The sequence below is a fragment of the Hypomesus nipponensis genome, chromosome 4, assembly GCF_054491055.1.
Source record: "Hypomesus nipponensis isolate SF chromosome 4, ASM5449105v1, whole genome shotgun sequence".
Classification (NCBI taxonomy): Eukaryota; Metazoa; Chordata; class Actinopteri; order Osmeriformes; family Osmeridae; genus Hypomesus; species Hypomesus nipponensis.
The window spans coordinates 12,828,218-12,965,619 of NC_140364.1; the positions used below are offsets into that span (position 1 = coordinate 12,828,218).

The window sequence follows — 137,402 nt, forward strand, 5'->3', positions numbered from 1 at the left end:
ACGTACGACCAGTGGGCATAAAGTGTTTATTGAACTTTAAAAATTCATGGTGAAACGAAGAGGTTGGTCAGCTGGATTACAGTAGGAGGTTTGTGGCTGACCACTGCCGTGAGACTAGAGGGAGAGATGCCTACCCCTGGAGACCTCTCGAGGCCCATACACAACAGTCTTGCAATACCGTAGGGAATCAGTTTAACTCTTCATGTCTGTATGTATGTGTATCGTACAGCATTTTCTATGCATTATGGATATAGCAGCAAAGAGAAAGAGTATGTTTGAGATGATTGAGTTTGTCGTATGCGACGTGTGGACTGAAGATAAACATCTGCCGGAATTGGGTGTATTATTTTGGCAGTGCATGCAATCAGATGCAAAATACAGTGCGTGGACTGTAATGGTGATGACATTGTGGGACACGTCCTGACTGTTTCTGAATGGATGAGCTTGTCTGTGAGAATCCAACTGGAGCAGACCCTGCACGTTTATTCGTAAAGCTTGGTGAGAATCTCACGGAGCGTAAATCAGAAGACCATGATCAGACACGTCTGCCTGCAATTTTCCAGCCCTTGTGAGCACACCGAATAAAACCGACACGCAACTCAAACTGGCAACCCAAGCCCACACGGAGAGTACTTTCCAATTTACCTTCTCAACACCTCAACGCTTACCAGCGGTCGTCAGATGCAGAGTAAACAAAGAGGAGAAGGGGGGGAAATGATTTTCTCACAGCGTTGAATGTTTTATCGCCCTGCGTGGTGTTTAGCGCAGTGGACCTTGAAGACGCCGTGTCCGGTCGAATTTTGACGTTTTTGGTTTTCAGTTGAATGTTTCTAAAGGTGATTGTTAACACTGAGGGTGTTGAGTGCTCAGTCCACCTGTGTGTCACTGCCTGGAATGTAATTAGTGAGTCCAGCATATATAGCAACAAACAAAACAAGGTGTTCTGAAAGACAATTTCAGGAACTGATTGAAAAAGTCACAAAGAAAACAGTCAAAATGTTTAGTCTGAACGTATATAAAAGACCACCAGAGTATATTGAAATAATTTCAGCCCACTTAGGTAAAAGGTATGATATTTAACTCAAGAAGAGAAAACACTGTATGTGGGTTTAGAATCTGAATATGTGTTCCTTCTGTAGAATGCCAGTCAGGATTCTCTATTTGAAAAGAACGAGGAAAAGGCCCTATGAGAAATATGATGCCAGGCTACAGAATGGGCCATTGAAAAGACCCTCTATCAGTCAAAGACTGGCTATGACAGCAAATGAGTCATGGGGAGCCTTGAATGTAAGATGAGGAAGAAGAAGAAGCTAGGAGATGTTATTGTCACAATAACACTTTTGTGCCATCTGTCATACTATTGAAAACCAAATACTTAAAAGGTTTCGGAGTCTGCTCTTGACTTCACAGACACTTGAGGTTTGGAAAACTTTATCAGCAAATGTACCAAGGTTTGTTAGAAAAATGGTGTAGGTGGGGTGGAGTGCAGCCTGGTGTTGTTAGAGTAGCTATCAAATCCCTCTGGACTTGAAACGTGAGCTATCAGATCCGGGGAGGATAATTAAGCAGAAAACACACCTACAGGCTGCTTGTGGAAGATGAGATGACCTGGCCTCAAAGATTTAGCCTGAGGTTGTTATTAATCACAAACTGTGTTCCCCAACTCCTCCATCATGCAGAAAACATTTGGTTGCTCGAGGTTATCACCTTTTGAAATGCTAAATGTGTGTGTGGGTGCCTACTGCTTTAATAGTCGCTTGAATTTAAGACCATTTATACATCAGCAAACATTACCAGACAAATGGTTTCGAGCCTCCTAACCTTTGACCCTAGAGCTTGTATGGGGAAATTACCATTAGTTCCAATTTGTTCCAACAGGTGGAGCGCAGGGCCTGTGATTATTGTGAGTGTGGAGAGAGGGTCTGGTCTGCCTGCCATGAAATCACTGTGGAACAAGCCCTGAGGGACATACTTAATCAAATCATCCACCTGCTTGTCAGAGACATGTAATAGCATATGTTTATGCAAATCTATACCACATACCAAGAAATGGTCTGAGCTCACTAACCAGCCATGACATTTATGTAGTGGGAGCCACATTTGCTCACCATCACTTCCCAGGCCAGCGCGAGTACATCTAAATGAACCTGCGGTGATGGGACACATTTCCTCACATGGATCCCTATGTTTCCATCCAAATGGCATGCCAGGAGCCTTTGTATTGCTACATGCAAACTAAGCGGACCCAATTTGTTTTGAGTTGCACTGTCACTTGTCCAGAAACACCTGACCGAGCAAGTTAGAATCCCTGCCAGTAGATAGTCTATTGAGTGCGACAGGACAGAATCCTTCGAAAAGAGAATGGTTCCAAACAGCTCTAAATTTCCCCAGGATGACAGAGCCGGTTTTTCTTACTTGGTGGTCCAAGTTGTTAAGCCAGAGGAAACCAACTGCCATTAGGAATTGCAGTTCAAACGTTACATGTAGCTCCAGGCCAAAGTGGAGCTGACAGTAGGGGCAAGGAGACCCATTACGGTTTGTCAGAAGGATTTACGTGATGTTCGGGGGAAAGAGGCGAAGGGTGCTTATGGCAGCAGAATTACATCCATCACAGAAATGCCGTAAAAAAATGAGAGTGTAACGAGATGTGTTTCTGTGACGACAGAACGAGAGGTTTATGACTTGGGACAGTCCGGTTACTCACATGACTTCCGCGAGTCTCTCCTTGTTAAGAGAGAGCGTCTGCTGGAGTAACTACTGGGTAAATGTAGCCAAATCGGGATAATGTGACAACTCGAATGCCTTCTCTCTCTGTCTCTCTCTCTCTCTCTCTCTCTCTCTCTCTCTCTCTCTCTCTCTCTCTCTCTCTCCCTCTCCCTCTCTCTCTCTCTCTCTCTCTCTCATCTGTTTCTTCCCTTTTTACTTATTGGCAGCCTAAACACATAATCTCCGGCCTCACCCCTAGAAAAGATGAAGACATTAGGCTCCGACCTGTGGTGTCGTTTCTCGCTCAGTCTCACCGGTTGTCTCTCAGCTGCTCCACATGTAAAGGTTTAGCGCCAAGCTCCAGCGATTCTCCAATCCCCTAATCGCAGCTCCTTAGCCAGCCGGCTGAATGTCATTACCAGCTCCTCCGAGTCTCTGACAGACTTGGGCTGTGGATCGGGAATGACATGGGGGGGCAAAATCTCATTATCGCCAAGTCACACGTCCGAAATAAAGAGATGTCCAGTCTCACACCATATTCATTACCTGCGGTGGAGATGGACCACACTGCAGAAAGACAAATGGCCAGCCCCACTCTTCTTCAATCTGTCAATCCCATTATCAGAGTCTATGATGTCGGAACAATCACACTTGCTTTTTACAAAACGTCACATTTTTGGACCATGTTCATTCGAAAACTAACCCTGTTGGATGGTGTACTGCATGTAGTGTGTCATGAGGTGCGGCAAACCTTTAGCAAAAGTCACGCTGCTTCGTAGCCAGTACTGTCACTAACAGCAGCCGAGTTCACAAACCGTCTGTAATTGGATTATTGGTCTGTGTCGGATTTCAGACCAATCAGCAACAATTCATCTAATAACCAACGTCAACACGTGTTCTGGGGAACCAATCACAAAGTACCACGTAACAGCTGCCTACTCTTCAACAGCCAGACACTAACTGAGCTCATTTGAAACACAGTGGTGCAGGTACCAGACTGACCTGCCTTGTCTAAACTGGCTGTTTTACTTCCAGTGTACGAATATCCCATAATATCCATCATTAGCACCTGAGGAGAACACTGTGTCACCACTTCTACATCCCAACACCATTATCCTGGCCCCTAGCAACCATTCTTAAGGGGCCCATTACCCCACGCTGCTTCACGTTGTGTTCCTCTCTGTATGACAGGAGACATGGATGTCGGAGGGGATGGCTCAAATGGGATGGCGCCGTGAGAATGCTCATTTGGAATGGTGCTCCTAATGAGCGTTCCAGAATGGTGCTTATCCTGTTCCGGGAGAGGCAGAGATGGAGAGGGATGGAGAGAGGGGGAGGAGAGAGGAGATATCGTGCCGTGTGGAAAGGGAAAATAGATGGAGGGATGAGGGCTTGTAGATGAGAGGAGGGTGGAAAAGCTGTGTGCATGATGCATGGAAAAACAGGAAAAGAAGGGAGAAGCAAATATGTTTCCGCAAGCACGTACAGTGCGTCATGACTTCCAACCCGAGCACAGAACCAAGCTGGATGATCTCAAAACCTCACAAACTATACGCAGTGTACATGAAGACCACTGGACAGAATGACTTATGCAACCGTAATGTTCTGATCTGTATGTCTTACAAGAGTCAGACACATCCCTATTAGGACAAGTTTCATGTGACAAATATTGTAAAGCTAGCACAAAGGGCTGAGCGAAGGACAATATTTTAAGAGGGGAAAGGGGGCGCAATGCAAACAGAGTGAGATGAGAGCGCCGGCAACAGCGACATGACACTGATAGAGAATGATGGAGTGGAGGAGAACAGATATGAAGAAGGGAAACAAGGGGACAGTGAGCAGGAGAGCAAACATGTTGACAGAAGGATGGAGGGAGAAGGGTGGAGAACTAAGCAAACATATTGCATTTTAATAACCCTCTCAGAGATGGACGCAGTAAGGGTAGTACATAGAGGTTCTTTGGCAAACAAAGGCAAAGTCGCAGCACAAACATTGTCAAGTCGCATAAGAGGTTCGGTATAGGATACCTGGGGTTACAGCTGCAGTCAAGGTGTTTCCAACTGGCCTAGTCATATAAACATATGATATAAGGGAGCAGTCAAATAGAAGTTAGTGTCATTTGTATTCCTGCCTTGGCATGACCCTTTAATATTCTTCACAGAATGCAAAGGCAGAGTATATTAACTTCAGAATAAGGGCCTAAGGTTAAAGCTCAAGATGTTTATGTAGATTTAATAACTAAGAATTGCCACGTTTCTATTATTCTGCCTGCAGTTCGTTTGCCTGGACAACAAAACCACTTTCAAGTTATCACAGTTCTACTCTGGAGAGTTCAGATATTTTGCCTTCGAAGGGCCGAGCAGAACCAGAGTTAGTTTCTTCAGGAACAATTGGAGAAAAGAGAGAACTGAAAAAGTCTGCTTGTTCTCCGAGTGTGCTCTTGGTTTTCAAATATCCTGACTTGACTACAGTCTAATTACCATGTTCAGCACAAAATAATCACAAAATAATAGTGCTACAACTTCCCAAGGCCATCAAGGGGAAAAACACACTGAATCACAAAAGAACTCAATGGAAATGGGAGTGTTATACAGGAGATGGTAGTGGTCATAAAAGCAGGAAGATGCAGCACAATAATGACTGGTAGTCAACCAATAGACATTGAAAATATTGCCCACGTGGACATACAAAAATAAGGCCAGGCATTCACAAGGGGAGATAAAGAGCATTTAGCTACTGCAATAACAAAGTGCTATTTCATGTACTGCTAATAACCCAGATGCTGGATGTCAGGCACTGTAACGCAGACACAATCTAAAGAAAGAAATTGTCTGGGTGACAGTGTCTACTGTATGCGTCTAAGAAGTATGGGTGGACAAAGCTTTGTTCACATACTGCTCGTTAGTCACACTACATCCCTTCACCTCTGCTTTCTAATGACCATGAAATACAGTCTAACCTCAACAGTCAATTTAGTCATGTTATAATTGGGATCTTTCTGTTTATAGCCTAGAATTGAGAAGAGGACTCCAAACTGAATGCATTAAAATGTTAAACTCTTCGATAATCCACACCAGCCGGAAGCCGCTCCTAATTTCCGTAATTCAGAAAGTGTTCAAATTAAGCAATCAACTTGTGCTGTTAGGTTGCGGGGGTGATTTCAAACATTCCACCAATAGATTACAAGCCAAGTGCTTTAACGCCCACATCCCCACAGTATTTCATTTCTTAAGCGGAAATGATACAAACGCCTAGTATAGTACACTCAACCTGATTAAGGCTGGTGTCCTGCTGTTTCCTGTTGTGAAACACGTGTGAGCGCTGTACAGTATGTTCCACATACTTGAGGTAAAGTAAGCTGTATGAGAGCAAGCAGCATTTGAAAACAATGGCAAGTGATCATGAACTAAATATCTTAGATATAGGTTTTCACCTTCTTGAACCCAAAAGTCTGCTTTGGAAGTGAGGTAGTCTAAATGAAGGGAGAAAGAGAGACAGTGAGAGTAAGAGAGAGTAACAGAGTGAAAACGGACTGCAAAAAAACAAGCATCACGACATCCAACCCGAACACAGAACAAGCTAGATTATCTCAATTGGGCCAATTGTCCTTGTGCCATTCAACATTGCAGTAGGGGATCTGTTTGTTGATGGCACACTTATACTAGGAATCATTTTCATCTGGGAGACAATCTCTGTCTACCTGTGCCCCCCCCCCATGCACGCCCCCATATGTCTATCACTATTTGAAGTGCATGCTTCATCTGAGCAATGGGTGAGTAGTATCTTTACTTCTTAGAGCGCAGAGCGAGTGAACGTGTTGACCTCGCTGTGAATTGTGTGCATTTGCATTTAAAAGGTTTACAGAGTTCAATGTACTGATAAAGAGCAGGAAAGACTGGCCGGCTTTCTTGAGACAGTAAGATCCCATTGCTCTTCTCGTTGGGTCCAATCCTCTTTACTTGACCTTTTAACACACACACACACAGATACACCTACACACACTCACTCACACATATTGCTCTCGTCTCTATCACTCGTCATTCTGTGCCACAATAACATTGAAAGACGTTTGAAAAGTGTTATGGTCGCACAGCAGCCTGTGTATTAAGAAGGAGCCAGAGGAATACTGCTCCCTCCCCGGCAGAAGGGCGGGGGAATCAACCGCAGTCCAAAACAAACACGCCCAATCCTTAAGCTAGAGCACTGTCCAAATCCAAATGTGTGTTTCTCGAGAACAAGGTCTGGTTGTGTTGGTGTTTGCATAATTCTGAATGTTTATCTGTCTCTAGTGGTCATGTGTGTGCGCTCGCGTGTGCGGGAAGGAAGACTGGGGGTATTTGCCTGTACTTTCTCCACATCACTCGCCTGCCTGCATCAGAAGCAAAGGCCTGGCCTGTAGACTCTCTCCATGGTTCAGATGGTTCTGGTGGGTGTGCAGGGCAGAGACCTAGCCTCGGAGCAAGCTGCAAATCGAGCAAAGAGTTGACCTTGGGGCCTGGCAGTTTGAGCAGGAGGGACGAGGCGCTAACAACTGACCCTGTAACCCCTTTCACATAACTTGGCACATCCCGCATCTTGAAAAAAAAATCAAAATGGCTGCCAATGTCACCGGTGCAAATGATCACCAAGCCTTTTCTTTCTCCTCGGGCAACAATAAGATATTTTCCTGAATACTTTCGAGTTTGTATCAGAACAGCTGACATCATGCCATCGTCCGATCGTTTTTTCCCCGGGCCAGGCTTGTGAATTATCGGCAGACAAACTGCAGGGTTGCACTCTAAGACGCTGGCTGATATGTTTAAACTCCACTCGCATTACTTACGGGCCATCAGACCTGCCAGCATGTGCTTGCCACACTGTATCATTGTTATTCATAAAATCAGTGTAAATCCAGACAGGAGGTGTTGTGAGATTGACAGTTTAATTTTTCCCGTCTGCATTATTGGCCCCTCCTCAGACTCTAAATCACGTGTCACCTGTGAGAGGGCCGTCAGTATCGGTGACGTTTTAATTTTCTACAACGCTCAGAGAACGGTCGCACATCCCCGCCGACTTCTAAAGTGCCAGTTAAGACCTGTGTTGTAAAATTCACTTATGATTCTTTTTTACTTTTTCACTTAACTCTACTGTTGCCTGTGACTGGCTCATTCCACATATTGGATAATGCGTAAAACATCTTAAGATATAATGCTGGGGGACTTTCAGACAAGTAGAGCTATTCAAATTGAGTATTATGAAATGTTATCTAACTCATTACAGTTTTTCGAAGGGGCTAATAGTCCAACAGCTCCGATATCCTGTTTAATTTTACCCAACTGTAATTATCATCCTAGCACAACTTTTGTGAAAACTTCAGTGTTGGATCAGATTAATATCTGATACAAAGAACTGTCTTTTATTGTGTAGTGCTGCTGTTTAATCATTCATCTGAACTGCAGAAAGTAATTCCACTGGAATTGGCACAGATTTTTCACACAGTTTAGGGTTTACAAACACACACAGTAACCAATTCATCAAATTTAATTAATCAATATACATACTGTAAAACACATTGCAACATATATACTGTATTTGTCATTCTGCAGTGCTAGTCATGACTGTTCCCGGAACCCTAAGGCCATTACCTGGAGGTCAGATGGCTGAGTGGTTAGGGAGTCGGGCAATTAATCAGAAGGTTGTTGGTTCAATTCTGGCCGTGCCAAATGACGTTGTGTCCTTGGGGCAAGGCACTTCACCCTACTTGCCTCGGGGAGAATGTCCCTGTACTTACTGTAAGTCGCTCTGGATAAGAGCGTCTGCTAAATGACTCAATGTAAATTTAATTCAGTCAAAGGCACCCCTATTTGTTTTCATGGACTCAAGCGCAAAAGCTGGTGATGGAAGAAAAGATAAGAGTGGAAGAAATTGAATAAATCTACTCTGGGAATGATTGACAACTGGGGAATGTCTGGCAATTGGATGATTTGGATTCAACAAATTGACGATCATCATTATAATCATAACCATCATCTTCATTATCATCAATTCATCATCAAGTGTAGCAGTATAATAAATTGGAGGGAAAAAAAAACAACTAACACGCTCTCAACAGCTTGCATTTTCTTGACTCCAAACCAAACAGACCAACACAAATGTTCTCACTTCACAGCCCCTGTAGAGAGACTCTCCTCTGTTAAACATTTCCAGAGACAGAGAGGTCATTCAACATCAGGTTACAAAGACGTGACGCACCACGACGTGACAACATGAAAGATAACAAGTCACACCCATCATATTTAGGTAGAATACACTGACCTTCACAGAGATCAGTAAAAAACTAAACACCCAGCTATGCTCTGCTAACACTGCTGGCAGCGGCAACACAACAGGTGTTTCTTCCACACTCATTCTGCCGGCATGCAGTGGCCAAAACAATGACACTGATGTCTACAAAACAATGACTTTAACTCCTGTCTACTTTACATCAGCACAGTACGTGTGTACCTACTGATATAGCAAGGCCATAGTCATAATATATATTGGGGGGGGGGGACACTTTATCAGTTCCAACTGATTAAAATAATTGACTGTGATACTAAATCAGTCTGTTTACTCATCTTTCACCTAACCTTTCAACACACTTAATGACAACAAATAACATGCAACGTCTATTCCACCCAGAGAACCCAAATATTGAGTCTGCAGGATGACTTTGAAAACCGGAGCCTCGTTTGTCATTCATTCAGGGTTGTGGAATCGTGCTGAGTAAACAACGTTTCCCATTCACATTATGTTGCAACAGTGTGCATACACTAACTCAAATAAAGATTTTTTTGACATGTTTTCATTTGAAGGTTTTTCTTTCACACTCAAAGCTCTAAGACAAATAAATACTTGTTGTTGTTTTTTCGGGTTTCAGGTGTAGACCAATTCTTTAAAGGAATCAATGCGTTTTTTTTCCCCACTGGGATGGAGCTAATCAGTCATATTTGAGGTTGTTATGCATTAGGAGTCCAGCCTTTGAAACAATCTGTCAGAGCAACACAAAGCACTCACCAAGTCGGTGGAGTGAAAGGGGAGTGTGGTGTGTGTGTGTGTGTGTGTGTTATAATGTCATAAGACTCACACACCATCCCTCTCTTAATGCGTGTGTGAGTAATTACTTTTCAGTGGGTACAAATGTATTTATTACATCTGGTGCACTTTTATTGCATCTTAAATCCCATAGTATTGAGCACTCTCTATCACACCCACACACAGGATAAGTGCTTAGGACGTGTGTGTGCACACTCACTAAGTATTTATTACGTCTTGGTGTGCCTTGCGTCTTTAATGACCAACACACATAGCCCCTAAAAACTGTGATTAACTTAACTATTTTAATCAAGGTGATTAGTTTGCTGTGGAGAGTCACGTAAGGATGGTCAATTTGGTAGAATGGTTTGTGAAAGAGGGGTCAGGGGGGGCTTCGGATGTGTGTGTGTGTGTGTGTGTGTGTGTTAGTGGTGGTGGTGGGAGGGGGGTCGGGGTTGTAGCTAAGACTGGAGCCCTGTTCTCCAAGGCTATTGTTGCCATGGCGACAGCAAGAGAGCGACCGCGTGAGTGAGACTGAGGAGGCGGACTGGCCTTATAACAGAGGGATCTCCAAGTACCACCCAGGAAAATGTATTGAGGGTGTGTGTATAGCATGTGTGTGTGTGTGTGTGTGCGTGTGTGTGTGCGTGTGTGTGTGTGTGGCCTCCCCTCTCCACTGCTGGAGTAAGGCTTCAGGGCTGAGAAGTTTCATGAACAGCATACAGATCAGATGGTGTCACAGATGTCAAGGCCAGTGCCAATGACGGAATCCTGCTGTAATCAGGACGAGCGGTGGAGCAATCTGGTATGTTCTCTAGTAGACACGTCCTGATTGCTCTTTCCCCTTGTCCTCTTACAGTCTCTCAACGTGTCCTGGAAAATTCTTGCGGGTATTGAAATCCAACCTAGTCATCGGACTTATCAGTATCTGTCAACAGGGTCGCTTACCAGGTGGCAAACCGAAAATATGAATAAAACATGCATGCAGTGATTGAATATGAACACATGTTCTTGGTACCACAATAAAATAATGATACATCTCCATAAGTTGTAAATTCCTTACGGTATAAAGATCTACACTACGCCACTGAACAGACCGCTGGAAAGAACACGGTAGAATAACAACGTTAGTGTCTTTCGTCTGCTGTTACACCATAGAGAGATTCCATATTGGCTTCTGCTCTCTCGTTAGCTGGAAGACTGTGTGGGTTTGTCGCCGGAGTCTGGGGAGAGATAAATACACCTATCACAAGGGCGATATCATCCCAGCTATAGGCTCCCGCTCCATCCCACACCCTGACAACTACCTTTGGTGCTAACTAATAGCCCCAGCAACCACCTTTAATTGGAAATCTATGGCTGCATTTATTTCGGAGCACAGCTGACATGCGCGAGTCTCTTTCCTTTTAAGTATTATCAAACCGTGCGCGATCAATAACGGGCCGACAGGACCAGATATTTCACAGGCAATACCTTTATCAATATATAAACAGGTGTTCGGAGGAGAGAAGGAGGAGAGGAGGCCCTGCTGAAAGGTGTGGAGGGAACATGGAAGCGCTTGTAGTAGTCTGGTGCAGAACAAAGGGAAAATGCCTCCTTCACTACGAAGTAAGGGAAGGAGGAGAGCAGGGAGTGAGATAGAGAGAGGAAATTGGGGAGAAAGAAAGAGAGATAGTGTGTGTGTGTGTGTGTGTGTGTGTGAGAGAGAGAGAGAGAGAGAGAGAGAGAGAGAGAGAGAGAGAGAGAGAGAGAGAGAGAGAGAGAGAGAGAGAGAGAGAGAGAGAGAGAGAGAGAGAGAGAGAGAGAGAGAGAGAGAGAGAGAGAGAGAGAGAGAGAGAGAGAGAGAGAAAGAGAGAGAGAGAGAGAGGTAAAGTAAGTAAAGTAAGTAAAGTAAGTGGGCCTGGCAGTGTAGGTCTGTTCTGTCATCATAGCAGATACACTTTATAGTTGTACATACGTTTTATGTACATATACATACATACATATACGTTTTAGCAATTTTGCCAGACTTTTATCCAACGAGAGACCAATACTGCTAGTCCAAACCAAAACTACAGCAGGAGATCAGGGATCTGAACTGCATAGTTGTGATAACAGTATTTCAGCGGTCAGTATGATGGGCCGTTTAGGAAATAATTCAGACTGTCCTTACACAAACACTTAGTAAACACATTCACATATGAAACGTTCACATACATTCATACTACTGAAAACTCACATCCACTCATGTGAAATGCTCGTATGGACACATATGAAACGCATTCACATGTGAAATGTTCACGCATGCGTTTACATTATTTCCTAAACGGCCCCTAATAGGTCAGAGTTAAGGAACAATGTGTATTTTTACGCGGCACATTGCAAAACGACCACATCTCAGCTGCCAGGCTATGTAGACATGCAGTGCGTCCAGCAAGTTCAAAGGTGACAGAGAGAGAGAGGAGTAAAGAGAAGGAGAGATGTGAAAAGAGAGGCATTTTTTTCCCTACTGGGATGCAAGCAACATAGAATCAGAATTTCAAAGTAGTGCTTGGGGTGTTAATCTGTTGGGCGACAGTAAGATACAGCTTACATGTTTGTCAGCTCTCCTTAGAGCCATGAGACCCAGCCGTTGGGAAACTCGCCACTCAACCACAGAGGGTTGATTCAGATAAGACGTCTTGAAGAACCGTAGGAGAAAAAGACGAGTTTAGACGGTGCTTGCGGTCTCTTAAGTTTGCAGCTGTGGACGCATAGGCTTCTATAGGCCTGCTGCACAATGAAATGTATTTTAATGATGGCCCTCGGTTCGTCTTACTTATGGAGATCACATGTCAAATGAGGGTATGATAAGAAGGCACACTTGTGTGTGCCCGCCGGAGTGTGTGTGTGTGTGTGTGTGTGTGTGTGTGTGTGTATCGGACTATGTTTATACTCCACTGATGACACCAAAATGAGGTCAGTGTGGAACAATTTTTTGAGAGTATCTAGGGTCTAACAGTATGATTTAAACCTGTGTGGTTAGGGGTCCATATGTGTGTTCAAGTGTGTGTCCGCTTGGTCTGTGTGTGTGTGTGTGTCTGTGATTTAAAGCTGTGTGGTTAGGGCCCAATTAATCAGTGAGCGCTGTCACTAGGAGACAGGCTCATGTCTGTGTTAGCCTCTCACCAGAGGGGCACCGGGCAGAACAAAGACTTTACCTTTATTATGAATGAGTTCAAGCTCCCCCTCCATCCATCTCTCCCTCCTCGTCTATGTGTTTCTCACTGTACCATCTCTCTCTAAGATGGATGGTACAGTGGCCCTCCTAAGTCATCGGTTCATGGATAATCACACAAACACATCTGCTGATCCATGTGCGTATGTAAATACACACACAGAGAGACAACGTATTAAGTATTTATTAAGTCAAGGTAGTTATTAAGTCATTAAAGAATGATCAAGCCATGTTTGCTAAATAAGTAATAGTAAATGTAGTCATTATTGAGCAAAGGTGGTAAATGATTAAGTAAACATGAATTAAAGTCAATTAAAGTACATCAAAATGTATTGAAATTGAGTCCCCTCTTCTGTCTCTCCTTCAACACAAGAAAAATCCATGTCAAGAAGGCCTCACATATCAGCCCAGATTTTTTGCCGTAACAATCCGCGACCTCATCGGTTGACCCTTTAACGGCTTTGCTTTATTCTGACACACGATTCATCAAAGGACTGCGTGTGGAGGCTGCTTAGTGACTGCGATGGACAATTGACGGTGAGTGATGAATTAGCATAGTAATTGATAATTACTCAAAGATCACCAAGGCTATTGTTCCTTCTGATGGCTCAACGTGTTCTTGCTCAGATTTAGGTCAACGCTAAAAGGAGAAGTATAATTGAGTGCCTTGTGGCTTAATTAACGAGCTTATGCTAATTACCGGAAAGTGAATGAGGAGGGAGGCCACACATTAGGTTTTGATTCGATTGTCAAAGCAAATGTGTTTTAGGGGAGCTCACCTGGACGTTGAAAAGCGCTTCTGCTTTATCAGGGACTGGCCTACACACACACACACACACACAACCCCCCGTGAAGCCCGAGTCAGGGGGAGCGTCCCCGTTTGGAGGGAGATGTTCAGAGTCGGTTCTAAATTCACCCCAAGCCCTCCCCAGTCTCATTCTATTATTGCACAGGTAATTTAAACCCATCTCTATATCTACCTGCCTGTGGTGGTTTGAGTAATGATTTCTCATCATTCATACTCCTTTCTCTCTCCCTCCCTGTCCTCTATTCCCCTAACAACCCTCTCAGTACAGCACCTTTCCCATCTAGGCCCTTTCTCCAGTTCTCTATTCCACTTTCTCTCAATCTTTCATCATCCTTTGTCCATCTCATAATCTGACACCAGCGTTATCACGCAAACAACATCATTTCCTTTAAAACCGAGATAAAAGTCAGAGACGGCCACGGCCTCGCAGACGAAAAATCTGAATGAAAAACTAACACGTTTGTCCGCTCGCCATTCGAATCTCTTCTTTTCTCCCGCCGTCGGCTTCTTCGCTCCTCCGTCCAGTGCCTCCTCTCCTGCCAGCGCGGGCGAGGCTTCTGCGTCGTCCGAGGCGGTGGACGTTGGCGTCAGTGTCTCCTCGCTGATCCCGGATCCGGGCATTTCCACTTCAAAGTCCTCTCCCGTTACCGTCGGAATTCCACTTTGAAGCAATTATGAAATGCATTTCCAAGTGCTGACTAGGACAAAGATATAAAAAAAAAACTGGAGCCGGTTGCATTGCTAATGAAGATGGGGGTGGGTGGGTGGGTGGGTGGAGGTAGGGCGTGAGCGATCAAAGGTATGTTAATGTGTGACGGTTTAAAGGGATGACAACGTGAGCGGCCTTCGTAATGGGGGGGGGGGATTAGATGTACTGGGGGAGAGTGGGGTTTTGCAGTGGAGGTGGGTCTAGAGAGAGAGAGAGACGGAGAGACAGAGAGAGAGAGCGAGACAGAGAGAGAGAGAGAGAGAAAGAGTGAGACAGAGAGAGAGAGAGAGAGAGAGAGAGAGAGAGAGAGAGAGAGAGAGAGAGAGAGAGAGAGAGAGAGAGAGAGAGAGAGAGACAGGCAAGGAAGGTCTATTAATAGGACAGGCTGTGGAACAGAATCCACCTGCTGTGAGATCTGTGAGACCACCTTCCCGAAAGCTGAAAGCTGACACTGACATTACGTGTCTCTCTGGCCACTGTATACACATCCTCTGACCACACATCGCAGCCTTGACAAACTAAGCTGATAGCACTCCAAAGTTAAGACAAAGTTTGGCCACAAGTCGGGTAAAAATAAATACTTACCTAATTTCTCTTTGAGCTCACTTTCATTTTCGGTTGTTTTCCCTCTTCCAGTTGCTCCAGGTGTGTCTTCTCCTTTCTCCTTGGGTCTTTTTTTATTCTCCTTTTGTTTATAATTTATTGCGAGAAGACGGCTACTGCCAGACCCAAGTCTGTTCCATTGATCTTCCAGTGGAGAAACACAAATGAGATGGGCATGAAACATTGACAGCTGTGGACTGAAGCAGCAGGCTGAACTCTGGTTGCGTTTCAGAGGACCAACCCAAGGCTGAATCTGAAGAGGGTCCCTCTGCAGGTGTTGTTCAACAGCATGCGTCGGCGGATCCCACTCTGTCCTTCATGAAGCTCCATCAAGTAGAATGTTTGTTAAAACCGATAAAGTCAGAGAAAAGTGGAGTTTTTTGTGTTTTTTGCTTTGATTTGTGGAATTAGAAGTTGCTCTTGTAAGCACTTCATCGAGAGCTTGCTCTGTGAACGAACTGCTTTCTGCCAGCAATGTCACATCAGGTGGCATATTAGAGCTGCGTAGCTTGCATCGGTGTCCCGTCGTACTTCGGTTCTGTGTTGGCATTCAGACTGCTTTTCTCAGAGTCTCTCCTAACCCCTGAGGATGTGGTCCCTGAGCAATGCAGGTGTACACTCTAAACACTTACTCATCTCAGACTTATGATTCCAGCCATGATAGCCTGCTCTCCTGCGTCACAGTGCTCTCCAGAGCAGTGCACTCTGGGATATGACTAATGCTTTCTCTGAGCGTTGTGATTTCTCTAATCTGCAATGCCTTCTGGGATATGAGTAAGTCTCTCCTGCACACAAAGTCAGCTCACAGCTGGTTTCCACCATGTTGGCTGGCTGGCTGGCTGGCTGGATGACTGGTTGGTTGACTGGTTGGGTGGTTGATTGGCTGGCTGACTGACTGGCTGGTGAGCTGATTGGCTGGCTCATGTTTCACTTTCTCCATTTATTTGTTCAGTCTCCATTTTTCACGCGGAACAACACACTACAACACACTTGGAAACAAGATGCCTCCATCAGGTAACAAAGGCCAGGGTTGAATGAGATCAAAAACAAGCCTGTCACAAACGCCGATGATAAGAACACAAGGTTGAATCAAAGGTTTGTGGTGAAAAAGGTACATATGTTAGATCTATCCATTGAACATTTGTTTTTTTCAGGTACTGAACAAAAACAAATTCCTCAAATCCCAATCCCTCTTCTCACACAGACCAAATATAGCATTGCTTCAACAAATAAAACGTGTTCTCTCTTGTAATAGAGTTACTCCAAATAGCCTCTGTTCACTTTCATTTTTATTGTCAGGAGGATTTCTACTATTTCAGATCTAGTCTGACGCACACAGATTCATCAGTGTCCTCACAGTTCCTGTAAACACCTTCAAATACAGAAGCCCCCCTCTCTCTCTCTCTCTCTCTCTGTCTCTCTCTCTCTCTGTCTCTCTCTCTCTCACATACCTGACCTCTCTCCTCCTCCTTACTCTATCTCTCTCACCCCCCACCCCTCTCTCCCTCCTCCTCTCTTCTTCAACCATACTGGAACATTGTCAGCTCCCCACGGATGCCACACAGGAACTCAAGCTGCTGTGGTCGGCCTCTTTGTCTCAGTGGGTATATTTCCATCCTGTAGAAGGTTGAAGCCTTACAGGAGGCAAACGTGCATGGTAGCAATAAGACCTGCTGTGATCTACCAAGGACCAGGTCACCAGGTCACCGGGCTCCTAGATCAACCTGTGACCTAGCCTCCGAGGTATTCTCACTCATCACAGCCGGATGTAAGTTGAGCTTTTCTGCAACGACAGAACGACTGTTCTCCGGAACCACAGTGCAATCCGTTCATACACCTCAACCCCGACCTCCAATTCAACTTGAAAACATAGAGGACAATGTTGGTTATCCACATGGAAGCATGGAAACTCTATGTTGCTGTACCATGACCATAGCGTAGGCGTTAGTATGCTTAAAAACCTTGCTTGGCTGCTCAACCTTCACCTCTGACATGCTGTACACTTTAGAGTACAATACTGTGTGTTCAGCACCAAACTAAAAGAGAAACACTTGGAAATGTACAGAAATACCACAAAGGTTGACCATGCCATGACCCTACCATACCTTCTCCAGGATAGAATGATGCCATTTGGATCGATTCTTAAAGGTCAGGCACTGAACTACAAGGTCATACTAGAAAACACTTCCAGGAACAGGGGCATACCCAATTTCTGAAGGTTGTTGGAAAGCGTTGTTGAACACTCACGTTCCACAGCACAGTGCGCCCCGAGGTGTGTTCTTGCATCTTAAAGGCTCTGATTATATCGCGGTATACAGCTGGCTGGTTGGCCACTGTGGCTTGACCTCCTCCATTCCAAAATGGCCGCAGGTGACCCCTCCAAAGCATCTATCATCCCATCTAATAATCCCTTGTTATTGCTCTGGGAGTTAAAGTAACAGAGGCGTTGATTTGATTCAAGGCTTTTCTATATTTCTTCAGTTCTATTCAGATTTAATATAGATTGTGAAGTAGACAAAGACGAAGCCGGGTACAATTTATATATTGGAAACGACGCTGATAATTACTGTTGAAGATAAACAATCGTAAATACACTTAAAAGGGGTTGTCTGGAAAATATGAAGTTCACTCGTCTACCCTGAGGCATTCTTGGAGAGTTAATTTACTGCAAGTTTCTTTCATTGCTGTCTCTTGTATATGACTCTGAGGTCTTCGAAATGTGCTTGACTGGACTAGCCAATGGCGCTGGGCTGTGGAGAGGGTGACACAGGTCAAAGTCATTTAGACGTTTACACAAGCTCTTTTCTCCTGTCCAAACTGGTGCCCATCAGTATGTTAAACGTGTTGGCACTTGATTGTGCTTGTTGGGTTTGTCTACGGCTGAGTGGCAGCCAAACTGTGTATGTGTGTGTGTATGTGCATATGTGTGTATATTGTATGTGTGTGTGTGTGTGTTGATCTGGAAAGTTCTTTTCTTTTCATTCTTGACTTGGCTATTAGAGCCCATTAAGGGGAATTGAGTCGTGCTTCGAGCCCACACTGCAGTCATGTTGAAAACCTCACCTCTGCCCCCCCTCTGTGCGGGGTCCGGACACCCCTCACACTGAACCCCACCCCCGTCAAACACATGCACACACACGACTTGTCACCCCCATGACCTGATCTCGTCTCCCCGCTCATCTGCTCGTGCCCTTGCACACTCGCCCGCTCGCACACTTACACACTCAGCCGTCATCACGCTGCCAGGGGGCACGGGGATTCGCTGACCTCCTGCCAAGCGGCGCCATCGCTGCCCCGGGTCTCAACTGTAGGGAGAGCAAAAAGTCACTTGTTCCCCTTGGCGAAACACATGCACACACACACACACACACACAAAAACACACACCCACACAGACACACACACCCACACAAACATAGAGACACACACACACACACACACACAGACCAAAACCAAACAAATCCTTGGTCTGTTATTCTGCTTCCTAGCATTGGCAGTTCACAGCAGTGAAGTGCCAACAGTGATCTCCTGAGTGTCGTTCACGTGCTGGTGCACATCTACTGTAGAGTCCTCTGTACTGCAGCTACTCCGCTACACCACCGCTCTCTGAGCAAGGAAACGACTCCACCGGCTCCCATTTCAGCTTATCAGTTCACAAATCTTTTAAAAGAAAAACATAGCGCAATAGCCGTTTCAGTTGTCATTAACCCTGAACAGTGTGATTGTGGGTTTGGGTGTTGCTCAGCGGCAGAGCATTTGACTGCGGACCAAGAGATTTCAGGCCCCTCCGTCCAGCCACATACACAACCCCACACCCAGGTTGCTTTCAGTAAAAGCTAAAGAAAACATAATACGGTCGAGTGAGTTCATCCATAAAAAAAATAAAACAGGGGAATGAAGCGCGTGAAGGCCTGTGAGTTTTGTAGAAGTGGGGAGGAACAGGACTCAGAGAGGGGGTCAGTTAGTACTCCTGAGATGAGAGATGAGTTGTTCCAAAACCACAACTTCCCACGTCCACTGTGTTCAGCACCTGTCAACTCCTGGGGGCGGAGTCATCTTTCAGAGACGTTTGCTCCGCTGTTGGTGTAAATGCAGACACACATATTTATATATCTATACACACACACACAAACACAGCCCTCCAGCTCTTTATGATGTTCTCCAAAATAGAACAGTTTGCCTTGGTATATGTGTGCTGCTCAGGACTGGCTAACAAACACCCGTTCATAAATGGGTTCTGTGTTCTGTTCTAAGGAGAGGGTTCTGTTCTGTGGAAAGGGTTCTGTACTGATGAGAGGGTTCTGTTCTGTTCTGTGGAACGGGTTCTGTACTGATGAGAGGGTTCTGTTCTGTTCTGTGGAAAGGGTTCTGTACTGATGGGAGGGTTCTGTTCTGTTCTGTTCTGTTCTGTGGAAAGGGTTCTGTTCCAAGGAGAGGGTTCTGTTCTGGTCTGTGGAAAGGGTTCTGTTCGAGGAGAGGGTTCCATGAACAAAATTTAAAAAAAGAATAACGAAAAGCAATATGTGGCGGCCGGTGTTGATTCTGTGGCGCCACAAATTAGTCTCTGTGTGGGAAACACTGCATGTACAGTAAATGTTAAAGCAGAACACAGCAGACACCGGTTCAAATGAGTTAATATAACCTTTGGGGACCCATGACGGAATGCTGGAGCCCCAGCATGGTGGAGCGTGAGTGGGCATGCCGTGGTGACAGCCCTCTCCTGGCTGTCACTAGCCCTGTACCGCCGGGGCCCGGGGGACTGGGTGGTGCCATGCAAACGGCATGCATTATAGATGGTTATGGGCTGGAGCCGTCGTATCACACAAGGTTTTCGACGGTGTCAGTTCAGCTCTGCGAGTCTGTGGAGCTTCACACTGGCGTTAGTTTCTAGTCACACACACACACACACACACGTAGTTACACACACACTGAAGTGTGTCGCACATACGCACGCACAGAGATGGACAGATTCAACACTTACACACACACACACACGAGAACATAAAATCTACTCTGACAGTAATGACTTGGCTTTCGGTTTGGGCATACAGATTCCTAGAGACCCTCAATATTGTGACATTTTTACAAACAGCCTGCCAGAACCAGTTGTTTCAGAGAGAGGGACACGAGTGAGCAGAGACAGCCCGAAAAACCTTGAATAATACTGCCAAACATGTCACATGAAGTTTAGATTAAAAAACCATTTCGAGAAAACAAATTAGCACTACCGATGCTCAATGGAGACACACTAATACGAGATGATTGCATAGTTGCATCTACGAGTAGAAAAACACAAGCAAGGCTGGGACACAACCACTTGCTGCTAACTTTGAGAAATCTAACTTTTTGATATGTGAAGTGAAGAATTTTCAAGCATAAATATCCAGAGCCTGATTGAAATGTGTGTCCAGGACACTGGTTTAGTACTTGTGGGGGTTTCACTCCAACTACTTCATGAATTATGGAAGTGTGTGTGACTCCCGTCAGAAGCCGCTCTCTCGCTCATTGCCTCCTCATCAAGTGGTTTTGACTCGTTACCGGGGAGAGAAGGGACGTGACACAGCGGAACGGCCCGGAACAGCACACGTCAATCACGGGTGACCTCATTGGAGCAGAATGAACGTTCCGAACGTTATTCAGAGATATTTCCAATTCAGAATATCCTCGCCACATTTGAAGAATGATTCATGTCTTTAATCCCTCGTCGTCCAGGAGTCCAGAACGAGTGGAGTAATGAGCAGCTGTGATACTAATCAAATACTATGAGTCTGTAAACAGAGTTTTGATACTTGCCATCCTAGCAGGTTTCCTTAGTAACAGATAATTCACACAGAGAGCTCATATTTTGTCTTGTTTGTTATGACTGAAGTGTAGTCCTCACCAACACTCTACCACACTCTGCAGGATGAATTAATGATGAGGGAGGGAGGGAGGGAGGGAGGGAGGGAGGGAGGGAGGGAGGGAGGGAGGGAGGGAGGGAGGGAGGGAGGGAGGGAGGGAGGGAGGGAGGGAGGGAGGGAGGGAGGGAGGGAGGGAGGGAGGGAGGGAGGGAGGGAGGGAGGGAGGGAGGGAGGGAAAGTGGGGGTTGTGGGACAGATCAGCGGTCTGAAATAACCAAACATGCCTCAGCTACAGGACACAATCACAGAACTCATTTGATTAGAAGTGGCTCATTTAAAAACATGGAATTTCATGAGTGTTTGGTATTTTTCTACAGCAAATGCCACAGGGTATTGTCAAAGAGGCATCTTAATATGTCACAGCACCTTTGGGGTTAAAAGACAGTTTCCATGCAGGGGAAAAAACCATTAGTGTATAATGATTTTGAATACCAACTTAGTTTCTGAAAGCTTAAGGGAAACATCTCCTTCCTGAATACTAATATGCATATTTCCCCTTTGAAGGGTGATTATGGTATATCTCTGTCTTTCTAAACTTCGAATTTTTCACCAATCGATAACTTGTTTGTTTACCCTAGACAGCTTCTGCCTTTGCAGTCAACCTCACCGGGACAGAGTAGCCTGTATGCAGAGTGCAAATTATACAATGACAATCTTCTCCAGGGCATAAAGTAATATTTACAATTACAGGTAAGAACAATATATATATGTATTGACCCCTGACCTGCTGTTTTTTTCCTCTTTTGGGGGGGTCAAGTCTTAATAAGGGGGGTCAAACCCCCCCCAAGCCCCACCTTAATTCAAGCCCTGCCTGTATGTATGTGAGACTGGATGGTAGGTGCATGTGTGTGTGTCAGGAAAGAGGATTAGGAGGTGTTTGGTGTGTTTGCAACGTCATTACATTTACATTTAGTCATTTGGCAGACGCTCTTATCCAGAGCGACTTACAGTGAGTACAGGGACATTCCCCCCGAGGCAAGTAGGGTGAAGTGCCTTGCCCAAGGACACAACATTATTTGGCACGGTCGGGAATCAAACCAGTAACCTTCTGATTACTAGCCCGACTCCCTAACCACTCAGCCACCTGGCCCCTCATTAGGATCTACTTCCCTATGTTATTCTTGTACTCCTCTGTCAAACACCTGTGTCGACAGAGAGGGGAGGGGCAGGAGGCCTGGAGAGAGCATGCACACACACACTCAGGTTGTATATCTGCGCTGTTGTGTAACTGTCATTTGTCCTCTGGTAAACGCTCAATCACACACGCAGCACAGACACACAAAGCAGTACAAATATACAAGAGCCATGTGGTTACAAAAGGATTGTTATTCTGTCTAATGCTGTTCCATCCAATACGTCCATGGCCTTTCAGGAAAAGCTAATGTCTCAGACAGCCAGACAGACAACACACACACACACAGGCTCATTGCAAAGGGCACGGGTGGGATGAGGGGTGACAAGAATAACATCGTTTCACACCTTTTACAAGGGAGAAGGTGTTGAGATGAAGGGGGTTCTACCTTACTCTGTTTCAACGATACATGACTTACTTGGCTCACCATGGCGATGTGGAACCATTGTTTCCACAGCAACAGTGGGACGTGGCTGGACGCGATGAGGCGTGGCCTGCCTGTGAAAGGACTAGGGACGGGGGACTGCCTTGAGATGTTCCTGCTCGTACTCCTCGCTCCAGGAGGTGTGTGTTGCCTGCAGCCCAGTAGGGAGGAGACAATACAGGCACACACCCATCTGCCTATGCCTCTCTCTCTCTCTCTCTCTCTCTCTCTCTCTCTCTCTCTCTCTCTCTCTCTCTCTCTCTCTCTCTCTCACTCTCTCCTCTCTCTCTCTCTCTCTCTCTCTCTCTCACTCTCTCTCTCTCTCTCTCTCTCTCTCTCTCTCTCTCTCTCTCTCTCTCTCTCTCTCTCTCTCTCTCTCCCTCTCGCTCTCCTCTCTCTCTGTGCTTGCTCTCGCTTTTTCACTCTCTCTCTCTCTCTCTCACTCTCTCCTCTCTCTCTCTCCTCTTTTTTCACCCTGCCTCTCAGGACATCTCTCCCACTCAGAGTATCTCTCCTTCCTCTCTCCTTCCTCTCTCCTTCCTCTCTCCTTCCTCTCTCCTTCCTCTCTCCTTCCTCTCTCCTTCCTCTCTCCTTCCTCGCTCCTTCCTCTCTCCTTCCTCGCTCCTTCCTCTCTCCTTCCTCTCTCCTTCCTCTCTCCTTCCTCGCTCCTTCCTCTCTCCTTCCTCTCTCCTTCCTCTCTCCTTCCTCTCTCCTTCCTCGCTCCTTCCTCCCATCCTCTGGCCTAAGAGGCACACAGAGCTATGGAAGGCAGAAGGAATGAGTGGGATGGATGTGGATGCAAATTCTCTCACGAGGTGTGATTATCAAACACGCGTTTGAAGGGAGATGTGTTTAGTTACCACGGAAACGTGCAGCAGTCAACCAGCACCTTCGTTTTGAAACATCCATACAAGCTTCTGATTGTTGTTCAGAGTTTGTGTGTGTGTGTGTGTGTGTGTGTGTGTGTGTGTGTGTGTGTGTGTGTGTGTGAGTGTGTGTGTGTGTGTGTGGCTGTGTGTGCATGCACATGTGTTTGTTGATGATTCATGTTTGTGCACACGTGTGGGTGAGCACATATGTGCTTGTTTACAGCTGTGTATGTTTGTGTTTGACTGTCTCATGCTCCGTAAAGAGAGTACTCAGAAAGGAAGCAGCATTTCCTCATCACACGATGCAGTATTAAACAGTGTACACACACACACACACAAACATACACACACACACACACACACAGTCTCAGTGCTCTGACAACTCACGCGGAGCTTTGGAACATCTCTTTAGCTTTATAGTGTTTCTTCAAACCCTTTTCCTTCATAACTTCTGAAGTGAAATGGCAAACACAGAGAGAAAATAAAAGCACCAAATCCAAGCTTGGTCCCACACACACACACACACACACACACAAGCACACACACACACAAGCACACACACACACACACACAAGCACTCGAACACACAGCAGGCCTCGGCAAATGCGAAATAGTGACCTAAATAAAAAAATGGAGTAAGCTACAGAGAAAGGAGCTACATAGTTTGTAAAACACCCAGGGCCCCCAACTCTGGGGTGATGTGTTACTGAGGCTCCAATAGACTGATGTGAGTAAAGAGAGACCGTATCCAGTTGGGAGGAAGATCTTAGCGTACGCTCGACACTGTCGCTCTGTAGAATGAGAAGGGAATGTGACAAGGCCAAGACTCCCCCCGTCTCCCCGACCTAGTCTGGTCGCTTTTGTCCTCTCTACCGTTCGACTGTTTTACTTCCACTTCCTCCCTCAAGTCTTCTTTTCTTTCTCCTGCTCTCTCTCTCTCTCTCTTCCTCTCTCAAATGGGAGAGAGAGAGTCAAAGAAGCCACTGAGCCATTGTCACCATTTGCAAAGTAATGAAGGAAGAAAATAAAGGGAGAGGAAGAAAGAGGGAACCCAGTGTGATGTGGAAAATGCACCCGGCTTCAGGCGCTGTTAGGAGCGCTCACCGTAATCAAAGCTGACAGCTCAACACTGGGATTATGGAGATTTGATTATGGCCTGGGATATAAAGTACACACAGGAATGAGGGTCCACAAACATGTCCACACACACACATACACACGCGAAAAAGGCTCTCGATTGTAAAGCATGCACGTACAAGCACACACACACACACACACACACACTACATGAATCAGAAGTTGTTCTCCAGAACATCTTGGTAACTCTTTGAAAGTGTCATTGCACAGATGTTTTACTTTCTGACGTACAAAATCTCCCCCTCGTCTGAAAACGAGGCAGACACAACGTCGGGGAACAAATTGAAATGTCTTTACTGTACATTTTCAAGATAGTGTCAGCAATATTCAACTTTTCTCTAATCAAAATGTCAAACTTATTTTTTTCCTGTCCCTCCTGTTCTTTCGGGCTGAGCCTTACTTTGAGAATCAAAAGTTAGAACTGATAAAGAGCAAGAAAAAATCTTTGACGTATTCCCCTTCCTAACCCACCTACCCTGTCACCTGAAAACGACGGCATACTTTTACCATCAGTGGAATCCAAAATCCCTTCATCTTCACCTCATCGGGGCAGAAGTGCGGGGCTGAGGAGACACGAGTGAACACACAAAATCCAATATGGTCGCCCGCCTGTGCCGACAGGGTGGAGTAATACCGGTGATACATCATCATTACAGCATCCCCCACCAAGTTAGAATAATGTACATTCCTACACTTACACAGAAGCACCTTATTATAAATCACGTCGAGTTGTGACGAGGAGTAGACGTTTGGCACCTTCCTCTTTCACGTGGAGGAAAGAAACTGCGACATTACAGGAGGAGAAAGGAAGAAAAAAGACAAATATGAGAAATCCAATAGGTGACAAAAAGGTATTGTCTTGACAGTGAACCCCCCCGCACACCCATCACCACCAACCCCCATCCCCAACTCCATACCTTAGACAGACAGGGGTAATAAATCTGATGGGGGTGGGAATGCCTTCCACCTGATTGGATATGGAGCTCTCAGACTGTCTCTCTTAATCACAGAGAGGACGCTACATATTAATCTGCACTGTCACTGGCACTCCTTTATGGGCAAGGGTAAGAGACTGTGCGACGCACACACACACGCAGCATTGTTGGCAGACTACCCATGCCATCATTAAAATGGGGCCTGTCTATGTTTCCATGGTTAGGGAATGGCCATGCTTTACAGAGGCACCCAGAAACACATCCACATGACATGACACATCCACATGACATGACACATCCACATGACATGACACATCCACGACATGACACATCCACATGACATGTCACATCCACGACATGACACATCCACATGACATGTCACATCCACATGACATGACACATCCACATGACATGACACATCCACATGACATGACACATCCACATGACATGACACATCCACGACATGACACATCCACATGACATGACACATCCACGACATGACACATCCACATGACATGACACATCCACATGACATGACACATCCACGACATGACACATCCACATGACATGACACATCCACATGACATGACACATCCACAACATGACACATCCACATGACATGACACATCCACGACATGACACATCCACGACATGACATATCCACATGACATGACACATCCACATGACATGACACATCCACATGACATGACACATCCACGACATGACACATCCACATGACATGACACATCCACGACATGACACATCCACATGACATGACACATCCACATGACATGACACATCCACGACATGACACATCCACATGACATGACACATCCACATGACATGACACATCCACGACATGACACATCCACGACATGACACATCCACATGACATGACACCCATCTTAGCCGGTTTTCCCAAACACAAACAGGACGTGTTTGATTTGATTTTGATATGTTTCACTGGATTTAACATGAGCTTTTTACATTAGTTTTAAAGGGAAGAATTCCTTCCCTTACGCAATCCCCAACGCGATGCGTTTAACATTCAGACATACAATATATCTACAACTCTCAATGCCGACAAAATTGGGTCTTACTAAGTAAGTCGCCATCTGTGCAGAGCAAACCATATCTCTCTCACTTGAGGGGCAGGCTTGCATAACATGCAAGATGGCTGGCAGAGCTCCAATGTCAATCTCTTTTTCAAACCCCCTCGTTAATGTGGCCGGTCTATCTAAATATCTGTTTTTAAAATCATGTTAATAAATGTGCAGAATACACTGTTGCTGCTGTATGACAGTCACCGAATAACAGCTTAAAGGATGTGTGACAAGGGAGCAACACCAGAATACACTTGATAAAAGTTTAACTTCCTCAAACTTGAACGACACTTGCCACCTATGGGTTGCTAATTCAATGACTCTCTCTCTCTGTCTCTCTCTGTCTCTCTCTCTTCTCCATTTCTTCCCTACAGTTGAGGTTTGGGTATGCAGCTGGTGATACAAGGATCCTGCCAGGGCCCCCACTGACCCGGACCGAGCCGTGACATGAATCTTTCATTGAGACACCGCCCCCTCCCAATCCCCCACCCCCTCCCAATCCCCCACCCCCACCCTCCTCGCCGTCGCTCATTTCCCCTTTCTGACTTCCTCCTCCAGACCCCATCAGGCTCACCCCCCCCCTCCCCCTCCCTCACTCCTCGTCTGCACCAGGCTCCCCCCCCCTACAGAGCCCGGACCAGCTCTTCCAGCTATCTATTATTCAACAGAGGATGTAAAAACAGGCAAAGAGATGGAGAGAGAGAGAGACGGGAGAGGAAGATGGGAGGCAGAAAGAGGGGGGGTGCGAGAGAGAAAGTGGATCAGACAGGGGTGAAGAAGACGAAGAGAGGGGGGGGGTCAGCGAAAGAGAAATGAGGGATAGGAGGGATAGAAGAGAGATTTCATCCCTTGAAAGTTGTACTGTTTACCTGAGAAAGTAGGGGGGGTATTCTCTATTCTCCATGCACCTCTCAGTGCGCTTTAGAAGTTAGAGGATGAAAAAAAAGAAAAAAAGAAAGGTTTTCCACTTGTTTTTTCTCTAGCCTGGGATCGAGGGGCAGAGGGGCATAGACGAGGGGACGGGAGAGGAAACAGAGGCATTATTGAGAGATGGCTTGTGCCCCTTTCATCAAACGTATAAATACACCAGCAACATCGCAGTGCTCGGCCACACTGACATGCTCATGCCCTCCCCCTTTACCTGAGGCCCTGCTTAACCTCTATGCCTCTCCATCATTCACTTCACGTGAAGGAGGGAGGAGTGCTTTTCAATTATCCCTCGTCCACAGGTCATGTGCAGCGACCTTGTCCACCCTGGCTTGAATTTAATGAATTACAGACGTTTTTATATATTTATATATATTTATAGAAAATGAAACAGTAGGCTACTGCACATGACAGGCAATTACTCTTGGTGATGTTTGCCCGTCACAAGGGCTGTCTGGGCGCCATTGTTGTTTCGCTCGGCGCTGTACGTACGCCCTCCTCTGACGGACGTTCCTTTAGAGTCCGGGGCTGGTGTCGCGGGCAGTTTGCGGTCGCCACTGGACAGAAACTCAATACGAGCCAGTGTGGGTATGAAAGCACAGCGTCGGTGTAAAGACTGAAGGAGAGCCCTCCCCCAACACAAGACTGTCAGCACGAGGAGAGGAAGAGAAGGGTGAAGATGAAAAAAATGAAACAAAGTTCCCACTCTGTTACAGTGATAGTAGTCAGAGTTATCTGCAGTGAGTTACGCTCATGTTTTATTCATGAGAAACCTTTTTAAAATATCTTTTTCCGGGTGTTTCAATGAACATTCCGAGGTCATTACGGCTGCTCTCAAGAGCGTCAGCGAGACGCGATGATGAGTTGAGTGACAGCGCGCATTCCAGGGCTCGCGCACATTACTTCAGCGCAGCAATATTGAAGAGATACGACACTGGGGAAGAAAAAAAAAAAACAGAAGAAAAAAAACCATTGGCCTTTCGTAAATGAGGATAAGCCAACAGGCTTGTCGTGGAGACCAGGCGCTACCAACTCGTTTGAATTTCCTCGTCAACATAACCGCTCCTCGTATCCCCAGTGGGCCTTTGCTTGCTTCCTCTCCTCCACAAAGGCTGAGGGAAAATTTGCAAAAACGGGAAGAGCGCTTCTCCCCAGGGCACCAATTAAAACTTCCTTTGGCGAAAGCGCAGGGTTTTTATCTCTTCTTCTCTATGTTTTTTTGCCACATATCCTAACCAACTGAGGGGAAAAGATGCAGAATGTGAGCTATTAGGAACTAAGAGTCTTAGAGAGAGAGAGAGATAGAGAGAGCAGAAAAAGAGAGAGGGAGGAGTGGGGGAGGAGGAGGACGAGAGCCAGAAAGCCATTAGTCACGCATTAGTCAGAAAATTACGGAATAATTTCAAATGTTAAAACTCTATATCTGGTATTCAAAGTCATTATCATATGGTTTGCTTGAGCCAAACGTGTGAGGGGGACTTCATACAAAGCAAAGACAAAGCTGAGGGAGGGAGGAAGGAAGGGAGGGAGGGAGGGAGGGAGGGAGGGAGGGAGGGAGGGAGGGAGGGAGGGAGGGAGGGAGGGAGGGAGGGAGGGAGGGAGGGAGGGAGGGAGGGAGGGAGGGAGGGAGGGAGGGAGAGTGGGAGGGAGAGTGGGAGGGAGAGTGGGAGGGAGAGTGGGAGAGTGGGAGGGAGGGAGAGTGGGAGGGAGGGAGAGTGGGAGGGAGAGTGGGAGAAAGAGAGAATACACACTAACTTCATTATCTCATCTCCTCTCAGCCTTCCCCTCCGCCAGGCTGGACTCATCTCCTCTCAGCCTTCCCCTCCGCCAGGCTGGACTCATCTCCTCTCAGCCTTCCCCTCCGCCAGGCTGGACTCATCTCCTCTCAGCCTTCCCCTCCGCCAGGCTGGACTCATCTCCTTGAGAGCCGGCTAGACGTCCTCCACCGTCTGCCGGCCCATATGGCGATGATCCGAGCATGAGCTCCTCACGCCTTGTTGCTACATGTGCAAACCTCTCAATACCGCAAAGACGGCGAGACACAGTTACGGGACGGAAGCGCGTGATCGCTAATGATGAACGAGCATGAAACAATACTTGATGACGAAGAAAGATTAGAAAGTATGTGGAAAAGGGTGAGAGACGGCAGGAATGGAGGGAGGGAGGGAGGGAGGGAGGGAGGGAGGGAGGGAGGGAGGGAGGGAGGGAGGGAGGGAGGGAGGGAGGGAGGGAGGGAGGGAGGGAGGGAGGGAGGGAGGGAGGGAGGGAGGGAGGGAGGGAGGGTTTTCTCTTCTTCGAAGCTGTGCAAATTACACCCCTGAAAAAACCCATCCCACTCAGTTTTACGGCGACACGCCACCCAAGCGATGAACTCTCTCTAGCTGTGCTGCCAGACAGCAAGAGTCCCCATGGAAACAACAGTTCTTCGCAACATAAAAGAAAAAAATACTCCATTTGCACTCTCTTTGGGGCCCCCAAAAGAGGCGTCTGTAGTTGAACTTTAAAATTATCCCATCATAAATGCATCTATTCTGTAAGATAACTAACTCCGGAAACTGACTGAAAATAGGAAAGTAAATGAAGCCGTTAAAAAGCTCTGTATGTTTGACTCCATGGACTTCTGAAATACATAACCCCCAGAGACCTGTATTATGGAAGCAGGGATTGTGTATGGGTTGCCATGAGACGTCTCGACCACATTGGGACAAACAATTCCGATTTTTTTGTCCCCCCCAAAAAAATAATGGACATCACAGTTTGATGTCCCTGGCACGTCATGTCCAGAACATGTTGCGGACATAGAGGGTTACGAAAACATGAGGAAACCCACCAGCCATTATTTTCCTTAATGTCTCTCTCTCATGAGTCTAGGTCACGTGTGCCATCAGCCATTGGGTCTGTCAGTATCAAAACAGTGAACTAGTGCAAGTCACACAGATTGGCTTGTGTGACATTCTGGGCCGACCCAGCGTTGACTAACTTCTAACCTCTATACCGTGGGGTGGTTCAACACTGCTGTAAATGCACTCTTAGACATCTATTCATCCACGTCAGTGTGTGTGTGTTGTGACTTATTCATGGCAGAGAGATATTTCACTCCCAGTGAGATAAGGAACCCACTATTGCTCCGCACAAATGAAATCAGGCTCCATATCTCACACCGGAACACGACATGTTATGAAATATGGAAGCAAGTCCAGGGGAACTGTTCCTTTGTTAGAGTGTGTGTGTGTGTGTGTGTGTGTGTGTGTAGAGATGTGACAGCAGGACTCAGATAGTACGGAATGTTTCCCTGGATTTAAGGGCTGTCTGATAGAGAAGGAATGGAGAGATTGTCTCTGGTATTTATTGACTGCGGTGCTAGTAGCGGTAGCAGCTAGCTAGAGAGTTGCTGTCCTTCTTCATGTCTTCACTCCATCACTTTGGTGGGATGGGACTTTTCACCATGACACATCTCAGTGAGGCACTAGCGTCCGGGAGAGCTATCTTCGAAGATGACAAGAGAATCGTGAAAACGTCCTTCATTGCCACAACTTGCCGTTGTGTGCCTCCTGGCAAGAGCACTAATGAGACAGTGTTTGCGTGTGTAGGAAGAACAGCAGACTAGATTGTCCCGCTGAGATAGTGTGATTAGACACACGGGGGCACGGCCTTTCCGAAAAGCCATTCTGAGACCTGGGACATCCTCTGCTGGGCTGGACTGTGCGGAGCGGGAGTGGAGGGCAACAGGCTGGGGATACAGCACCCCGGCGTGAAGGGTGGTTTAGCAAACACAGCACACACCGTCACACAGGCTGGCACTCACAAACACAGCACACACGGTCACACAGGCTGGCACTCACAAACACAGCACCCACCGTCACACAGGCTGGCACTCACAAACACAGCACACACCGTCACACAGGCTGGCACTCACAAACACAGCACACACCGTCACACAGGCAAGCACACGCTCAGAAAAGCAAACATCACTACATACGGACACAGAGAGAGAGGCACACACACAAACACAAACAAAACACACCCTTGGGGCAATCTTTAGTCTAATCCGCACTTCTCGCCTGTTCACTTCTGCTTCCGTCCCCCTGCCCGTTGAGGAAATTGCCTCCAGCAGCACTGTGCCCTGTGCATACCGCCATAGAGGGAGGGGCACACACACACGGACACAAACACACACATGAGTAATACACTGATTCATTTGCATTGAGAAGGGTCTATCTCCAGTGCAACCTCTCCTAACTCCCTCATTTCCTCCCTGCCACTCCTATTACCATCACCAACCAGCCAGGCACCCGGGCATGTCTGTGTGTGTGTGTTTGTCTGTGTGTGTTTGTGTGTTACTGTGCCGTGCATTTAAGGAATGAACCACAAATACAGTCTGATTGGTATGTGTGTGTGTGTGTGTGTTTGTCGATTTGTGTGACATGCATTCAAGGAATGAAGCACAAATATGGTCATTTTGATCGGTGTGTGTGTGTCACCTTGTGTGTGCAACACTTGCCATAGCAAGCCCTCTGAGACGGAATGATGAGATACGGAATCTTGCAAACAACGGTGCCCCTCCCCCTCTTCTATCCCTCCCCCAATGTCCTCTTCACCTGTTGAATCTGGCTCTATTGTTCAGCCCTCCCTCCATCCCTCCATTCCCTCGCCTTCTTCTGATTGCAATCTTGCAGGCCTAGCCTTCAGCATTAACTATGCAAGTGTTGCTGCGTGTGGTGCATTTGTCATCAGCAATCACCCAATACCTCCGCCACATCCTCGCACAGTCTGATGCACAGAAACGTGTGCACACACACACAAACACACACTCATAAAACACACGCACGCATATGCACACACTCAGTGGAAATGAGATGCAGAGAGCTGGCTGGTCAAAGGGAGAGCGATAGAGAGCCCAGCTCGTTAGATGACTCACAACAGCACCTGGTGCCACAGGCTTATCACCGTGTTCACGAGTGGCGTGCCCATGAAGACAGGGTCATGGAAGGATGTCTGACTGGAGTCAAAGCGAGCTAACGGGACACATTCCCACCGTGGCCAGCTTTCCTTCCTCTTCAGGGATCTGTGGGCGTTTTTTGTGGAGTTGAAACCAACCCCATGGAGTGTGAGGGGAATCCAAACATTTGATTTCCATACCATGAAAGCTAAGAGGTGAAACGTGAGTGGGTTGTAAGGCAGTCTCATCAAACACATCGAAAAGCTCACAGAATGTTTTCTTTTGACTTATCTGAGATAAGTGTAGAAAAGGAATGTTTGTAGTTGTTTTGTTTTTTTTCAGGTTCGCCGAGGTCACTTTGATTACAGGAAATGTTTGTTTTTTTTCGGAAAAAGGTATGGATGAGAGACTCAAACTGGTTTGATGTTCAAAGACGTGCGCGAGACAGATGTGTCGCCTGTCACTTAACGAACGCATTCGTGCTTAGACTTTACCTATGAAAGATCCATGCTCTGTTGATGATCACAGAAGCAGGCTAGCATGAGTGCTGAATCTGGTACACTAGCTTCAAACACGCTCCCTCCACGCAACGCTCCAAGTTACATAGATACCCTGATTATACGAGGACTCAAAGTATTCCAAGTTGATCTGTTATTTCGTTTGGTTCACATTTGTTAGTTTGCTGAGAGCACAGATTCGCTGGAATGAAGTCGACATAATTTGCCTGCTGTAGACACAATGACAATCAAAAAGAAACCGCGAAATGAGCTCACATTTGTATGCGTGTTGATAAAGGCTTTCCTAGGAAAACTAATACGTGCCACTCAGTTGCAATCCGTGGATGTTTTTACAAAGGAATGCTGAGAGGCCAGTAATCCAAGTTATCAGTTAATTAGCTACCTTTGACCCCCGTCCCCCCGTCCCCACACACACACACACACACACACACACACACACACACACACACACACACACACACACACACACACACACACAGAGCTTTCATCCTTTAATGGACTGGCTGAAGACCCCAGGATGTGAACCTTCCAGATACTTCTGCAGTCCTGCCAGAAACACGGCTTTGATAAGCCAACAATGGAACGGATAATGGCTTGACTTCCTTTCCATCCTCCCCTCTCATCCACTCCACTCTCGCCCCACACTGCGGGGGTCAAGGGAGGGAGGGACGACGGGACTAGGGCTGAAAGCTGGAGGCTTCAAAACGTACTAGGAAGACGTAAAGACATAGAAAAAGTATTCCATTCTGCAATGATCTTATCCTATACGATTTGGGCCGTTGGAAATCCTGGGTGAAACTAAACAGGAAGTGACAACAGGGATGTTGCAGTTTTGATCCGGCGTTTGACTGCGTTGCTCCCGAGTCTGGTTGTGGTTTTGGACGTCCTGCTGAGGGCGTGTTGTTCTGGATGTGTGACTCAGCACAGCGTTTCTCTTCTCCAGGGCCACCCTGCCTGCCAGAACAGATCAGGGCACGGATCCTGACGTTGTCCCTGGGTGACATCTTGACATCTCCACAACAACAAATATTCAGGGTAGTCCTGCAACTGAAAACCTTGTTTTGAATAGTGTGGAGATGGGACAGAGTGCACAGGGCTCACGTGCAGTTGTTAACATTTACATTTAGTCATTTAGCAGACGCTCTTATCCAGAACGACTTACAGTCGTTTGACACGGCCGGCAATCGAACTGGCAACCTTCAGATTATTAGCCCGACTCCCTAACCGCTCAGCCATATGACATGATCAGGTTCAAGTTTACGGTTCAAGTTTATTTGCCATTTGGTAACTGGTGCTGGTATATTGGAGTTGAGTCCCACTCAGCTTGACAATCCACCTTTCTAAAATCTCATAAATAATCTAAACCTGTAATAATAATAATTCCTGACCTATATGGGATACTATACTTATCAAGAATATATGTAATATATAAGGGGAACATTTAATAATACTGAATAATTCACCTAGTAAAACACAGTTATGACCTTATTACAGGTGGGATTGAAATAGTAAATCTTCTTCATAAAAACGCTTATCAATCTAGTGGAAGTTGAGGCAAAAAAAAACATTTTTTTCTTTTACTGACCTCGTCGGTTGCTGACACACTGGGTGGTTGTGGTTTGTACTGAAAACTGCCAGTGGGTTACTAAACATGGACTACAATTTCATAGAGAAAATATCTGCAAATCTATTCTTCCAACGTACACAGTTACTGCATCAAACAGTAACTTAAGTAAACATTTGTCGACAGCAGAGAAAACACCGCTGTGGCGTGTACTAGAGACCCCTCCTGACTGCTCTGGACAGACATGCTTTCTAGTGGACCTCTGCCCGTGTGTGTGTGTGTGTGTGTGTGTTAGACACATCATTGTGTCCAAACCCGACTATCTTAACCCATGCAGACCTGAAATCGGCGTTCTCTTTGAGTGCGAGTCCGATGCAGTTCTCGTAAGCTGAAGCAATGAGTTTGCCTTAACCTTGTCACACCTCGTCACATGGTTGCATCCCATCTGTTTACGCCATATTTCACTCAAAAGAAGTTCAATCACCGTGTCAGGTAGGCTAGCCCAGCCGGAAAGAGCTAATCCGAACATCATTTCAAATGTTTTGTCCGAACCTGCCCAGCACCTCGTGTTCCCGACAGGTCCCTACCCTTGAGTGTGTGTGTGTGTGTGTGTGGAGGCTGACTGTAAACCTCTCTTTCAGAGGTCAAGCTGAAAAGGGGCCTATAACCTTTTGTTTATCACTTGAGTGAGTTCAGTACACAGAGCAGTGACTAATGAGACAGTGTGAGGCTTGTTTACGTGCACCCCCGTGTCATCTGTTAAAACATCCTGCAGGAGGTGTGCGGAGAGGAAAGGGCCCACGACATCCTGCTGTGCCTTGTAGAGATAAAGGGAAGAGAGAAAAGGAGAAAGAGAGAAAAAGAGGCTAAAAAAAGAAGATTGAGAGGGAAAAAAGGGAAGGGAAAGGAGAGAGAGAGAGCGACGGAGAGAAAGAAAGAGAGAGCAGAAGAGAGGGCACACCTGCTTGCTGAGCCTCTGACCCCAGCTGCTAGATGAATAGAGCCAAAACACAGCCAATTAGCAGACGTGCTCGTTAAGCCGACCACTTAACGCACTCTGTGTCAGAATGGATTGGCCTCTCGCTGCAGCCTTGAACCTATTGATACAGGGGCCTATTAGACTGCATTAACAGAGGGGGAATATTGTGTCGAAAGGAGGGCTGCTGTTTGAGCAGTAGGAGCCTGGACTGACTGCGTGGAGACTTCTCAATGGACAGTAACACTGGGTCAGCAGACAGCGACGAGCTGTTAACGGAAGGCTTTCATCTGCTGTTCACCTCAGCTTCTAGTCTCTCCTTTCTCTGGCTGTGGAGGACAACCAGGACAGAGGAGGAGGGGGGGGGGGGGGGGGGGGAGCTCAAAGAAGGAGAAAATAAAAAGGGATGGGATGGAGGATAAGTTGGTGAGATGAGACAAGAGGGGGAGTGGGAGACAGAGAGGAGAGGGAGAGGAGGAGGAGGAGAAGGAGAACTGCCAGCAACCCGCTTGGACTCTGTGAATGGTGAGTGCTGCGGGGGAGGATGACACGGATCATGGTAGACGGGAGAGCGCGAGGCTGCTGGCTGATTGACTGGCAGCGTCTGAGCCTGTCATTCACAATCAGTTCACACTTTTCACTGTGTGCTCAATGGACTTCATGTGGGGAAGGGGGGGGGGGAGACTCATTCATAGTTCCGTTTTGATCACACCTTCAAATCACTACGACTGCTTTGCTTGGAGATCTACACCCCTGCCTTCTCTGACATGTCGTTATATTGCAGAGACAAAAAGGAGGTAGGCTTACTATGTGATACCTCGACTAATTATAACTAATCAATGCTTTCATTAACTGAATATTGAGTCGTTTTTGGCAACCTATATGGAAAATGTATGATATAACAGTGCATTTAAGATATACACAAACAAGCTGTAGTAAAATAAATAAACAAATAATGATTTAATTCGGCACAGAGCACGAATAAGTTGTAAGCAATTCAATTAGGAAATACTACCTCACCAAGTAAATGTTTTCAGTATGTGGTAGGTATGAGTCGTTCACAGATAACTACCATGTCCAGTCCTTCGCTCTTCAAATAATCTCATTGTTTGATATAAACCTGTTGCAGCACATTCAATGTGTGATAATTAATTACCGAGCCTGGTTTCGCTCCTGAATGCGAACATCCTGCATACAGTGGTAAGTATGACTCACCAGATTGGCACTGTCCACGCTCCTGCCAAAGTGAATTTATCACAGTTTTCAACATGGCATCCCGACTGTGCTTCAGATAGGGCGTACTACTGCCATCTATCGGCATAGGAAAGAACAACAGCGTCATGCACGTGTGACAATACTACCATCTGGAGGGTAAAAAACAGATTAGCAGGCGTGACCAATATGCGCCAACGTGTTGATTTCGCATGAAACAACAACCATTATGAGCACGCAACATTTACATCCAAGTGTGTGTCTGATCCAAACCTAAAGGCCCATAGTTAAACTATACAGCCGCTCATCAGGAGACGTGTGTCCATGAATCAGCGCAACAACAATTTAGGACAACTAGAGCCTAACTGAATTACCAAGGTCAAGTTTCAAATTACAGTTTCACATAGCAATACGTGTTGACAGTTAAACAGAGTGGAGTGTTGACTTGTCAGTCATGCAAAGAGGGCATTACGAAGTTTCAAAACCTCGCCAAAATAAACCTAATACTGATTCGAGTGATTTGTCGCCTATTAATTTTCCATCCTTTCTAACAACACACACCAATACGAGAGAAAATATCCACTTTACACATAATTCATATAGCCTACACCAATGCTAAGTTGCAATTGATTACATTTTGGAGTGCGTAGTGTTTAAAGATGTTAAATCCCAATTTGTAAATTAAATGGTTTTGCTCCAAAGCGCCAGCGAATGATAAGCGCCACTGTAGCCTGTGGGGAGTTTGTGAGGAAATACTCAGAGCGCATTAGACAGAGACAATTGATCAAAACAGACTAATTAATGTATGTGTTTTACATATATTCATTTCCCGCATCAAATATTAATGCAAATAAACGTATTTGTTTTTCAAATGAGGAGGAAGCTATCAAATATTTCAGACACACCTCATTAAAGCAACAGAGCCGAGAGCGAGCATGCATTTTTAAAGGGCCGCGAATCACGATGGCACCACACACAGATCGCTGCCTATTAGTATGGCCTAGATCGGCATCTGCAAGCCCTCATGAATGCGGAATGCTGAAAGGGGACCCTCTGCTAGGATAAACGCCTTCTCCACATTCCCTGTGCTGTGACACAGTCAAACAACAGGTCCACAGTCAGTCCCATATTGTAAGGATGAACGGCAAGATCTATTCGAAGATCTGATCTTTGGGTAGGTCTATGTGAAGCCCTGTCACATTGCTAGTAAAAGGGGCTAAACAAAATAACATTTAATTTGGAAAGCTATAGCCTATTGCATACAACTTGGTTATCGGCTTACAGGTTCACACAGTATTTTGGCCAACTATATCGACTAGGCCTACTATAAAAACAATTCTGACTTGGGCTACAATACTTATTATTGTTACAATAGGCCTACTTATTATTATTGTTGTTATTATTATTATTTTCCCATATGACTGCGAGAAGGCAAGTCCTCCTTCACTCGTCATTCATAAGCTTTTCTCGCATTCCCTTGGCAGCAGGTGGTGTCGGCTATGTATGCTAAACTCCTCCTAATGGACTGTCTGACGAGAATGCCGCTTATGACTCACTCTCTCGCCTCCAGCATAGCGGTGCATGTCCCATGTTGTCCACGTGGTAATGAGTCATAGTCCTTCAGGACAAGGGCATGGACCTCCGTCACGCCAGCACAATGAGGTTCCTGGAAACACCGGAGGTGCCTATAATACCAATCAGCCGTGTCAGGCAGTGCAGTCGGGTTGACGTGTTGAACCTCTATGAAATGCAAAGCTCGCCAATGGCGAAAGTATATATCGATACAGTAGTTAGTGATAACTTTTATAGTTAGGCCTGAATTTAGAAGCCTAGCTATAATTGTTGGAAAGCTGCTTCAGCCACCATCAATGCAAAGATCAGCAGCCATCGCCTTCAGTCTTTTTTTTTTTTTTACATGGGTTTCCAATGGAGTTTTGTTTCAAATCCTCTAAAACTCTTCAACTTCTTCAACTTCCAAATCATTTTTCTTCCTCAATCTTTCAGTTAGAGCCACCATCTAAACTTTAAAATGTTGACAAAACTCCAACTATTTTTAAATAATTCAGCTTTTTGATATCTATTCAAGTTTTTTCAATATCACTGATTATGTTTCATGACTTTTTCAAGCCGTTTCTGAGATCTAACTACATGAGTGTGTACGTGAAAGCCGAGAGAGCAGACAGGGGAGTATTTCTACTCGTCTCATTAAAAGACTAAGAGCACTAACGTTACTACACAACTACTACCAATAGCCTACTAGTGCTAGCAACTACTAGGCTACTGCCCCTGGTGCTATATCTTATGCCACTACTACTAATTCTGCAGATGCTGCTAATATCAATTTTACTACTATTGCTAATGGAACTGTTTTGTTCTACGTCTACTCTATCTGCTACTGTTACCCCAACTATAATTTCAGCAATTAGAATTAATATTTATTATTATTATTATTATAATAATTATAATAAAATAATTATAATTATTATTATAATTAATATTATTGTTACGACTACTACTTCTACAGTTAAACAGTTTAGCTTTCAGCTTCTCCAGCATTGTATTTAAGCACTTAGCTTTGTTGGATGCAGTTCAGCTTCCACACTCCCTCTTTTGTGTGACTCACATTTTTGAAATTCATTTCAGCTTTCAGCTTGCGGGTATTTTTTCATTTTAGTATTTTCAGCCATATTTCATATTTTAGCATTCCAACGCATTTACAGCAGGAAAGGCATGTTCTAGTTGTCTCCGTTCTAACACCAACAGTTCTCTCGTGTAGGCTAGCCTACTGTGTGTTCCCACCACATATTTGGGACAGGATGAAATGTGAAAACGTCTGTAGTAGGCCTATTACATTTCAGCCTCAATCTAGCTGGCCGGCGTTGGTCTTCCTCGCTCGTCTGTCTCGACATATTCGGGCGACTTTGTTCAATGCTCACACTCTTTGCTGAGCAAACACTTAACCGTTCCCGGCCCCGCCCTCAGATCCAAAGATTTTGATTCGACAGATGTTTTTTTTTTTTACAAATCGCATCCAATTTTCATTAATCTCCAGCTCTGTGGTATTTCGGTCTGAATTAAAGGAGTCTATAAATTGATCTGCACACTTGTTTGAATTGCCTCCACCAGAGGGCAGCAGGGCGACCTGTCCTCTGCAGATTCAGACACTCGTCAAACGGAATGTGAAGCTGTTGTGAAATGTGGGTTATGATGAGACGAAGGTCCACATCCCATCCGCACCTCTGAACCACACCTCTTTAACGCACATGCCATTCATACCGAGGACAAAGACAGGCACTCCAGATGCCATTCATACATGCAATCCTTCACCTTCACCGTTTCTCAAACCCATGGTCCTTAGATAAACGCCTGCTTGTCCACAGAATACATTTCATTCTGAAGAAAAATACATATTGGAGTAGTACCATTACGCAACTACATACACACGGTGATTGTTATTTTTTATCCAACCGTATGGCTCTCCGAGAATAAAAACGAAAGCAGAGGCAGGTCAAAAATAACATATGTGATTGCTTCGACCGCTGAAACTCATAATACAGACAAGTTTAGTCTTATTTCAATTTTATTTTATTTATCTTTTAAAACCAATAGGAATAGGGGATGTCTTTAAAATGGGTACAATGATAAAAAACTGACCATTTTCTTTCTTTTCCACCTCTTTTCCTTCAGAGTGAGAGTAGGGATTAACAGTTGGATTGTATGCTGTGTGTGTGTGTGTGTTTGTCTGCCTGCATGTGTGTGTGTGTCGGACAGTGTGCGGCGTGTAAGGTAGTCCTATTGTAAACCCAGAAAGAGGAGTAAGCAGCCTTAGTGAATGGACACGTACCCGCAGTCAGACTAGCCAAGGGTCTTCCTGTCTAATAACTGCCTGCTTGCTTGTGTGTGCGCGCATGTGTGTTTGTGCGTGTGTGTGCGTGTCCATGTGTGTGTGTGTGTGTGTGTGTGTGTTTGTTTGTAGGACGGTCACAGGGTTTGGGGGGCATTTCTGAGGTGGATTGAATATTGCACTCCCGCGAGATTTCAAAAAACAGAAGGTGAAACAACATGGCGCTAGTAAATAGGATAACAGTGTCCTTGCCCCTGCCCAACTCTAAACTGCCACACTAATCAGAGCTAGAGAATAAATATAGCAGACATATTTAAAACCCAGCCAATCCCTAAATTAAAAAAGTGACTTCAAGCGAGTGAAGGAGGAGAGAAAAAAAACATGATTGCATTTTCAGTGGAACTTTTTGGAGATTTTACGCAGTGAAAAATGTCTTAATACCAGAACGGATTTTTAGTTTTTTTTTTTTTTTCTAAACATGGAATAAGTATTGTGATGTGCTGAAGGGTTTTAAAACATATCTTGTGAGATACCTTAGCCTGGGCCAAACATCATAATAATATCAATATTTAAAGGATAAAATACAAATCAACAATATTAATATCATTTGTTTTGTTGTTGTTGTCGTCATCATCATCATATTACAACTTACTTGTGTGTAAAAAATAAAAATAAAAAGTTATCCATAATTTAAAATGGAAAAATCTGAATGGACTGGAGTTGAACAAATTCTGGACCATGATTGGACACTAGTAACCGGGAAGGGAGGGGTGTCACCCATCAGTGTGCTTTGACCTTATTCATTGGTACGGCTGGTGGATCTCTACATCTGTATTCACTCATTCTGTGATCAATTAGCCATGACTGTGTTAAATCATCACAATAATTACTGATAGCTTTCTCTTCTTTTTATCTCCCCTTGTTGGAATAGTTTTCCCACCAGTTGCACACGGAGGGATGCAGACAGACAGACAGCCTACTGCACACAGCAGTTGTGGACGTTGGCATCCTTGAAGCGCAGACGCATCTTGGGTCTGTATTTCTCGAGGTAAAGAAGCTGTTTGGAGTTGAACGCTCCACGTCTTTTCCTGACGGGTGAGAGAGAGGGCAAGAGAATGAGAGGAAGAGAGAGAGAAAGAGAGAGAGAGCGAGAGATGGATCGTAGGTAAACGAAGGGATGAAACAATCTCATGAGCGATTCAGGACAAATCTAAACGGTACCATCAAACGCTCTTGTTAAGTTCACGCCAAGTCCTTTTACGGAAGCACAGTGAAAACTGGCAGAACTCGATTAGAAAAGAACTTGTCCAACTGAACGCAACAATGGACTGGGTTACACTTACATTTAGTCATTTAGCAGACGCTCTTATCCAGAGCGACTTACAGTAAGTACAGGGACAGTCCCCGTGAGGCAAGTAGGGTGAACTCCCTCACCGTTCAGCCACCTGACTCCCACCAGAGGGTTGATAGAGAAGAGGTACTCACTGTCTTATGAACTGCACTGCATCCTCATACTTCATCCCAGTCTCGATCAACGCTAAGGCCACCAGGACTGGAGCTCTGACACAGCAAGAGATGGAGAGACCAAGAGAGTGAAGGATGAGAGAGAGAGAGAGAGAGAGAGAGAGAGAGAGAGAGAGAGAGAGAGAGAGAGAGAGAGAGAGAGAGGAAGAGTGGACGGGGGGGGGAGGAAAAAGACATGGAGGGAGAGAAAGGAAAAGAGAGTGAAGGATGAGAAAGAGAGAGAAAAGAGAATAGTTGAATACCAGCGTTCCCATGGTTTCACGGTTCTGAGGGTGGGAGGTGTAAACCTGGGAAAGGGCCCTGGGAAACCTTCAGGGGTCCCTGGGTTCAACTGCTGCCCGCTGGGACGTCAAGTTCACACCCTGGCCCCTCTCTCCCTAACACACACACACACGTTGTGTGATAAGTAGGACACCGTAAGACAACCTTCTCACCAGGAAAACGGGGGGAGAAAAATAATAAAACAAAACGCAGCAAAACGATTTAATTGTCAGCCAGCCCAGCATGTCAACCCCCTTTGCTGACGGAGCATTCCTTCGTGTGGGTTCACACACTCTGTCTGTCTGTCTGTCTGTCTGTCTGTCTGTCTGTCTGTCTGTCTGTCTGTCTCTCTGTCTGTCTCTCTCTGTCTGTCTCTCTCTGTCTGTCTCTCTCTGTCTGTCTCCGTCTGTCTCTCTCCGTCTCTCTCTCTCTCCGTCTCTCTCTCTCTCCGTCTCTCTCTCTCTCCGTCTCTCTCTCTCTCCGTCTCTCTCTCTCTCCGTCTCTCTCTCTCTCCGTCTCTCTCTCTCCGTCTCTCTCTCTCCGTCTCTCTCTCTCTCCGTCTCTCTCTCTCTCCGTCTCTCTCTCTCCGTCTCTCTCTCTCCGTCTCTCTCTCTCCGTCTCTCTCTCTCTGTCTCTCTCTCTCTGTCTCTCTCTCTCTGTCTCTCTCCGTCTGTCTCTCTCCGTCTGTCTCTCTCCGTCTGTCTCTCTCCGTCTGTCTCTCTCTCCGTCTCTCTCTCTCTCCGTCTCTCTCTCTCTCCGTCTCTCTCTCTCTCCGTCTCTCTCCGTCTCCGTCTCTCTCCGTCTCCGTCTCTCTCCGTCTCCCTCTCTCTCCGTCTCCCTCTCTCTCCGTCTCCCTCTCTCTCCGTCTCTCTCTCTCTCCGTCTCTCTCTCTCTCCGTCTCTCTCTCTCTCCGTCTCTCTCTCTCTCCGACTCTCTCTCTCTCCGTCTCTCTCTCTCTCCGTCTCTCTCTCTCTCCGTCTCTCTTTCTCTCCGTCTCTCTCTCTCTCCGTCTCTCTCTCTCCGTCTCTCTCTCTCCGTCTCTCTCTCTCCGTCTCTCTCTCTCCGTCTCTCTCTCTCCGTCTCTCTCTCTCCGTCTCTCTCTCCGTCTCTCTCTCTCTGTCTCTCTCTCTCTGTCTCTCTCTCTCTGTCTCTCTCTCTCTGTCTCTCTCTCTCTGTCTGTCTCTCTCTCTCTGTCTCTCTCTCTCTGTCTCTCTCTCTCTGTCTCTCTCTCTCTGTCTCTCTCTCTCTGTCTCTCTCTCTCTCTGTCTCTCTCTCTCTCTGTCTCTCTCTCTCTCTGTCTCTCTCTCTCTCTGTTTCTCTCTCTCTGTCTCTCTCTCTCTGTCTCTCTCTCTCTGTCTCTCTCTCTCTGTCTCTCTCTCTGTCTCTCTCTCTCTGTCTCTCTCTCTGTCTCTCTCTCTGTCTCTCTCTCTGTCTCTCTCTCTGTCTCTCTCTCTGTCTCTCTCTGTCTCTCTCTCTGTCTCTCTCTCTGTCTCTCTCTCTGTCTCTCTCTCTGTCTCTCTCTCTGTCTCTCTCTCTGTCTCTCTCTCTGTCTCACACACAGAAAAGGGAGAAACCGTGAAAAACAGGGTAAAAAAAAAAATTAAGGTGCGAGAACCGAATGGAGGCACAAACTAAAAACACTTGCTGCTCCCACGCAGGGGCTGTGGTCTGTGAGGCCTCACCATCCAAGCTGAACCAAACCTGCTGCTTTGTGAAGCCAGTGAAGACAAGAGGATCTGAAAGCAGAAACTCCAGTCTAACTACCAAGTTATTTCAGTAGCTGGGAGGTTTCTTTGAGATGCAAAAAAAAAAAAAATGCTTTCTTGGAATGCGTTAGGTTGTGGGTGTGCGTGCGACTGTTTACCCCGGAATGCGACTGCATTGGCGCCCTGTGATTTCCGCGATCCAGAAAACTGAAGCGTTGGAGCATTTCTGTATGGGCACGAGCAATTATGCACTGGAGTGTGATGGGCAACCGACACAAGCTTGTCGTTTGATGAAATCGAGCGAGCGTGTCAAAATGACATGTCGGCCAATAGTTCAAAAGCCTTCAAAATAACTTTCAGTGCGCGTAGTCAAATACCTACTTTTGTGCAGTGTTTATTATTATAGATATCACATCATCTTTTTACTCTTGGCTTAAAATACTGTGAAGTTTGAAGAAGGTTCGAATTAGTAGCTCCCAGTCGCTCACCTGGTAAGAGCTCATCCCATTAACACAGGGACGTCATGTGAAACATAATAAACGGGACATGGTCCTCCCGCATGGTTCCATCAGGCCGGCTTCATCTCCCTGGTGACTGAACACCTCGTGCTTCCACCTGAGCCACAAGCTGACCAGAGACACTGGATGTCTTCACTGATGCATGGCTGAACCAGCTGATGGGCCCGTTTTGCAGAGCCACAGACGGAGCGGGCGCTCAAGCACAGTAGAGCGGGGATAAATCACTGGCTCTAATGGGGGGGGGGGGTTAAAATAAAAACATTGACCGGGGAGAGGCTCTGTAAGCAATCACCTCAATGAAGAGAGGACGAGACATGAGGCTGCCGATCGATGCTCCGAGAGAGAGAGAGAGACACTGGCTGTTTAAGTGACACAATGGCTGCGTTAGAGGACCTGGACAAGTCGTGGAGATCCTGCCTCCGAGTGGATGATGGACATGAAGACCACCTGGAGGGTTTCACGTCCTCCCAGCGGGGTCGGACTGAAGGCGGGGAAATTAAACCGGGCACTGCACACAAGAGCCAGGCTAACACTAACTAGCTGGTGCTAACAGGAAGAAAAGGGAAATAGTGGACCGTGTTTACAATAAATGCCACTGGGAACCACACGAGCCCCCGAAAAAAAAAAAAAAAAAAAAAAAGAGCCTCTGTCTTGAGCTCACCCTAGGGACCTGGCTAACACTACCCGGCGGCTAATTGGATAAGATGTGCGAGCCACCGCTAGCTGGAGCCACCGCTAGCTGGAGCCACCGCTAGCTGGAGCCACCGCTAGCTGGAGCCACCGCTAGCTGGAGCCACCGCTAGCTGGAGCCACCGCTAGCTGGAGCCACCGCTAGCTGGAGCCACCGCTAGCTGGAGCCACCGCTAGCTGGAGCCACCGCTAGCTGGAGCCACCGCTAGGAGATACTCACCGGCCCAAGCCTGCCACACAGTGTACAGCGATGCAGCAGCCTGGCTCTTCACGGAACTTGGTCTTTAGCAGGTTGAGCCAATCGTCCACAATCTGGGTAGGGGGCGGGGCGCCATCGTCAAAGGGCCAATCCTATGGAGACAAAGAGGATCAGCGGCGAGATACGTAGGAGCCCACTTCCTGGTGGAGTGGTGCTGACTGGGATCATGGTTTGTGTGTGTGTGTACGCACCAGGACCTGGATCCCTTCCTTCTCCACAGGGGCCTTATCATAGGTGGCGTCACACACCCGCACCAAAGTGTTCACTTCACACTTCTTCAGTTCCTGAGAGAGAGAGACAGAGAGAGAGAGAGTGAGAGAAAGCGAGAGAGAGGGTGAGAGGAAGAGAGAGTGAGGCAGAAAGAGAGAGAGAGAGTGAGGCAGAAAGAGAGAGAGTGAGAGGAAAGAAAAGCTGTCAATCCATGCATTCATAAACTTGCTCGAACTTGTTTAAGTGTTTACAGTAATCCATAGACACAGTCGTCAACAGGGGCTCACCTCTGTGAACTTGTTGAGCGTGGCATTTGTAGGGTTGTGGGTGATGAGGAACCTCATGCACTCGTAGGAAATCTCGACTGCAGCGGGGCGGTTCATGTTGGCGAGACGGCTTTAAGAAAATTACAATAAAAATACTTATTTCTAGTACAAAAAAAATGGCTTTTGGCTCAGATGTCAGCAAGGACTTCTAGTACGTTTCTGTACGATAAAAAAAATTGAATAAATTAAAAACAACAAAACAGGTGGGGAGAGAGGGATGACAACAGTTTCTACAGGATGGGTACAAAAAATGGAAACCAAAAAAAGAATGAACTAGTCCACAGTACTTCAGGGATGTCAAAAAAAGGGTAAAAATGAAACTTTAAAATTAAAACAAAAAAAGGGAGACTATCCAGGAGTCATCCAATCAGTTTACCCCATTCAGGAGAGCTGTTTGTGATTGGCTATTCGAAGAGAAAGACGAGAAGGGAAGAGAAGGGCGATTCCTTATTGGCTGGGACAGAGCTGGGCGATCTGGCCTAGGACTACGCGGTATCCCAGATGGCCGTGAGAAGAGACAGGGGTTCCCAGTGTGCTGGCAGTCAGGGGGGCTTCTGGGTAGCGTAGTCCCGAGGGGGGCGGCCGATTCACTTGTCCACGAAGGAGAGGTGCTGTGCCTGGCAGAAGTCTCCACTCACACTCACATTCGCCATATATGTACGGCCCAAATCGACACAGAAACACTGAGGGAGAGAGAGACAGAGGGGGAAAAGGGAGACAAAAGAAATATATGTTATTAACTCATGCAAATATAACCTTTTGGAACATTGGGTGTGAATTCAACAAATGTGTCAAGGCTAAACAAAAGCTGCATAAGATATGAACTTGTCTGTTGAGCATAATAAACACTGAATTAAAACACATATGAAGCCTTGGTTTGTGTAACAGTTGGATCACCATGTCTACTCTCTCTCATGGTGTGTGAGTGACAGGGAGGTGAAACTAAGTACCCACAATACTAGACAGGAAAAACATGGCAACGCCCGCAGGCTGAAGCAGGCATGTCATGTGACTGCCGGGGGTCTAGAAGGGCTTCAGAACAGGAGCACCTTGGTAGGATATCGTCCCGTCTATCCCCTACACAACTAAGGCGGCCCGGTCAGTCTTCCTGTGTCAAGACCTGGAGCGTCTGATCTCAGCTGGCACAAACCAGCTCCTGCAGTGAGCCTTCACACAGCTAGCGAGCGGAGGGAAGGGAGGGGGGGAGGGAAGGGAAGCGTTGCTGGGCTGACGCACGCATGTGGTGTCAAGAGAGAGGGGCCGAGAGAGAGAGAGAGAGAGAGAGAGAGAGGGAGAAAAGAGAGGGAGGGAGGAATAAGGAGCTTGGACTTCAGCACAGTGTCAGAGCCAGTCACAAGGTGAGGATTACTGGTGGGCAAGGCTTCAAACGGTCAGGCTGTTTCACAGTCCCACCTTCCACCTCCCTGAGACGGCTCCCTTCTCCTCTTCCTTATTCATCCCAATCTTTGGGCTGACACGTAAGTAAGACTTTGTCCACACACACACAAACACACACATGTGCAGGTAAATCACAAAAAGGGCTTCCCTATGAGAGCCCAGCTCCTGTCCCCCAGTCCCTCCCTCCTGTCCCCCAGTCCCTCCCTCCTGTCCCCCAGTCTGTCCCCCAGTCCCTCCCTCATGTCCCCCAGTCCCTCCCTCCTGTCCCCCAGTCCGTCCCTCAGTCCCTCCCTCCTGTCCCCCAGTCCCTCCCTCCTGTCCCCCAGTCCCTCCCTCCTGTCCCCCAGTCCGTCCCCCAGTCCCTCCCTCCTGTCCCCCAGTCCCTCCCTCCTGTCCCCAAGTCCCTCCCTCCTGTCCCCCAGTCCCTCCCTCATGTCCCCCAGTCCCTCCCTCCTGTCCCCCAGTCCCTCCCTCATGTCCCCCAGTCCCTCCCTCCTGTCCCCCAGTCCCTCCCTCCTGTCCCCCAGTCTGTCCCCCAGTCCCTCCCTCCTGTCCCCCAGTCTAAAGCAGGCCTCAGCTCATCACACTTCAGAGGGACAGTGCTCCCACAAACAGAGCGGCTTCAGGAAGGCTGTGTCCCTTCCTGAGCCCTCGTTCCCCCCCACCCCCTCCCCCTTTCAGCTTCGGCTCCTCGCGACTCAGCCTGGTCTCATCCCCTCAGCCCAGTCGCTCTCTTCCAGGCCCCCCCTTCCCTCCTGTTCTGTTCATCTGTGTCAGCACCGGCCTTCAAAAGAGACAGCAGCTCTACAGAGGCCAGAGATCTTCCCAGACGCCTTTAATTATTACCTCTGACCTGCCCCTCTGTCCCTCCACACAATACCTGGCATTATGATGGGCAAGACAGTGCGAGCAGCAGAAAGGGCGGGGGGGCAGGGAAAAAGACGACATCAGAAGATCCTTGTCATCAGCTTCAAATTCCCCAGAATAGGGAGATGGAGATGGGTTGTCAACGGCAGGTATTTACGGGTGATGTCACTGAGGTGAGATCACCAGGCCTCTCACGGGAGAGATGGAAGGATAAAGGGGGCCGTGGAGAGAGTCCCTGCCCGGGGACGCAGTAGGCAGACACTGCTGGACAACAGCAGGTCCCAGCGAGAGAGGCGCGACGGCCGCTTCCCGTAGACACGACTACGGCTGCAATGAAAGGCGAGCCGTTTCAAAGCGAGCCGCAAGATGTGATACAGTACAGTGTTGTGAAACTAGATGTGTCAGTTAGCGCTGACTACAAGCTGAGTGTGATTAACCCCCCCCACACACACACACACACACACACACACACACACACACACATCACTAGCACCCTGTTCTCCCACGCTGTTATCAGATTAGATGATTTCCATCAGCGGCATCCTACTTATTGGCCGCTGAGAAGCATTAGCATCCTATTCCATGCAGTCAGCGCACAGGCTCTGAGCAGCATGCGCACGCCTTGGTCGATTCCTTCTGAGGTTCTGAGGTTGTGTGTTCTGAGGTTGTGTGTTCTGAGGTTGTGTGTTCTGAGGTTGTGTGTTCTGAGGTTGTGTGTTCTGAGGTTGTGTGTTCTGAGGTTCTGTGTTCTGAGGTTCTGTGTTCTGAGGTTGTGTGTTCTGAGGTTCTGTGTTCTGAGGTTGTGTGTTCTGAGGTTGTGTGTTCTGAGGTTCTGTGTTCTGAGTGTCAAAAAGCTGCCTCCTTCACTCGTCTCCTTTCCTAAGAAAAGGATTGCTCGTGTGTAAACGAAAACGCAAAGCTCCGTTGACCAAGGCGTCTGTGGCCTACAGAGCTCGTTCAGTCAGCCAGCAAAGCTGTCAGAAGATCAGCCGGCTGATGCACTTGTTACACCAGGGCAGACAGCCAGCTTCCCGTGTCGGGAACTCATGCAAATCACCCAGAATTTGCACATTGGTTCTGCAAAGCAAGTCTTTGCAGATGGCGGCGGCTTGGGCAAACCACACACACACACACTCTCCAGATCAGTTTTGTCAGGCAAACAGTATGAATAACCACACAGGAAATGCAACTAACACTTGGGGTGTGAAAGTCACAATGCCATCGGTGTCTTTAAGTAGGCTGTCAAACTCCCAGTGTGGGTGATATCCACCCGTGACACTCACTAAAGCCAGAGCCTGTGTAAGTTCACTCGGTAAATGGTTGTGTAGTACCCCGGTAGCTCACTGGATAAGTGTGTGTACCACGTAGGCCTTACTAAATGGACCTGGAAGCAAATCCGCCCCTCATTGCATTTCTTCATCTTTCTCTCTTCCCCCCCCCCTGCTTTTCCTGTCACGCTTGACTTACAACTGTGCTTTTTTTTATCCTCTAATTTGCAGTCATGTTCCCAATGCCTTACGTGTAGCAAGCAAGCATCGACCAGAGGATTGGACGACACTAATCAGAACAAACCAAAAGCATGTTAGGATGCACACACGATCGAGCTGGTGCAGAGAAACAACCACTCCAGTTGCATGCTGGGCCCCTAATCGTCCAATAGGAGTGGGAGAAAGGTAAGGGGAGGGACCTGGGCAGGGTAAGGGGTGAGGGAGGAACTTTCCTCTGGTGCCCTGCTCCCTGTCACATGCTATCCTGGTGGGCTAACATGATAGGGAGAGCGTGAGAGCTGATAGGAGAGACCAGGCCCAATCATCTGGCCTCCCAGCGTAATCTTCTACACATTGACAGAGTGTGTGGGTGTGTGTGTGTGTGTGTGTGTGTGTGGGAGGGGGTAAGAAAAGAGAGAGAAGTCAAGAGCACTAGTGTCCAGAGTGATAATGAGCCCTGCTATCTTACAACAGAGAGAACAAACCCAAACAAGAGAGGGGGAACAGAAGAACAGAAAGGTTTTTGGGAACCCTGTGAAAACTGCATCGTCAGACGCACACATTCCTCCCGAAAGCACCGAGTACAACGAGCCTAGTTGTACAAACAAAAGGCGCCCTCCGTTTTCCTAATGATTGATCTAGAAACTGGCCGGAGGGAACCTGATTTGCATGTTCCACACGGGAGCCGTGTGGCATTTCTGCGTAACCAGACGGGCACTTTCCGTGAAACCGCACGCACGCCAACAATGGCAGACGCTAATTGAAGGACAACGTAGGGAAAGCTGTTCTAAAGGACGAGGCAGGGGGAGCGCGGCGGGGATTCAAACCTGGCGCACGCGTCAAACGACTTCCCTGAGGAGAAGAAGCCTGACGTCTGGGCCGCCCCAGAGAAGCTCCTATCACAGCCCCTCCACCCCCTCGCCCACCCGTTTCATGTTGACATCTTTGAACACTGTGTGAAACATGGAGGGGAGGGGGGGGGGGATTAGTGGGATTGTAAATAGCCGATAGAACCGGCACAGGGCTGTAATCCCCTGTTCTCAGATCCCGCAGATCTGGACTCCAGAATCCAGCGGCTAGCGTGGACACGGAGCAACCAGACCCCGGGCCCAGACCCTGGGACCAGACCCCGGGTCCAGACTCCCAGGACCAGACCCCGGGCCCAGACTGCCAGGCCCAGACCCCGGGTCCAGACTGCCAGGCCCAGACCCCGGGTCCAGACTCCCAGGACCAGACCCCGGGTCCAGACCCCGAGTCCAGACTGCCAGGACCAGACCCTGGGACCAGACCCTGGGACCAGACCCTGGGACCAGACCCCGGGTCCAGACCCCGGGTCCAGACCCTGGGTCCAGACTGCCAGGACCAGACCCTGGGACCAGACCCTGGGACCAGACCCTGGGACCAGACCCTGGGACCAGACCCTGGGACCAGACCCTGGGACCAGACCCTGGGACCAGACCCTGGGACCAGACCCTGGGTCCACACTACCCGGACAGGGTCTCTGTCATGGCGGTCTGGCTGAATCTCTGTGCGTGAAGCGGAAGACTCAGGACAAGATTCATTTTGTGCAGACTAGGAGCCTCAGGGCACGGCAGTAAAACACGAATGATCTGGCACTGGAGGCTGTATAGGGAAAACAAAGAGCTGAATGTTTAGCCAAGTGGGACAGAAGCTCAATCATGGGTAAAGCCCGGGGTGAGCTTCAGCCGGCGTCGTCCTCTACGACCCATGTTGGGCGTAGGTGTCAGGATGGGCGATGGGGGAGGCAGCATGGAGGGATGTAAGGAGTGCGACTACAGCGGGGTACCTGCTGCTTCACAGCTGTGCCAGGGGGGAGAGGCAGTGTCAGGTCTGGCCTGGCCTTCCCAGTGACTAGGACAGGCCAGGGGGGAGAGGCAGTGTCAGGCCTGGCCTGGCCTTCCCAGTGACTAGGACAGGGGGGGGGGGGGGGGGGGGGGCCTGTTCTGGTTTGAGTCATTTGGCTAAGGAGACAATGACAGTATCACAGCAGGAGACATTGTTGTGCTTTGTTAACTCACACCCTTACCCTGCCCTCCACTTGACACAGCCCCCCCCCCCCCCTCACACTCAGTATGACAGGGACAGCACTGACCCACTGCCCGGCAGGAAGAGGGCAAGGGCAGAACAGCAAGCCCGCGCTCAATCAGAACAGACGTGATGTGGACGTAAAGAGGAGACAGCCAGTGGCCAGGCCAGTGGCAGCCAGCATTCTCTCCTCTGCGCACAAACAACAAAGGGTTAGCCGCGAGGTGTTTCAACCAGACAGGGCGCGAAGGAGAGAAGACAAAGACACGGGGGGGGGGGCGGTACCTGGATAAGAGAGGTTGAGTCATAGACATGGCGGTCAACGTTTCGCTGACTTGATCCTTGTACGGGTGTCATATGGGAAGGCAGCTTCTGTGAACCAGGGCTGACACCTGCTTCTGAGAACCGGATGTGGAAAGATGGAAGAGGCACAGGTGGAACTCAGAGAGAGAGGGCTGGGCTTTTCTGGGAAGACGCTCTCACGGAGGCGCTCTGTTCTTCTGGGTACAAAACGGGCGTGTTGTGCTTGAGATTACTGCTGCTGTTGTGGATCTCATATTCAGCCTGACGTGCTTTGTGTGTCAGCATTGTTAAGAGAAGACTCAGCAACAGCCCTGGTGTGGCAGCAAGGTGTGGGCGACTCCCTGAAGCTGAGATGTCCTGGTGTAGCGGTGTGACAAGTGCTGTGCAGTGCTGCCATTTTCGGAACGCAGAAGTAGGAGTGGTCAAAACAGAGGCTGATAGCGGACATTGGATTCACTGGGCCGTTAAAGTTTGCGTCATCCCCCTTGCCTTTATGAATGGCGACTGCCAGAACTCTATGTAGAAGGGCATTTGCGACGCCTTGCAGATAATCTTTCACGTTGGGGAAGCGAAGATGGGACTGGGGGCGAACAAGGACAACGAGGAGAGAGAGAGAAGATAGAGTAAAAGAAAATGGGGGGGAAAGACAACACTGAATGAGGGATATTGTGTGAGAGAAAGTGGAAGAGAAACAGGCCTAGATAAGGCAGAGGTTCACACCTGCCCCAGGCCCCAGCTGGTTAGCTGCTGTGACGTCAATGCTGTGATATGCATGGTGGGTGGCTCATCCTACTCCAGAGTGAGGGGAGGGGGAGGGGGGGGGGGGGGTGGTGACCGTCACACACCTATGCACACACACAGCTCACCACTCGGCCCCAACCACACAGCCATAACTGGGTCAGAGGACAGGAGAAAAGAACCACACACACACACACACACACACACACACACACCCTCCCCTCCCCCGACACTTGGTAAAAGATAAGAGGGCCCGCGTTCCGGGTTAGAGTCCAGCACAGAGGGACCCGAACACAGGGCATGTTGACAGGCGACCAGGGGACACGGAGTAAACACCATTTACGGGGAACGCGAACGGCCCACCTCTCCCCGCTAAAGGGCGAGGTTGGCAAACACAACAACCCTTCACAACTGTCAACAGAGCCCTGTCTCTGGGGGGGGGGGGCTCCTCCCTCTGGGGGGGGGGGGGGGGTTAGGAGCCGGGCCGGGCATGTCGGGGCAGCACACTGCAGGGAGCACCGCCTCCTCTCACAGCTAACCTGCTGCGTTGTCAGCGGCCAGGCGGGAGCCGTCCCCTGATTGGCCGATGGGGAACCCAGTTGTCCCTGAGGGGTTGAAAGCGATACCCTCTGCGGATACGGCCGTCGCGAGGGGGTTGGGTGGCTTGTTGCTTTGTTGGCTGGATCCCAGTGAGGGTGTTATATGGGGGGGGGGGGAGCTTCTGAGAAGTAGGGCTGATGGAGGCTTCGAGGAACGTGGCTTAAGGAGGAGCAGGTGTACCTTACTGTGAGAGAGGCTGGCTTACTGGGAAGACGAGCTTGTGCGGGCCCTGGCCGGGAGGGTGGAGAGGGTACGTGAGGTGATCAAGGAGTCAGGTGGCTGAACGGTGAGGGAATCGGGCCGGTAATCTGAAGGTCGCCAGTTCGATTCCCGGCCGAGCCAAATAAACGTGTCCTTGGGCAAGGCACTTAACCCTACTTGCCTCGAGGGGGAATGTCCCTGTATTTACTGTAAGTCGCTCTGGATAAGAGCGTCTGCTAAATGTCTAAATGTAAATGTGATGAGGATCTGAGCAGCAGTGCCCTGCGTTTAAGGCTCCGCCTTGCAGCGGATTGGGAAGTGGGCCCGTAGTTTGAATTGAAGCCCTTTTTCAAATGTTTGATCGGATCAATGAAAGAACGTTGAAGAAGAAGAGCTGGTCGAGATATAGTCCCAATGTGCAAACACGAGAGACAAACACCGTGATCCAGCGGAGAAGTGCGCAGCATGTTACAAGACTAAAGATCAGCTTTGTGTGTGGGGCAGACGGCAGACCGAATGTCTCGAGTCTTAAGCCTAATTCACATCAATTATCTTCAGTGGTGAAGAAGAGCAGTGCTCAGACAGTGTCACCACAGGGATAGTCACTCGAGTTTGGTGTATTTATACTCTTAAGATAACCAAAGATAGCCGTGAGCCAAAGACCTTTTCTGGCAGGGAGACGGGCTGGGGCACCACTGGACCCAAATTCTCCCTCTTCTCCAAGTGAAACCTGCCCTGGGTGTTGACCGCATAGCCCAGTGAGCATTACCACTTAGTCTACTTAGCACCTGGGACAACACTCACCAAAGTAGGCCAATATTCAACACCCAGCTCGAGGGCCAAACACAACACGTGTGCACACACCAACGTACACACGAGTGCACACGCAAACACAGATATGACGCTTTTACAATGCCATGTTCAAACAGCAACACGTCAAACAACAATTCTCTTGCCTGTGCAGACATGCATGTAAACAAGCTTAAAAGAAGAGGTGAAACAGATCTTTGCTCTATAAATACACCCAAGTAAACACACAAACAAACAAACGCAATCTTAGGCTGCGTCCAAGCATCCTACTCTGAAGGGTTGCCCGGTTCACGACATGCCTCACCTAGACCAGCAGTACTTTTCCTGGGTTAGGCTACTGGATACGACAAACCACCACAGCCCCAATGGAGACAGTCAACAGCGCAGCGAAGACGACAACATAACAGTCCTCAGCAGTCCAAACAAAAGGAACACCTTCTCTTGATTAGCAAAGCTTATTAGCCTAAATATGCTACACACTTGGTGCCTCAGTCTGTTGCATGGCTACCGGTTCTCATGGGACTAAACGTGAACCTGTTATTCTGCTGCCTTCCCTGGGTGGGGGGGGGGGGGGGGGGGTGAGAGGTGTAAGCGTGTGTTCTCTACAGACTATCCTCCCTATACGAGGCAGAGCGGCCACTTATCACAAGGGCTTTTGCTGCCTCTGAAACAACACGACGATCAAATTGGCCACGACAGTGACGAAAGGGAGGGCGTGCGAGGGCTAGGCACATTCACTGCTGTGCGTGTCCCTCTCTCCATCTCTGCCGACCCCCCTTCTCTCTGAAAAACCGAAAGATTAGGAGACCTAATGGGGGTGGGGTTGGGGAGGTGAAGTAAACTAAGAGAGTAATCTTAGTTAAGAACAAATTGAAAACATAGAGCCCACACAGGTTTACCTCTTTGTTTACCTACATTCAAATCAAGCCTCAACTTTGCAAGTCAAAGCCTGCCGTTCAAAGTGTAACATAGGGAAGCTGGTGATAATCAGGAGAGGGCTGGAGGAGGACATGGGCAGAATGTTCGCAGATGTTACCGACAGGATAAGAGAAGCCGGATCGTCGAAGGTTGAACATTCACCCGTTGCGAGGCTTGTCCCTCTTAAAAATTCACCAACAAGTCAAATGGATCACCTAGTTACTGTTGACAGGTGTCCATCCAGAACGCTGGTTTCACAACCAACGCCAGGTTCTAAAGTAGCAATCCTGATTATGTTACTCTGTGTCACTCTCCAGATGATATAGTCTGTCCCTTTTACCACCCACCCCCATCCCGACTTATTGAAGTCTGTCACGTTTACCCCCCCCACGCCCACCCGAAAAAACACCGGTGACAGCTATTGTCATGGAAAATGTGCCAGGAGACAGACTCCAGCTCACCCTAAGCTCTTTAATGAGTCATAATCTCCAAACACAAATGTAATCAGCTCTCTTCCAGAAGGTCAGACCCTCCGGCTGAAGACTCTGCCTGGCCACCTCTACCTGTACACACACATACACACACGCTTGGAGACCAGAAACTGGGGTTTCCCAGGATGGTTTGGTGGAGTGTGGAGTTCTCTTTTAAATAAGTTATATAATTCAGAGAAAGGTCATTTGGCTCTAACTGTGACATCACACACAAAGGGCATACACTTTACACTAACTGAGTTGTTCAGTCATGCAACCAGTGTCTATGCAACATCAAACACATGAAATGTATCTAGCTGGAATTGGGTTACACCACACTATGAATGTCTGCATTAAAGTTACTGCAATGACCGGACTGTGGAAACCACTTCCTGTGGTGGTCCTTTTTTTTGGGGTGAGCTCTTGGCATCACTTCCTGTTCCTGTCTGAAGCCAAGTAGTAAACATGGCATTCACTAAACCTGGATTTGACAAACATATCTTACATTTCAAGATGTACGGATAACTCAGGACACACAGAGGGCCAGGCAATGCTTGCTGCTAGAGGCCCAGTGTGGTATTAATCTGTCTGACATTTCAAGACAAACTTCTCCTAGCAGAACACCGCGTCAACTGAGAAGCCTGTTGCCATAACAACCGACATCTGGGGGTGGGGAGGTGGGGGGGGACAGACAAGAGCCCCCGCAGGGCCCATAGCCGTCCCTCCGGAAGAGCAGGACGAGGAGAGGGGAGCGGTGGCATCCCTTTTTAAACATTTACACAGACGAACGAGGGGGCGAGGATGGCGGATCTGTGCCCGGAGAGGTAGTCTTCTCCTCAGGGTTAGCATGGACCTGGGACCGGCCAGTCCTGCCCGCGTCTTCAGAGAGGATGGAATGCTAGGACTGACCTTTTGTCAAATTCTGAGGGTGACTCCGTCCAACTCCCACCCCCCCCCCTCCCCTCCGGTCTCGCTGCACACACACACACAGCAGGCACGCTGTGAAAAGCTGCACAATTCATGTTTTTAAATAAGCTGACTGAGAAGCTAAATGAAAGGCCACTGTCCTGCAATGGGGAACATAGTCCCTTGTAGCATGTCAGTGGGGAACTGAGAGAGAGAGAGAGAGAGAGAGAGAGAGAGAGAGAGAGAGAGAGAGAGAGAGAGAGAGAGAGAGAGAGAGGCAGAGAGAGAGGCAGAGAGAGAGGCAGAGAGAGAGGCAGAGAGAGAGGCAGAGAGAGAGGCAGAGAAAAAGGCAGAGGTAGAGAGTCTGTTCTAGACTGTGGCCAACGCCAAAAAAACCAAAACATTCTAGATCCAGATCAGAGGCAGTCTGGTGAACAACAACCCGACCTGGACAAACAGCTATTGAGGACGAGCACTTGTTTTTTTTTTGGTTTTTTTTGCACCTGTAACCATGACTTCACCTTGCCCTCTCAGGGAGACGGCCACCGTTGCCGTAAACAACGAGCTGTAAACACAAGTTGACAAAAGCGGATCCTATTCCTGTTGCTCTGGTGTAAGCAAGGGGCATGGGGAGGTTAGCAGCAACATCCAGGGACACTGCCAGTACAAGCAAGCCTCTGCCCCTTCAACTATCAGTGTTGTGGCAACTACTGACAACAGATTGGCAGCAGCAAAACCCTCAAATGGTCCATAGAGGGAGAAAGAAATAATCAATCCAATAAAAAACGTAATTTTTCCCTTTCGGGACTGGCAAGGTTAGGAAATATAACAGTTGACAATGATGGTGTCCGTACATAGTGGTCTGGAACATTAACAGTTCCCCATTTCGCTACAGAAAGACACCCAGGGGTATACACGAGATATTCAACAACAACAAAAAAGTGTGAAAATCTTGCTAAGGCCTGGAGCTGAAACGTGACCCTTCTCAACCCCACCTCTGAGCAGCCAGGCAGGCCGTGGTGAGGGGGTGGGACCAAAGCCCCTGCTTCCATCCAGATCACCCCACTCCCCTCCCCACTCACTCACTGACCCCACCAGGCCCGCAGAGAGGGTTGAGGTGGATGGGCCTCTCAGCTTTCACGGTTACGGTAACCAAGGCTCAGGACTTCCTCTGGAGCCGGCATTGACCTTCTTTAGGCAGCTAATACAGAGAAAGAAAGAGAGGAACTACGCTCTTTGTGCTAAATGTCAACTGGTATCGTCCCGACTATCTTAACAGATCACAACAAGTTCTTTGTACAAAAACGCTTCAAATTTAAAAAAAAGTAAACAAGATGTGCTGCGTTCCATCTGGAACAGTATGGAGGAAAGCAGAGTTGCTAGCATGGAAACATGATAACAAAGCAAGTCTGGCATGATGCAGAATTAAGCAGGGCAGGCCGTTCAGAGGCAGCGTTGGCAGTTTCGGTCTGTTTAAAGATGACTCATCTCAATGCATACTGCCAATAGAGGCTGATGGATGCCCTGCCTGAAACAGGCAGGAGGGCCCTCAGGACAGTATCGTACTAAAATCAAGGAGGGTAAGCTGATCCTAGAGCAGTTCTCCATCACATACAACCCTAGGCTGAGAGTACACAATAAAACAGAGGGTAGTAAACAGAAGGTGTGTGTGTGTGTTAACAACTGTGTGGCTGCTTACCAATGAGGGCCTTTCCTCTGCACGAGGCTTACTTGGCTACAGGCAGTGCTGTACAAGCGAGACTGAGTGGGGCTATTTGCAGAGCCTGCACTATGTGTCAATTAGTTTTGATGTAGAGCAGGTCAGTGTATATGGGACCTACTTCCATAGGAACTTCAATTGTTGTTAAAGAAAAGAAAAACACAATCGCTAGAAACTTTAACTTCCCATTTAACAGGTGCAGTTTTTCATGTATTATTTGCTTCACTATCGTCAGCATTTTTTAAAAAAAAATTTACAAATAACTTATTTCGTTTTGAAAGACAGGAAATGTACCTATGTGCTTATGATTAGGTGTGTTCTCTGTGATTGCAAATTGGGTCAGCTCGCTCTGACTCATAACCTGGAATGTGTAATTATCCTACCTGTTTCACAACCTGCACTGCAGGTACATTTACTACCGCCTCTGTTCCTCTGTTCTCAATGGGGGGAAACAATGGTTGACTGACAGAATGAAGGATAGAGGATCCTGGGATGGTCACAGCTGTTGTAACTAACTTCCTTCCCAAATGCATTTCCTCTAACTCGCATGAGTCCATATGACAAATTGTAGCAGAAGTGTGGAGGGGGAGGGGGGGGACAAGAACCCTTTTCACTCCATAGATCCAATGCAACATCTGGCAACCAATTCACCACTGCGTTATAAACTTGATCATCGTAAACTCCGGATAACGATACTTTCAATATCATAGCTATCTGGGTCGTAGTTATTCTTCATGCATAGAATTATCTACAAGCATGATATTTCTGGTGGTTGGTTCCCACAACAAGCAATTCCAAGTACACGCCACACTGTACTAAGAAAACTGTGACGGCTTGACAATAAGCCAATTCGGTATAGCATTACACTGAAGCCATAAGCTACTAGTTGCATCTAACAAAACGGTGGATACTGATACTATCCTAGACATGCGTGTGACGCAAGCTAGAACTGGACAAAACCGGCAGCTACCAATGTAGCCAAGCACTGGGAGAATGTCTGAGATATGTTTAGTTCGCTAGCTGAGATAATACTTTCTTTTTTTTATATAAGCTAGTGTTGCACGCTAGCTTTGGACACTTGTGAAAATATATGGGTCAAAACGGAGGATTGGTTAAAATACTGATGTGGCGAATGATTGAGGTAGAGAGCGAATGGCCCTGCGATGGCCTCAAATGATTTATTAACTCGGTAGGTCTAGTGAGTTGACGTCTAAGAAATTGTATCTAATTAACTGCTTTATCGATGTGTAGCACGAACATCATCTAGTTGCTTTCGTTGACAAGTAGCTAGCTGAGCAAATAGGGCTCGGTCGATTTGCTGGATAGATCTTACCAATGTGAATCGAACAGTGATGCTGAGGCACTACAATATTAGACGGACCTCTCACTGTTATTGTGATTTCTTATTCTGATACCAGACACGCTTATAATACGCTTGCAAAGTGTCAAATATGCAGATTTGGGAAAGTCTCATTGATAACAATGTAAAAGCTATCGTTAGCATGTCTCACTCAACAAGAAAGCCCCTAGAAGGCTAGGGGATGCCCCAGCTACTAGCGCTTAGCTAGCTAGACAGAGAGAGCGGGCCGCCTCGGCTCGGGATAACGGCACTGACCAGAAATATTTGTCGATTAAAGAATGCGTGAGCATGATTAGTTATCTTACCTTGTGGTCAAGTAGCAAGCATACGTGGTTAAGTCGTTAGAGTTGGGCACAAATGTCTGTTAAAATCAATTACTGTTTTCTGTCAAGTCTAGCTAGCTGGCTAACGCGAACGTCACCGAAACACACACACCAGGATCAGCTAACCTTGCTTGCTAGCTTAGAGCTAGCTAGTTTGACAAATGGAGACACGGTTGTGGTCTCACAGAATTAGCAAATTAGTCGGGTTGCTTTGCACATCTTGAATACGTCTTCGTTAGTAACAGCTACACTCATCGACAACATTGGACAATCGTAGGTTTCATCCACAAATAAACTGTTTTGAGACAATGTCCCCCGTCTGTTTAAGTGATGTGTCCAACCTTGTCACCAGCTAGCCACATAAACCGGGTGTGCTAGCCGAGTGAGCAATCTTTTCAAAATAACTGCTATTGTGCGGATGGATTATTTAGATACCCAGCTCCACTGTGTGTAGATTACTACGCATTTTTTCGTTTGTAAGTGCTTACAAATTCCCCCAAAACGCGACTTCATTAGATAGCTCTGCGTCGTTAAAGCTAGATGTCATGGCATATGTCGCTTCCACGGCAAAGTCCGTCCTCATTTACTAACAGTAGTTGACGTTAGCTAGCCCTAAACATTCAGCGCGGCGGCTAGTGTTTCTTGGCTTTTGTTACCAGATAGCTAGCTATTTAGCTAGAAGCAAGCCAGATTAGCCATTTTAGCTAAGCACGCCTAGGAAAGTATGTAGCCATCATGCTAAATTGTGTTACATCAACAGCGACGCTTTTTTGTCAAGTATACTTGTATATAAACCACTTGAATATATTGGTTTTCTACATACGGCACTTCTACTTACAAAGAGCAGGTTGAACATTGAAATCCCGTGACTATCCCGGAGAAAGTGGAGGGAGTGCAGATAACGCTGCCAGATCGCTTTTTTGTTCCTCTTCTACAGTGTGGGTGAGAGTTCTCCTTCGAATTGTGATGGGCGGAGTGATCTCGCTTCCGTCATTGCCACGCAAGAACTTGGCCTATTACTATTCCTTTCCTTGGCTCCCTAATGATGAGTTTTTAGCTAGTTACAATACAAACAAACTCAGAACATATCAACGTGTTTTCACCGTTTTATTTTATATTGATAGGTGGCTACAAAACTTGTTAGCGCTGAAGATTCCGCCCCCACAATGTCTAATAACACTCACGAGGCTATGACTCATACGTACCGGTCTGGTAGTTGGGTGACCTCAGAATGACACATTCAGCCATAAATCTTTAGGCTACCTAATCCTGAACTTCAAAGTGGAGCTCAAAAAGAGCCATCCTATTGTTATTGTTTATCCGTTGTGTTTCAGATATGGACTGGAGCCAAAAGCACACTTTCCTTAAAGTAAACCGTAAGAGAGTTGAGCCTGTTTTCAGAGAGATTTCCTCCATGACTTTCGGCTACACTGTCACTACCATACTCATCAGGACTGGACCCCCATCTATTGTTTTAAGGACTACTTTCATGTCAAAATTAACAGTTTTTATTTTATTAAATTCCTATATTCATGTTTGTATTATGTTTAATATCTACCAAACGACAACCTACATTTATGACTGAGCCAATGGGGCTTTTTAAAAATGTATTTGACCAAACATTAACAAGTGAATGTATGAACTATACAAATAAAACAGACACAGAGGTGTACAAGAAAGTCTTTATTGATGTGGTATCAATACAATCAAGTACTGTAGAAGCAGACAAAACATTTTCAATCAAAAGAGTGCATTTTATACCCAAATTCTATTGCATAGAGTGCACGCAATAGCCATCTACAAGACAACAACAAAAATCCTATAGGTTGATACATTGTACATTACACAAAAGAACATGAAGTCCACAAACAATCCTTCACAAACAATGCTAGAATGCTAACTACATGTTCTAAATGCTCTTAACTCATCAATGCTGTTGAATACCATGTATACGTTCTAGGCTTCGGTGGTCGGTTTTGGCATTCCTGTAAAATTATCATAAATGTATAAATACATCTTCCTAACTTTCATGTGCAAATGGGAATGGCCGTTTGTATTTTCTCAACTATAACAAACAAATATCCCTTAAAAAACCGAAGAAAGGCTTATAGTTTTTTTTTTTTATGTCTTTTGTTCTTTTTTCATCAATGAATAGAAAACAAGTCAAAGCAGTTTTGTGATCAGGACAGCACACTGAATCTTCATGACACTTGTTAAAAATGATTAGCACAAATGGCAAACACGGCAACCAAGTGACATTGTCAGATATGATGGAGACTGAGAATGGAGACTAACAGTCATGTGTAACTGACAATAAAAGGGCAACAGTACACAACAAGAACAAGCCTTAAATCGTCTAGTAGCCTCACACAACAATATTGATACACAAACTTTGCTCTAGGTATATTCATGTTAAGAGAGAGAAAGCCAGGGTGAGACCAGTGAGAGAACATAAAAATACAGTTTGACTTGAGGTCATACTACTCAATTGTATGTTTTTAACTTAAAGTTTGATTTACATCATTTTTATTGTACAGAGAAACAGAAAGAGAGAACGTGAGCCTATCTGGAACTGTAGCTACATTACAATGTAAACACTGCTTCATGATGGAATTATTGCAGAGTAGGGCATATAATGTTTTCTACTTATCTTTGAAGGATGGTTATCATGTTTTATTGAGGAAAAACTTGGTTAATGTTTCAAATTAAGCTATGACGTATAATAAGAATGGAACGTTTGATGTTATGTTACACATTGATCTTGATTAGGTTTACAAAAGTCCATCGAAAAATTCCAGAGCAAGATAGTTCTAAGGGGTAGTGTGATTGGAGGGTGCTGATGTCTGGGTCCCAACAGTGCTTAAAAAAAGGCACAATTCAAGACCTCTTCCATCACAAGAATAATCTGCCTATTTGTCATTTTCTGCTACCTTAAGTTTACGGTGTTTGATAGTAAGCTTGTCTATGGATTCCAGATGGTTTACCTTGTATCCTATTATCTACCAACTCCATCATCGAGTTATTGCGCAACAAAAACATTTTTTTTATAATTTGACACAGGCCAGACCTAACCTGCCAGTGTCAGTGATTAACCTTCATTTGTACATTTTTGTTCAGAATGTTTTTTTCCATACATATTACTTCTCACTTTGAAAACAGTTTTTCTGTATTTTCTTCTCTCTAGTCAACCGTCTCATCTTTCATCGCTTCCTCACTTTAGAAAAACACTGTTTCTACTCTAATTGTAAAGCTAAGGCCAGAATATAATTATACACCCAAACCAACCTCTCTAGAAAAAAGCAACGCCATATTCAGGTCATGACTGTTGTAGGAACTAAGCAATACCTTCTCATTTGTAGTCACTATTCTCTCGAGGATCATTATCACCCAAGTGCTGAGCTGATGTGTGGGCACATGGTGGAGGCGGTAGGCACTTCTACACACAATCCGACACACAAACAAAGGGACAGAGACAAAAAGATCTGGCAGACGTGTCATACTGTACAGAACACTGACACACATGTACATTCACACACATCTTGGATGCGTCCGAGGTCACTGCCTTTAGCCCACAGCGATGGAAGAACAAACAAACCCTCACCTTTGTCCTAACAAATCTCCCGGAAATCTGACAGATGCTTGTGAAAGGTTATGCAATGTGCGTTTCACAACCGCCGGTCTGTGACAGTTACTATTCATAGGTACAGACTTTGTTCATCATCCAAGAACTAACTTGACTGTTTAATGTTATTCAGAGGACCTGGTCTATACATCCTGTCTCTGAAACCAGAGGTGTTCCATCAAATAATAAGTCATCCATTTAGACTTTTTTCACTCTTGGATAATTTTTGTTTGTTCAGTTGAGTGAAGGAGTAACTGTGTGATCTCTACAGATTGCTGTTGCCCACAAACCATACAGTGAGATGGCGTAGCAATAAATATTCTGCGGATTTCTGTTGATGTTTTACTTTTTAATTCCACACCAATTATGCCTATCATTCAACAATAACATTTGGAAGGTTAGATTGTCTCAGGTGAGTTGCCAATATTACATTCCTGACTCATGCCTGCAGTTTGGATCAAGAGCAGACATGTTTAAGCATGCTTTCACACAGGGTGTGTACTAGATACATGTAATATGAACGCCAGAGTGTTTTGATTGTTCTGTCTCTATCAGCACTGACTAACACAAAGCGGTGACGTCATCGGTATGCATGTGTGACCGAAGCTGCATGTGATGGAAGCTGCTGTTCATGCTGGAAATTGGAATATTGATTGGATTGATAAAACAAAATATAAGCGTCAATCCACACACATTTGGTCTATGCTTTCTGTCCATTAACCATCACTTTTTGTATCTGTACTTCAATGTAGTCATTTATATTATACATTGACATTCACAGTCCTTTCATTTGTCTGTTTATATGTATACAATATAATGGATTTCTTTGTATTTTCATTTTAATATTCTCTCATGGGGGTAAGAGGAAAGTCGACTTTTTATAATAACATCATAAGATAATGATGTTAAATTGTCTTCATATATTTTTGAACCTTACATTAGGTGAAAATCAAGTTATATCCATGAACAGAAATGGTTGCCTTCCAGTAACAGTAAGATTAGCACCCTACAGATGACTTTAAGTCAACTGTTAAAAACACCAAAATATATCTTGAACAATAGACAAATAGGTCATCACAACTGTACAATATGTTGTTTTGATACTGTGGTTTCAGAAAGTGAAATTGTGTAAATGCTTTGTTTATTGCTGACTGCACTGGATATCTGGTGTTTGTGTTGTTTACATGTTTCTATTTTGAAGACTGGGACTTTGAAAATAATAGATTTTGGAAGGCACACTTGGTAATAAATGTTTTTGTGCAGGAAGTGACTGCAGCCAGGGGGAATTAATCAATCCCAGGGTCCAACGAAGTCATCCTGTCGGTGTCAGAGTAGACAGACAGGATGTGCAGTCACATGGGTTGGTCTAATAACTGTTACTTACACATTGCAAAGTAAGGCACTTAATAGTCTGAATCTGATAAACAACAACAACAATATCGTTAACAAGGACAAAATAATAATAATAAAATTATAACAATAATAATAATTATAATAATATAAGCTAAAAAAAAACAACATCAAAACACAAACCAAACCAGACATTTGAAAGAAAGAGCTAAAATACAGAACACAGCATGAAGTACCCTTCTCCTGCCTTCTAACTCTTCTCATCTTTCGTTCACAAAGTCTTTCCTGTTGTCGTTGTTGTGAGGATGAGGGTGTTGACACTAGTGTTACTCTGTTACTGTCGCAAGGTGTTTTTTTTAAGGGGGGGGGGTGGTTAGGAGCTCTAAGGGGGCACCCTGGAAGTTGGCTGGATGGCACCGTGGCGTTATGTGGGGCAAAGCAGGAACCCTGAGAAGGACGAGTGGATATACTCAGTTGAGTAGAGGCCATTGGCCTGATCCGAGGGCATCTGGACCCAGACCTGGTCGCTCTCTTTCAGCTCGAGCACGGCACTACCGGACGCCTGGTCCATGTAGCCCTTCTTATACTCGTCGTAGGTGTAGGTTGCGGGAACATTGTTCTTGTACAGCGCCACCCACAGACTGGTTCCCTTTACGTGCACGTGATAAGCAAAGTAATAGACGCCGGACAGAGGGCTGGTGAAGATACCGGTGGTGGGGTTGTAAGCGTTCTGCCCGTTGTATAGGGTCCTGTCGAACTTGATGGGCATGCCAGAGGGAGGAAAGGGTGTCGTGAGGATGGCGGTGAAGGCAGGTGCTAGTGTGGCAGAGAGACCGCCCTGACCAAACTGGGGTTTATTCATTCCATCTGGTACTTTATCCCCACCCAGCTCTGAATCCGTCAGCCCAGCCACGCTGGTCTGGCCATTTCCGGGAGCTCCTGGGGGCCCAGGAGGGCCAGGTGGGCCCGGGTTTCCGTTAAGTCCAGCATTGCCAGGCTTTCCTGGGGGACCCTGAGGACCAGGCAATCCCTTCTCTCCAAACTTTCCTACACCTGGCATGCCTGTCATTCCTGGTTCACCTTTCAGGCCTGGGATACCCTGGGGTCCCATGGGCCCTGAAGGCCCCTGGAGACCTGGGATCCCTGACTGACCCCTGGGTCCTGGAGAACCAACAAAGCCAGTCTCCCCTTTAGACCCGGGAGATCCCGTCAGGCCAGGGTTCCCTGGCAGGCCTAAATGCCCCGCCTCACCTTTGGGTCCTGGTTTGCCTAAAGCCCCATTAGGGCCAGGCAGGCCTTTATCTCCAGGTATGCCTGGTTTTCCAGACAACCCACTGGGGCCTTGGTCCCCTCTGAGCCCTGGTTGGCCTGGGGGCCCCTGGGGGCCAAACTCTCCTTTCATACCGGGCATACCATGTTTTCCTGGAAGCCCCATAGGGCCTTGTATTCCTGGGGGTCCTGGCTGTCCATCTGGGCCTAGGTCACCTGGCTGGCCCTCCATCCCTGGCTCCCCCTTGTCCCCGGGCAGGCCTGGTAACCCCGCGGGGCCCTTGTCTCCTTTCTGCCCCCCCAGACCAGGCTTGCCATAGCCAGGTGTCCCAGGAAACCCTGGAGCGCCCCTTGGTCCAAGCTCACCCTTTGGCCCAAGTGGACCTGGTCCTCCAGGCAAACCATCCAGACCTGGCTTTCCCAATCCAACTGGCCCAGGCTGGCCCTGAAGTCCTGGGACACCAATCTCCCCTGCCTCTCCTGGTTCACCTGGAAGTCCCTGGTCTCCTTTTGGACCAGAAGGCCCAGGCATCCCATTAAGTCCAGGTTTACCCAAGCCTGGGTTACCAGGAGGCCCAGGAAGGCCCCTGAGCCCAATTGGCCCCTTGGGTCCTGGCAAGCCTGTCTTCCCGTTGCCATTTTCACCCTTCAGCCCACGATCTCCAGGGGACCCAGGTCCACCTTTAAGCCCTGGTTCTCCACGAGAACCAGGGACGCCTCTTCCACCAGGAAGCCCAGGTTTGCCGCTCAGTGACAGGCCGGCAGGACCAGGGAGACCTGGCTGTCCTGGAAGGCCTCTGGGACCTGGCTCACCCCTGAGACCCACCTCACCGTTATTCCCAGGCATCCCCTTCAGCCCTACCTTCCCAGGAAGACCTGGAAGTCCAGGCTTCCCGATGCCGGGAAAGCCGGGAGGTCCCTGAGGGCCAGGCTGACCGTTCAGGCCTGGTTTTCCCAGTCCTGGCTTCCCTGGAAGTCCTGCTGGCCCTGGTGGGCCCCGCGGTCCGGGCTTTCCTTGGGGCCCAGGTTCCCCCTTTACCTCCAGCATGGGTGGCATGTCTGTAGGAGGAAATTACATACTCTCATGACCCGTTCATCCACTCCACACTCAACATTTTACCAGTCCTCCTTTTCATTCCATTCTGGATTTGTGTTATATAAAAATGAAACAATTCCATTGATGAAGATCTGGGGGTTGTGTACGTCAGAACTGAACCTGCAGTCATAAATTGTCTCCCTTTCATCCCATCCCAGTATGCATAGCTAAATCCTTCAGCAGCACACTGCCAGACAATGGAAGAAGATGAAAAGGACACCAGATGAATGTTTGTAACAACCATTGACCTCTGTGGAATGCATGATGCAATTAAACCTCTTCAATGCAAGTGTTCGCCTACTTTATCAACCCTAGCAACCTGTTCACAGTGTTGGATATCTCCCATTGTCTCTCTTCTTCTACAGCCTAGCCTTTTACAGTAGTTGGACAAGATCATATTCTCATTTTAAAGACACGTTTTGTGGTTTAAATTTGAAAGATTCCTTCCTTAGAAATCTTGCTGATAAAACATTCTTATCCTTCAAAACACATTGTCACAAGTGAGCATGACAGCCTTTCATGTCTTAAAGTGTCATGTACCGTAGGGCCTGGGAAGAAAAAAAACGTTTCAACCGTGAGCTCGATTTTTCACGATAAAAATGTGTTTCTTAAACTCCAAGGCCTTGAGGAAGGTCAGGCAGTGCTACAGTCAGCGAACAACTGTGTATAAGCAACACGGAAAACTCTCCCTGAAAGGTCAAGCTGTCCTTTGTAGAACTCTGTGTGGAGGTGAATAGAGTATTGCCCTGGGAGATATGGCAAAGTTAACATATTATCACTTACAAAGTTTGCAACTTGCAGTGGACCTTGAATGATTAATAATGGTTCAGTCCAAAGTAACTACTGTGCACCACAGTATGCGAGTCCACAGAAATCTGTGGACCTTCAGCCAATCAGTGTATAATCGATAGACATACTGTAAAAACGCATTGCAACATATATACTGTGTTTGTCATTCTGCAGTGCTAGTCACGACTGTTCTTGGATCCCTAAGGCCATCACCTGAAACTGGACAACCTGTTGCTCCTACGTGGGTTAATCAAGCACCTCATCAGCCACGTGGCTGACCACACTCCCTCCCTCTGTCTCCTCATCTCCTCCCACTGTGGATCCAGCGATCTATCAATCAACCATTCATCAGGACAAGACCCGAGACCAAGCTGAAAACACCTTCTCCTGCTGCACCTTTCCTCTTCCAACACAGTAAAGATGGAATGGAGCACTACAATAGGTAATACACTGATTTCCAAAGACATTACGGCATAGAAGTGGATTACAGAGTCCAGTATACAGACCTGGACACAATCTAGTTACTGGGTTAGGGCCTGTAACCCATGGCCTGACTGTGGGATCTATAGCTTAGAACAGGGACAGTGATTGACCGCACTTGGTATTCACTTGTTCAGCAGTGAGGAAAACCGAAAGTAAAACTCTTTCTTTCAAAATTCTTACTTAATTTTGAGCCCATTAACACTGACCTTAATGTTAACTTCGATTGTAACAAAATGTAGGAAACAAATGCAAGTGCCAAAAATGTGCGCAGCAGATTTACTATGGAAATACGAAAACATTTGCCTAACATGTGGTGGTGCTTTATGGCCACTAGGTGGTAGTAAAGACCCATTGCTTGACTACTTTCAGAACTCTCCTATTTCATAGCTACAAGGTTGAGATGGGCCTGTACATAGCTACTGCATGTGGGCTAATCCAAGCTCTTTTCGAATTTTACAGTAGGAATGTGATTTTGTCAAACATAATTTCACAGTAACTTATTATATATGACCTTGTCATGGGGGGCAATTGGTTTGAGGTGGGGGTTCATGTTCAAACGACAGAAAATCTACAAGTTTTGTTAGACTACTACAGCCGCAGGCAACTTTGGTTAAGGAACCATAGCCGAGGAATCACTGATTGTGACTTTGTTTAGCTGCACTTTATGTGAAACCAAACCACCAAAAACCTAATTACGCTCTCTTGAGTAAACACATCTCTCTCTCTCTCTCTCTCTCTCTCTCTCTCTCTCTCTCTCTCTCTCTCTCTCTCTCTCTCTCTCTCTCTCTCTCTCTCTCTCTCTCTCTCTCTCTCTCTCTCTCTCTCACACACACACACAAACACACACACAACACGTGCATGCACAAGACATGACCCCCTCCTCCCTGTCTCATCCTCCACCCCTCCTCCTCTCCCCCCCCTCCTCCCTGTCTCATCCTCCACCCCTCCTCCTCTCCCCCCCTCCTCCCTGTCTCGTCCTCCCCCCCCCTCCTCTCCCCCCCCTTCCTCCCTGTCTCGTCCTCCACCCCCCCTCCTTTCCCCCCCTCCTCCCTGTCTCGTCCTCCACCCCCCCTCCTTTCCCCCCCTCCTCCCTGTCTCGTCCTCCACCCCCCCTCCTTTCCCCCCCCTCCTCCCTGTCTCGTCCTCCACCCCCCCTCCTTTCCCCCCTCCTCCCTGTCTCGTCCTCCACCCCCCCTCTCTCTCCCTCCCTCCTCCCTGTCTCGTCCTCCATCCCCCCTCCTTCCCCCCCCTCCTCCCTGTCTCGTCCTCCACCCCCCCTCCTCTCCCCCCCCCTCCTCCCTGTCTCGTCCTCCACCCCTCCTCCTTTCCCCCCCTTCCTCCCTGTCTCGTCCTCCACCCCTCCTCCTTTCCCCCCCCTCCTCCCTGTCTCGTCCTCCACCCCTCCTCCTTTCCCCCCCCTCCTCCCTGTCTCATCCTCCACCCCTCCTCCTCTCCCCCCCCTCCTCCCTGTCTCATCCTCCACCCCTCCTCCTTTCCCCCCCTTCCTCCCTGTCTCGTCCTCCACCCCTCCTCCTTTCCCCCCCTCCTCCCTGTCTCGTCCTCCACCCCCCCTCCTCTCCCCCCCTCCTCCCTGTCTCGTCCTCCACCCCCCCTCCTCTCCCCCCTCCTCCCTGTCTCATCCTCCACCCCTCCTCCTCTCCCCCCTCTCTGTCCCGTGCTTTCTCAAACACAAACACAGAACCCGGACGGCCGTCTCCGACGTCAAAACCTCTGGTAACAGCATCCAGGTGGGCCACAGCCCAGGTGAAGGCCTGCCAAGGTCTGCTAGGGACTCTTGGCCAGGCTCCTCAGAACAGCCAGAGCAGGAGTCCAGGACCCAGCCACACTCTCCAGCCAGCCAGTCCGCTTACCGGCCAAGAAGGACAATGAAACCACAGGCATTGCTGCACAACTCCATTTGTCTGTCGTGTGATCATGAGCCACAGTGGGGGTAGTTGGGGGTGTGTGTGTGGGGGGGGGGGGGTAGGTCATTCCACAGCATCTGTTGACTTGAGAAATGATCAGTTGCTGTGTGTATGATGTGTGTCACAGTTTATAAACCGCTCAGTGTAGCTGTGAGTGTTGTATGTGAAGTCTCACGTCCGACCAGCCCAAGCACAGTGTGTTGGCTGGATGTCGTGGAAGAACCACTGCTGAACCCACCATTTTTAAAACATTATGGAAGAGGACCGTTGGTTTGCTTATGTTTAGAGTTTACATCTTACACATGTGAACCATTGTAATCAAATCGCTGAGCTTGTATCCCAGTCTGTGTACGATAAAGGATGTCATGTGTGTGACTTTCCTTCTGGAAGGAAGGAGGGTGGGCTTTTTGCGGGATGGGGAAGTGATTACTCGTTTGTCTCCATTTCAGTTCATCCATTTCAAAAACACACACAACAGTCTCCCTTACATCTCATCGTCCCGCAGCTTGTCTCTCTGCCCCCAAACCCCTCATTCTTCTTTCCTTAAAGCTCTTTCTCACCTCCTCCTGTTTTCTCCTTGACCCACTTTTCCTGCTGACGTGGCCAGAACTGGACCCCCGGCATGTAAAAGCTACCGAGCTCAGGGCTCATCTGATTTTTTCGTAGGCATTCAGATCTATCTTGGATTACAGAAGGTGGGAACTGCTATGTAGGGTTCAATCTAAGTTAAACAAAAAATATATCTCTCCATCTCTCCCTCTCTCCCTCTCTCTCTCTCCCTCTCTCCCTCTCTCCCTCTCTCTCTCTCTCTCTCTCTCTCTCTCTCTCTCTCTCTCTCTCTCTCCCACCCTCCCTCCCTCCCTCCCTCCCTCCCTCACACATCCAGTACATACGTTACAGTATGACCGAGGTTGTGCGTTGAAGCCTGGGGGGGGGGGGGGTGGCGTGCAGCGGACACAGCCGTAACACCAGGTCACTGTCGTCACTCACCGAGGTACTGTCCCTTGCCCTCCCGGAAGGGCGGTCCCACAGGTCCCTTCATCATGGGCTGCATGTACTTCATCTGGGGCATGGGGGGGTAGCCTCCGCCCAGGGCGCGGCCCCCCAGGATCAGAAGCACGCAGACGGGAGCGAGCAGCATGTTGGTCAGCCTCCCTGGCTCCAGCATGGTGGTCAGCCTCCCTGGCTCCAGCCTCGACACGCTGGGGGGGGGGAGAGGGGGGAGAGGGGGGAGAGGGGAAGAGAGGTTCATCAGGGTTACTGTAGGACAACGTGTGAATGCAGGGCGTTGCTGGTTAACTACACATCAGGGGGAGAGGGGAAAGGCAGGAAGAGAGGTTTAGGGCATCAGGACATGTCGAATGAGGGAGGTCCATCCTGGGTAAGAGAGGTTTGTGGGTAAAATCTGGGGAATGTATTTCTGACAACCTGGTAATATATGTCTCTGCAGAGGGGAGTTTGGATAGTTAAAAGTCCAGCTTTTCTTGGTAGCAAGATGATGAAGTGTGTGTGTGTAGGTGTGTGCGTGTGTAGGTGAGTGTGTGTAGGTGTGTGTGTGTGTGTGTTATTGGACCTGGACCCACCCAGGTGCCAGAGCTAGGCTGGGCAGGTGTGTGTTTGGCTGGTGCTGTGTTTGACCTGCCAGAGTAGGTGACAGCTGGAGCTGTTGACTTTAATTTACCACAGGAAGCAATGATCACTTCTTCCTCATGTTACCAACACCAAATATTTGAACAACCCTGGTCAGGTGCAAGAGGGAAACCGTTTAAAAGGTGGTGTGCATGTGTACATGAGCGTATGTGCGTGTGTGGCTGAGTTTGCTATTCACATAGGGCCTAAACACAGAGAGCCTTCCATCCAGATCCCCTACCCATTCCAACGCATTGTTCTTGGTAACACTTGTGTGTGTTACTGATCCATGTATAGTATGTGACTACTTAACTGTGAATCCTCTTTATCCAGGAGCCAGGTGGAAGAGGCTTCTACCCTGCTAGTTTCACCCCCACAGCAGAGCTCCTCTCTGGGCACACAAACCCACCAGCTCCCCTCAAGCATCTCAGCTCCTGCAGCTGTCTCTCTCTCTCTCTCTCTCTCTCTAGGCAGCCGCCTATGTCACCTATAGAAAGGACCGGCACTGGGCCCCCACAGCCTGCCCTTTATTGTATCCAATTTCATTCTTTCATTTCATCTTTTTTATTTACTCATCAGGCTCCTACTCGTCACTGGATCTCACTCCTTTTTCATCATCTCTCCATTCTTTATTGTTCTCGGTGGACTGACCTGAAGAAGCGATGACCTCACGTTGGCACTCGCATCGCGACTTTATAGTGGTTTGGCCCGTGGACGCACAGACTTGGAACTATTGTTGGTGTAGCACTTGTGTTTTTTTTATTGATATTTTTTCTGGATGGCAGGGTGTACCTCTCAGTTTAGCCAAGGCAATGAGACCCCAAGACCTTCCAGATTCAATGTCAAACGTTTCTCATTAAGTGACTGGCTACCACACTGTTTTCATCTTTATCAATGGTTGGCCTGGGCTTCGAGGTGACGGGGTTCGTGTTTACGTCTGACTAAAATGGCGTGATTGTTTCCGTCACAAAAGTTTCGAGGTTGTGTGGGCACGGTTGTTCGTTAGGGTTCTAGTTGGTTCCTTGTGGAACCTGGCTCAAGACTCAGGACATTTGGGCCCCATGTGTTGGGGTCCAATCATATCCCGGTGTTAGGAATGTTAAAAGATGTTCACTCAGCAACCATGTGTGAAAGTCTGGACGTTCTCTGTAGCCTCTCTCTCTCTCTCTCTCTCTCTCTCTCTCTCTCTCTCTCTCTCTCTCTCTCTCTCTCTCTCTGTCTCTCTGTCTCTGTCTCTCTTTCTCTCTCTCTCTCTCTCTCTCTCTCTCTCTGTGGTTGTTCTGTTCATGTGAGCACATGGTTTGGCGATTAAACTCTTATTTTACAACCTTGTATGGATGTGCATCTCAAAGCCATAAGCAAGCTTTTTGCAATTAGTCACTTCTGCGTTGTATGACTGCTGTGTGTTTGTATGCTCGCGTGTGTATGTGTGTGTGTGTGTGTGTGTGTGTGTGCGTGCGATCGCCTGTGGAATCTGTGTCAGCACCCGACGAAAAATACTCTCTTCCTCTCACTACACACTATATGGAGCCTATGACCATTCCAGGAAAAACAAGATCATAAGAGACAGAAAGAGAGAGGGATAGAGAGAGGGAGACAGAGAGGGAGAGAGAGAGAGAGAGAGAGAGAGAGAGAGAGAGAGAGAGAGAGAGAGAGAGAGAGAGAGAGAGAGAGAAAGAGAGAGGGAGAAAAACAGAGAGCTGGAGAGAAGACAGCCCAGTGTTTGCTGGCTGGCTGGCTGGCTGACTGGCTGGTCTGGGGGTGTGTGGTTTTGAGTTGGGGGTAATTTAGACGGGTGCAACAGATTGCCCAGCATCCAACCAAGCATCTGAACACTCGGAGGGATCAGAGAGCTGACACACACACACGCACACACACACACACACACACACACACACACAGTCAAGACTCAAACGCACAAGTCTGCTGTCTCCACACAATCCGTTTATCAAATCTGTTTCTTGACAAGCCCAGCAGACATAAGTCTTACGCAATCTTGTCTGAAAACTGCTCCCCGCTTACACACAATTACTCAAATACGTATGAATCCTATCCAACAACATTTGGCTATTTTACATGATCACATCCATGGCTTATAGACACAGACAATGACCCAAAGGCTGTCTTAGCAGACGGAAACATACTGTATATCCCAACATGGTTTAGGTTCACAGTTACCGAAATTCAAAACAGAACAAACACATGTTTTGGACGCTGATATAAACACAGAACCTGCACACAAAACCCCACACCCAAATTCACCTCAGAACCACACTTGGTCAACATAGTCAAACACTTTTTTTTTTTACAGAACCGTCGACCCCGGCAGAAAGACAAAATCCTCCACAGACGCCTCCAGTGGTGAAGCCAATGACGAGACACAGACCCCGCTGGTCATCCCTCTGCCAAGCAGAAACTTCCGAAGCACGAACTCCGTCTGGCTAGCCGCTACTGAAATTAAAAGTGGGCTGAGGTTACGAAAGGTGTTTTTCTTCTCTGTCTCCTTCTCATGAGAGAGGAACAGGCCTACTGGGGCATTTCCTGTGTCCTGAGCGTGGTGAAACAACCATTAGGTTCTACATTTAGTCTAAAAATGTAGATGAAATGTACCTGGTCTATCCTTGGATGATGAAGTAGGGGATTCAGAGAGTTGCAAGGTGCTGGATAAGTTTAGCTCACTGGTTGCAGCATCTGACTGCAGATCAACAGCGTGTCAGCTAGGTTCAAATGTACTTTTGTCTGTTCCTTGGGATGAAATCCTCTGCTAAATAAACAGTCATATACAAATTAAATGAAAGAGAGATATTGTATTGTACTGTCAGAAACGTAACCATAAAGTGTCACACTTTATTCTTATGACATACTTTCTGAAGAATCATGCGTTCAAATCTGAACTGCAACCGCATAGCTGGCGAATGCCAACCACACCTGGACCAGTCACATGCTGCAGCATCCAGTACAAGCACAACTCCACCACAACCACAATCAAATGGTGAGCATAAATTCGACCACAAACACAAGGCCAAAGCTAGGCAAGCGAAGCTAACTTGCATGAGAATCAGAATCAGAAAGGGTTTTAATTGCCATGAAAGTTTGCACAGACATGAGAACAGACTACATCACAGAGCATGTGCTGAAGGTTCACCACATAATGGATTCATAGTCCTGACAGGACTTCAGTACCCACAACTACTCAGCTTTGACTGAAAATTCAATAAACATGGCGCGCCAGCTTACACCATACAGACTAATCAGAACACAAACTTGCAAACAGACAGAAACACCTGTTCTTCCAGTCCTCTGACAGTGTGTGTTTGTGTGTGTTTGTGTGTGTGTATAGTTTTCTGCAAATAAACACAGGGAGAGAGAGAAATAGAGGGAATGTGTGTGTGTCGCAATGAAGGGGACTCACACAGCAGCCATTTATGTAATGGGGGTGTGTGTGTGTGTGTGTGTGTGCAAGGGGGTAGAAGGAGGAAATTGAGTGTGTGGTTTTTATTTTAGAGAATCACCTCTTTCGGAATGAGGTAATCCCTCTCTCAGCCTGAGTGGCACTCAGCTCGTAACACCCTTTCCGGTGTCCGTGGCGACGTATTACTCAGGTTGTGGTCGTTTGTGGTCTCTTTGAAAGTCCCCAGTATACCTCATGGTTAGCCCACTGTTTGTGTACATAATCTTCCATTGATTCCCCTGAGGGAATAGTGTGACCCTTCAATGGTGCGTGTGCATATGTGTAAATACATGCGACTGTTTTAGAAGTTACGTGTATATATAACGCGTGATGTATGACACATTTGCAGTCACCACATCAGTTGCTGTCGAGTGGAAACTCCTAATGAAGGGTTTGGTGAATTGCCGCTCTCTGTGAATGTGTTTCTCAGGGAAACATTGGCCCTGGCGCGCGACCACAAAAGAGGTCCTATGTTCCTCTCAGTCTCACTCCTGCTGGTTCCACCATTCAACAGAATAATTAGAAATAAATGATCCATTTACTGCTGTCGGGGGCCTGTCGATGCACGACGCAAGCTGTTTACACTTTACAGATGACACACACACACACAACTTACTCTATACTATTTTCTTCACTCCAGTAAGAAGAGTGGGGAGTGGAGGGACTGGTGTGTGTGTGTGTGTGTGTGTGTGTGTGTATGTGTGTGTGTGTGTGTTTGTGTGCCACACTTGATCCCTTTGATCATGTATGTGACTGACATGTTGACAGACAGCCCTCTCTGACCAGGGGTAAAGAGAAAGAGAGGGGGGAGAGAACGAAGGGATAGAGAGCGAGAGAGAAAGAGAAGTAGAGAGAGAGAGAGAGAGACATTGCTCACAGGCATTTTCCCCACCTACCAGGCCATCCAGAATGTTCCCTCCATCTCAGCATGACACAGACTTAGAGACCCCATATATCTTATTCCCCTTCCTCAAGCTCTCTCATATTCTCTCTCTACCTCGTCCCTCTTTCTCTCTTCTCCCTATCTTTCTCTCTCTCTGTATGCTTCTCTCTCTCTCTCTGTATGCTTCTCTCTCTCTCTCTCTCTCTCTCTCTCTCTCTCTCTCTCTCTCTCTCTCTCTCCTCACACGCTTCCCTTAGCCAAGCAGCACGGCTGGGACAAGGAACGAAGTAGCAACATTACCTAAGATAGAAAACGACGGTGGATATGGAACAGGAAAGGGGCTCTTCACTGTCTGAGGTAGCAAAGCCTACTCTGAAACCAAATCCTGCCGACTGTGGAGGAGCCCTAGAAGGAGAGAAAATAGAGATGAGAAGAATGAGGGCAGAGGCGGGAAAAGAGAGGGAACGCAGAGGGGCGAGGGTCAGAGAGGGAGCGGGCCGAGGGCTTCACCTTTTCTTTTCCAAAAGGAAAAAGAGAAAGAAGAGGAGGGAAGAAGGGAACAGCACGATCAGTTCAGGAACAAACACCTGCGGAGCGCACCGTGTTTATTTTACAGACTCTACTGATGTGAGGCTCCGAGAGGGGAGGGAGGGAGGGAGGCAGAAAGAGAGGGAGAGAAGGATGGAGGGAAGGAGGGACACAGGGAGAGTGGTGGGAGGGAGAGAGAGAGGGAGGGAGGCATAAAGAGGAGAGAAGGATGGAGGGAGGGAGAGAGATAGGGAGGGAGGGAGAGACACAGGGAGAGTAGTAGGAGGGAGAGAGAGGGAGGGAAAGGTAAGTGAAAGGAAGAGGAGATGGGGTTTGATGTGAGGTGGGTGGATGGGAATAGCTGCGATGGAGGAGGAGAAGAGGGTGAGATGAGGTGGGGGTAAAGCTGGAGAGAAGAGAGGTGGAGAAGGGGACTGGGGAAAAGGAGATGGTGGGGGGGGCTGTTGGAAGAGAATAAGAGGACGGGGGTTTTGGATTGTTGACGACCTCATAGCTGCCATCATCTCTGAGATCTGAGCGCAGAACCAGATGCACTCACGGTGAGAATGAGGCGGCCAAATGAGATGTGGGGAGTGTTTGTCTGTGGGAGTGTGTCCAATGCATCACAACCAGTTCAAGAATTGCATGTTTGTCATCGGTTAACAGTCCCCCTTCATGTTTTAGAACAACATTATTCACTGAGTCTGACAAGAACAGCAAACCCAGACGGGGTGTGGGGGAGACGTACAGACAGACAGACAGACAGACAGACAGAGCTATTGAGAGGCATGAAGACTAACAGACAGACGAAAAAAGAATGAGATAAAGAAAGACGACACAGAGAGGTCTCTGAGAGACAGTGGAAGGCATTGTCTGCAAACGCTCTGAGCCATACCTTCACCTCTGCCCTGCCAAGACCAGATAGCGCGCGAGACAGAGAGAGAGAAGTAGAAAATAACCAAGGAAAAAAAAGAGAGAGGAGATCCAGACAGACAGAGCTACGGTATACCTTTCCTCCTGACCTGCCGGTGCACCTAAACTCAATCTGACCGGCTGATTAGGTAATCGAGAGAAGGAAAGAGTAAAAAAAAAAAAAAAATCCCATAAAGAGCAATCTACTTCCAGGTTTCCACAGCAGTATATCCACCCATTCTGAATGGGAAGCCTGTATAAAGCTACAGTGACATACAGTACAGTACAGCTTTTAGTGCTTATCGCTGTCATAGGGTTTCAGAACGTCATAAATTAAAGGTACCGTGAAAACAAGGATCAGCGAGTGGGTCATTAGCTCATGGTAATCTCTAAATGTCTCTTTCTCCCTCTCCGTCAAGTAAATTGGGTCTGGAAAGGCAATATCTGTAATTCGCCTCATCCCTTCATATTGCGCTATCCCTATTCTTTCCTTTTCCTTTTCTCTCTCTCTTTCTCTCTTCTCTCTCTCTCTTTCTCTCCAGTGCTCCACCTTACACACAGCACATCGCTGGTGTGAATACACTTACTGTGCTCTGCCAAAGACCTGACCAAGCACAGTCCTGTTCCTGTCTCTATGTGGAAGCCCTCAAACACTCACTCTTTGAAACTCGATTTTACGTGACAACGCAAAGACGAGGGAACAGAGAGAAATGAAGAGAGAGATAGAAAAAGAGAGAGAGATAGTGGAAGTAATATGTCAACGGATGTATTATCTATAGAGAGAGGGAGAGAAAGAGAGAGAGAGGCACAGAGAAAGAGAGATAGAGACAAACAGAAAGAGAGAGAGAGAGAGAGAGAGAGAGAGAGAGAGAGCTGAGTCCAGCTGGACAGACGCTTCCTGGGGGAAGCGTGGCGGAGGGTGTTCAGGTGTGGCTGAGCTGCACTGCGGTGTGTTTGGTCAGATGTGGTGAGCAGGGCCGTGTTATGTCTCCTGTCTCCCTGCCATGTCTCCCGGCTCTGTGGAGAACACCGTCTCTCTCTCTCTCTCTGTGTGTGTGTGGGTGGGTGGCTCTGACCAGCACTTTGACCTGCATGTCTTGGTGAGTGAGCAGGAGAGACAGACAGAGAGAAGAAGAGGAAATGAGATAGAGAGGGAGAGAGAGAAGGAGAGACGGAGAGAGAGCGGGAGAGACAGGGAGAGAGAGAGAAAGAAAGAGAGGGAGGAAGTGAGAGAAAGAGAGAGAGAGAGATAGAGAGAGAGATAGAGAGAGAGAGAGAGTGCTGAGAGTCCAGCATTCGGGCCAAGTTGTCCACAGTGAATGCCTTCAGCCCTGGCCTAGCCTGCTGTTGTGGTCAGTCACCTTGCTGACACCATGGGTTTGTTTAAAATTCAGCGTTCCTGAGGTGTGAAACATTTCAGAGGCATTGAAATAAAATAGAGAGGTCTAACACGGCCGTGAAAACAGGCGGTCAGACGTTCCGCGGCTCTCTCCAGCCTTGGAGGGTTGTGTGTGTATCGGCTCTGCTTGGAGCGTGACATAAAACAACAGGCCGGTGGTGGCACAGAGAGAGAGAGAGAGAGAGAGAGAGAGAGAGAGAGAGAGAGAGAGAGAGAGAGAGAGACAGAGAGAGAGAGAGAGAGAGAGAGAGAGAGAGAGAGAGAGAGAGAGAGAGAGAGAGAGAGAGAGAGAGAGAGAGAGAGAGGGGCAGAGAGAGAGAGAGAGAGAGAGAGAGAGAGAGAGAGAGAGAGGGGCAGAGAGAGAGAGAGAGAGAGAGAGAGAGAGAGAGAGAGAGAGGGGCAGAGAGAGAGAGAGGGGCAGAGAGAGAGAGAGAGAGAGAGAGAGAGAGAGAGAGAGAGAGAGAGAGAGAGAGAGAGAGAGAGAGAGAGAGAGAGAGAGAGAGAGACAGAGAGAGAGAGAGAGAGAGAGAGAGAGAGAGAGAGAGAGAGAGAGAGAGAGAGAGAGAGAGAGAGAGAGAGAGAGAGAGAGAGAGAGAGGAAAAGATTAAGAGAAAGAGAGCTTTGGAGAGAGGGAGAAAAAGAGAAAGAGAGGATGACGGAGAAAAAGAGAAAATTTAGGACAGACAAAGGAGGTAAGCTACTGAGGAAAGAAGGAGGGAGGGAGGGAGGAACAGGGAAGAGTGAAAGCTTTAGCTTTTGATCTCCCTCTTGACCCACTTCAGATGTGTGCCATGCCAATCATCTCACACTCAGACACCGCCAGCATGGGATACAGAACACACACACACACACCAACTGGTAGAGAAAAAGAGAGAGGAGAGAACTACCTCTGTTTGGTACGTAAAATGGGAGAGAGAAAAGAGGGGATTATAATTTAATAAGGGGCAGGAAATCTTAGTCAAATCCCCCTGAAGGAGCTGAAATGCCTCTGTGCTGGAGGCTGAGAGGCTGAGAGGCTAAAAAGGCTGGAAGTCTGGGTGGATGAGAGGCTGGAAGTCTGGGTGGATGAGAGGCTGGAAGTCTGGTTGGATGAGAGGCTGGAAGTCTGGGTGGATGAGAGGCTGGAAGTCTGGGTGGATGAGAGGCTGGAAGTCTGGGTGGATGAGAGGCTGGACGTCTGGGTAGATGAAAGGCTGGAAGTCTGGGTGGATGAGAGGCTGGACATCTGGGTGGATGAGAGGCTGGAAGGCTGGAAGTCTGGGTAGCTAGGGGGTTGACAGGCTCAGACAATGCAGGGACTTGGAGGATGGAAGACTAAACATCTGTGTGATCTTTATCTCCTGGCTCAGACACCAGGGTAGACAGTCAGACCCACCGCCAGCAGCAACACCAAAGGCCCCACCATGACATCACAAATCACAAACAGGTCATTAGTCGATGACAGCATAAATTATGCAACGTTCGTGACTAACGTGGTTTACCGAGGTAACGTCTTGTATTCAAGATCTGGTCCGGATCTAGTAAGTGCGTGAGACTCATCTGGTCTGGATAGACATACAGGAGGGCCTCATATCTCCTTTGTACCCTGACCCAGATCCCCAGAGAGCGCTCCAGACCCTGGGGGAGAGAGACAGGCAGGCAGGAGCCTCACCCCAGATCACTGACACTAACGGATGTGCTGTGAACTATTACACCTCATCGCAAAGACAGGTTTTCAGCATGTGTGTGTGTTGAGGGGGGATGAGTCAGACATTTGTTGATGAGATACATATTTTACTAAGTATGTGCGATTCCCAGTGTGTGTGTGTGTGTGTGTGTGTGTGTGTGTGTGTGTGTGTGTGTGTGTGTGTGTGTTTGTGTGTCTTTATGTAACAGAAAAAAAATACAATAAACATTCTCTTTCCAAATCAGATCTCACTGTGTGTTGAGGGTCTGAGTCTAATAAAACATTACATCTAAGAAAACCCATATTTCCTCTCTCTCCTCCACCCTTCCTCTCTCCTCCACCTTTCCTCTCCCTTCCCACTTCACTGTCCAACCACCCTCTTCAGAACAAGATGGGATTTTAAGAAAATCCCTCTTTGCTCAGAAATCATTCCCTACACATTATCGTGGAAAATGGAGTTGAACACCGTTGAACAGCCATTAGAGCTGGGTTGATTGATTGCTCACTTATAACACCACTGAACCTAGTTGTGTTGACCCAACTCCAAGACTAACCAGTATAAGACCACCACAAATCCCTTAGGGGCTGTCAAACACACCCACGCACACACACAAACACAGGTACACACTCACCGTCCTCGGACCACCGGCGTGTACCCTAGGAGCTCTGACTGTGGTCTGTCTAAAAGACACCCCACCCATCAGGATCAATGCTAGCCTTTATTAGCAGCTGGCTGCTCGGTTCTGGGTGTGTAAGAGTACTCTGCCACCCCTGGCCTCACACTCACACTAGGCTAGAGTAAACATGGTGTGTGTGTGTGTGTGTGTGTGTGTGTGCTACAAAACCCCCAAACGTTATGGTTTAATAACACAAGGTGAGAATAATTGCGTAAGCAGCAAAGGGTGTATGGTTGGAAAGAGTCATGCAAAGCGCTCTCAAGCTTGTCCACGTAGCAAACACAAGAGCTCTGTGTATTTCTTTCAGGATAGTGAAACAGTCAATGTGTGTGTGTGTGTGTGTGTGTGCATTTAGTAGTGTAATCATTTAGCGAACACTTTTCTCCAAAGACAAATACCGAGGGGGAGTGGGATGGAGGAGGGGTAAATCTGCTTTTGATCTGTAGTCAGATGCTCTGCCACGGAGCGATACCTCTCTCCCCCATACGTGTCATGGACACACACGTGTGTGCACGTGACCTGAGCATGTTCTGGAACTTCCCAGTGTTCTACTGCTTCTGTGAGCACGGCGGAAGGAGATCTTTAGACATCTATCCGGACAGTAGGGAAGATGGGGTCATCTGTTAGATACTGTGGGTGGGGGGGGTGAGGTTACTGTGGGCCTCATGAACGTCTGAATGCGTATCTCACATTCTAACCCTTCACACTCTTAGGCACGCGTAGACCATACGAACATGCACACGTGTACACAAACACACACACACAATCAGGGGATTCCTGCTAGCGCTGGGGTCAGGACACTTTCACACAGCTGCTGGGGAAATCAGGTGGGACAGGGAGACCGGGAGTGTGTGTCTTTGTGTGCGTGCTAGTACGTGTGTGTTTACTGTGTACTGGGTGGGGGACATGGCAGTGTGTGTCTCGCGGGGATTCTGACAGACACACACTCAGGTCTGGAAAACGTTGACATGCACCTCGGTTACAGTTACACGCATTTACACACACACCCTCTCAGGCCCAGCAGGCTGTAAATCGTCTCCTTGCCACCGGGAGAGCTGTCAACACAGGCTGACGTTCGTGCTGTTTTACTTTGTCCAGACAGAGATTCAGCTCCAAGCTCTCACAGTGGTACACGATAAAAACCCTCTAAAAAGTTATCACGTCATGGGCGACAGCCCAACTAACGCTGAAAAACATTAATGGAAGAGCGCTCCGTCTGAGTTAGGCCTCCATTTTCTCTCCAATCACACTGGACTTTACTGAAGAAAGAAAACTTGGATCATGGATGACAACATGAGCCAGAGAATTCCCTGTTAATATGTATTTTACTGTATTTTGGATGTGTTTTTTAACGGAAATATGCCTGAGATCAGACAGAACAGAACAGTAACAAGGCTATGTCTCCAACATAGATCTGTGAGCATGTTTGTTAAACATCGTTCACAGGAAGGAAAAAGAGACAAGCTAATTTGCCAAAAAGGCCCTGTACTATGTATAAAATGATTAAAGTGTACATTTCAGAAGTCAAACAAGATGCTTTTCACTGCTACCCAACACACCCAACAGTCATCAATTACTGTTTTACAATGGAAAGCTTTGCAACTGAGGTGAACTGGATATCTTTAGTTAGCTTAGCATGCTGACTATATCAGAAGCAGATTAGGTGTCAAGCGAGCTAGCTCACGTTAGCAGCAGAGTGTAACATTATCTGACGTGTACCCATCGCAGTTTGTCTATCTACAGTACATTTCACATCTGTTAAGCCCCGCGTGCAGCTCTACATCATCCGAGAAGTTCAAACCTGCACTGTGAGAGTGAAATAGACTGTACTCGTCATCCGTCTCTGTCTCCAAGAGCGAGATCAGAGGCCTGCACATGTAGCGGAGAGGCGGGGGCTAGAACGAACGAAGCGAGAGGAATAGGAGGATAAATCTAGGCCAGGCCTTGAGCCCGACAGGGGAAGCGTGCTCCTCAGATATGGGGGTTAACTCAAAACTTCCGTCCACGGGAAGGCAGGATGCAGATGGGGGAGAATGCTGCTGTCCCCACTCCCCGACGTTTTTTGTTTTTTTTGTTTGCTCTTTTCTCTCTTCTACCGCTTGATCTTCCTCACCGGATTCCATCTATGGCGTGCGTCTCTCTCTCTCTCTCTCTCTCTCTCTGTCTGTCTGTCTGTCTGTCTGTCTGTCTGTCTGTCTCTCTCTCTCTCTCTCTCTCTCTCTCTCTCTATCTCTCTCTCTCTCTCTCTCTCTCTCTGTCCACTTCCAGTCTTTACCTGGTCGCTCGACATTCTCTGCTTTAGTAGCAACCCATGGTGCCCTACTGTGCTTGTGTTCGGCTGGGTCGATTTCATCTGGGCAGGGGGCTGGAGAGGGGTGGGGGGGTGGGGGGCTGGAGAGGGGTGGGGGGGTGGGGGGCTGGAGAGGGGTGGGGGGGTGGGGGGCTGGAGAGGGGTGGGGGGGTGGGGGGCTGGAGAGGGGTAGGGGGGGGGGTTGGAGAGGGGTGGGGTGGGTTGAGGTGGAGGGGGGTTCTGTATTAGAAACAGATTTTGCCATTCCTGTTGCTATCTCCAAAGCCCAGCCATTGGGAGGCGATCAGAGAGCCCACAAGTTGTTTTGGTTGCTAGGAGACATGATGATGTGCGGCAGATCAAAGAAGACAATATCGCCTCGAAACACAGGTGGTGCAAAGTCCTCCAAAAACTTATTGAATATTCATAACATGGTCACGATGTCCTGCCCCTGTGAGGGTAAATACAAGCCAGCTTTTGTTGTGAACACAGTTACCAAAAAACACAGTTCAATTCATGTCAAGCACTGAAATACAGACCCAACATTCAACCACATCTGTTCTACCACTGTAAACAACAAATTCAGAGGGAATTAATGGTTAATGAGCTGTTGTATATCCCCCCCCCCCCCATGTAATTCCTCCCGTCTGTGACTGACCACATGCTGAGGAAAACATAAAAAAAAGAAAGATATCGTTTAAAAAACGTTCAGAGCTGTTTCCACCTGTTGCCATGGCATCCCACAGCGCTGCCAAATGCCAACAAAACAGCACGTTTCACCTCAAGCAGGCCAGACACGTTAATTGCCTTTATACAATTCATTACCGACTGAAAACTCCTGAAATTATAGGAAAATTAAGCATCACTGAGGAACTATTTCCTGCCCGTGTTTTTCAGAAACTCAAGATCAAGCGTGATCAGTGCCTCTCGTTGGTCTAATCAGATCACTCCTCCTTAGGTGCAATCAGTGGAAGTAGGCTACACAACATTTCAGGTGGTGGTGATCAGACATAAAAATAAAAAAAAGGTTCACTACCCCTGTTGCACGCGCTTCCCCCCTCGATATCAGTGTCTGATTCCTCTGATCAGACGGGGCTTCGCCTCCCATCAGGCAGACAGGGCGGAATGCGTTCACGCGGCACGGGTCACGCTCTCCAATGACGAGCGGGCGCTGAGATAAACTCCAGATCCATCGAAGGCCTGGAACAGCCTCTCTGTCATCTCTGTCTCTGGTTTGGCGGCGCGGGAGACGATGGAGCACACATGGGAGCGTGGGAGGACGGACGAATAAAAACGACACGGCCAACGTGAGGATGAGCCACGACCGCAGAGGGATGAAGAGGAGAGGAGGATGATGAAGGAGAAGGAGAGGAGGATGATGAAGGAGAAGGAGAAGGAGAGGATGATGAAGGAGAAGGAGAGGAGGATGATGAAGGAGAAGGAGAGGATCATGAAGGAGAAGGAGAAGGAGAGGATGATGAAGAAGAAGGAGAAGGAGAGGATGATGAAGGAGAAGGAGAAGGAGAGGATGATGAAGAAGAAGGAGAAGGAGAGGAGGATGAAGGAGAAGGAGAAGGAGAGGATGATGGAGGAGTAGGAGGATGATGAAGGAGAAGGAGAGGAGGATGATGAAGTGAAGAAGAGGAGAGGAGGATGATGAAGTGAAGGAGAAGGAGAGGAGGCCAGGTTCCCTCACGTCGTCCAAGACAAATTGCTACAAACTGCGGCGTAGACGGAGGGCATAGTCTCCTTCCTTTACAAACAGCAACAAGGCCAGAGTGTTCTCCCCCACCCTGAACACTCCCCCTTGAAAGGAGACCACACCTGCAGGCTAGACACCTCTAAATCATTACCTTCAGGCACTGCGAGGTCATTGTGCACGGCTCCCTGGCTCTTTCAATCGTGGGGGTAGACACCAGTTAACCGTGACCAGTTGAAGCTGGGACAGCGGCATTTGTCAAGCAGCTGGGAAGCATATACGATTTGAAGGTGTGCCTTTGTGTGGAACGATTCATTCCTTCCACTGAAATAAGCCTTCTTCCAGGGCGGGAATCTCTGATGTTATTACTCCAAACAAAAACCTAAATGAACAGGCGGAGTTGAGGGGCGGGGAGGAGGATAGAGAAGTGGGTGCTGAGCGTCGATTTCCCCAAGTTTGTTTACAGGGTGTCGTTGGGCAAATAGGTGTGAAGTGGTTGTTGGAAAGAGCCGAGACGAAAGAGGTTGGAATTCTGGGGCTGAATTCTGGGAACGGTGATGCTGCCATAGTGATGACATAGCTGCCACCCCACCCAAGGTTCCACTCCTTGTGTGTGTGTGTGTGTGTGTATGTATGTGTATGTGTGTGTGTGTGTGTGAAAGGTGAAAGGTGTCACCTCCTCTTTGACACAGTGCTGTTAAAGACGTGCTATGTTTTACTTAGTTCCACGCCATGTTTTGTAAAACACCTGATAGTTTAACAGTTACAAGGGAAGAAAAACGTACATGGGTGTTCTCACTCAGTTTTCCATTTCTGAATGAGCATCATGGAGTCTGGTCTGGTCCTGTCTCATGTAAAACACTACTAGATTGTGTGTGGGAAAGTATGGAGGAAAAGTAACTTCATCTCATCCTTACAGTGGGTTTCAGACGCAAACATCCTCCTGTGTTTCTGTCGGCACCAGCAGACACTCTGCTCAGTGAAAACCTAAGTTTCACTTATTCCCAGATAACTGGCCAGTCAGCGAAATGTCGGTAAAAGGAGAAAAAAAACTGGGAGAAAAGAAAGGGAATGAAAGAAAAGGGCTGTGGCTGTGTTTAGTGGATGACACTCTGCAGGCCTTTGCGGGAAACCTCAGCCTCTTCATCCACTGTGGTCTGGGAACATGAAAGCAAGGCCGTTTGATCTCTGTGCTTGAATGCGGCTCACAAAAAAAAAAACACACACAGCTCGGAAACCATATTCCCCGCTTTCTGTGTTTCCCTCCCTCGCTCCTTCCCTCTCTCCTTCTATCCATTCAACCCACATTTGCTGAGATTTATCCTTTGATATCAGTGTTGTGTGGACGTGAGAGAGCAGGAGGATGATCGGTGGTTTTGACAACCAAGTGTTTGGCCACGGGTTAAATCTCAGCACAAATATACTTTCTGTATGTTACATTTTGTATTTTAACGTAGCACCTTTTAAAATAAACAGAATATAAAGACATGTTGTCGTTTCACCACATTCATTCAATAAGCAGAAAGACCTGTACCAGAAGAAACAGCCAAATTCCAGTTTCTTTTTCGATGTTTGGGCCAGAGAACATCTCTGGCTGGTTTTAAGACTCTCCACAATCGGGGAAGAATGTGCCCCTGAAACATCGTAAACGAAAGCTCTCCCTCTCGCTTTGAACTCCCAAGTCCGCGCTCGATCCTCCCTCCACCTTTACAAGCCCACATCTGCCCAGCAGCCAAGCACCTGTCACTGCAAGCACAAGACCAGCACCTCCTCACCCCTAACTGGGCACGCTCCATGACCTGCTGCGACCCAGGAAATGTGACCAATTACAGTGCACTTCCAGGGGTCAGGCTCGGGGTCAAAGCCCAAGATACTCACATTCTAGGGATTCAGAGTTTTCTTTGTCTTTCCTTCACAGTCAGGTCATTCATCACCGCCCTGTGGGACGCCCTGAGGGCTTCTTTAATGGTACTGGGTGACACACGTCAACACAAGCTAAAAAGTCAAATAGGGACCAATGTTTTTTAAACTTCAATGCTTTTCAAATGTTAAGAATGATAGTGTTGTGTCATGCTCCAAATAAAAGGTGGTTTTGAAGCTAATGTTTGGAGGGTTCTTTCTCTGTTCCTCTAAGGATCGAGGCAGACACCTAGCCTCAGCACTGGCACTGGGACCAGTCTGTTCTTGGTTGTCTGATGCGGTCGTCATTTTCTACTTCTTGTCGGTGGCTTCACCCTAATCGGAGGCAGGAATTTTAATAGCAGGCTCATAAACGTCCCAATACTCCTCAAGTCTGACACGAAAGACAGAATTACAGGGAAAAATACGTCCCCGCAGTTTCCACTTGTGAAAAGTATTTTCCTCACCTCCTTTTTCAGTTTCTCTGTATTTCTGTGTTTGAAGCCACCATCTTTTGCTTACTCATCTCAGAGTTCTTCCTTACAGAGGGACTGTAACAATTTCTCTGGCCAAACCAGCACAGAAAGATGATCGTTTGATCATGTCTCAGATCTCGTCACAAACCAAAACCCCACCAAGCAAACCGCGGAGAGACTGGATCTGCAAACTTTGGACGACATCACAGCTGAGCGGCCAATCACCATTAATGCGATAACCATCGCCGACATGGACTTCAAAGAAGGCGGTGAGGTAACAGGGTAGAGGGGAGAGTTCTGTGTGTGTGTGCGTATCAGTGGCGAGGGCTTAAGTATACCTCTAAAGCCAATCACAACCATCTCTACAGCGCAGTCTGGCTCCTCATTGTGGAGGAAGTCTGGATGAACTCAAGTCACCCCAGGATGCATCAGTCCTCCACAAACTCAAGTCACCCCAGGATGCATCAGTCCTCCACAAACAAAAGTCTTGTTTTATGCCTGTGTGCAGAATCCGGCCCGCCTACCACCGTAATGATCCACATGACAAATTCAAATGGTTTCATAAACAAACTATTTGAATCTGTCAACAAAAACATATTAAAAATGGAGGGAAGAACATGAAGAAAATGAGAATGCGTTGATTGTTTCTGAAGTTTCTGAACCTGGTCGGATTCCACGGTGACACACCTGGTCTTGTGTGAAGTGAACAGAGTGTGTTTATGTTGTGAGTGAGATGCTGAAAGGGCAACACACAAATCCTGTGTGACTGGACATGGTCGAAGTGTGTGGTTTGACGCATAGTGTGTATGTGCTCTTGTATGTGTGTGTGTGTTCAAATGGAAGCATGCGCGCGTTGAAGTGTGTGTATGAGAAACAGGGAGAGAGAGGAGTCGGGCTGAAGGTTCAGTTCTGCTAGAGCAATTATCTTGTTCCTTAAACCTGACGTTGAATGGAAACCCTAGGCCTTCGCCAAACTACACGCCTGCGTTTAGGTATGGACCTGCAAACGAGCTTCTCTCACCCCCCTTCCCTCCCCTAAACCGCCCCTCTCCCATAACCCACCCCCCCTTCCCTCCCCTAAACCCCCCCTTCCCTCCCCTAACCCACCCCCCTCTCCTAACCCACCCCTTCTTCCAAATATTTTCATAGGAGACTTGACTTCACAAGGTCGCTAGTAGTTCCACAGGTGTGGAGAAAGAAACTCCATTAAAATACCCCTGGACATTCCTTCCCTCCATTTTCCCTTCGTTCTACAGATAATTTGATTACTCTCTCTCTCTCTTTCAGTCCATCTCTCTCTTTCTCCATTTTTTCGAACAGGTTTACAAAGCTCAACCATTTGCTTGACCTTAACCAGTCCGATTTGACCCTAAACGCAGGGACTGCATGTGTACAAACTACAAGAAAATATCAACCTTGTGTTTATTCCACGAGGAGAAACATCAAGTATGCACGTGGAGGCATGTGTGTGTGTGTGTGTGTGTGTGTTGGCTACGTCCTTGGTGAGTGGCCACTGGTCTTCTCTGCTGTGAGTGCCTCTGTCTGGCTGCCTTCTGGAGGTCGGTGGGCATGACTCCCATTGAGAAGCATGGGATTTGAACAGCAGCCATTTGGAATAGTTGTTTCATTGTTCTCCAATTGGGCAATACAACTCTGGTAACCCAGACAGAGGGAGGGAGGTAGGGAGGGAGGGAGCAGAAATATGCCATCACACAACTTAGCCCCAGTATGCCATGAAATATGGTCTCTGAGGAGGGTTGGTACAACAGGCAAGCACAAACAGAGGGGACTGACAGAGTGACAGAGAGAGAGACATATGGACGAAGAGAGACAGAGGGAGAGAGAGACAGAGGGAGCAAGACCGCGACAGAGAAGGAGAGAGAGAGAGGTAGAAAGATCCAGAGATCAGAGTCAAAGAGAGACACTAGAGAAAGTCCCGACAGATGATAATGACCTGAGGGGGGATCAGGACAAAGCAGCCCGCAAACGACCCTGTAATGACTCAAAGTCCCAGCATGCAAATTGCCCACAAAAACCTCTCCTTCCTCCCAGATCAGTCATCCACTGCTGAGAAAGCACCCCAGGTCTCTTAAGCACAACTCTGTATGGTTTGGAAAGGAACGTGTTTATTCAGGGTTGGAGAGAGGGGATGAGAGAACTGAGCTCTCTCGCCCTTACACATAGCTACCTCATGCTCGTCACTCTCCCCTTCCACCCTCACTCTCAACCCACACGTTTAAGAAGCCAGTGAAAGTGTGTGTGTGTGTGTGTGTGTCTTTGGGAAACCGTCTCCCCAACTCCAGCTTTCAGCTTTTCACATGTTGAAGGGAAAAATGATACCAATCATACTAGAGTTGACTGTGACTGTGGTGCCAGTTTTAAAACCAAACTACCAACTCAGAGTTTCTTGTACTGCAGAACAGAATTCAGCCCAAGAGTCGAAACAGGCCCCAGAGTGAAATAATACCCTCTCTTCAACATCCAGTTAATCCCAAAGACTGTGATGATTCAGTATGAGTCTATGAACACAAATGAACAATGGAACTTCCTACAAAATCCACAATAGATAACCGAGGTGTATGGATTGAGGGAGGTGTGTCTACTGTCTACACTCACCACCTCGCAGGACGGTACTGGTTATAAGAGGTGCAACAATGTTATCGCACATCTTTCAGGTCAGTCAGGAACATCTTGAACCAGGAGATTCTCTGACGCAAAATTCTTACGTGCATCAGCTTCCAGAGGATTCCATGTTCACATGTGGGAGGGTTAGGGACAGGGCGTATGGTATAATAGCGCTTTGTTTAGATGACTTTTCTCAGTCTCTGGGCTGAGAATAGTGCAAATAGACATAATGCAGTAATAATAGTGGTCGGAATGTAGCGCTGCATATGCTTTTGTTGGACTTGGAAAGAGATTTAAGGTTGCCAGGCAGAGAGATAAACCCCCTTTTCCTGTTACACATTGGTCTGGGCTGTCAAGTCCTCTGAGGAATAGACTGTATGTTTGTGTGTGTGTGTCCACCATCCAGGTTCACACTGTCCGATAATAACATGAGTTAAAGAGGGACGTGAACAGAGATGATTGTTATTGAGAACGGAAGGAGCTCGTACTCCACAAATCTCTCTCCTCCAGACTGCAACGTTCAGCACATTCTCCAAGGATGGAGACTAAGGGATGGACTGAACCGACGGAGGGAAACAGACTTGAAAACAAACACCGTCTGATTTCTGCTACTTCTCCATTTCCTCCTCCCTCCCTCTCTGTGTTTCTGTCTCCCTGGAAGGGATACGTCTCTCCTTCCCCCTCTGATCCCCCCCCCCCTACACACACACACGCACCAATCTACACACACACAAACACACACCAATCTACACACACAAACACACACACACTTTCTCTCCATCTCTGTCGCCATCCGACCACCTATTAAGGGAACTGTGGTTTTATCAGAATGGCTTAACCAGACCCTGCATTGCTGTCTGATTGAGCAGTGCGAGTGAACGTGTCAAAAGAATGAGTGTGTCTGCATGTGCCCCCTGTACACACCGTTGTGCACGAGCGTGAGCGTGAATACACACACACACACACACAGACAGACAGAGCCTGCAGACCCGTTTCCATTCGCAATGCCAAATTTCTTTCTACCCCCTGCACCACCACCACCCCACCCCCCCCAAATTGAAGTTCACCACATTTCGGTGTGGTTGCTCTTTGGCTGTGCCGAGGCAAAAACACGTTCCCTCCCTCCCTCACGCACACAGCCCTCCTCACACACACACACACACACACACACACACACACAGTGTACGGACACGACCACGGCTGGCTTATCGCGTGGATGCACGTGTGCAGACACACAAGCAGTGAGTCTAGACGCTGGAGACTGCAGACACACAAGCAGTGGGTCTAGACGCTGGAGACTGCAGACACACAAGCAGTGGGTCTAGACGCTGGACTGCTGGGGTTGGTCCTCATTCAGGGAGAAATCTTTCCCATCTGTGCCGGCCTGGGTTCTGACCCGATTACATTGCAGATGCACCGCCGCCGATCACATGTCTGGGAGACGCCTGTGGGGATGTGAGCGGCCCTGCGACGGGAACGCGCTCTCTCTCCTCGCTCTCTCTCCTCGCTCTCTCTCCTCGCTCGCTCTCCTCACTCGCTCTCCTCACTCGCTCTCCTCGCTCTCCTCGCTCTCTCTCCTCGCTCTCTCTCCTCGCTCGCTCTCCTCACTCGCTCTCCTCGCTCTCTCTCCTCACTCGCTCTCCTCGCTCTCTCTCCTCACTCTCTCTCCTCGCCCGCTCTCCTCGCTCTCTCTCCTCGCTCTCTCTCCTCGCTCGCTCTCCTCACTCGCTCTCCTCGCTCTCTCTCCTCACTCGCTCTCCTCGCTCTCTCTCCTCACTCTCTCTCCTCGCCCGCTCTCCTCGCTCTCCTCGCTCGCTCTCTGTGCTAAAGTCTGTTTGCTTCTCTGCACAACGACTTGGTCGTCAGTCCCCCCCAAAAGCTCACGTTGTGGGCGCTCCCTGCTCCAGTCTTCACACGTACTGAGAGCAATTACATATACACACCAGACATCCTGAGTGGCCTGGGAGAGAGAGAGAGAGAGAGAGAGAGAGAGAGAGAGAGAGAGAGAGAGAGAGAGAGAGAGAGAGAGAGAGAGAGAGAGAGAGAGGTGTAGCAATTGAGGAAGTGTGTGTGTGAATTCTGTCACTGGCGGGAAATAGAGAGAGAGAGAGAGAGAGAGAGAGAGAGAGAAGCAAGCAAGAAAAGAACAGTGTATCTGAGGTAACAGATGGTTGTCGAGACAAAATTCATCCTCCCCTATAGAGAGAAAGAGAGATGGATCGTCTGGTGTGTGTGTGTACAACATGTGTGTGTGTGTGTGTACAACAACGGGTGTGTGTTAGACTGTGTGGTGGGGGGTTGCACCTGTTCATGAAAGCATAATCTGAAAGCATGTCTGCTTGTGTTTCTTGCTTTAGCAAGTGTCTACATAACAAAAGTCACCGTTGCTATGTCCTAACAACCAACCGATTCAGTCTACAGACACAGCTTGATTATTTATCCGTTAAAACAATCCCAAAAACCTACCAGAAAGTGAGCGGAGACTGAATTGAAATCACAGACAGCCCGAAACTGCAAATGTACTGTTGTGTCTGGCAGCACCTGGCAGCTACGCAAGCAACAGCTCTTTCCCCCTCTCGCTGAATAATCTTATTGAGAACAGTGAAAGGAGGGAGGGATGGAGGGAGTGTCACATGGGCTAGATTAGCAGATTAATAGATGCAGTCTCCTGAGCAGCACATTCTTCAACAGAGCTCTCTCTCTCGCTCTCTCTCTCTCTTTCTGTTTGCGTCACTGATGGAGAAACCAGTGTCGGGAAACCCCATAGCTCTGCTCCTGTCCTGTGGTGACTCGTTCCCATGGTTACCCCATAGAGAGGCCCTGTGATACCCAGTTGGCGTGTGTGTGTGTGTGAACATGTGTGTTTGTGTGTGAACATGTGTGTTTGTGTGGGAACATGTATGGGTTCGAGAAGCTCTGTGATACCCATATTGTTATTGTGTGACCAACCGGCAGAGGCAACCGAAACAGCAACAGTCCTAACTTGATTAAGACCTCAGGACAAACATTTTCTTCTGCCAGTATGTGATGACTCCAACTCGTCTGCCATGACTCTCAGGAGCCGTGGGCACAGACTCCATCTCTGTCTGCTCCGCAAGGCATTGTGGGAAATGGTGTGAGTCTCGGTGCATCGTTTACCACTGACTCATCCCACTCACAACCAGGCAAGCAACTGCTGACTGTCTCAGGGTTGAATTCTGATCGATTAAAGAAATCGAGTGTCCAATACAGTGAAAAGAAATCGAATACAGTGGCAAATGTTTTGCCGGTATTAGCGCCCTCATTCACAGAGCTAAACTAGTGCCCACACCAGAGGGTCAGATCTTTTCACAGATATGTGTTTTGCACATGGCCCAGTCCTCTGGGGAGCTCCCCTCAGACAGGAAGTAGAAGGTGTGAAGCGGACAGATGCTGTTCCTGACCTGCCGCTTAAATACTTCTCCCATCTGGCCTAGGAGGTTCTCTCCTTTTAGTGGTCGTCGAGAACCGGTAGCTATCTTGCTCTTCTGACCTCGGATCAGATCGCCCCCCCCCCTCTGCCGCCCTCATCCCCGCTGTTAGAGGTGGTGAGACAGTGACAGGTCCGTGATCAGGGATTTGATCTATATCCCATCTCAGGACGGGGGGGGGGGCGACTGTATTAGACAATAGAGGCATTATTCTCCCCCGGGAGACGGGGGGGATGAGCTCTGAGCTAAAACTATCAAACACTCATCACTTTCCCCCTCTCACTGGGACGACGCTGTCAACAGGAAGGAGGGCTGCCAGGATGTGGGAGAGACAATGGAGGGGAGAAAAGGTTCAGAGTGGAGGATGACGGAGAACCGAGCGAGGAAGAGAGAAACTGAGAGAACGAGTTCGAGAACCGACAAAACTCCCCTTCGCCTGGTAATCTGCTCACACGCTCAGTACCTGCCTCCAGAGGCCTGGACCTCAATTTGTTAGGGCCCATTTTTGTGTGTAACTTCCTGTCCAGAAGAGGGTCACACACGGACCAAAAGTGTCGAGGGGATCTGGATATGTCATTGTGCTTGTGCATGTATGTGTGCGCAAAAAAAATCATGCTGTGTGTTTGTGCCAGGGGGCGATGGGGCTTACTGTGCTGTGTTTTGACTGGCTTTTCTCAGAGAGACTTTCTCAGTGTGAGAAGCCGTGGCCAGTTCAGTCCCAGTGAGAGGCTAAGAACACAGAGCCATGTGTCTCCATGTCTGGTGTATGAGTCAGGGCATGCTTCTGGTGTGGACATACAGCAGATTACACAGGTGCAGAGCAAAGCTACATGAAGATGAACGAAGTGGACCCACATCACATAGCTGGCACGTTTTGGGAGGTTAAGGCTTTATATATGCTGTGGCAGGGAGTGATTTAAATCACAGAGTCTGCGCTCTGTTTACATAGGCTGAGCAATGCTAGCATGGAACTCCAGATGTGGTGTCACTGTGTTTGTCCGCGCGTACAACTTTGTTAGATTAGCATCAACAGCTGAGCATAGCTCAGGGACGGTGCATCTGTGTCCCATGTGAGCATCGGTGTTTAATTATCATCAGGCCCAAGCTGTGCTAGCACAGCTACCATAGCTAATATTAGCGTAGCGCCAGCGCCATCGCTAGCTCCGCGTACTCCACAGCTGCTAACATGAGGTTTGAATCAGCCGTCAGTCACATGGCAGGGACAAAGAGTTCAGGACACTTCCTGTCTCTGTAATGATCTGGCACTGTCTGTCTGCCCCCCCCCCCCCAACCCTCACACATTGGACCAGCGAGACTCACCCCCCGGTTGAGAACGACAATGAAGGATGGCTCATCTGTGGAGCTAGCAATGCTTTTTTTTTTTTTTTACTTGAGCCAAATCAAGGAGAAAGTCGTTTTCTAGAGGAATGAGCGGATAAATAGAAGGGAATTCAAGAAAAGAAAAGAGTTCATGAATGTGAAGTTTTATAGAGAATACATTTATTTGCTTATCAAACCCCGTGAAAAAGTCAAGGGTAAACATCCAGGCAGGTAGGAACAGGGATGGAGACCCCTGGTCTAGATGAAGGGAGGCTGGCGTGTCTCTCAACGTGGCCAAACGAGCAGAGGGAGGCTGGCTGTGGATGGATGAGACAGCCTGGGTCTCCTAAATGAGGAGAGATTTCTGTCTGGGTCCTGTGAAGGTAGGAGAGATTTCTGTCTGGGACCGCAGACAGACCAGGCATGTTTCTGTTGACACTGTTTCAAAACCTCGGTCAGATCAAAAGGCACCACATGGCTTAGATGAACCTGCGCCTCCTAGGCACTCTCATTTGTTTCTTTCACCTTCTCTTTCCCCCGAGCAATCCATCTCTTTCTCTCTTGCTTCTCTCTCTCTCTCTCTCTCTCTCTCTCTCCCTCGAACATCATTTAATGGTCAACCCTCTTTTTTCTCTTTCTCCAATCATCCCTTTTGGTTTCCATCAGTACATGGCTGTCACACCACATTTCAGGATGCTATGGGTTCTGTGGTTCCTGCCATGGGTTCTGGGGTTCCTGCTATGTGTTCTGTGGGCGGTCAAACCCGGCTCGGTTGTGTTGAGTTGGCGGTTCTGGTCACGGACTGGGCCCCGCCGTTTCCGGAAATGACCGTACTTCTGGTTCAGATTAAGTACTGAAGCCGTCTGAGGAAAGTTAGATGGGGAAGGAGTGGAGAGAGAGTGTGTGACCATCTGCGAACCACATGAAAGGCGACGGTAATTGACTCAAAGCTCGTTCTAATTAAGTGCTGTGTTTGTTGGCTATGGAACATCCTCCCAGAAGTGATTGCCTTGGTCGGCGCTTTTGTGAGAGAGCTTTTGCCGAACGAGACACGTCCTTAATATTTTTCTTCTTTGCTTTTGTAAACCTATCATGTAAGAAACATTAAATGTTTCCCAGAGGTCATGGAAGTCTTTGAGTGTTGCTTGACCTGAAAAAAAATGAGTTTGGGGAGCCACCCTGAGTAAAGAGCGGTCTGGAGTTGTAGGTATGTTCCGTTCGTGGTGCCATGGCGATGGTGCCAACACACAGAAAAGGTCAGTGTTCTCTGTGTTCTCTAATCTTGAGCCAGGTTCTCCTCACACCAGAACACGCTCCCTCTCCCCATCTGCAGATGGATGACGATGGGTCAAAATAATCGACTGTTTCTGAGTGACTCAGTCCATCCGATGTACTGCAAAAAACTGTGATGAAGCTTCACAGTCATTTAGGACTCTTATGTTCAAACCTCCAATCACTGACATGTTGGGAGGGACGGAGAGAAACAGTTGAAACGGAAAAAGGCAAACATTCTATATTTGAGCGTACTTCCAATCTACAAGATTTATAAGCTGTGTGCTAAGCCTTCCTGTCGTTTAAGTATAAAACAAAACAATGCCATCACATTCCTCGAGCTACTTTAAGTAGTCGTTCCGCTTGTTAGGATTGCTGCCAAACTACATTGCCTCTCCTGCCTGACTCTACTACGCATCGCATACCTTATGGGGATAAACAGTAATAAGAAACCTCATGTTCAGAACAGAACACACACATACCAATCCACACAGGAAAGCAGGAGTTACACTGCAGCAAGCTGAAATTGGAGGGAACACAGATTCTTTTTTTTTTTTCTAATGGTTTTTCTTTTGGTTGCTGATTACAGGAAATGATGAAGAAATAGAATCTTGTGCGACTGGCTGGGCCCGCGCGGTGCATGTGCCTGTGAACGCAACCTTATGAAACATGTGTTGCTCAACGTGCTGAAACTCTCAACGAGAGAGGATTGAGTACCAACCTCGAGGCCTTTGAGAACCGATAAGCATTACGTTTACCAGAAGTACAAATTAAAAAAGGACAGATTTTAAAAACGACAACTACAGTTGATTATGGCATAGGACTACATTAACCAAGCAGCTTGACATTGCTGTACATTGTTAGGATTGTGTGTGTTTGAAGGTCTTTCCCGGTTACCGTGACTTTGGTGCGCCTTTGCGCCAAGTCAAACTACAGGTGTTCACCTTAGCCTGTGCCCCAGTCCTGCTGTTCCCCGGTCCTGCTGTTCCCCGGTCCTGCTGTTCCCCGGTCCTGCTGTTCCCCAGTCCTGCTGTTCCCTAGTCCTGCTGTTCCCCGGTCCTGCTGTTCCCCGGTCCTGCTGTTCCCCGGTCCTGCTGTTCCCCGGTCCTGCTGTGCCCCAGTCCTGCTGTTCCCCGGTCCTGCTGTGCCCCAGTCCTGCTGTGCCCCAGTCCTGCTGTTCCCCGGTCCTGCTGTGCCCCAGTCCTGCTGTGCCCTAGTCCTGCTGTTCCCCGGTCCTGCTGTTCCCCAGTCCTGCTGTTCCCCGGTCCTGCTGTTCCCCAGTCCTGCTGTTCCCTAGTCCTGCTGTTCCCCGGTCCTGCTGTTCCCCAGTCCTGCTGTTCCCTAGTCCTGCTGTGCCCCAGTCCTGTTGTGCCCCATGTGTGTGGCCTGCTGGAAACCAACGCAGGATGCTGTGGACAGGTGACCAACAGCAGTGCCACCTGCTTGAGACAAACCTGCTCTCAGGAAGCAGCGGAACAGACATGCAGCTACACAATGTTGAGCTGCTTGCTGTTTCAAACAATAACTGGAAAAAAGACCGTAAACGAAGCCTGGTAATAATGTGCACATCCAGTTGGACGCCGCTCTGGAAATTGAACCAAATCCGACATGAAAATGTTTTTTTTTTAACGAAAGCAGAGGTGCAATGTGACTTCAGTCTTGGGTGAAATACCCTGATTTGCTTCCACTCCATGACAACATCTGTTAACTCTTGAGTCCCAGCACAGGCCCAAACCATTAGACCTGAGAGAGCCATCCGCAGGGAACGCAAATGTGTGTGTGTTTGTGTAAATGTACGTCTCATTGTGTGTGACACACTCAACATCCATTTCCTACAGCAGCAAACCCAAGCCTGTGAATAGAAGGGTTTTTTAATACACCACTCTAGTGGGGCCACAACACCACAATGACCCCACTCTCTTTCCTCTTAACACACCTCCACACACGTCGAAATCAAGCTCAGACTGAACAATAACAAAGTCTGGCCCTTTTAAAATGGCCTCCAAAGTCCTATTTCAGAGGCCTTATTCAATATTGACCCATCAATCAGAAGCTCTCCAGCTCCTACCTCTGAAAAGACAGACAATAAAAGACTTGGCCTTTGTGGTAAATCTATAATAAGACAACAAGGGGGGTAGTTTCAGTTTTATGCAGGCGACCTGACCCCTGTTAAGACTTGGCCAGACTACAGTCCCTGTCTTGGAACTCTTCGACAGACTGACTGCCAGACAGCGAACAAGGGGGCAATGAATGGAAGTTGGCGGATTCAAACAAACATTCAAATCAAACACACACATGCACATGTGTGTGTGCACACACAGACCCCCCCCCCCACACACACACACACACAGAGACACACACACACTTTCTCCTTCATTATATATCTTTTGTTGAACAGGTAGACCTCTAAAACAAGCATACTAACTGTCTCCATCTGCCTCCTGCAGTCATTCTGTGTTTCGGTTTCTTCCAGAGTTTTCCTGGGAGAACCAAGCAGGGTTTGGAGCGGCTCTGAGTCCCGGGGGGGAACTCTTGTGGCTTCCCTGGACTAAGAAGTCAAACATGGAAAACTGTGCGTCGGTGAAGGAACCCAACATGTCACATCCCATTACATCAGCGTGTGGCCGTGTTCTACGGCAGGGGTTGGGCTTTTCGCTTGTTCTTCTTGGATTGTCTCTGAGAGCACTGAGACGCCCCGAGATGCCATCGCTGCGTAGACTAAACTGTGTTTTGGAAGAGGTGCTGGAGTTTGTGGCGCTAGTGGTCGCTCTGCTGCGTGGGAAATGTCTTCACAGTTTTACTCAGCCAATAACCAGATTTTTTATAAACGTTTATTAGTATTCACTTTCTGCCAGGTTACCTCCTGACCAGAGGATTATTTGATTGATGAAGAAATTAAGAAAGATGGAAGGAAGGCACTTCCAATCTGCATCCATTTATTTACCTCCATCAATTCCATCCCCCCATCCCTTCCTTCCTTCTCCAGTAGGAAGTGAGCCACTGATAAGACCTGCTCCATGGAGCTGCTACCCATGCTGTCTGACCTGTGATCCAGGGCCCTAGCTACGGGATCAGTGCTGAAAGGTTACCAACAGACAGCAGAGTAGCAGAAGAGAAACAAGAACAGCTCTCCGCCAAGCCCCCCCATTGTCCTCTCCTCCCCTTCTCCCCCGCCCTCCTCTGCTCGGCCCTGCCAACGGAACGGAAAAACGTCCCTACATCCAGGCGCAGCTACGAGTGACAGGGAGGGAAAGAGAGAAGCAGAGAGAGATAGAACTAGAAAGGTCAGACAGATCAGGCGTGGAATGGCACGCTTCACGTTTGCAAACGGAAAGCTTTAGAGCCAATCGAAAAAGAGTGGGAAGGGAACAGGCGAGCGAGCGTGGAGCTGACCCTCTTCCTGGACTCCCCAGCCTCTTCCCTCCGGCAAGTGTGTGTGTTTCCGTGCGATTATATATACACACACACACACACACACACACACACACATGGTCATGGGGGCCATATGACTGATCTGATCTACTGTGTTCTCCAGTATCTACAGTCTGCTAGGCCAAGACTACTTCTGTGAGTGTGTGTCGGTGTGTGTGTCTGTGTCTGTGTGTCTGTGTGTGTCTATGTGTGTGAGAGGGCAACTTTGAAGGACTTCACACATACTTTCTCTTTATCTCTCTCTCTGTCTCTGTGTCTCTCTCTCTCTGTCTCTCTGTCTCTCTCTCTCTCTCTGAGTGTGTCTCTCTCTCTCTCTCTCCAGTGTTACTGGCCTGAGCACTGATTGAGAGGGAACTCAGCTCCACAGATCTGTCTCCAGCAGTTTTCACAGCCATTCCTCATTCTGCATATCTGCCCCTGGCTGCCAGGCATGAGGTGTGTGTCTGTGTATCTCTGTGTGTGTGTGTGTGTGTGTGTGTGTGTGAACGGCGCTGGAATAACCGCTGTGCGTCCTACAACAGCAGAAAAAAAAGTGAATTGGTGAAAGAAGAAGAAGAAGAAAAAAAAAACCAGGAATGTTCTCGTTCTGAATGGACTGACCTGTTTTTTCTCTGTTTCCGTTTGTTTTTGAAAAGTACCTCAAGAACAACAGGCCCTGATGAGGGAAGTGTGTGCGTGAGTGAATGTGTCTGAATGTGTGTGTGAGTGTGTGAAGGTTTTGGAAAGTAAAGAAATAGGTGGGCGTTTGCTTTCCCTAAGAATGAGTGGCATTCTCCTTCATTTCCTGCTACAGCGCCTCAAATCTGAGACTGATGGAAGTTCAAACACACACACGCACACACACTTGAACATACATGATTATGCAGAGTGTTCGTGAAGGCAGACTCTATAAAAGAAATTCTCTAGCAAGGACACAGACCATAGCTATTAACAGTTATTGGAACAGATCTTTGTCCCTGTGATTTGAAGTAGTTTGATATTGTAAACCTGATTTGGCAAGCTTAGGAGCAGAAGGGAGGAGAGCTGTAAACTATGTGTAACAATAAATTGCAAAGCACCCGGGTTGTGCAAAAAGGTGCGTGCCAACTTCTCAGATACTAGCCAATGCCCTTAAGGCACACTCTGTAGGATCAGACTTGGAACAGTGAAATGTATATGATCCGACAGAAATCTATGTGAACATGCTGACTTAACATGTTTCAGCTTTTGGTGAATGTTTACTGAAAACAGAAAGAGAAGCAAACCCAAGCCTCTGCTCATGTGGTGTTAGTGTGTGTGAGTGCTGTGTGTGTGTGTGTGTGTGTGAGTGTGTGTGTGTGAGTGTGTGTGTGTGTGTGTGTGTGTGAGTGCTGTGTGTGTGTGTGTGTGTGTGTGTGAGTGCTGTGTGTGTGTGTGTGTGTGTGTGTGTGTGAGTGTGTGTGTGAGTGTGTGTGTGTGTGTGTGTGTGAGTGCTGTGTGTGTGTGTGTGAGTGTGTGTGTGTGTGTGTGAGTGTGTGTGTGAGTGTGTGTGTGTGTGTGTGTGTGTGTGAGTGCTGTGTGTGTGTGTGTGTGTGTGTGTGTGTGTGTGTGTGCTGTGTGTGTGTGTGTGTGAGTGCTGTGTGTGTGTGTGTGTGTGTGTGAGTGCTGTGTGTGTGTGTGTGTGTGTGTGTGAGTGTGTGTGTGTGTGTGAGTGCTGTGTGTGTGTGTGTGTGTGTGTGTGTGCTGTGTGTGTGTGTGTGTGTGTGTGTGTGCGTGAGTGTGTGTGTGTGTGAGTGCTGTGTGTGTGTGTGTGTGTGTGTGAGTGTGTGTGTGTGTGAGTGCTGTGTGTGTGTGTGTGTGTGTGTGTGAGTGTGTGTGTGTGTGAGTGCTGTGTGTTGTATATGCCAGTCCAGCTTTCTGACTTCTTTCCAACTAAGGTATAAACCCTGCCCTCTTGTGGTGACAATCCAAAATCCTCTACCCTACACCACGAGCCATTCCTAACTCTCTCTCCCCAACTCACTCTCTCCCTCCCTCGCACTCTCTCCCGCTGTCATCAAACTCCCCTGTTACCTCTACAGACAGGTTCTTGTCTGTGGTTTGGAACAGCCTCAGGGTTTTGTAGTCCAGACTTTCTGTCAGCGCAGACTACGTTTCCCACATGGCCTCCTCGTCCCTCAGAAGACCCTGTGTGCACACTCCCGGTCTCGCTTGGCTCCCTGCAGCAGCCTGGCTAATGGATCTGATAGCCATCTCCTCTGCTCTCTCATCCTCCACAGACACCAGACAGGGAGTGCCGTCTCCAGTCAGCCATCAGCATCTTCTTAATGGTATGGATACAAGCCACAGGACACTCCCCACCCTCCCCCACCCCAAAAAAATCCCCCTACAAAAATCCATCTTTTTAAAGCTTTGTCTCTTTCTGTCTCTCCCAGTCAGGAGAACTGTGCCAAAGAGCTTTCGGCCCTCGTTTAGGGGGCAGATGTGTGCTCTTCGACGTGAAAAAAACAAACAAAACGAGGCTTGAAGTTGTCGTAATAGAAAAAACATGGAACCCAGGCTGTGTTTGGAGAGACTCCCTCGAACGGATGGGACTTCAACAGGTCACGGCCCGTTAACTCACTTCTGTGGCAGAAGAACCGCACCAGAACCAACACCACGGACGGGCAGGCGGCCGGGCGGGTGGGCGGGCACTGGCCTGTGTGACTGCACGGTATGTGTGTGTGGTCCGGTGTTCAATGGATTGAGTTCCTGCGTGTGTATGTATGTGTCTGAAGGGACATGGAGTGTATGTGTGTGTGTGTGTGTTGCTTTAGCGTGTGTGCAGTTTGAGAAGCTGGTCATCGTTGGGTTTTCATATCAAAGGGGATTGAATACATGTAGTAGAGAGAACGTCTGGTGCCTGTTGGGCACAGTAACACACACACACACACCTACACACACACCTACACACACACCTACACAAACACCTACACACCTACACACACCTATACACCTACACAAACACACCTACACACACACACACCTACACACACACCTACACAGTCACCAACACAAACACACACACATTCACACATGCACGCTGGACCCAACTGACAGTAAAACAGCCGGTCTCCGGGCAACCGCCCAGTAATGTCCTATCAGACCAGAGAATCCTTGGCGGTGACACAGGGTTGCCATGGCTACCTTGCGAGGTTTCGGTTCTCAACACACACGGTCCAATACAGCGACGATGGGCGGGGCTTCAATACAGGGCCCCTAGGAGCTCCATATGAACACAGCATGAAACTAAAGACCCAGGTGAGTAAATGACTTACTCTTGTCCAGACAGACTGTACAGGGTCGTTCACACAGTGAGCTATGGAGAAGAGTACCTGAGTTAACCAGTGGCCAGTTTAAACACAACATTTTGTTTGACCCCACCCCCACCCCCGCAGTTTGAGACCCACCCCATATTGTCTATTTCCCGCCAGTGACAGAATTCACACACACAATTCCTCAATTGCTACACCTCTCTCTCTCTCTCTCTCTCTCTCTCACACACACACACACACACACACAGGTAGACATACAGGCAGCCTCTCTGCTTCTGGACAGTTAAACAAGAGGATGCTGCCAAATGTTTTTGAAGGAGAGCAACTCGGAGACCAGAACTCTAGCATGCTCTCTTTTCCAGATTCTCTCTCTCTCTCTCTCTCTCTCTCTCTCTCTCTCTTTCATACTATGTCTCTCTTATTGTCTCTCCTCACTCTTGCTTCTCTCCCGTGCTCTTTACTTGTCTCCCCCTCCCCTGCTTCCTCCTGTTTTCTCTTTCTCTCCCTCCCTTCCTTTCTCCCTCCCTCTCTCTCTCCTTCTCTCAGAGTCTGTAGCAGGGCTGGACTGTAACAAAAAAAGTGTTATTGAATTCCTCTCCCAATAACCACATTCACATTCAGGCACATGTGTTATGCAAGCATCTCGATACAGTACGGTTTGTTCTTTCTTCTAAGTGTGAGTTCCCTTATCTTCCTGTGTCCACCTCTCACTCTGTCACAGCGCACACCTGCTGACACAGAGTCATGAAGATTTCTCCCTTCTGTTGTGATAGAGGGATGTCGTTACAAAGGAATTTCACTCTGCATGCCAGAAGCACCACTGAGGATTGAGAGGAGAGGACTAACAAGGCCAGGATAGCTCACTTGCATAGGCAAGTTCCATGCACAAGCTTTAACACACACACACACATAATATTTGATCTCCTGGCCATGCATAACCCAACCATGGATGTCCTAAGGAGGATGTCTTGTAGATGTCTCCTTCGAACCAAACTTTATCTATAGAATCATGGTAGAGCATGATGCCCTGTGTCTGTCTTCTGGCTGCATTATAATCAATACCATCTTCCAGGAGAGGTGGCAGAGAGAGGGAGATCAGGGGGAGATAGGAAGTGAGAGAGAGAGAGAGAGAGAGAGACAGAGAGAGAGAGAGAGACATAGACAGAGAGACAGAGAGAGAGATAAAGAGGGAAAGAAAGCTATCATAAACTATCATACCTTTCTTTCAGAGAGTCACCGTTCCCTCTGCAGAGGATGCAGAGGCACAGTCTCAGTCTGGCTGTCTACAGTCTGGCTGTTACTGTGGCTCACCACGTTCCATAATACAGAACGACATCCGAAGGCAGGGTGAAGGAGTTGCACTGGGGCTTGTTACTGTAATCTGCTAAGCATCACTCCCCAGCCCTCTCTGCACTAGCGTCAGTGTTAGCCTTAGGTTAGCACACAGAATTATGCAGGTCCCATGACTGAGAAATAGCGACGTCTGTTTTTTCTTTTCCCTCTCTTTTTCTGTTGCTCTTGGCTCCGTCCCCCTGCCCCGCGGCCACATGTGATAGCAGAAAAGCAAAGGATGACAGGAGGGAGGGATGAGGAGGGAAGAGGGAGAGACGGACCTTACCTTTTTCTCCTCAGATTGGGGTTCCCCACGGGGGTGGTCGGTGCAGAGAGCGTCTGTGTGTGTGTGAGAGAGCTACAGGTGTGTCCCCTTCTGCGCTTGTCCTTCAGCCACGCATGTCTCTCTCCCAATAGGATGGCATTAACAATGTGGCAAAGGAAAAAGAGACAACAACAAAAAAGATAGACAAAAAAAGTGGCTCTGCCTTGCAACGCAAGGGTTCTTCAGTTGCTGTCACGTGCTGAGGAGCCCCAAAAAATAAACAAATAATGAAAAAGAAATATTTCGAAACGCAGGTGGATCAAATAGTCTCTTTTTTTTCTTCTTTTCTTCTAGTTAGCAGTTGCCCTCTGTAGAAAATTTAGTCCATGTGCTTTTTCTTTTTGCGGAGAGGGAGAGAGGGAGAGAGGGAAAAATCCTCACTGTGCCGTCTTCAGCCGGAGCAGTCTGAGAGTGTCTGAGGTGCACCTTCAGAGTAGCCGTGCTCTCGCGCTCCAGGGTGGAAAGTAGGAGGGAGTGAGGGAGGGAGGGAGGGAGAGAGAGAGAGAGAGAGAGGGAGGGGGGGGTAGAGAGAAAGTACAACAGTGGAGCGAGAGGAGAGTTAGACTGAGGCGACTCGATGGGGGTATGCAGCGTCAGCTGAGAGGTGCAGCCTGTTGGTCCTAGCTTGGAGAGAGAGAGCTCACGCTCCCGGGGCTTATAACCAGGGGCTGCACACCTCCCCGCTCCGAGCCGCCTGGCTTTACTCTGCGATCCCTCTCTCACTGGCTTATTTTGGGGGGGAAGAGAGACAGGATTGTTCCTTGGGTTCCCTCGCACACAAAAGGCAAGTGTCTGCGGACAGAGGGAGGGAGGAGGGGGAGGGAGCAGGATAGGGTGGGATGTAGGGAGGGAGGGGTGGCTGGGGTTCGGGGGGAGGGAGGAAGGGGGGGGGAGGGGTGGGGTGGGGTGATGGGGTGGGGTAGGACAGGGAGGAGGAGGGACAGAAGATGCATTAGGAGGCTTTAATTTGCCCTGTTTATGCCCCATCCTTTCCTCGACACCCCTCCCATCATCCTGCTCTCCCTCCCATCCATCTCACTCAGTCATCCTGTCTCTCTCCCTACCTGTAAGTGCAGTACGTTGGCAGTGTTACAATAGAGATTTGGACACTGCCTTTCTATCTCTCTCTCTCTCTTTCCCCCCTCTCTATTTCTCTCTCTTTCCTCTCTCCTTTCCCTCTCCCTCTCCCTCTCCCTCTCCCTCTCCCTCTCCCTCTCCCTCTCCCTCTCCCTCTCTCTCTCTCGATATGTGGTTGCCATCCAGCCACTCAGACTCTAGTTCAGCCAGACCCAGTTCATAGGGATTATGTTGGCCACTACCCCGCCATGCTAATCAAGGCTTGGCTAATCAAGCCACAAATGCACAGTACAACTGCCAGTTTTGCTATTGGTTTACATTATTTTCAACATTACATAGGGCAACCATTCATCGCTGATGGCGTACAAGCTAACCATTCATCTCCAGAGGCACGTAACTATTGTGGGTGTATTTATACAGGGCCAACATTGCAGCTGCTTATCACAACGTGGCTAATTGCTAATCATGCCAAGGCTAGTCAGTCGAGGAGAACGGTGCTAGCGCTAACATTACGACGCTTATCTGAATCTGGCTAATTGCTAACGCGACAGAGGGCGACTACGCTGAGTGAATTGCGTACAGGCAGAGTATTGAGCATGTGGTAATTGGCAGGGTCTTTGCTGGCTCTGTGCTGTGGTAGTGGACCTTAAAGCCAGACCAGTGCTGCCCTGCTGTGATTGGACGAGGCAGAGGACAAACTGTCCAAAGCATTTCCTGAAAAAACATCTGGGACTGGACCATTGGCTAACTTAGATCAAATCAGATAGGCCAACAGAATCTCCTTGGAGAACACGAGAAGTAAAACATTTCCAGTCAAACTACAGCATGAGATGATGAGTCAAATGATTTGAATTACGGTTGTGGTCTTCTAATTCCACAAATCAGCCTTCGCCCACTTAGACAAGCCCAAACCCTTTTTATATCCTTATAAATGTCGCTGTTCTGTCCAATCTCTCAGTGATTAAAAGGAAAAATGTGTTGAACTCTGCCTTGCCTTCCATGAGAACTGCCTTTCAATGAGGGCATATCTGGGTAATGATCACCCCTTCTAAAAGCCCAGGAGCATCATTAGAGAGGTTCATGAAGGCGTAGGAGTTTAACATGTGTTTGTTCCTCCCTTTGAGTCCAGTCTAGCCATTTCATTCTAAAAGTGCAACAAAGCAACAAGTAAAATATGTGAATATAAGAGAAAAATATATTTCTCCAGATTGTATGTCTTTTTATCAACTCTTTTGACCAATGTCACGCTTCGAATAGAGAGCAGTGAACGAGGTCATTCCTCGTCACTATACTTCTCTGCAGACTGTGTTGTCCATAGTTTTTAAAGTTAAATTAAGTTAGCTCAGAAAAATAAGCAATGTTCGTCATGTCTGAAAAGGCTATAGTGTTTTTATGTCAATGCTTCTCTGAGCGCAGCGGAACATGGAAGGGTGGGGCAAACGGCTTCCCAGCAGAAGTGATGTCATCAATAGATGCCCTGTGTGGGGTGGTGGGCGTGTGGTGTGTGAAGTCAGACTCGACATTCATTCATTCCAGTGTGTGTGTCAAAGTGTGTGTGTGTGGGGTGGATGGGTGAGGGGCTGTAGATGTCAAACCAGGTGTTCACTTCAGCCCGAGGGGGTCAGTCTTTGCGTTGCTGAACGGCCGGTCCATACTCCAACCCAAACCTGAGAAAGACCGCGTTCTCCAAGACCATGGAAAACTTCACTCACATCCAAACACACCAGGTACAATTCATCATGCCCGTCAAACCCCCGAACCACTCACCTACCCTTGTACACGAGTCCCCCTCCCACACGCTTGCTTTTACAAGGTGAAACATTCCCAAGACGAGGGAAAAAACGAAACACCTGGTCGTACGTTTGTCTGTTTTCACCATCAGTTTCAGCCCCCCCCCCCCCCCCCCCCCCCCCCCATTCCATTAGCCTTAGTCAGAACAAACAGTGACAGTCTACCAGCTGGAAACACCAGCATGACATCACGCTGACTACTTTACTCTCTGTGTTCCTTCAAATACCTGAAAAGGCCCTGACAGGCAGACTAGAGTCCATGATACACCCCACCCAACACCAGCACAAAATGCCCCAACTGTGCTAATGTAGGGGGTCCTGTTCGCAGGTGTGTGTGTGTGTGTGTATGTGTGTGTGTGTGTGTGTTTGGGGTGGACTGAGTGCATTTTGGGTGGAGTGAGGTTTGTTTGTGGGGTGTGTTGAGGCGTGTTCCCGAAGTCAGACCCTGTGAATGGCAGGAGTATGTGTGGGTGTGGGTGTGGGTGGGGTTGGTGTGTGTGTGTGTGTGGGTGGGTGGGTGGGTGGGTGGGTGAGTGGGTGAGGTCGTTTGTGTGTGTCTATCAGTGTTGGGGCTTGTTTGTATATGGAAGCTAATGGACGTAAAAGTACTTTGCTCGGAGTGCTTTTTAGAGTCGGTGGGGCAACTGTACCAGTGCAACATCGACTGAACAGTTGGCCACATTGACCGAAACACATAGGACCTCTGTCAAACCAAATCTGACTGAGAGAGAAGGGGTGTGCACACACGATGAATAGGCTTAACCAATACCAAGATGTTTTAGCGAAGTGGACTAAACACTCTTTAACCTTCCATTAGCATCCTGAATGACTCACCTACTTCACCATCTGAAGCCACGCCTTCTTCTGATTGCACTCTCCCCCCCCCCCCTCCCCCTCCCTAGCAACACAGCAGTGTGCATTAACCAAGAGTCAATGGACTGGAGAAGACATGCAGATCAAGTAACCCAGGTTAAAGTTGAAAGGTCAGTTGGGGACAGAAGGGGTCTCCTTGCTGAACAACCCCCCCACCCCCTCCTCCCTCTTCTACACTCCTTCTTTTCTTCTGTCCCTCCGTCAGGGTGGAGATTCTTTCTGGTCCCCTGATACCGGCCGACATTCACAGCGCCGTGCTCTCTCAGGTGATCTGGCCTACCTTTGTCAGGTCTAACCTTACACAGGAATGTCTGGCATTCACTGTGCTCTGGCTCCAACACTGCAGCCCTGGCCTGGGGAAGAGAGGACAGGAGAGAGACACAGAGGGGGTGGTGGAGAGAGAGAGAGAGAGACAGAGAGAGAGAGAGAGAGAGAGAGAGGGGGGGGGGGGCAATGGGAGCGTGAGTGAAAGGGTGGGAGAAGAATCGAGGGTGAGAAAGTGCCGAGAAGAGGAGGGCGCGAGAAAAAGAGGAGGGAGACAGAGAGGTGAGGAAGGAAGAAAGGGTTTAGGGGGAGGGGGGGGGGGGGAATGGGGCATGAGGAGAACGAGGAAGGAGAGAACATGAGAGGGAGAAGCAGGGAAGGGAAGAGCAAGGGAAGCGGATTGGAGGAAAGCAGGGAGGAGAGATGAACCGTTTTCACATGCCAACGTTGGTCTGCGGGTCTCTGGAATTGATGTGCATTTCAACAGGGGTGGGGGGGGGGGGGGGGAAGTTCCCTGGACTGGTCTTTGGCTGGCACTGGGCTGGACCTGGGCCTGGTCTGAGGGTCACAAGGGGGTGTGAGGACAGGGGGGGAGGGAGGGGAGGGAGGGAGGAGTGATGTTTTGGCCAGACTCCCCCTGGCTTACCTGGGCTACATTGTGCGTGAGCTGGGTTTTCCCCCTGGGTCATTATTTGACACTGATAACGACGGGATGAGGACAGAGGAGAGAAGAAGGATGCTAGTGTTTTCACCCTGGGAAAACAGCCCTCCACGCAGAGTGGAGGACAAGGAGAGGAAGCCTGCAGTCCGATTGGCTGAGAAAGGAAAAGAAAGTGTGTGTGTGTGTGGAGGGGGGGGGGATGTGTGTCTAGACCAAGTACACTCTGATCACCATTGTTACATTTTGCATGACTTGGCTCGGTTGTGACAGTAATCTACCCCCCCCCCCCTCCCCACACACAAACACACACTCTCTCCCACACTCACACACACACACACACCTCCTGTGTAAGATGCTGCATGGGTAAATATGGGAGTGGTGACTGAATGGTATTTTACTGCTGCTGTGTTTATGACAGGTTATCTTGACCCTGGGTGGTCTGTGCTGAAAGACTCGCACAGTCATCAATCAACCGACAAGAATCAGATGTCAGGTGTGTGTGTGTGTGAGCACTATATGTGCGTGTTTGAGGTTAGCTGATGCTGGATGCTCTAATCAGCTGGTACTGGAATGAAATATTCAGCCTCCTGCCCAGTAATTGCTTCCAGAGTGTGTGAGACACGTTCCATCTCTCACAGTAGAACAGTGGAACAGAACTGTACGTGGATCCTCCGAGGAACGCGGCGCAGACTTGGACACACACCTACCACAGAGGGACAGAGTAAGGTCGCTGGTTCAGCACCAACATGATGTGTTAGCCCTCAGAGCTGAAACCATAGGCATGGGTTCAAGAACATAACGATAAAAACGAGATAGGATGAATAAGGTGAAGACTAATGGAGGGTAAAGGGAAAGAGGAGGAGGTGACCTTTCCTTTTTCTATTCAGTTTTTAGCTTTTGTTGTTGCTTTTACTGCAGCCCAATGATGGCACAGAGGAAACCTATCTGTCACTTTATCGCCAAGACAACCATAATCCTGTCATACACACGTGCATGCTTGAAACACACGCACTCACCACTTTTCCTCTCTAATTGCCCTCGTTAGTTATCTAACCGATACATTGCATTCAGACACGGGTCCCTGCCCCCCCGGCCCCCAAACATACAGTACACACACACACACACAGTACACACACAGTACACACACACACACACACACACACACACACACAACCACACACAGTACACACACACAGTACACACACAGTACACACACACACACACACACAGACCTGTCCTCTGCTGATAAGCACATCACTCCTAACAGCCCGATCTGGAATCTGCCTTTCCCTCCCCAGCTGACAGACTTGTGCCACATGCCACTGAGCAACAATGGCCCACACTGACAAGGCAGTGAAAGCAGAAGGGCCTCACACACACACACACCCCCCCCCTCCCTCACCCCCAAAAATCACGACAGTGACAAGAAATAGAAACGCTCCAGTTTGTTTTGTTACAGATTCTGAAAATCGTTTTCCGTCCCAGAACCAGCGGGCAGGAGAGCAATTTCCTTCACAGCAAGGGCAACAAGACCCCCAAACCCAAACAATCAGGTTAGAATAAATAAAGTCAACTGGCTGAGCTCAACAATCCCAGGAACCCATCCAAATTCCACAGTAAGATGGATTTGAAAAGGGGCGAGGCGTTTGGACTTCTCACTACGCTCAGTCTAGTTCAGTGATTTACATGTTAGCTGAGAGGGGTCAAGTTCAACGCCCGTGATTCATTTGAATGAGGAAGTGCGAAACGACAGTTGAAAAGCCCATGTCTGTGACAGCATCCACCTTGTACCATCTCCGATCTGCATAGGACACGTCAGGGGAAGGAGAAAGCGCTCTACCTAGGAACGAAAAGGTCAGAAGTTCAGTCCCGACAAAGTGCAACATTTCTGTTGATCCAGTGCTTCACTTTCACCACGCGAGTGGAATGCCGATCTCTGGCATTGACGTGAAGACATGCCCGATGGTGCCCTCTTAAGACGCTACACAATAGCATTCCCTGACCCCTGACCTTTTGTTCATTTAGAGTCAGGCTGTGTGTGTGTGTGTGTGTGTGTTCGCTCTGCAAACTGGTGCGGAGGTCAAGCTGAGCTTCCCAGGACTACTGTAGAGAGGTCAATCTTGTTACTGCTGTGTAACTTACTCCCTCGACCACAGTTTGACCTGTGTGTGTGTGTGTGTGTGTGTGAGTGTGTGTGTGTGTTGTGTGTGTGTCGGGACATCTGTAGGACCACACTACCTCATCCCTGTGAATCTGTCCCACCAACACCCAGCACTCTGCAAACACACACAAGAGTTGACAAAAAAACACACACACACACCCAAACACACACACACTTTCTGTCTCCCTCAAACTCACTCCCTGTGCCCTGTCCCACCTGGTTTCCTGAGTAGCGGTGCGAAAGTGTCCTGACCTTGCCGCTTGCAGGAACCCCCGCCCCAAACAGCTGTTTCCACACGCGTCACACCACCCAGAGTCCTCCCAACCTGGGGAAGCGAAGACACCGCGCCAAAGAGCCCGTCTCTGTGTTCAGCTCTGGACTGCCCGTGGCAGCTCCATCATCATCCTGCATTCGTTTACAGAGATCACAAGAGGCTCAGCGCTGGGGAAAGACGGAACGGGAAGAAAATGGCCGCCGCCACAGCTGTAAATTGAGTCGGAAAACCAGAGAGACATTTGGAAATAACATTCAAATGAAGGGGGGTCATTATTGGTCTGATGTTCAGGCTGGATGAGTTACTGGCCTTATAGAACTGTGGACAAAGAGGCTGTTGGATCTACAGCACACCCTTTGGGGCAAAGATGTTTGTTCAGACTAAATTCATTAAGATGACTTATTCCTGCGAAACAGACAGGGGGTGGGAGGAAGTGGGCCAAAAATGTATGTGTATATTTCGTGAAACAAGCTGTCAAAATGTAGCGTAAATCGAGGGCCGTCAACATGTGTGCGAGGGCTATGGAAACAAACCGCAATTTGTGTCAGGCAAAGTGGTCTGACGCGGTCACACACGGGAGAAAACGCCACCTCTTTTCTATCTAAACCAAGCGGTCAGTTCTTCTCTCTCTCTTTCTTTCACACTCCTTCCCTCTCTCCTCTCAAAAGCCCGCAGATGTTTAACTATGCAAAAGAAAACAGGCGGCTGCCCTCAGGCTTTGGCCGGCAAGGATAGACACGCCAGAAAAACAAAGCTTTTGGAAACTGTGCAAACACCACAGCAGCAAAACTCCAGCAGGACCACCCATGGAGGGTGGCAAGTGAACAACCCAGACTCAGGCCAGGTTCTTGGCCCTCGCTTCTGTCAAGCTACACGGGAGGGGGGGAGGGAGGGAGGGAGGGAGGGAGGGAGGGAGGGAGGAGAGGAAGGAAGGAAGGAAGGAAGGAAGGAAGGAAGGAAGGAAGGAAGGAAGGAAGGAAGGAAGGAAGGAAGGAGGGAGGGCGGGCGGGCGGGCGGGCGGGAGGGAGGGAGGGAGGGAGGGAGGGAGGGAGGGAGGGAGGGAGGGAGGGAGGGAGGGAGGGAGGGAGGGAGGGAGGGAGGGAGGGAGGGAGGGAGGGAGGGAGGGAGGGAGGGAGGGAGGGAGGGAGGGAGGGAGGGAGAACAGAAGTGAGAGAGACAGAGAGAAAGGGGAGAGGAAGGGAGAAAGGAGGTGAGGTGACAGTGGGTTTAAAAGAGGTGGATGGATGGTCGAGATGAGCTACCCTGAGGGGTTTTCTCCAGAAGTTGTGACCTTGACCCCCAGCCCTGTTATCCATCCTAGTAATGGCCCTATGAACGCTTAGCAGATCCAGGAACGTTCTATTCACAGTACTTAACCAATTAGCGCCTCCCACCAATTACAGCTGGCTTCGGGCTACCATCTGCACGTGTGTGTGTGTGTGTTAGGGAGAGAGCAGAATCATGGAACTAATCTTTGTTTGTATATGTGTGTGTGTCATTGGTTGGCAGAGATTAGCACTAGAAACTCATTCCGAGGGGTTGTAAGGTGTATGTGTGTGTGTGTGTCCTGTGCATGTGCTCCCCCAGGTTTCCTGCTGTGGCTAGCCTCTGGCCAGCAGGCAGTTTTTTCTCAGACAGATGGATAAACATTATTGTTGGACCTTTGGCCATTCGCTTATATAGGAAGGCACTGTGAATTTTGTCCATTGTATAGGCGCGTGCATGTGTGTGTGTGTTTGTTTGAGAGAGAGAGAGAGAGAGAGAGAGAGAGAGAGAGAGAGAGAGAGAGAGAGAGAGAGACAGAGAGAGAGAGAGAGACAGAGAGACAGAGAGAGAGAGAGAGAATGTAAGAGCTGTCTACATTTGTCTGGAATTACCAAACATTTAAACAATAATAAAAACACACTGATGATGTTTGTGGAAAACTATCATAAAAGGCTGGAGAGGACGTTAATCTCCGGTCTCAGGAGTGAGTCGTGGATGTAGACTGCTGACATTAGCAGCCACAAAGGCCTCCTTCGGTCCTTCTAGAACCTTTTTCTGTAGTCACACACTAATATAAGTGAAGGTCTATTTCACCAACTGTAGCTAGCATTCACATGCAACACACACATCCACCTGCAACATGACATGTTCTACGAGGTGGTGGAGGATTCTTAGCTGGTTCATCTGGTAGCAACGACGTACGTCATGGCAGTAGAGTGCTCGGCCTGTCTCTCGAGTCTGACTGACAGCTTCCTGCGATTAGCAAGCCTTCCCCGAGCGACGTGCTCCAAAACTGCAGTTGACCCCTTACAGCTAGTGTTGTCCTTCGGTTGCCCTGAGCCAAAATCACCAAGACAGTGGGCCAGCGCCGTGAAAACGGCAAGGTCCAAACAGAGCTTCACGCTTTGTGTCCAAACAGGCTTATGTTCCTTGGGTCGAATAGTACGACATGCCTCTGAGGGGGCGTAGGAGGGGTGTAGGGGAGGAGGGGTGGAGAGGAGGAGGGAGGGGGGGGAAGAGGGGGGGAGGGGAGGGGAGCAGGGGTGGAGGAGAGGGTTCTGTTGATTTCTGTGAAGTAGATGATGCCTATTTAAAATGAGTTTGGTCTTAAATTATTAACTTCACCCAAATAAAACTGCTATTGCACAGAAAGTAATTCTAAAACATATTTCTATTTATAGCTCTGTGGAAAGTTATTTTCTTTCAATTGGCGCTTTGTTTCCTTTCCCCTCTAAATGATCACACCGTAATAAGCAACTTAAGGTCATGAGGGTGAAACTATTTTGACCTAAATGCTCTTTTTTTTTTTTTTCAGTGTGCATGTAAACTGCTGTATGTTGTTTGGAAAACATATCAGTGGGTTGTTATTGCAATAATTACGGTTTAATCGTGGGAGTTTGTCATGGGTGCAGACAGTGGAATTCATAAACTCTCCAATTAAAACTAGTTGGACTGAATAAACAGTTAGTGCTGTTTAACGGTCCAGCATGTCTGAATATTTCTCACATTCCTTCTCGGATCTGCTCAGAAATATTTGGCCAACACTTGTCATTATGGGTAAAGTGACTAGCATGGAACTACAAAACAATACCCATAGTATTAGGCCTAAATAATAACATGTTATCAAACCACTTGGTATGGGGGAGGTTGGGCTTTCAAAGGTTAGGTGGAGGAGGACGTTGATTTCGTTTTGGTTACACAACCTTCAACTGCCCTTTTTCAACATTCACAGAGGAGAAAAACAACCCTGGATCTCAGATGAAACGGTGAAGCCGTTTGGTTCTCGAGCCGCACGACTGTACGACTCTGGAAGTCGTGAGATCCAGTCAGCGGCGACAGGCATACCAGGACAAGATCGTCCAGTCTCAGACATGGACAAGGCTGTCCAGTCTCAGACCAGGACAAGGCTGTCCAGTCTCAGACCAGGACAAGGCTGTCCAGTCTCAGACCAGGACAAGGCTGTCCAGTCTCAGACCAGGAGGCACCAGGTACTCATCTGTGGCCGCTCTACAGAAATGATAAGTCTTGAAAAACCTGAATGTGTGCGTGTGTGTTTGTGTCACAAAGATAACAGCCCATCTTCTTCTGCTTCCTTCTACTTACAGTACTACATCACCTCACTTTTCCTTGCTCCCCCCCCCTTCTCTTTATCCTCCACCACCACCCCCACTCTCTCCCTCTCCCTCTCTCTCCCTCCGTCTCTCTCTCTTTCTGTTCACTGCATATTTCTGACTGGGTTTGTTTAAAGCCAGAGTCCTACCCAACCATGAGGCTGTGGTTCCCTCTAAAACCATTCACATGGAGCCGGTTAGACAGGCATTCCTTCCATGGAGAGAATGTTTGGCACTGAGGACGACTGGAATACAGAAATCAAAAAATGGGAGGTCTTCACTAATCACATCCTGTGCCCTTCTCACCCTCTGTAAGGTCCTCTTCCTGCTAATCATCCTCCCTGTGGAAATACCGTAAGGGAGAGATGAGAGAAATAGCGAGAGATGTTTTGAAGCTAATCTATACACAACATATATAACTCAGTTCTAACCAGAACCCTATTTAGTGGCAGTAAACAAGGTGATATTTGGAACCCGAAAAATGTCTTCTTGAACCTTAAATGGTTCTGTATGGAACCTTGTTCAGAGCAATCCTCTTTTGCTGTGAATATCACTCTCTTTTCAAGTGTTTTATACACTCAGTTCTAAGGCATGTTTCCATTCAGTCATAGATGAGGGTAACTCGCTAGGTGGTTCTAGGTGTAAACAGAATGGAGCTTTCAAATAAATAAATTAGATTTTAGAGGCTAGTAGGTTCTTACTTCCATCTGATCCACACCCTCTCCAGTTCACCACAGCAAAAACATGCACAAAGGCAGAATCGTCTCTGAAGAGTGTAATTGTCCTGTGTATTTTGGCTTGCCTAGTAAGGGTTGAAAAATTCTCCCCAGACCGAGGACTGCAGTGCTATAGTGTGCATCGCTAAGTGGTTGGCTCTGGGAAAATATACAGAACTTCTCCAAACAACCACTCTGGTTCAGTACTTTCAACCTTCTTAGCAGTTTGAACCCCCCCCCCCCCCCCCCTGCCGTTTTGTCTTCCTTGGTATGTTCCATCACAGGTGAACATTCACCCCTTGTCTGAGAAGGATTAGCCCAGTCCACAGCTTGACAAGCTTTATTTAGGAGCGAAAACACCTCATATCGTGTCATGTCCGAATCTCCGAAACAGATCGAATGTTTGGTTGACAGAGAAAACAGCAGATCCCTGAGGTCACCATCCACACCTCAACTCATTGGTCTGCCTCACCCAATGAGGTGATTCAGTCATAGACACTTCAGCAGTTCTCATGCGTGTCGTATAAGGCACCATGGAGTCAGCAAGGCTGGTAGATTTGGAGAACATGCCGGGTCATTCTGTGGGTCGAGGCGTGCAGGTGGATGGAGTTATCAGACGAGAGACTGATCTCTCTAGAGTGGAGAGGATTTGGGAATGTAAACTGGCTACAGATTAAGATATATCACTGAGGGGAGGGAGGTTTCGAAACCATCAACAGTGTATATTTGCATTGCTGGATGGATGTTCAACTGCTCAAAAGACGGTTTATAGAAAACTTCTAATGCAAACATATATTTTACAAGAGAAGGAGGTTTTCCGTGAACGCAACCTCATGATATCTGAGATTGCGGTTGATTCAGAGGTTATCTACGTGAGTCTGCATATCATAAACAACACTAGAAAATAGCTACAAATAGCCAGGGCCAGGGCCAGTCCCAGGGCCAGGGCCAGTCCCAGGGCCAGGGCCAGTCCCAGGGCCAGGGCCAGGGCCAGTCCCAGGGCCAGTCCCAGGGCCAGGGCCAGTCCCAGGGCCAGGGCCAGTCCCAGGGCCAGGGCCAGTCCCAGGGCCAGGGCCAGTCCCAGTCCCAGGGCCAGTCCCAGGGCCAGGGCCAGTCCCAGGGCCAGGGCCAGTCCCAGGGCCAGGGCCAGTCCCAGTCCCAGGGCCAGGGCCAGTCCCAGGGCCAGGGCCAGTCCCAGGGCCAGGGCCAGTCCCAGGGCCAGGGCCAGGGCCAGTCCCAGGGCCAGGGCCAGTCCCAGGGCCAGGGCCAGGGCCAGTCCCAGGGCCAGGGCCAGTCCCAGGGCCAGTCCCAGGGCCAGTCCCAGGGCCAGGGCCAGTCCCAGGGCCAGTCCCAGGGCCAGGGCCAGTCCCAGGGCCAGGGCCAGTCCCAGGGCCAGGGCCAGTCCCAGGGCCAGGGCCAGTCCCAGGGCCAGGGCCAGTCCCAGGGCCAGGGATGAGGTTGGGGTTGGGGACTGGCACACAAGGGGTAAGGATAGCAGATTACATTGTAATATAAAACTTCCTGAATTTCTCTCCCTCTATCCTTACTCTTTATCCATCCTCCTCTCAGTCTTTCTCCCTTCCTCTCCCTCTGTTTCCCTCTCTGTCTCTCTCTCTCTTTATCTTTCTCTCACTGTGTATCTCTCTCCCCCTCTTCCTCTCTCTCCCCCTCTTCCTCTCACTCCCCCTCTTCCTCTCACTCCCTCTCTTCCTCTCTCTCCCCCTCTTCCTCTCTCTCACCCTCTTCCTCTCTCTCCCCCTCTTCCTCTCACTCCCTCTCTTCCTCTCTCTCCCCCTCTTCCTCTCTCTCCCTCTCTTCCTCTCTCTCCCCCTCTTCCTCTCACTCCCTCTCTTCCTCTCTCTCCCCCTCTTCCTCTCTCTCCCTCTCTTCCTCTCTCTCCCTCTCTTCCTCTCTCTCCCTCTCTTCCTCTCTCTCCCTCTCTTCCTCTCCGTCTCTCTCTCTCTCTCTCTCTCTCTCTCAATCTTTCTCTCACTGTCTCTCTCTCTCCCTCTCTTCCTCTCTCTAAGTGGCACCTCCACATGTCTCTTCTGGTTTAGGGTTTCTAAAGGAAACACTCCATTATTGGACCACCAAAAAAACAGGGTAAAGGGAAACAATGGTGCCCTTGAATCTATCCTGCTCGTTTTTGCATGTAATGATATCTAGATTAAAAACAATATTTTTGTTGGCCCGTGGCAGCCAATCTCCCAGTCCTCTCAGCCATGCTTTGGAGGTGTGGGGCGTGTGGAAACGGTCCTCCTCTCTGAACGCCAGTCTTACTTAGCTTCCTGGAGGAGACTTGGGGGACGGGGTAATCAGAGGAGGTAGCGAGGGGGCGAGAGAAGGAGGGAGGGGGCGAGAGAAGGAGGGAGGGGGGAGAGAAGGAAGGAGGGAGGGGGCGGGAAAAGGAAGGAGGGAGGGGGCGGGAGAAGGAGGGAGGGAGGGGGTGGGAGATGGAGGGAGGGAGGGAGGGAGGGGGCGGGAGAAGGAGGGAGGGAGGGGGTGGGAGATGGAGGGAGGGAGGGGGTGGGAGATGGAGGGAGGGAGGGGGCGGGAGATGGAGGGAGGGGGTGGGAGATGGAGGGAGGGAGGGGGCGGGAGATGGAGGGAGGGAGGGGGCGGGAGAAGGAGGGAGGGCGGGGGTGGGAGATGGAGGGAGGGAGGGGGCGGGAGAGGGAGGGAACAGAGAGCACCACTCCAAAATGTCTGCGTCCAGTTTTCCGTTGTCGTTATTGTTCGACAGATCGACTGTCTGTAAGACACTCCTCACACCATCACTGCATGCTGCAGTAAACCCCTGCCCTCGCACCATCACTGCATGCTGCAGTAAACCCCTGCCCTCGCACCATCACTGCATGCTGCAGTAAACCCCTGCCCTCGCACCATCACTGCATGCTGCAGTAAACCCCTGCCCTCGCACCATCACTGCATGCTGCAGTAAACCCCTGCCCTCGCACCATCACTGCATGCTGCAGTAAACCCCTGCCCTCGCACCATCACTGCATGCTGCAGTAAACCCCTGCCCTCGCACCATCACTGCATGCTGCAGTAAACCCCTGCCCTCGCACCATCACTGCATGCTGCAGTAAACCCCTGCCCTCGCACCATCACTGCATGCTGCAGTAAACCCCTGCCCTCGCACCATCACTGCATGCTGCAGTAAACCCCTGCCCTCGCACCATCACTGCATGCTGCAGTAAACCCCTGCCCTCGCACCATCACTGCATGCTGCAGTAACTCCACTTCCTTGTCATCTCCCGTGGGCATTCTTCTTTTATGCCACCACGGTGGAGCCGTCCAATCACAGGAGAGGACCAGCGGTGGAGCCGTCCAATCACAGGAGAGGACCAGCGGTGGAGCCGTCCAATCACAGGAGAGGACCAGTGGTGGACACCAGGTGGGGCCGTACCTTTCGTCCCAAACCAAAGTCAACAACGCGGGATTCCAGGCAAGCACTGTAGACATTCTTATAAGCAGAGGGAGGGGAAAAGAAAAGAGTGACCCCTTTTCCCAAACCTGAAGAAGGAATGGGAGGAGAAAGAACGGAACAAGGAGGAAGAGGAATGAGGGTGGGGTGGAACATTGGAAAGGTCACGTTTTTTGAAACACATGACAGGTTGTTTGGCAGATAAATGTGCAGTAGAGAGGTCATGTTGACGCATGATGAAATCTCTCAACTCTCTCTCTCTCTCTCTCTCTCTCTAATTCAGTCATGCCTGCGAGTGCCTACGTCAGGTGTCTTCCTCTCTTCCTCTTTTTCACTGTCACTCCCTCTCTCCACATCTCAGTCTTACATTCTCTCTCCTTCCTCCCTTTACCTCTCCCCGACCCCCTATGCCCCCCCCACCCCACTTCATCTTCGTCTGCCGTCCTCAATCCCTTCGTCTCCTCTGCTCTCCTTCCCTATCTGTCCATCTCTCCGCCCCTCTCTCTCTCCCCTCCAGAAGAGTCTGCTGCGGGTTGTGAAGGCCCAGACAAATGCTTGGCCAGTGACTCTGGGTAATTAATAATCCTCATAACGAGTTGCTGTTTAGACAGATGGACCCCCTCCTTTAGAACCAGCCACCCTTTCGACAATGCTATTTCCTCTCTCTCTCCCTCTCGCGCTCTCTCGCGCACTCTCTCTCTCTCTCTCTCTCTCTCTCTCTCTCTCTCTAGCGCAAGCTATCACATGCTGTCAAAACACAAAATGCTCGCTAGGCTCACCGCAAACACAGCCAAGCCCTGGAACAGCCCTTTGTGTGTGTGTGACGATGTAAGAGTGTGAGTTTGCAGTACATGGCCTGCCTTAAAAGATCTGTCAAGATTATAATGTTACCGCTATAGAATGGAATAAAATAGAATAGAATGGAACACAATGCCATCTTACCACTCTGCTGAGAGGGGAAAGATTGTTTATTGACTGTTGAAAACTGAAAACAACAAGCCAAAACCTCCTGAAGGCCATGCCCCTCTGAGTCACGCCAACTGTCTCAAACCAAATTAGACACACAGAGCAAAAACAGAAAGAGAGAGAGAAACAGAGAAAGCAAACAAGAAGAGAGCAAGGAAACAGAGACATCTTGGACAGGGGTGCCAGAAACGAATCACTGAATAACTTGGTCTATTTCTTTGTGGTGAGAACGGCATGGATTTCTCTCCTAAAACTAGAGCCACAATGGCTGGCCTGGAAGGTTCTCTCATTAGAGAACTCCAGAGTTCGAAACCCCCTGGGGCCAGAGGGCCCTGGACCCAGAGCTGCAGTGGTCTGAGCGGGCCTGTGTGGACGAAGGACCACGCCTTCCCCCTCGACGCCCTCACACTCTCACCCCTCCCTCGGGAAACAGTGGCGTGAGAGTATCGTGCTCTTTGTGTTTAAATCACTCTCTCTTTTGGGCCCCTCCCACCCTCCCTCCCTCCCTCCCTCCCTCTCTTTGTCCTCCTCGTTAAGAAATTGGAACTCCAGTGAGAACATACCCACCCAGACGTGGCCGTCTGTACTGTTTCCAAGCCCAGAGAAGGCCACTTTTGAAAACACGGAGAGAAAAGATTGGCAATGTTTTTTCGGGGGTTTAAACACTAGTTTTATGGTTTTCGGGGAGCAGAGCAGTTGCTGGTTGGCAGGAGAAATGACCGAACTGAGAAGGAGGGAAGAAGACACAGCGAGAGGGGGGGACCGGGGGGGGACGGGAGGGGACGGGGGGGGACGGGGACGCACACACGTCTTTCCTTTCACATACATGTCTGGCCTTTTCTCAGCATCACTGGACAGAGCCAGTCCAGAAATGTAAGAAAGCGAGAGCGTGGGGAAGACATGCTCAAATGGTCTGAGCGGGAATCGAACCCACCACATCAGGGCTCCAAGCCCACGTGCTACGCACTCTACAGGATGAGCCACCAGGGTGCCCTTGGAGAGCAGACTCATGTGGTATTACAGTGTGAGGTCTCCAGTCTACAGCTCATTAAAACATTTGCAGAGAAACCTTGAAGGATGTGCGTAGTGTTTTTCTAAATGAGGAGAAAAAATAAAAAATTGGAACGTGAGTGCTCAGCCGGAACCTATAAACAGTTAGGAGTCCTAACAAGACCAGTGCACACATAATTGTAACAATCAAAGAGTCGTGTGTAGAAGTGTACTCTGCCCCAAATTACCTCTGGCATGTGGATCCAATAGCGGACCATAAAAGACTTGTATATTTTACTTTGCGGAATCTCGTTTTACCTTGCAGGGACTCCTATGTGTGGATAATGAGAGTGCTTTTATGGAACTGATTTTGGCTGTGCTGTCCTGCTATTGCGGAATGTGTGTGTGTGTCCTGTACAGTATGTGTGTTGGCACATGGCTGTGTATGTGTGTGGTAAAGTGGGGTGGTGGGCGTAAACTGTGTGTGTGTGAATATAAATACAGTACGTGTGTGCGTGCACACGTGTGTGTGTGTGTGTGTGTGTGTGTATGGTAGGCATTTGGGCCTCTAAGGAGCTCTCCTCCTGAAAACAGCAGGTGTTTCAGGAGCGGACCCAGTCCACAGTGAATACACCACCCCCTTTACATCTGGGGGGTGGAGGGGTCACTTCATTTGAACTAAGTCATGTGGCTTAGTGTGCATTTTCACACGTATGGACAGCTGGTTCTGATTGGGCTAAAGTGCTGGCACCAGGGGTCTGGGGTCTGGCAGGTAAACAGATGTTCCCAACCAGTCACAGGCCCAGGAAGACATGACTCGTCACTTCTGCCCCCACACAGACACAACCCAGTCGAGATATCCAAAATAAAACCTCTAGAGGCAAATTTGTCTCTCTGAAATTGTGTTTGAAACATAAAATAAACCTTCACAGATTTTATTTAAGGGCCTGTCCATCACACCGAATATCTGAAAGTTACCCTGTATTTCCATACATTTACTCCACACATACATAACTGGATCCTGGCAAAGTACACATTTCTAAATGCCGGAGTACTCCTAGGTCCTAGGGTGAGAAATTAATACAAGTGTGTGTGTATTTGTGCATCATCACACCAAAAAGGGAAGCACCTTTACACACACACACAGTAAACACACACAAGCACACACACACACACACACACTCACACACAAACACACACACTCCATGCCAAAAGAACATCTCAATAAACCACTGCCTGTGATCTCCCTGCCAGTAATTCAAGCCCAGATTGCCCAAAACACACCATTCATATCCGTGAACTACGGAAACACCAGCTCCTATCAGAAGGAATCTCAGGAATGCCCTTACAGACCATCTCCTTTCAGACAAAGTTGCATGAGACTTCCCCAAATCTATTTCGATCATTCAACATTTGAAAATAATTTACACTTTTAACCAAGAGCATGTGTTTTGTTGTGGTCCGACCACACACACAGCCGTGCACACGCTCTGGAAAGTACACAGGCACACACACACACACACACATGCACACACTCTCTCACACACACACACACACGCACACACACACACACACACACACACACACACAAAGGCAGCCCAAACCGAGGCCTGATCAGTCAAGAGTGTTTCTCATTAGAATCATTAGCTACAGTTGTGATGTGAAGGGTGATTCTCCCTGCTCTGTGGATGGGATGAGATCCAGTCCTATCAGTCAAGCACAGTCCCCACTCCAGGCTGGTCCAGCCTTATCCAGCCTCGCCTAGTCTAGCCTCATTTAGCCTCATTTTAGTTCAGTCCAGTCACCATTCAGGCAATGCTGCTTTAAATGTCATTATGGCACAACTTTCAAGCCTCGTCAGTGTGCAACATCAGTCGTGATTAGGGGTGAACAACACGCAAGAGAAAGGAGCCGTGGAAAGGAGCCCTTTGACTAAACGGTGGGACTTCGAAATGGAACGAGTTCAAACGCCTTTGGACGTGTCGCAAAACTTCATAGTGTGTTTGTTGTCCACTCTGTACACATGCACAGAGGGAGGTTCGTGGGGGTATTAGAGGAGACACAGCAAGCAGAATCACACGAGTGGAATTTGCAAGTAGGGAAGTCGAGGGCACAGCCAAACGATGGCTGATCAAACAGCGTCAGAAGGGCAGTTGACACCCTAATTCCAGCACAGGGCTTCGGTTTCGGGACTGGGCCTTTGTTGTGGTGTGGCATTTCTCTACTCTCTCACCCTCTTCTCTATTCTCTCTCTCTTCAAACTTTCTATTCTCTCTCTCTCTCTCTCTCTCTCTCTCTCTCTCTCTCTCTCTCTCCTCTCTCATCTCTCTCTCTCTCATCTCTCTCCTCTCTCATCTCTCTTTCTCCTCTCTCTCTCTCTCTCTCTCATCTCTCTCTCTCTCATCTCTCTCTCTCCTCTCTCTCATCTCTCTTTCTCCTCTCTCTCTCCTCTCTCTCTCTCCATTCTCTTTCACCCTAACTCCTTCTTCCCACTCACTACGCCAGCGGGGAGGAAGGAACCCCGGGTTGACATGACGACCAAACTGGCTTCTCGCCGTAATGCCATGGGAGGAGAGAAGGTTGCGTTGTTGTAGAATGTTGGCGCTGCGCAGGAAACGGCCAAACTGCCAAACAGTCACAATCGTTCAGGTCTAATCCCACGTGCTCAGTGGCTTTTTTCAATCCTCAAATAAACCTCATGAGTGGGACTTCCAAGAGCGATGGTTTAGCTGCTGATGGCGAGCCAGAAACCGACCTGAACTAGACATGACCCTTCATCCTCCAGACGGGAGCTGATATGAACACAGACTCATTGAACTATCAGCCTCCCCACCCGCCCGCCCGCCCACCCCCACCCTTCCCTTTCCCGAAAAATGAAAGGGTTGGTTTGAGCCCAATCATCTCTCTCCTTCTCTCTCTCCTTCCCTCTCATGCTTCTCTGTGAACATCCCTTTCCCTGCACTGTACAGGAGATGGAACATCTTCATATTGTGACATCGAAAGCAGAACCAAAAGGCCTCGGACGAGAACGCCAGGTCATTGGAACGCTCACATCGCATCGCCACGCTTGTCAGACGGCTGGAGAGGCTCTGCGATGACTAACATGTTTGCAGTCGTGTCCTACCTCTGCTCCCACAACCAGGAGGATGTGTTCAGGGGCCTGGGCCCCTGGGAACCCAGCGAGAAAAGTTTCCAAGCGTATCAAATGTTCTACACACACACACCCACACACACACACACACAGTTTCAGCCAGGTGTATTCACCAGGGCGTACAACACACCATATCTGTCTCAAGCCTTTATGGGGCCCTAGTAGCTTATATAAGCCTTGAACTTCTCAATGGCAAACGATGGGAAAACGACCTCCTACACATGAGGTAATGTTGAAACAACGTACACACATATTTACACCTTTTTACGCGTGCGGTGTGGCTCATCAGTCGAGCGTCCGTGTGTCTGGGGGGTCGAAAGATCTTTTGTTTTTACACTCAGCAATAGTGTAACCCTTTGACACACAACAAAGAAATGCAACCACAAAGCTAGCTTATGGTTCCCATGGTTCCCACACAGCCCAACTATTACACGTGTACGACCAGACTCAGAACTGCTCCCCTCGCTGGCTGTCAGGACCCGAGGTATGGGACAAATTTGACATGGTATGCTGAAAATGTAGCGATAGCACTGGGCTAGAATGCGGTACGGGGGGCAAGTTAGCCTGCGGAATTTGTCGCTAGCGTCGATAGCATCTCTCCAGGGAGAGTATGGTGGAGGATTTCACTTCATGCCTTTTCACTGGGTATGCAGTCATGCATGTTAGGGGGAGGGAGTGAGGGAGGGAGGGGGGTCAGGGGGTGAAAGAGGAAGGGAGGGGGTGTGGAAGGGAGGGAGGGAGGGGGTCCCAGCTACTGCCGTTGTTGACCAGGCTTGTCTGTCTTACAATCTCATAACTCCAAAGCAGGCCGTTTTTTTGCTGGTCTTTCCTGTTGTTGAAGTAGAAAGCGCTCGTATAAAGCCACGAGGGCGATGTGTTGTGCACCAGTGATGTGAGAGAGAAGGGAGCAGGGTGGAGGGAGGTGAGGTGGCTGGAGGTGGGGGCTTCGTGAGGGGAGAGGGGGGTGGGGGGTCAGGCCAGAGGCCCCTGAGACCACTTCTTGCAGGCACATGTAGACATCCTTGCCTCTCTCTCCGTCTCCCTCCCCCCCCCCCACCCCCCCTCCTAGTCCCACCTCCGCGAGAGAAGGCCAGACCTATACTCTGCCTGACCCCTGCCTTGCTTTTGACCTGCCGGTTGGAACAAATAGACTAACTGTCTCCAACAACATCAACTCACATCTTATTTCAATTCTCTCTCCTTGAGAAAGTAGAAACACAGTGTCTGTGTGTGCATATGAGAGAGAAAGAGAGAGAGAGACAGAGAGAGAGACAGAGACAGAGAGAGAGAGAGAGACAGATAGAGAGACAGAGAGAGAGAGAGAGAGAGAGAGAGAGAGACAGAGAGAGAGACAGAGAGAGAGACAGAGAGAGAGAGAGAGAGAGAGAGAGAGAGAGAGAGAGAGAGAGAGAGAGAGAGAGAGAGAGAGAGAAAGAGACAGAGACAGAGAGAGAGAAAGATACAAAGATACTAAACAAAGATGGATGCCGGACCACCGACATCTGTCTTTCTATATCCAAGTCCTTTGGTGAGGGCAGGTTTGGGTTATCTTAGACGAGGCTGGAGTTTCAGCAGACACTTGAATATCAGTGCAGGAGCACTTGTTTTATATACCCCCACTGCCCCAGGGGGACTCAGGGGTCCTGGTCTCCCCTTCCTCTCAACAACAGCAGCTATGCCAAACCTCTGGCTGCCCCATCCTGACAAGCTGATTCAGAGATGTAACAAACCCAGATTTATTTGACTTCCATTCCATCGCAGTCTAGACACAAAGCCCAACACAGTTGTCTCCTCTGTGAATGAATGGATGTGGTGAAGGGAAAACAAGGATGAGTGTGTGAGAGAGAAGCAGAGAGAGAGAGAGAGAGAGAGAGAGAGAGAGAGAGGAGGAGGGAGGGAGAAGGAGAGAGAAAGATAAAGGGAGGAGAGAGAGGGAGAAGGAGAGAGGGAGGAGAGAGAGAGGGAGAAGGAGAGAGGGAGGAGAGAGAGAGGGAGAAGGAGAGAGGGAGGAGAGAGAGAGGGAGAAGGAGAGAGGGAGGAGAGAGAGAGGGAGAAGGAGAAGGAGAGAGGGAGGAGAGAGAGAGGGAGAAGGAGAGAGGGAGGAGAGAGAGGGAGAAGGAGAAAGAGATCATTCCTTAAAAGGGAACAGACAGACACATTTTTGTAATAGCTCAGAATGGTGGGAAGAAGTTGAAAGAACATGACAAATCTATCTTTGAGAAAAGAGGGCTCATGAGTTGACTAGGTGAACTGGGATGGAGGGATTTGGCGAGGAGGGGGCAGCAAAGCAGGAAGAAAGAGAGAAGAATCTCGTGTTTGTTTGATAAAAACTTAATGCTATTGGAAGACCTTCACCTCCATTCATAGAGAAAATGACAAATGACAGGTCAAGACAAAAGGTCAAAGGAACAGGGAAGAACGATATGGTGATGATGATGATGATTTACATTACATGTAGTCATTTAGCAGACGCTCTTATCCAGAGCGACTTACAGTAAGTACAGGGACATTCCCCCCCGAGGCAAGTAGGGTGAAGAGCCTTGCCCAAGGACACAATGCCATTTGACATGTCTGGGAATCAAACCAGTAATCTTCTGATTAAAAGACTGAATCCCTAACCGCTCAGCCATCTGACCCCCTACGGACATGATGATGATAATGATGATGATGATGATGATGAGGATGATGGGAGGGATGGAAGAATGCTGAGTCCAGATTCACAGTCCACCATCTCTTATCCCACAGTAGGCCTAAACATGGTCAATTGGAGCTATTATGTCAAATGTTGGAATCTCCGTATTAGTAGAGCTTTGCACGGATATGGACATGTCTTCACTCAGATGCTAAATCCAATGTTCTTCCCCTACTTTAGACATTTTGGATCTGTGGGGATTTTCTTTGCTTGTCCTTGATTTTGACAAAATGCTCACAAGCATCCAAACTTTTGATAATCGGCCTCTCTCTCTCTTTCTCTCGCTCTCATTCTGTTCTCTGTTCCGAGCTTTTCACACCTTACCCGGTACACGACACCATCCTGTCGATCAATGTTCTCACTCAGTGTTGGCTTGCCAATCAATCAGCAGCTCACTCCTGAACGAAACCCGTCGACATCTGAGACCCTGGCAATGTGCTTGGCACTTCTGCTTTTATTGATCAAAATCTCCAGAAGAAAAATATTTCCTAAGCGTCGAACTTGGCCACGCACCTGTAAACGTTACGAGACTCAAGTTTGGATCGACGACTTGCTAAATATTTGTGTGGCGTCCCTTTAGAGAGGGTGGAAGGGAACACCTGCATGCTTTGTGGACTTAGAGCGAGAAAATATAAACAGAGGATATAGTCTGGGAGAGAGAAAGAGGGAGAGGAGGAGAGAATAAGCGGAAGAATGCGAGTTTGTCCTTGAACGACTGAAAGGGAATTAAATGCTTTTCATATGGACGGTCGCGGCGCGACCAGAAAGTGCAACTGAATTCACGGTGTTTGTTTTCTCTCTTTCGTTTTTTTACCATTACGTTTTTGGCTCAAAAGGCTGTTTCTCATGCTAGTCAAATACACAGACATCACTTCTGTAAATATGCATGTGTGTCCGTGTATTTGACGGAGAAGAATGTGGGTCATCCGTTCAAGGGCTTACCACCATGACCAACCTCATGCCTTTGACTGAACACAAAACCAGGTTACCCTCTCCCTCCGCTTGACTCATTGTAAACCTCTGGAGTCTGTAGTAAACCAGCCCAATCTCACTCACTCACACTGTCTCTCCCTCCTCACGTCATTCAGGCCGTCTCTTCCAAGGGCAGCTAGCTCAGATGCCATAAAAAACAATACAAAGACACGGTCTGGCTACGTGATTGACAGCCGTCGCTGTGAGACACGCCTCGACACGTGTTTTTTTTTTTTTCTTCTCATGATTGACGAGTGGTAGATCAAATAACGTGTCTTATTTCCCCACTGTGAACGGTTGGAGGAAGAACAGAAGGATGAAGAGAAGCGACGACCTGACGCTACGCGGGTCTGAGAAGCGCATCGCGAGACAGAGGCTGTTTGTCATCCAGTCCATATTCCTCTCAGCGTGGAGGAACAGGAAGCAGAAGAGAACACCTCTGGGTATTCTGTCTAGACGTTTCTGTCAGTGTGCTGGTGACCCATATCTCTCATGGATTCAGACGATTCCCAGAGTGCCAGTCTTCCTTTCAGCGCTTCACTTTCGGTCTTCCTGGCTAAATAGCCTTGTGTGTGTGTGTGTGTATACGTGTGCGCACGCGTGCACGTTCAGTTGAATAAGAAACGCAAAGAACATGGGAACGGCCTGTAACTGTGAACACTTTGTGTGTGTTTTCAGCTTTTCCATAAATAGCGCTAAGTACACACGCTCCAATAAAGTACCGTGTGAATCAACCGTCCAACATGGAGTATCTTTGCCTTGGTGTCTGGGGGGAGCCACAGGGTCCCGTCACCTGTTGTGTAACTGGCCGGTGATTGATGTGGGGGGGAGATGGGATAGCGACTGGACGCGGAGACTTCCAGAACCTCCTGAGTCAGGGGAACGCTGATCTACAGCACACTGCTCAGTATGCGGTAGCCCTGACTCACACACACACTAACTCACAAACACACACACACACTCACTCACTCGCACACACTGTGCATTATTCAATATGAGGCAGTCCTAACTCACACACACTCACACATACATACACACATGCACACAAATCCATATATGGTAGCCGTAACTCACACACAAACACACACACACACACATCACTCTATATGTGGTAGCACTAACTCACACATACAGCCACACTTACACACACAAACACACAATACTCAGTATGTGACAGTCATAACTCACACTCACATCCATATACATAGTCCTCCACATTTGGCAGGCCTTACTCACACACGTGTTCACACACACATCCCCAGACCTGACCCATGCTAGGCCTGCAGGCTCCTAACTGAGTAATCCAAATACTGTTCATCTTGCTGGGGACCATGTACTGTGGCCCCCACCCTTGCTTCACTATGGGTGAGGTATGAATCCAGGGAAGTGGTGTGGTCATTCTGTAAATCACATACGCCTCCCAGTTTTATACTGCACAGCCAGATCTGATGGATGACAGTATGTCTGCGTTCATGTGGCGCGCATCTGAATGTATGGACCACGTGTGTGTGTGTGCAGAGTGCGCATGTTTGTGTGTGGACTGTTTTTCTGTGTTTGTGTGTACGTGTGTGTGCGTGCACGTGGGCATGTGTGTTCTTGCTCGCTAAAAGGTTCTGTGATCCTTAGACCAGTCCATGGGCGTTTTGGACTAGCCTGCCAGTCATTTGTGGAATTTGCCATGGATTTAGGATCGGCCCCGACTGGGAATAGACAGAGCAAAAGGAATTCTAATTACTGTGGAAATCAAACACCATCAACTGTGAGGTTTCAACATTTCATTTTCCCCTTCTACTCTCCGTCTTTGTCTCTCTCTCTCTCTCTCTCTCACCTTCATTCCGCCTCAACACCATATCTTCATCTTGTTCTTTCCCTTTCTTTATCTATCTTTTCCTGCCCCCTTCAGCACTCTCCTCTTCCCTCCATCCTCTCCTCTTCCCTCCATCCTCTCCTCTTCCCTCCATCCTCTCCTCTTCCTTCCATCCTCTCCACTCCTGCCATCTTGTTTTCCCCTCCCTGTGGTAGACCCCCCCCCCTCCATTTGTGTCTCTTCTCGTATATAATTTCCTCCTTTCCTCCTCTCATCCTCCCTCATCTCCCCAAGATTCATGGTTAGACGAGACCAGTGAATGCTGGGTGGGGGCACACACACAGATTCTCTCTCTCACACACACACAGATTCCCCCTCTCTCTCTTTCTCTCTCTCTCTCTCACACACACACACACACACAATTACTAATGAATTGTGGGAGATTCAAAGATCAAACATGATAACTTAGTTTGCAGGTTGACTTTTATTTTGACCTTTAAACTTTATATTTTTTCAACCTTTCAAAACTTTTGCTGGCTGGATGACTGGGTGACTAAATGTAAGGCTGACTGATTAACTAGCTAGCTGGATGACTAGCTGGATATTTGACACTAGCCAGCATACCTCTAAAGACCCATGCTTGGAAATCAAACACACTTTCTGACAGAAATGTGTGTGTGTGTGTGTGTACATGTACAGTTCACATTACCGTGCGTCTATGTGTGTGTGTGTGCGTGTGTGGATGGATGGGTTTAGATATCAAAGCACTGTAGTTACATAACAAACAAACGCACTGCCTCCCCCATTCCTTCTTTGACATAGAGCAAATATGAATTGGACAAATAGGGCCCCTGGCCAGGGTGACTTCCAGGGAGCAGAGTAGAAAGATCTCCAGAGAGGGGGAGAAGCAGTCACCTCAGCCCACACATCATCCATCTTCCCTGGGGCGCCCACCCACACCAGACCAGAGTCTTGAATTTTATTCTTGGACGCCAGTCTAATGTACTACTGCTCTGGCAAAAATGTATGCAAAAGCCTCCAATTTCACATCCAATGAAGAACATATTTTTCTGGTCTAATTCAGTGGTCTAGCCCTGCCTGGCCCAGTCCTGTCTAGCCCAGCCCAGCCTAGTTTATCCCGGCCCAGTCCCGCCCAACCCAGCCCAGTCTTGCCCAGCCCAGCTCAGTCTTGCCCAGCCCAGCTCAGCCTAGCCAAGTCCAGCCCCACCCCGGCCCAGAACCCAAGTCTGACCAGTGATCAAGATATGCAGAACATTTCAGGCCAGTCTCGTCTGTTTGGTCTCTCTCAACACTGTCTGGGAAGATATCAGAGAGTTTTATCAGGGTGTGTGCCGTACATGTATCCAGTAGTATTCCAGGGTGCATTACGGTGTGTGTGTGTGTGTGCGTGTGTGCATGTGTGTGGGAGGGAGTGTGCAACAGAGTTGAGAAAACGTCTGGGGCAGGCGTGCCGACCAATGACTCGGGAGTACTTTACGAGCCTCCTCTGACCTCTGTGCTTATCTCCCATCATGCCTCAGTGCTAAATCAGCCGTCTGTCTGTGAGAAGACAAATAGAACGAGGAAGAGACACATTAAGAGCCAGGAAAAGACACACACACACACACACACTTAGACATAAAAAAAACACACGATCACACATACTCTTTTTTCCTACAAAGGCAGACATTTATACGCACACACACATCTACGCATTAAGTCCAGACAGCAACACTACACTCTGCCAAGTGTCACAAAGAAGCATTTCTGGAACAGAATTCTTACACTGCGCCGTGGCAACAAGCACTTCCTGTTTCCTGAGGACACAATCTGAGGAAATTGTGCTGCTGTGTCTCCTTTCAGAGTCGACCCTGATCACATCCTGTCATCCGTGTGGGAGTGGATGTGTGTGAATATATCTGCCTGCATATCGGAGTAGTCGTCCTAATAGGTACTTTAGCGATCCCCCCGGGAGAAACAGCGTGTCCATCTGTCTGCCGGCGTCTCTGTGTTGATCTTGGGCAGTTTGTACCTGTCTGTCTGTCTGTCTGCCTTTCTGTCTGCCTGACTGTATGTCTGTCTGTCTGTCTGCCTGACTGTATGTCTGTCTGTCTGTCTGGCTGTCTGCCTTTCTGTCTGCCTGACTGTATGTCTGTCTGCCTGACTGGGTGACAGACTGACTGGGTGACAGACTGACTGGTCTGGGGGGGGGGGGGGGGGGTCTGGTGTTGAGGGGATCCCAGCAGGGTGGCCTTGGCAGCTGAGTGACAGGTAGACTCACTCAGCGCCTGGCTACAGCTGACTGCCCTTCTGGCGTTACGGTCCAATGTTCGTATTTGTATAAGTGAGGTTTTCAATCTTCTGTCGGGGATGTCTGAACGTCTATGTCTCCCCCCACCTTTCCCCTCGCACTATATAGACCATGAGGCAGATTTACTCACTCCAAAGACTGGAAGATGAAATAAGTGACACACGTATGCACAAACACTCTGAGTGTCTATCCATGTGTGAGAGTGCTATTGCGTAGCCCTGCCAAACGTGCACGTCTAGGTATGTAGGAAGGGCAAGCGTGTATGTCCGTAAGCAATGTCACTGTGTTGATGGGTGCATAGATGTGATCATGATATAGCTGTATCTTTAAAGTGTTTTCACAACCCTTTAGAACGCTTTTATAATCTGTTTGACTGTCGCACGGTAAAGACCAGTTCTCGCTGGCTGAAGGTCCAACATAGTTCTCTCACATGTCAATCATCTTTTATGGACAACATTCCGATACTTAAAACATCATCGCAGACGCAGGCTCCGCAAGTCTGGCCAGACACACACACACACAAACAAACACACACAGACAAACACACACAGAGGCTAATAAAGGATATCAAAGCAGAGGGGTCCTGCTACATGATGACAGATGCTTCCAGAGACCCTCAACCGTATAACGCTCCCCCCCCCCCCGACAAGCGAGTGGACCGTCTGCTCCCATGGTAACCCTCACGCTTCGTTCTGGTCTCACTCGCGAAGCTCGAATTTGACTGTCCTCCACACACAAACAGTGGTCACATCGGCCCCCGGGGTCAGACAAGGCGCTGATTTATGTGAAACCCCCCCCCCCCACCCCCCTTCCTGGTGCAGTTATTATTTTTTCATTGAATCTTTTCATCCCAACAAATGTATCTTTGTTTCTTGTGGTTTCATGCTCCCATGTTTTGACGAGTCCTCTTTTGCGAATGAATGTGTTTATGTATTTATGTGTGTGTGTGTGTGTCAGTTGACGTGCGACCCCCTAGGTCATGTCAGAATGATGCCTTGCGTAGTATTCCGTGTGATGGGAGGTCCATAGCCTGGGCCTGACTGATAAAGACTGATCTGTTGGTGTAGACCTGTCTCTCTGATTTACTGTGGACTGTCTGTCATTGTTTCACTCAAAGGTACATCCGCTTCTACTGGGGTATGTTGGTGGTGATAAGGAACAAGTGTGTGTGAGTTTGTTTACGTGTGCTGTTGACCTTGAGCTTGAAGAAATCACGTTTTTTTTGTCAAACGTAAACATCTTGAGGACTAAAAACCACAAGCTCATACAATGTTCCATATCCTGACAATAAACTGACTTCTGGACTTACTATTAAGTAAAGTTTCCGCTAAAACTAAAATCTATTGGAGTGGTTTCTCTGGACAATATAATAGGATCATATGTTTAAACATTTAAAAAGAGACTAGATTAGACTCAAACACACTGGGAGACCATCAAGTGATTCTTCAACAACCTCAACAGGAATTACAGGGCACCTCTGTAACTGTATCATTAAGTCCTACCATTCATCTCCATTAGGGAGTATGTTGCTACAAACTGGGGCGTCTCCATTTGACTAAATCACTCGATCCCTTGTCCCATTAATCATAGAACGGGCTGTGGAGAGCTTAAGGGCTCGTTACAGGAAATCGGCTGCCTTTTCCCAGCTCTGTTTCTTGGTCGTCTTCCGCGGTTTTGTCCGCGTCTGTTCTGCCGCAGTTTGTTTAAAATGCGGCAGTGCGTAAATGCTAGAGGGACGAATAGCGCGACTGACGTTTTGGAGACGGGACGTGTCGCACGCCAACGGATCCAAAAACACAATGCACCGTTTTACACCCGCTCGTAAGTTCGAGTACAAAGCGTTTTCTTTGCTCTCGCGAGAGACCCGCAAGGCAAAAAGAGGGCTCTGTTTGGCAACGGTGCTCAATAGGATTTCAGGGTTGCAGTTTGGCTTTTCCTAGAAGTAGCAACTTAAAAAAGGAATAGTCTGGAAAGAAAGCCGGAGACCAATCACAGGTCTATCTCCTCCTAAGCTTTGAGTCCAAACATTGAAGCAACAACCGTATTTTGCTTTCACAACCACAAAGGGAATACACAAACGCGAGCACGCTCGGACAAGTCCCCTGGCTCAGGACTGTTGTTGCCCTGCCAACAGACCCAGAGTCTGAGAGGAATGGCCGTTATGGGAGATGGAGGCCTTCAACACTGAAAGTCTTCCTCGCAGTCTGCAGACATGTCTTTGATCGCGAGGCTAAAAATAAAGAGATGTCTGAATCGTCTTGGCTGTGTTTGGTTACCTGATAAAATATTAGCTCTGTGGAGCCCGGGGGGAGTATAGAGGCTTTATGAGGGCGGGGGGGGTGGCTGAAGTACAGAGATGTACAGTTGTACAGTCCCCACACACACACACCACACATGCGAGCACATAGACACATAATCCGAGCATAAAAAAACGAATGTGTGCTTACATGGATGGATAGCTACACAATTGCATATACAACACACACACACACACACACACACACTCACTCACACACTCACTCACACACTGTTGAAACCCAAACAGTTCAGACGTTGCCCGGAGGAGAGTGTTCAGCTGTAGCACAGATGTGCTGAATAGGGCGGATGGACAGCTTGTACACACACACACAATATAATGAATATAATACATGATTACATTTGAACCTGGAAACTCCTACACATTCACACATTCTTACACATGGCCTCCACTGACTGGATGGCAAACCCACCCACACACACACACACACACCCACAAGGCACTGGCTATACTTTTCTCAAGGGCTTAGACAGAAAGCTTTGAAACCCCCACCATGACTCAGCATCATAATAGACAGCACAACTCAGGGAGATACAAAACGCAAAAGAAACACTGAGGAGAAACAAAAGATTGAAGAAAAATCCATAAGGAGGGAAGAGAGGAAGTTTGGAACCGAGATGGAGGAATTGAGGAAGGCAGGAAAACAGAACCCAGGTTCCGACATGCGGTTTCCATTAAAACCCTGTGTATTATAACTCTCTGCCCTATAAGGAGATTCCTTGGGAGGATGACAGTGCGAAGGGTGGAAGTACAGGGCCAGAGTGAGGGGCGAGGGTGAGGGGCGAGGGGCGAGGGGCGAGGGTGAGGGGCGAGGGGGTAGGGGGTAGGGTGAGGGGCGAGGGTGAGGGGTGAGGGGGGAGGGTGAGGGGTGAGGGTGAGGGGGTAGGGTGAGGGGGTAGGGTGAGGGGGTAGGGTGAGGGTCTAGGGTGAGGGGCGAGGGCGAGGGGGGATGGTGAGGGGGTAGGGTGAGGGGGGAGGGTGAGGGGTGAGGGTGACGGGTGAGGGGCGAGGGGTGTGGGGCGAGGGGTGAGGGGGGAGGGTGAGGGGTGAGGGGTGAGGGGCAAGGGGTGAGGGGCGAGGGTGAGGGGCGAGGGCGAGGGGTGAGGGGTGTGGGACGAGGGTGAGGGGCGAGGGGTGTGGGGCGATGGTGAGGGGCGAGGGTGAGGGGCGAGGGGTGAGGGTGAGGAGCGGAGGGCCTGTTGCTCCAACAGGGGCATAGGACCGCAGCAAGCAAACAGCATGCAGGGTTCATTTATTAAACACAAACATCCTTTCAAACCTGCAACCCAGGGAGGTCAGCATGTGTCCTGTGCTGTGTCCTCATAAACAAGGTTTACACAAAGCAAACACAACCTTCCTCCATGCAGCCCCCTCAACCCCACCTCCCACCGCCACAATGTGCATTGGACTGTGTGGTAAACTGTTTTGAAATTGATTTAGTCATTTAATGACAGTGGCAGGCTGTGTTGCTGGAGAGTTGACACATACAACTCATCAGCTGTGTTGACATGGTAGGAAACTGCCATTGTAAGATTAGCACCACAGCCATGAGATGAAAACACATTCATTCTCACTCACATCCAGCGGAGGCAAAATGGCGAGCATTGGAGCAATGTCGGGGAAAGCATACTGAGTTAAAATGGCATCTAGTGTTACACCAAGTGAAGTTCACACCCATTTTACAGCCAATCGTTGCGAGCTTTCCGATTCTCTCTGTTGGACTTCCTTCACAATGAGGAGCAGGTTTTTTGGTGGGCTCTCCCCGGTCTGGTTCTGATATCAACAACATCAGGAATGAGAGCAAAGAGAGGGAGAGCCACAGGTCCAACATCACCTATTGGTATTGGTAGAGACATGTTTCCTGTGTTTCAGCATCAAGGATGTTCTAAGAGGCCTGTTTGGCCAGCGACCCAATCAAGACAAACGCCTTCTCAAAATTGGAATTCTAAACACTCACAGCACAAAAATAAGGTCAAGACCAGCAAGTGACCTCATTTAGGTCTAATCAACTCCTACAATCGGCAAACATTCAATCATTCACTGTTTTGCAGGTTTACTTTTAACATCTCTGTCACAAAGCTCATACTGTAGGT

General features: G+C 48.3%; 2 protein-coding genes and 2 long non-coding RNA genes across 6 annotated transcripts; 1 reads left to right on the top strand and 3 right to left on the bottom strand.

The window, feature by feature from the left end:
* Window positions 1-11,248: 11,248 nt before the first annotated feature.
* LOC146295669 (uncharacterized) lies at window positions 11,249-20,960 on the bottom strand. 2 transcript variants are annotated; one of them, XR_014753334.1, is made up of 5 exons: window positions 18,296-20,960; window positions 15,058-17,825; window positions 14,220-14,424; window positions 12,332-12,418; window positions 11,249-11,360 (listed from the first exon to the last, which is right to left on the bottom strand). It is a non-coding gene; the product is annotated as an uncharacterized LOC146295669 (long non-coding RNA). The 2 variants fall into 2 exon arrangements; XR_014753333.1 differs by lacking the exons at window positions 11,249-11,360; window positions 12,332-12,418 and having other exon boundaries at window positions 14,165-14,424.
* A 19,311-nt stretch (window positions 20,961-40,271) lies between these two features.
* Window positions 40,272-61,235, bottom strand: ptp4a2b (protein tyrosine phosphatase 4A2b). 2 transcript variants are annotated; one of them, XM_084696733.1, is made up of 7 exons: window positions 61,033-61,235; window positions 46,424-46,730; window positions 46,009-46,117; window positions 45,703-45,795; window positions 45,473-45,603; window positions 42,039-42,113; window positions 40,272-41,641 (listed from the first exon to the last, which is right to left on the bottom strand). In XM_084696733.1, the coding sequence occupies exons 2-7, from the start codon at window positions 46,426-46,428 to the stop codon at window positions 41,530-41,532; spliced, it is 525 nt and encodes a 174-aa protein (XP_084552859.1). In that variant the 5' UTR covers window positions 46,429-46,730; window positions 61,033-61,235; the 3' UTR covers window positions 40,272-41,529. The 2 variants fall into 2 exon arrangements, with proteins under 2 accessions (XP_084552859.1, XP_084552861.1); XM_084696735.1 differs by lacking the exon at window positions 61,033-61,235 and adding an exon at window positions 54,802-54,993.
* LOC146295671 (uncharacterized) lies at window positions 59,459-61,728 on the top strand. The gene is made up of 2 exons (XR_014753317.1): window positions 59,459-61,136; window positions 61,529-61,728. It is a non-coding gene; the product is annotated as an uncharacterized LOC146295671 (long non-coding RNA).
* A 134-nt stretch (window positions 61,729-61,862) lies between these two features.
* Window positions 61,863-105,653, bottom strand: col8a2 (collagen, type VIII, alpha 2). Its single transcript, XM_084696732.1, has 3 exons — window positions 105,226-105,653; window positions 71,719-71,930; window positions 61,863-67,494 (listed from the first exon to the last, which is right to left on the bottom strand). Exons 2-3 carry the CDS (start codon window positions 71,894-71,896, stop codon window positions 65,591-65,593), a joined length of 2,082 nt encoding a protein of 693 aa, XP_084552858.1. The 5' UTR covers window positions 71,897-71,930; window positions 105,226-105,653; the 3' UTR covers window positions 61,863-65,590.
* Window positions 105,654-137,402: the final 31,749 nt, after the last annotated feature.

Excerpts from the sequence above, each read along its gene's own strand:
- ptp4a2b (XM_084696733.1), bottom strand. Across the intron at positions 42,114-45,472 it reads TGTGTGGCAGGCTTGGGCCG|AGCTCCAGTCCTGGTGGCCT; the intron begins GTGAGTATCTCC and ends TTGCTGTGTCAG. Across the intron at positions 41,642-42,038 it reads GCAGTGCAGTTCATAAGACA|GAAAAGACGTGGAGCGTTCA; the intron begins GTGAGTACCTCT and ends CTCACCCGTCAG.
- col8a2 (XM_084696732.1), bottom strand. The coding sequence starts at position 71,896 with ATGCTGGAGCCAGGGAGGCTGACCAACATGCTGCTCGCTCCCGTCTGC. Across the intron at positions 67,495-71,718 it reads GGGCAAGGGACAGTACCTCG|ACATGCCACCCATGCTGGAG; the intron begins GTGAGTGACGAC and ends TTCCTCCTACAG.